Source organism: Panthera leo, chromosome A1 (genome assembly GCF_018350215.1).
Source record: "Panthera leo isolate Ple1 chromosome A1, P.leo_Ple1_pat1.1, whole genome shotgun sequence".
Classification (NCBI taxonomy): domain Eukaryota; kingdom Metazoa; phylum Chordata; class Mammalia; order Carnivora; family Felidae; genus Panthera; species Panthera leo.
The window spans coordinates 137,273,816-137,395,711 of NC_056679.1; the positions used below are offsets into that span (position 1 = coordinate 137,273,816).

At 36.8% G+C, this 121,896-nt stretch overlaps 1 protein-coding gene across 4 annotated transcripts; it reads left to right on the forward strand.

Annotated features, from left to right (window-relative positions):
- The first annotated feature begins 29,508 nt into the window (after positions 1-29,508).
- Positions 29,509-120,132, forward strand: TNPO1 (transportin 1). Of its 4 annotated transcripts, none has more exons than XM_042940790.1 (25): positions 29,509-29,600; positions 66,446-66,559; positions 69,314-69,389; positions 73,523-73,672; positions 77,475-77,581; positions 79,567-79,700; positions 83,594-83,675; positions 86,984-87,106; positions 89,004-89,122; positions 95,480-95,540; positions 96,090-96,258; positions 99,559-99,711; positions 100,433-100,658; positions 102,751-102,922; positions 104,385-104,471; positions 105,122-105,229; positions 105,362-105,520; positions 105,600-105,687; positions 107,966-108,064; positions 108,277-108,372; positions 111,225-111,300; positions 112,181-112,280; positions 114,699-114,773; positions 115,784-115,926; positions 118,182-120,132. In XM_042940790.1, the coding sequence occupies exons 1-24, from the start codon at positions 29,586-29,588 to the stop codon at positions 115,889-115,891; spliced, it is 2,697 nt and encodes an 898-aa protein (XP_042796724.1). In that variant the 5' UTR covers positions 29,509-29,585; the 3' UTR covers positions 115,892-115,926; positions 118,182-120,132. The 4 variants fall into 4 exon arrangements, with proteins under 4 accessions (XP_042796724.1, XP_042796737.1, XP_042796732.1 ...); XM_042940798.1 differs by lacking the exon at positions 29,509-29,600 and adding an exon at positions 44,363-44,428; XM_042940813.1 differs by lacking the exon at positions 29,509-29,600 and adding an exon at positions 66,190-66,312.
- Positions 120,133-121,896: the final 1,764 nt, after the last annotated feature.

Genomic DNA, 121,896 nt, shown 5'->3' on the forward strand with positions numbered 1-121,896 from the left:
CTTGCAAAACTTTTCTACCTTTTTACTCTGTGCTCTTTGATTCATAGAAGTTTTTAGGTTTTTTGTTACTCATTTGTCTATTTTTTCTTTCGTTGCCTGTGTTTTTTTTTTTTTTTTTGCATCATATCTGAGAAACTATTGCCGAATCCAATGTCATAAGGTTTCTTCCCTGTGTTTTCTTCTAAGAGTTTTATGGTTTTAGCTCTTACAGTAAAATCATCAACTCATTTTGTGTTAATTTCTGTATGTGGCATTAGGCTTCATTCTTTTGCAATATGGGTAGTCAGTTTTCCCAACACCATTTGCTGAAGAGGCTGTACTTCCCCTATTAAGTAGTGTTAGCAACGTAGTTGAGTATCGTTTGACCATATACCTGAAAGTTTGTTTCTGAGGTGTCCGTTCTAGTCCATTGGTCTGTTTGCTGGCTTTCTTTTTTAGACCCATCAACAAACAATAGTGTCAGCATTTACTATTAGAGCAACGAAGAATACTAAGGGAGCAGTTAGTAGTGGAGGGTTCAAATATTCTTTTCTAAGCATGAAATTAATTATCCTCTATTGGATAACGGTAATAGAGGTGCTGAAATAAGAGTATTCCACTGGTGGCTGATAATAGGAGAAAAAAGCATTCACATCTTATAATTAGTGAATTGACTAGCATAAAAATGCTGAGTGTTTTTCATTAGCGATAAGGACTTACTATATATAGTATGACATATCCAGGTTATCACGGTACAAGATCTGAAGATGTTTTAACGTATTTAGTTAAGGCCCATAATTGTTCTGAGGCAACTAAGCTAAGCTTTGGCTACTGAATTAAGGGATCAGCTTTCATAGGCAATAGGTCTTCACCGTGTGCCATGTGGGTAAGTTAAGACCTTTAGATCATGGCCTAACTTTCTCATGTTTGTACCAAAAAACGACGAGTTTATATAATCCGGGAAGACTTTTAAGGACTCTGTTCTAATTACTCTGCCTGTGTTCATGGAATCTTTTGCCCATTGGCATTCTGGACCATAGTTATTTCTTCAGTGATTTCTTGAATCATACATAATATAGATATATTATTAGCCACGTAAGCTATAATTTTATTGGATGTGAGAAAATTTCCGAGATTTGAAAAACGTTATCTTTTCGCAGTACATTTTACGTAGGCAGTTCCACTTGCAAAGTGAATCCCTAGCCATGAAATTTGCAGGAATTGTTTCACGGGGAGGAAAGGAATGTCCCGATAATGATTTCAAAGTGTCCGCTACACGTTGGGACCTGGGAAATGACTTCGGATTTTTAGAAATTTTCATTATTTTAGTGCTTCCATGAAATCGAGGCAAAAAAAGTCTTGTTTTTCCTGAAACCTTCCTCGATGTACCATATACCTTCAAATTTGTCTTTTGTTATCTTCTTCTACCATCTGGCACGACCGGTCATTTTTACTGTAAGATGAAATTTCGCTCTTTCTTCTTACTGAAAGTCTTTCTCAGTTTTTAAACACCTTTAAAATTTTGCTCTGAGGGATCTGATGTTCTATAGTAAAGAGATTAATAGTAGAGTTAGTGACTCCCATAGCAACAGGGAAGCCACATTTGCTCCCCCGAAAGTTGAGAAGGAGAAAAGGGGGGTGTTGGAGCTTAATGTCACACTCATAGCAGCATTAAGGGACACGCGCGGATAATTGTCCTCCTGTTTCTTAGCCAGCATGGAACATCAATTCTTTCAATTATCATTCTATTTAAATATCCACAGGTATCCTTATCCATAGGCTCCCAATTTTTAGAGGACAGAATTTTTTAGTTACTTTTTTTAACTAGAGAGACAAACAGTCTTTTGAGTTTCAGCTTCTGTACCTCCAAAGGCTCTGGAAATATCCAGCCACACACTGAATATATTCTAACTTGACAATTTTACATTTCAATTTCTTTTTTATCATCAAATTTTCTTTTTCAGATTTGATCCCATTTACAAGAGAAGACACATCTCCACTTTAGCTGTGGTTTTACTCCAGCTTCTAGAATATTTACTAAAGTCTATTTTTCATCCTTGTTTTATTTACAATTTGAACCTTTTCACAATCTTTCTCTTAAAATAATTGTCTCTGAAATTGTCTTATCTTGCCTTAAGTCAAGTTTTTAAGACGTTACGTAACTGAGTGCTTTAAATCTTTTCTTTCCTTTCTTTCTGCTTAAATCCTTAAATTTAAATCCTTAAATTTAAATCCCCTTAAGGATTTTTCCTATCTGAGAGGCTAAGTGTTAGCTGAACAGATCTGCAGTACAGGAAATTAAGTATACAACAAAATATTAAAATCTGTAACAAAATTCTGCCTGTATTGTGAAGGTTTAGGAAAATCCTTAAGTATGTCCCCTAACTTGGCTCTAGACAAGAATTCAAATTCAACCTTCTGGTCTAGAAATTTTACAATATCATTGTTCCCCAAATAAAACCCTGAAAAAAGAATCGCTCGTTTAGAAGTTCAAGTAAAGCTGAGTAAAAAACAAAATGCAAAGTGAACAGTTTTCAAAAGATTAAAAAAGTCTTTGAGAGAAACTGTCTTGAGTTAGAATTTTTGGAGGGCCCTTGCATATCAGTTAAAGAAACTGACTACTGATTATTTGGTATTTTGTCTCCTATTATTTTTAGTGTTTCTCTTAAAGATAGTAATGTAGAGATTTGGACACTTCCTCAGAAAAGTACAAGCGTTAGAATTGCAACACTTCTTTTTTTTTTTAATTAAAAAAAATTGTTTTAATCTTTCTTTATTTTTGAGAGAGAGACAGAATGCAAGCAGGGGTGGAACAGAGAGAGAGGGAGACGCAGAATCCGAAGCAGGCTCCAGGCTCCGAACTGTCAACACAGAGCCCGACGTGAGCCTCAAAGTCACGAACTGTGAGATCATGACCTGAGCTGAAGTTGGCCCCTTAACAGACGGAGCCACCCAGGTGCCCCAGAGTTGTAGCACTTCCTAAAGGGGATAGAATGCGTTAGCGCTTTGGGGCTTTTGAAGGGCTCTGGGTTCCCCAAGCAGGCAGAAACTAGAAAGGGACTATCCGCTCAATAACTTGACAATCCCTGAGGCTTGAGTATGGACAAAACAAAGTGAGCTTCTTTCACAAATTAATGAGAAAGCGGGCACCCTCATGAAGGTTTGGTGGAGGACCCTACACAATGGTTGACAAACCTTTTTGCGCAAATGGATTTCTGATCTATCAGACCTCCAGTCATCAGCCTTCAACACTGGCCTGCCTTGAGCCAGAAACTTTTCAGGCTTATGTTTCAATCTGTTGCCTTATACATTCAAAAGAAAGAAACCAAGCCAGGACAAAACAAAAACACATGAAAGAATAATCTGTACATATAGACGAGCAGCAGCAAAAACAAGGTAGGCAGCGGAATACACAGGTTAATGGCAAAAACATTCCTCAAATGGCATACCTCCAAAACAAAGGCCTAAGGATCTTGTACGAAGAGGTAGGTCTAATCAGTCACCGAATAGTTTACCTATAAGCCAAATGGTGTGATTGCTCAGCCTAAAGATCTAGGCCAACACAAAGAGCTATTTGGTTACAAATCCTAGACTAACAAAAACCGTTTAGGAATATGAACTCAATAAAACTAGCCAGAGATCATATTGTTATTGAGACTGACTCACTTGAAAACACATCTGAGGAGTAAGGAGAATTTTGGCACAAGATGCCAGTGAGTGCACCTGGAATGCTGGAATCCAGGCTTCCCCAGAATGCCACCAAATGAGGGTCTTTAAAACAATCTTGGTGAAACCTCCAAAAATGTCCAATGAGACCATCACTCAACACATGAAATGAAAAGGCTAAACTATTTGCTTCTTATGGTAAGAGATGCCAGTTAGTCTATTCAAGTGGAACAGATTGCCGGTCTTAGGTAAGAGGGTCAGGAATGGGTAGACTCACAGAGGCGTAAATGAGTTGCCATCATCTGTAGAAATATGCCTATTCCGGGGAGGCTTTTGTTGGTTGGGTACCCCTCAGAGGTGTGCTGTTGGAGTGAGTCTGTCCTTGACTGGCTGAGTTTCAGGAGTGAGAGACTGACAGAGTGGTTGGCTTATGAAAGTGTGTTTACCAAAGTGACTTGTTTGATGCAACAGGTTTAAAAGCAGTGTGATGGGGACTTGTTACATGACTTCAGGATCATCAGCCTTTCCTACATTTGTAAGAACTTTCTTAGTCTCAAGTTAACAAACGAGATAAAAGAAGGAAGAGAAAGTAAGAGAAATACTGGAATCTACTCGTGATATCAAAAATGGTCCAGTTTACCACTGTTGAACAGGTGCCAGACTTGGAGTTAGACAGCGAAGTCTTTGGTATGAGCAATACTGCTGTGTTTGGGTACTTTATGTGGTTGAGCTAGTAGAAGGGAAAAAAGGGGGTGCTTCTGGAAAAAGAGTTGCGATTTAAATTGGCACATATTTACATAATTTCAAAATTCGATTCCCTACTGTCATCAATGCTTATTATACATAATATTCCTTTTTGTGAAATATATTTGTAAAAAAAATACACAAATTTTTAGAAAAGAGGAAGAAAAGACAGCATCACTATGATTAACATCTTGATCTTTGGTTTCAGACAGATCTGGCTTTAAGTCCTGGCTCTTCCATTTATGAATTGGGTAACCTGGGGCAAGTTACTCAACTTTCGCAAGCTTCTGTGTTCTCATCTGTAAAATGGCGATAATAAATAACACCGACTTTGCGTGGCTATTGAGAGGATTAAAAGCAGTAAATTATGTAGAGAGCTTCGCATAGTTCCTGGCACAGAGTAGACATCTAACAAATGGGATCTATTATTTTTGTAATTAATAGGAAAAAATATGAAGAACCGCACTAAAATAATTTATGTGTTTTTCTTCTCTTGTTTCAATTTTGTTACTGTGTAAATAAAAATTACTTTTACTACTTTGAAATTTTTTTCCTAACATTTATAACACAAAACCCTACTTAGATCTTCATAGCCCTTTAAGGTAAGAAATATGTTGATAACTATGTTAATATATTAATAGTAAGAGAGTGCTTTACTTGGGTAAGGTAACAAGGGTGCGAATAGGAGGTCAAAGAAATGTATGAATTCATTAAATGTAGCTTAAGTATCCAGGGCAGATGGTAATTTATACTCCTGAAGGACTTTCACTCCAGCCACACTTAGTCCCTCTAATGACATAATATGTGGAGGCATGGGCTTCTGCAGCAGAAAATAACAGAGTGGCCAATTAGGACTTGGCCTCCTGATCCTTATGAATGGCTCTAAGATATAGGGACAGTGAGAAGGTTTGCAAAAGGACAAGTAATACTTTTGTGAAGTTGGTGGCTCGTTCCATTGCCCCCTGGGAGAACAAAACTTCTGCACAGCTCTGGTTGAATAATTATCGATTGAATGAATATACTGTAATGTGTTTAATCATTTCCCTTGTGGAATAGGTAATTTTCCCCCAACTTTTTTATATTATACATAATAATGCTACAAGCATCTTTGTGTATAGAACTTTTTTCTTCCATTGAAGCATCATGTTGCCCTGATGATGAGTCCAAACCCTGGAGCTTCAAATCTCAACTCTGCCATTAGCCAGCCATGTGATCCTAAGCAAATTTTTTTTAACCTGGGGCATCCTTCAGTTTCCTCATCTCTAAAATGACGAATAATCAAAGTATGTACTTTATATGGCTACTGTGAAGACTAAATGAGTTAATACATATGAAACACTTAGAAACGTCCCTGGCACAAAATAACATTCTAGGTGGTAATAACTACCAATGGTGACATTTTGTCTTGGGATGAATCTGAAGTTGTAAAGGCATTTATATTTTTATGCTCTTAATATTTCATGCTAAGTCACTTTTTAAGAATTCCTGTTATTCCATCGATTTAGGCCGACATAACTTCTTTTTATTTTTCTACAGCCTTTTCATAGTTTTATGATTTTCCTTATACTTTTAAGTTCATTAAATGTGAGATAGTACCTTATTGTTGTTGTTTTTTAATTAAAAAAAAAATTTCTTGGTGTTTATTTTTGAGAGACAGAGAGAGACAGAGCACAAGTAGGAAAGGAGCAGAGAGAGAGGGAGACAGAATCCGAAGCAGGCTCTGGGCTCTGAGCTGTCAGCACAGAGCCTGATGCAGGGCTCGAACTCACGAACCACGAGATCATGACCTGAGCCAAAGTTGGTGCTTAACCGACTGAGCCACCCAGGCGCCCCATTACTGAAGGTATTTTTTAAGTTTTCCCTTGTTTGAATACTCCTAGTGTCCTTTTTGCTCTTAGGGATTTGGTGTTATACTTTAGCTTTGACTAAAGACTGACATATTTAAAATGTTATTAGCTTATCTGTCATATTTAGCACAACTCTCTTAGTTTGTTTTCCTCTTTAGCTTCCTTTATTAATTTTCATCTTATAGAGATTCGAAATGTTTCTATAGTCACATAGATCTATCTTCTATTTTTTTCATTTCTGTTTCCTCTCCTATTTTTCTTATTTTCTTACACTTTGACTTGTTAGTGTTTAACTTCCTGGAGTTTTCTCCTAAAAGGTAGAGACTCACTTAGTCATCATTGTATCTATATGCCTAGCCCAGTCCCAGCACAGGGTGAACAACTGAAAAGTACTTGTGGAATGTATGAATAAGTGAAGGGGCAAGTTCACAGACCACACAAAACTAGGATTGCTTAATAAGATCACGTTTCCTTCCTCTTGGAGTCCAGAGGGTCCAACCATCTGATGACCAGGTTCTCCAGAATGCCATTGTCCCCAGCCAGTGTCTCTCCCAGGACCGGCACTGATTTCTCCCTCAATTCACCAAAGCACAGTTAAGACAAGAGTAAAACAGTTAGCAAAAATGTACTAGATTCAGGGACGCAGTAACAGCAACAATACGGTATAGGTTACAACCACTTCTAGGATGTATTACTTTCAGAACACCCAGTACGGCAGTGGCCAGCTTACCTCCACCCACAACAGAAAATCTCCAGGCATCTCCACGCACTGGAATACTGGCCCTAACAACCCATATAGCGGCAATGGGAGTGTGACTGAGTACGTGTTCATCGTTGTATGCATGTGGGTGAGTGTGTACTTGCATATACAGGAAAAAGAGAGACAGAGCCAGAGATATTCACAGAGAGATGTCTCCTCTCAAAATCCATGCCCTGCTTCATATGATGCTTGTGAAGATTCAGTGAGTAAAATAAATTATACAATTGACAGTGGAAACACCCATTCATTCAGACTGTAATCTGGTTCCCATGGCTCACACAAGGCAGTGATAAAGGTCAGCAGTGTGTTTCCCAGATCGGAGTTTTTCCATCTTAAATAACACTATGTGAAAGGCACCAATGGTCCAACCCAAGTGTTACCGTACCAAGTTCAATCTTGCTGATTCCCTTTCACACTTTTTATCTCTAATATAAAAAGATCAGGCCTACCCAAAGGTCCAGTATCACAGTCTCCTATAAGCAATCAGTTAGCCAAAACACACACACACACACACACACACACACACACACACGCATGCAAACTAGCTATCTAGCTATCAAAAAAAAAAAAAAAGTACTTGCAAGGACAGGTCAGCCTAAATCCACATTCTAAGGTGCTATTGTTTGAATATTTGCATTCCTCCCCACCAAAATTCATATTTGAACCTAACATATTTGAATCCTAACACCCAATGTGATGGTATGGAGCAGGTGGGACCTTTGGGAAAGTACATAAATTAAAAGGTGGAGCCCTCATTGAGGTGCCTGGGTGGCTTAGTCAGTTAAGCGTCCGACTTCAGCTCAGGTCATGATCTCACAGTCTGTGGGTTCAAGCCCCACATCAGGCTCTGTGCTGACAGCTCAGAGCCTGGAGCCTGTTTCGGATTCTGTGTCTCCCTCTCTCTCTCCTTCCCTGCCACCACCTCCCCCCCCCCCCCACGCCCATGCTCTGTCTCTGTCTCTCAGAAGTGAAGTAAAAAAAACATTAGATAAAAATTAAAAAAAAAAAAAAAAGGTGGAGCCCTCATGAATGGGATTAGTACCTTATAAAAGAGGCTCCAGAGATACTCCTGGGCCTTTCCACCATGTGAATATACAATGGGAAGTCTGCCACCAGGAAGAGGGCCCTCATCAGACAGGCTGACACCCTGATCTTGGACTTCCAACCTCCAAAACTGTAAGAAATAAATTTGTCTTGTTTATAGCTACTTGGTCTGGTGTTTGGTTATAGCAACGTGAACAGCCTAAGACACAGGGACATATTTTTCCCCCTTGGTTTCAAAAGGACATACACCAGTCAATACAAACAATTTATGCTTCAAAATTAAACCTTTCAGCTTACTGGAGACTTCCGTCTCCTCCAAAAGCAACAATCATGTCCTTGTTCTACATTTATGTAATTAAAAGGGTTTATTCTGATGCTTTTCTCAAAACTAAGAAAGTCTTCCCCAAAAATGAATAGATGAGTCCATCTCTACAAGAAAAAAACTGGAAACTTTTCAATAATGCCAGCTTTCAAAAATGGTAAAATCCTGATAGGCAGCCTCTTGAGGAAGGGATAAAAATGCAGTTTGAGGTGAAGGCCTAAGTTGATTTTTCTTCGTATTAATATCTATTATTCTTATGAGTTCTTAAATCATCTCTTTTCTCCATCATTTGAGAAGACTGGGTTTATGTATTAAGCATATATATAAGCTAGGTTTTCTATTCCTTTTGGTTACCCTTCATTTCATTTATGAACTCTTATCGTATCATTTCCATTCATTTCCTTTAAAATTCTAATATCTACCAAATATTGTTCCTCCTCATTGTTCTTTTTTTTATAGAGAGAGAAGGTAATATAGTTGACCTTTGACCAATGTAGGGATTAGGGGCATTGAACCCCTGCACAGTTGAAAATCCACATGTCACTTTGGCTTCCCAGAAACTTAACTACTAGTAGTGTACTGTTGACTGGAAGCCTTACCCATAACATAAACACTCAATTAACATGTATTTTGTATGTTGTATGTATTATATACTGTATTCTCACAATAAAGTAAGCTAGAGAAAAGAAAATGTTAAGAAAATCATAAGGAAGAGAAAATACAGTTATAGCACTGTACTGCACTTAATTTTTTTAAGTTTTTACTTAAATTCCACTTAGTTAACATACAGTGTAATATTAGTTTTAGGGGTACAATATATGTACTGTATTGATTTTTAAAAATCCATGTGTAAGTGGACCCACCCAGTTCAAACCTGTGTTGTTCAAGGGTCAACTATATTTGATAATTCTGTTCATTTGTTTTGCCAAAGCAGTTCTGGAGTCATTTTATTGAACTCTCTAAAATATTCTTTAGTTTTTAATGGGAATATGTTAAATTTATATATTTATTTGGGAAGTGCCACCTCTACTATCCACAGTCATGGTATGTCTCTGTATTCATTTGGTTTTTTGAATTCTTTTATTAAAGTTTTTTTTATAATTTATTTTATGTGTCTTACATTTTCCACATTAATATCCATATATTTTATAATTTACTGACATTGTCAATAAGATCTTTTTAGTTATCTTTTCTGGTTGGTTTTTACTGATTTTTAGGAAAGATATGTGTGTTTATAGATTTATCTTGTGTTTTCCCATCTCATTAAATGCGTTAGACATTTCAAACAGTTCTGAGGAGGGTGAGAATGGCTTAATTTGGGTCTTTTATTTCTTCAAATAACATTTCTGTCTATTTCTCCTCCCCCACCCCACCTATATTTAGTTTTCATTTCTTTTGGAGATTCTTCCATAATAAAAATAATTTTGTGGTACCTGGGTAGTTAGTTGGTTAAGCATCTGACTTTGACTCTGCTCATGATCTCATGGTTCGTGAGTTCAAGCCCCACATCAGGCTCTGCACTGACAGTGCGGTGCCTGCCTGGGATTTTCTCTCTCTCTCCCTCTCTCTCTGCCACTCCCCCACTCACCCTCTCTCTGTCTCTCTCTCTCAAAACAAATAAATAAACTTAAAAAAAAAAAAACTTTGAGGGGCTCCTGGCTGGCTCAGTTGGGAGAGCAGATGACTCTTGATCTTTGGGTCATGAGTTTGAGTCCCACATTTGGCACAGACATTATCATATAGATATACATATAGATAGATATATATATAGATAGATATATAGATATATCTATAGATAGATAGATATATCTATATAAGATATATATAGATATATCATATATATCTATAGATATATCTTATAGATATATCATATACATATATATCATATATATATCAATATATATGATATATATATATGATAAAATAAATTTTTTAACATTATATTGGCAAATACTGAAGACAATTTCTTAAAGGAAAATATTGCTAGATTTGCTCTACATTATAAAATTGACTCAATATTAAATTCTTTTTTTAATGTTTATTTATTTTGAGTGAGAGAGAGAGCATGAGCAGGAGAGGGACAGAGAGAGAGGGAGAGAGAGAGAATCCCAAGCAGGCTCCATGCTGTCAGTGAAAACCGGATGTGGTACTCAGTCTCACAAACCATGAGATCATGACCTGAGCCAAAATCAAGAGTCAGCTGCTTAACCGACTGAGCCACCCAAGGGCCCCAATATAAAATTCTTAATTTTTCCTTTTTAATGTCAAGAAAGAGCAAGCCTACATCTCACTTTTAAGGTGTTTAAGTCTGAATATTGAATTTTATCAAATATCATTTGGGGCTTTTATTGCTGTGACTGTATGGTTTTAATATTGAAATTATTGATATGTGGCTTTTATTTTGATAATTTCCCTTTGATTGAATCATTCATTAATTCAGAGAGAATGTCTTTGATTCCCCAGTCTTCAGTAGCCTCCCACCTCTCTGTCACATTTCTCACTGTATTCTCTTCATGGCAGTTACTGCTATCTGGAATTATCTTGTTTATATGTTTATGCATTTATTGTCTGTCCCCTACACGTAGAGCCCTAACTGGCACTGCTGCTTTGAAATCCTGACTGGTCAGACCATCGTGGCCACATTACATTGTCACATACCATGATCTAGCATTACAGTGCCATCTTGGAGCTAATGAAATCCAAAACTGCTTCCTAAATCCTGGCTTTTCCTGCAGACCTATTTGCAAGGCACCTCTGTGCAGAAGTGGCCTTTGACTCAGGAGACAGCACTATGTAGAACTGACAGTTTTCAATTTCTGAGCTAAAGTTCTAAGCTGCTGTTAAGTCTTGCTGCCACTGGACACAGAAAGATCCAGAATTTATATATACACTTTTATTCAGAGATTGTACAAATAAGAAGACATCATCCTTAAATATTTTTAGCAAAATAAAAACCATTTCTAAGCAAATAATAAGATCAAGATATTCGCACTGGATAAGAAGTAACATTTGGATTCCAGCCCAGATATTTTCATTTATTTACCACGTGACCTTGGTCAAGTTATTTATCCTCTTAGATTTCTCCTCTGTAGAATGAGGGAACTGCATTAGATTTATCAATGCCTTCCAGCTGCAATTCGAAATGAATAATTCATTAGAGAAAATTTATAAAATTAATATTAATAAACTACTCTTTTTAAATCTAAGAAGTTAAAATAAACCTTGGTAAACCTTCAGGTACTGCCATCTTACCAGAATATGATGGTAGCTTTGTGGGATTTTTATGCCCAAACATCAAATCATCTCTTCAAATTAAATCACATGAATCAAACGATTTAGAGATATATTTCTGCAGTGGAGAACTCTGTGGTCATCGCCTGGGCCCTAATGCTTATTCTAGAAACTGCTCCTCCCTCTTTTGTCCCCCCTCGCACCACAGTGCAGTCACAGCAGGGCAGTCCTATTGCAACATGACTCTTCCTTCTGGCCACAGTTAATCACCTGTGGTCCAAGTTGGACACCTCATTCCTAAAGGCCAGGAAGTCCCATTCGCAGGAATTTGGGTCTTAGGGAGGAAAGAAAATGGAGACTTGGTCCCTAATGCTTGAAACCATAAATGTACACCTTGGGGATACCAGGCAGGCATGTTCTCCATGGGAAAGATGGTTTACAGAAACAGGAGGCAAGCAGAGGATCTAATATTTCTGGTCCATAGACAAACTGTATTACTATCCCTAGAGTAGACGGTTTAACTCTTCTTTGAGAAATACCCCAGTGTACTTTCAGTAAGTTATTTTTGCCTTAGCTGGTGAAAATCTGCTTTGTTGCCCCCTACCCTCACCAAAAATCTGAAGTAATACAACTTCTATCCAAATAGATCAGAATCTCTTGTCTTCAGATAATCTCCCTGCCAGGGATGACTACTTCTCTCATAGCCTTGTTCAGCTCTGTGACTTCTCTAATACTGCCTTGAGTTATCTGTTCATGCCACTTCTTTTAAATTAAAGGATTCCCATTAGCTTAACTAGCAAAAGATGTACTTTCTGAAGTACAACTAAAATTGACCTGTATGATTTCGAGATATCTTCACCTTGTTTCTTTCACTACTGAGTCCTTCTCCTTCAGATTATGTTGCATAGAGCACTATGGTTTCCTTAAAAGAAAATTCTATAGACGCAGATCAATAGATGGTATTTATATCTGCTATCTATATATTTCTGTTGCACTTGTGAGAAGGGCCTTAACTTCATTTACTTAGATCTTGAGGTGAAAGAAAAAAATAAAAGATGTGTAAGAAATCATTATTGAGGGATGCCTGGGTGGTTCAGTCAGTTAAGTGTCTGACTTTAGCTCAGGTCATGATCTCACCACTCATGGGTTCAAGCCCAGTGTCGGGTTCTGTGCTGACAGCTTAGAGCCTGGAGCCTGCTTCAGATTCTGTATCTCCCTCTCTTTCTCTGCCCCTCCCCCACCCATGCTTACGCACACTCTCTCAAAAATAAATAAACATTAAAAAATTAATAATTATTTGAAGCAAAACAATTCAAGATATACTAGAATCATGGTAAATCATCACAATAGCACTGTGGTGGCATCCTGCCTCCTCAGCAATCCAAATTCCAGTAATACATCCATTTTTAACAGTGTAATTATACACTCCATCTATTGGAACATTCTTCTGAGGAGGGAACACAATTATTTGAGCAGAAATATTACTAACAGGCAGAGAAAAAAGGTTAATGAGGAAATGGGAAAAGTGTTAAGGGATATAAATTAAGGGCTTATCCACAACTATTATTGAAATTTTCCTTTGTTTTGATTTTTTAGACGTATTATCAGCTTACATGGTCTTCATAATAATTCCCTAATGGTTTTCTTTCTAATTGATGTGAATATGCATCCCCTCAGAAAAATCCGATTCCAAGATTAGAAAGCTTTCCTTCTGTTTAGTCCTTAGAGACCATGAGATATGTTTTCCCCCATAGGCAACACACGTCCTGTGAAATGGAAGCAGAGCTTTTATGCCTTAAAATTCATTTATCTGAATGTACAATCATGACCAGCGTAGGCAAAGCAAATCCAACTTACCACTTCCACTTTAAGCCAACAAAACAAGAGATAGCCCTCATTTTAGAATTCTCTAAATGTTCCCCGTCAGGGGCACTAGGAAGCATAACACACGGAATCACAAATGGGTCTTCTGACAAGCTGCCAATCTAGTGACTCTTATAGGAAGAACAACAGTGAACGCCAAGGACGAGACAAAAGTAACAGCTGAGAGACACAGCTGAAAATTGAACTAAACAGCCAGAGAAAGGTCGAGGTGGGAAGAAGCCAGTCCAGCATAGATGTAAGTTTGGAGCACCAAGGGAAAATTTCATAAGGAAATCTTATATTGCTTTAAAATTTATGAATAAAAAGAGCAGAAAGTCTGTGTGGTTTGGTGGAATGCTTAGATATTATAACCCCTGAATTGCTGGTGCAGAAATTAAAAGTTAGAAAACGATTTTCCTATGTTCTGTCTCCACAGAAATGATTTATTCGAACAGATGTGCATATGTATTTAATTTGTAAGTTTTGCTATGACCGTCTATGTTTAAAAACATAAATCTGTCTGTGGCCCCCCCGGGTGGCTCAGTCAGTTAAGCACCCGACTCTTGATTTCAGTTCAGGTCACGATCTCATGGTTCATGGGACGGACTCCCAGGTCGGGCTCTGTGCTGACGGCACAGAGCCTCTTTGGGATTCGCTCCCTCTCTCTGACCCTCCACTGCTTGCTCACTCTCTCAAAATAAACAAATAAACATTTTTTAAAAAACATAAATTTGTCTGGATACAATGTCTTCCTTGTATGAAAGGTGAGGATTCACTTGTAAATTAATTTTGAGAAGAATTTTCATGACATACAAAACATGAAAAATTCATTTGGATTGATTTAATGTAATCCCCGATGGGCTATAATACAATCATAACACTGACTCCTAAGATATCAGTGGAATTAAGCCTAAATTTTATTTTCTTAATATTTAATTCTCAGTTGCTAACCTAGCCTGACTCAAATTACATACACTGAAATACTTCCTTACTCAAAATATTAAAAAAAAAAAAATTTTTAACATTTACTCATTTTTGAGAGTGAGAGAGACAGAGCATGAGCAAAGGAGGGGCAGAGAGAGAGGGAGACACAGAACTGGAAACAGGCTGCAGGCTCTGAGCTGTCTGCACAGAGCCAGACGCGGGGCTCGATCTCCCGGAGTGCGAGATCATGACCTGAGCCGAAGTCGGACGCTCAACCAACTGAGCCACCTAGGCGCCCCAACCTTACTCAAAATTTAAAATGAAACCATGTCCAGTATCTCATTTAACATTTACTTTTTAAAAGTAGGATCAGATGGGGCACCTGGGTGGCTCAGTTGATTGAGCATCCGACTTCAGCTCAGGTCATGATCTCACAGTATGAGTTCGAGCCCCCTGTCGTGTAGGGTTGTGTGCTGACAGCTCAGAGCCTGGAGCCTGCTTCAGAGTCTGTGTCTCCCTCTCTCTCTGCCCTTTCCCCACTTGCCCTCTGTCTCTCAAAAATAAAAAATAAAAAAAAATTTTAAAAATAAAAGTAGGATCAAACATTCTGAATTAACCTGTTAGACATATTTTTCTCCCTCTTAGGAAATCCCCTAAAAATGGCAACAAGGGAAACTTTCTAAAAGGTCTATTAAATCCACTGGCACAAAGAGAGCTGGAAAGCCACTACCGCAGGCAAAGAACGTTAACAAATGCGTGAAGATGGAAAGCAGATGAAGAAGTGGAAACCGGCTTAGAAGAACGGAGAAACCTCAAATCTAAGTGCCGAAATACCAAACTGAAGCATGCTGACTCTCCATAGAGCCAAGGAAGAGCTCAAGAATTGGAGGTAGTGAAACAGGCAGAGATGCAGAGTCTGAATGACAACAGGAAAGCCCATTGAAAAGAACGCTGGAATCCTCTCCTGTGAAGCCAGATGACAACTCCTGTCTTACCTTAGAAAAAGGGGGAGGTTTATTCTCTCTAGTAATTGAACTAGAGAGGTCCTAGATTGGGGGGATTCTTTTTATTTATTTGTTTGTTTGTTTATTTATTTAACTGTTTATTTTGAGAAACAGCGAGCACGAGTGGGGGAGGAGCAGAGGACACAGAATCCAAAACAGGCTCCAGGCTCTGAGCTGTCAGCACAGAGCCCAGTGCGGGGCTCTAAACCCACAAACTGCAAGATCATGATCTGAGCCAAAGTTGGAATCTTAACCGACTGAGCCACCCAGGCACCGGTAGACTTGAGGATTCTAGACACAGTAGAGGGCAGGGATGAGGCACCAAAATGAAAATAGATTTCTGAGTTAGGCTTAATGAACAATGCAAGCTCCCACGTCCATCCCTGCAACCCTTCCCAGGGCCTGGAACACCAGAAACCATGCTTATTCTTCCCAGTCAAGACATGAAAAACGTTGTCAACGTACAAGTTGTCTCAGAGCCCCACCACACAATGAAGATGCCCACTTGTCCACAATTTCTCCAGCACAACGAGCTTCCAATTTGCCTTTCAGTGCCTTAGTCTTAAACATGCCTGAATGGTGAGCAAAGTCTCACCAGACATTTGAGGAAAGCTCTGAAGTGAAAAGCTGAAAGGCAGAGAGAAAAATAAACAAAAGGAATCAGGGCGGGTGGGGGTGGGGGGGGGGGAATGCAGGCAGTAGAAGATGATTTCATTTTTAAATTTTGATTAATATCCCTCAAGAGATAAGAGAAGACTAACCCAGAATTTTTCCTACCATGCCCTCCATAAAAGAGCTGGGTTTGAGATCCCTTTAGGTACCACTCTCACTAATTCTGCCACTATTTGCCACTATTTCTGCCTTGTTGGGACTCGACGATCTGCCCAACTCATCTTTATCTTTACTAGAGTAGAACACAATTACTCAAAACATTTATCAAAACAGAGACATTTAAAAAAAAGTTTGCATCCCTCTATTATATGGTTAATAATATTAGTAGAATTAGCATTATTTTCAGTTCACTCGGCAAAGATCATTACCCATTCCAAGCAGTAATAATGATGATGATGGTGATGATGGTGATAGCTGACATGTAGTGAGTGCTTACTTGTGCCAGGCACTGTGACAGACTGTGTACAAGGACAGTCTCTTTTCATCTTCTCCACAGCCCTAGCAGGTGGGTACCTACTATTATTCTCATCATACAGATACAGAAACCAAGGCTTCCAAAGGTCACTCGACATCTTCAAGATGACAAAGGATTTGAAACCACCTATTCCGGGCACTAAGGCTTTGCCTTTAACCTCTATGTGCACTACTTTTTAAAGAAGAAAAAGAAAATCAAAGTTACATCGTGAGGGAAAAAAATAGGGGGGGGGGGTTAAATGGTAAACTGGTGATATGTCTCATGTATTCCTCAAAATTTTTACAAGTTGAAGATAAACATAAACCTAGAAATGTTACAGAGGAAGCAGAGCTGTTCTCCTAGGCAAGGCCTGACACGGGCCTCTTCCTTGATATGGTGTTGATAGGTCCAATGTTGGCGGTCCTGACTGCTGTTCTAAGAAAAGGTGTCCAGCAAAATCAGGGGTCACCTGCCAAGACTCTAAACCCAAAGAGAGATCTGCCTCTTGGAAGCAAACTCCCATTAACCAAATGCAGGGAAACCTATGCATTATGAACCAGAATGTCAGTCAATGTCCAAACCTGCCTAGAATGTTTCTTTCTTCATTAATCAAATTTGTGTGGAAAGCTAGGTTATAACTAGAACGTTGCTTAGTGAGCATGGAAAAAAAAAGCCAAAGAGTTAGATTCTCTTAATACCTAGTTTCACCAAGTGTTAGAAGGTGGAGATGGGGACAGTAAAGTATCCTACAGACTGAGAAGGCACTTTGAGCCCAAGAAATGAAGCAAGCCATTCCATACCATTTACAAGGAGTTTTACTCAAGGTAACTTACTGATGAAGTAGGGGAGGGGATTGGGTGGACAACAATCTAGCAGCTACACAGCTATTCTCTGGAAAATTTGGACCTTAATCCACATATTTATAGAGCAAAGGGATGTAGTTATCCAAGATGGCATCATCCACGTGCCAGAGGAGAAGGAGGGGAAGCTACCTCTATGAGCCATCTAAACTTTACACAAGATCAGAACAAGCCTTCCTGTATTCTGGTCAAGGCATACATTAACCTCCAAGGAGCTTGGAACATTATAGCCCAGAGGGAGGTCATTGAAAGCACATGAACAAGATGGAGGGCCGAAGTTGGAGACAGCATTGTCAGCACTCCTACACCGACCTAGTCATCCACTCATCCATTAGTCCACTCAATTACAATTTACCGAGTACTTACTTTATGTGAGGATGTGATTGTTCTTAATGCTGAGGATGTGATTGTTGATAAGAGAGACAGAAGGTCCCATTCTAATGAAGTCCACAATTTACTGAAAGAGATGGACAGTCTCAAACAAGTAGAGAATGCAATTTTAGATAGTGATAAGTGCAATGCCTAGAATTTCATGGTAAGAAGATAGAGGTTTAATAGGTTGGTCAAGAAATATCTAACGGGATATTTGGCATCTGAAGAGGTAAGAGAGATTAATTGTCTTAAGTCCTGGGGGACAGCAATCCGGCAGAGAAATCTTCAAGTGTAGAGAGTCGAAGGTAGAGGTGAGCTCAGTATGTTTAAGGGACAGTATAACTGCAGGCAGGTGAGCAAGTAATGGACAGGTGGGAGCTGAGGTCAGAAAGTAGGCAAAGGCTAGCTCATGTAGGGTTTCATAATTATCCTAAGAATTTTATTCTGGGAGTTATTGGAGGCCATTGGGGAGGTTTTCAGAAAAATGACAGAATGCAATTTCTGAGAGATAAGCCTTGGACTGGAGTAAGAGATAAACTTGTACTTTCCTTTGGCAGTGGAGTTAGGCCTAGATGCCAAGCTAGGTATGTGACATGTGACAAGTGACAAAGTTTTAGCTGATAACAAAGGAAAGTGGTATGTGCAATTTTTTAAAGGGTGGGTCATTCACGTCTCCTTATTTTTTCTCCTTCCCAGTGGCTGGGATGTGGTTGTAAATCGCTAAGCTGAAACCTAGGAATTCACACTGAACCGTGAGGAGGGAGCTTATTACTAAGGATGGAAAAGCAGCAAGACGGAAGAGCCTACACCCCTGATCAGATTATTTTGAACCTTCTAGACCAGCTGTGAACTGCCTATATTTACAAGAGAGATAAATTACTATCTTGTTACGAGTTTTCTGTCACTTGCAGCAGAATCTAATCCTAGCATGCTTTGTTCTTAGCTTGCTTGAGAGTGCATAATGACTAGAAACTTAGGGCCAAGACATGTACTAGAATCTTCCCAGCAATGCTGATGGAACATACTGAGCCCTATTTTTACTTTATAATAAAGAGGCCATAACTTGGCAGCGTGCTCATTGGGACACCCAAACTCCACTTAGTAAGCGGCCCTGATCTATTCTATTCTGATGAACCACTTGAAAGACTGTTGTGTCTGTTTGACATAAGATTTGCAAATACAATCTCTCTCCAACCCTAGAAAGACTTTTGAATTTGATAGAATCTCGCTCTCTTTCTTAATGTAGGACTCCACAACTCTTAAAATATTAAAATATATCCAGTTTAAATTTGGAAACATTTTAGGGGCGCCTGGGTGGCTCAGTCGGTTGAGCGTCTGGTCATGATCTCACAGCTTGTTAGTTCAAGCCCCGCGTCAGGCTCTGTGCTGACAGCTTGGAGCCTGGAGCCTGCTTCAGATTCTGTGCCTTTCTCTCTCTCTCTGCCCCAACCCACTCGCATTCTGTCTCTGTCTGTCTCAAAAATAAATAAACATTAAAAAACGTTTTTTTTAATTTGGAAACATTTTGGATCCAATGAAGAAAGATAGGTTGAAGATAAAGGAGAGAGAAGCCTGGAAGGAGATCAAGCAGAGGGGAGTGGTCTTTGCTAGAAGAAACATCAGGTTGTCTTTTCTCACTCACAGTTCTGTGGAAATTCTTCCACGTTGTTGTGTGTATCAGTAGTTTGTTTCTTTTTATTGCTGAGTAGTATTCTATGGTAACCATTCATCCACTAAAGAACGTATGGGTTGTTTCTAATTTGGGGCTGTTACAAATAAAGCTGCTATCAACATACAGGTTTTGTGTGAAAATAAGTTTTCATTTCTCTGGGATAAATGCTCAAGAGTGCAATTGCTGGATTATATGGTAATTGCATGTTTAGTTTTTTTGTTTGTTTATTTTATTTTATTTTTATTTTATTTTTTATTTTTTAAAATTTAAATCCAAATTAGTTAGCATGTAGTGCAACAATGATTTCAGGAGTAGATTCCTTAGTGCCCCTTACCCATTTAGCCAATCCCCCCTCCCACAACCTCTCCAGCAACTCTCAGTTTGTTCTCCATATTTATGAATCTCTTCTATTTTGTCCCCCTCCCTGTTTTTATATTATTTTTGCTTCTCTTCCCTTATGTTAATATGTTCTGTATTTTAAAGTTCTCATATGAGTGAAGTCATATATTTGTCTTTCTCTGACTAATTTCACTTAGCATAATACCCTCCAGTTCCACCCACATAGTTGCAAATGGCAAGATTGCATTCTTTTTGATTGCCGAGTAATACTCCATTGTTTATATATACCACCTCTTCTTTATCCATTCACCCATTGATGGACATTTGGGCTCTTTCCTTACATTGGGGTGCATATGCCCCTTCGAAACAGCATACCTGTATCCCTTGGATAAATGCCTAGTAGTGCAGTTGCTGGGTCGTAGGGTAGTTCTATTTTTAGTTTTTTGAGGAACCTCCATACTGTTTTCCAGAGTGGCTGCACCAGCTTGCATTCCCACCAAGAATGCAAAAGAGATTCTCTTTCTCTGCATCCTTGACATCTGTTGTTGCCTGAGTTGTTCATGTTAGCCATTCTGACAGGTGTAAGGTGGTATCTCATTGTGGTTTTGATTTGTATTTCCCTGATGATGAGTGATGTGGAGCATTTTTTCATGTATCGGTTGGCCATCTGGATGTGTTCTTTGGAGAAGCGTCTATTCATGTCTTTTGCCCATTTCTTCACTGGATTATTTGTTTTTTGGGTGTTGAGTTTGATAACTTCTTTATAGATTTTGGATACTAAGCCTTTATCTGATATGTCACTTGCAAATATCTTCTCCTATTCTGTCAGTTGCCTTTTAATTTTGCTGATTGTTTCCTTCGCTGTGCAGAAGCTTTTTATTTTGATGAAGTCCCAATAGTTCAATTTTGCTTTTGTTTCCCTTGCCTCCAGAGACGTGTTGAGTAAGAAGTTGCTGCGGCCAAGAGCAAAGAGGTTTTTGTCTGCTTTCTCCTCCAGGCTTTTGATGGCTTCCTGTCTTACATTTAGGTCTTTCATCCATTTTGAGTTTATTTTTGTGTATGGTGTAAGAAAGTGGTCCAGGTAAATTCTTCTGTATGTCGCTGTCCAGTTTTCCCAGCACTACTTTCTGAAGAGACTGTCTTTATTCCATTGGATATTCTTTCCTGCTTTGTCAAAGATTAGTTGGTCATACGCTTGTGGGTCCATTTCTGGGTTCTGTATTCTGTGCCATTGATCTGAGTGTCTGTTCTTGTGCCAGTATGCATGTTTAGTTTTTTAAGAAAGTGCCATACTGTTTTCCAGGGTGGCTGTAGTGTTTTATATTCCCAACAGCAATGTGTTAGTGTTTCAGTTGCTTTGAATCCTCACCAGATTTTAGCGTTGTTGCTTTTTTTTTCTTTTTTCACCAGCCATTCAGATAGGTAGATAGTGATATCTCATCTCTTGTGGCTTAATTTGCATTTGTCTGATGGTTAATGATATTGACTAGTTTTTGAATATTGAATCAGCCTTGCATCCCTGGAATAAACCACACCTGGTCATGGTATACTATTCTTTTCATATGTTGCTTAATTTTATTTGCCAATACTTTGCTAAGAAATTTTGAGGCTATGTTGAGCCTATGTTTGCCTCTGTAAGAGATACCAGTTTATAGTTTTCTTTCTTATGCTGTCTGTCTAGTTTTGGTATCAGGGTAACAGTTGCTACATAAAATGAATTGGCATGTGTTCCCATGTCTTTTGTTTTTCTTGAAGAGGTTGTGTATAATTTGTATTAATTCCTTAAATGGTTGGTACAATTCTCCAGTGAAACCATCTGGGCCTGGAGATTTCTTTTTGCACTTTTTAAATTATAAATTCAATGTCCTTAATAGTTATAGGGCTACTCAAATTATCTATTTCATGTTGGGTGAGTTATGGTAATTTGTACTTTTTAAGGAATTTGTGTATTTCATATAAGTTCTCAAATTTATGTGTGCAAAGCTGTTCATAACATCCCCTTGTCATTCTTTTGATATCTGCAGGGTCTGTAGTGATATCCTCTGTTTTATTCCTGAGTTTGATAATTTGTGTCTTTTTTCTTTTTCAATCTTGCTAAAGGTTTATCAATTTTATTGATTTTTCCCCCCAAGAAGCTTTTTGTTTCATTGATTTTTCTCTAATGTTTTTCTGTTTTCAATTTCAGTGATTTCTGCTCTTATTTTCGTTATTTCCATTTACTTTTAACTTGCTTTTATCATTATATTTGAAGTGAGTTCCTCATAGACAACATACACTTGAGTCGTGTCTTTTAATCCACTTTGCCAGTCAAAATACAATGCTTTAGACCATTTATATTTAATGTAATTATTGATATGTAAAGGCTTTAAGTCTGTCACTGTACTTTTTATTTTTTGTTGTGTTTTTTATTTTTGTTTTTCCTGACTTTCTATGGGTTACTTGCATATTGTTTTGAATTCCATATTGATTTATCTATATAATGTTTTTGAGTATATCTCTACATAAGTTTTTGACTTGTTGCTCTAGGTCTTTAGTTATAGTTATAGTTGTTATAGTTAGTTATGTAAATGTAATATACATGTTGCATATATAATATACTTTATGAATGTATAACTTATCCCAGCATACTGGTAGTGTCATTTTACCAGTTCAAGTGAATTGTAGAACCCTTATCCCCCTTTATGTCTCTTTACCTTCTCCATTTAAATACTATAATTGTCTTAAATATTTTTTCTTCATACATTTAGAATCACATTGGACAATGTTGTAATTTTTGTTTCCACCATCAAACATAATTTAGAAAACTCAAGAGGAGAAGAGAAGCCTATTATATTTACCCATATTTTTGCTTAGCTTATTCTTCCTTCCTTCCCAATGTTCCTATACACTCTTTTATAATTTCCTTTATGTTTAGCCATCCTTTTATGAAAAGTCTGCTAGTGACAAAAAAATTTTAGTTTTCCTTCATCTGAAAATGTTATGATTTCCCTTTCATTCCTAAGGATATTTTTTCCAGGTACAGGATTCTGGGTTGATAGTTCCTTCCTTTCAATACTTGTAAAACATAGTGTTATTTCCCTTTGGACTCCGTGATTTCTTATGTGAAACCATTGTCATTCAAATTGCTTTTCCCTCATAGGTAAAATGTCATTTTTTGCTCCCTGTTTTCAAGGTTTATTTCCTTTGTTTTTAGTTTTCAGGAATTGAACAGTGTGTCTTGGCATGGATTTCTTTGGGTTAATCTTTTTTTCAGTTTCATCTGTTTATTTTTTTAATTTTTTTTAATGTTTATTTATTTCTGAGACAGAGACAGAGCATGAGTGGGGGAGGGGCAGAGAGAGAGGGGGACACAGAATCCGAAGCAGGCTCCAGGCTCTGAGCTATCAGCACAGAGCCCGATGCGGGGCTCGAACTCACAGACTGAGAGATCATGACCTGAGCCGAAGCCGGACGCTCAACCAACTGAGCCACCCAGGCGCCCCTGTTTATTTTTTAAAATAACAGTTATATTGATATATAATTCATGTACTATACAATTTGCCCTTTTAAAATGTGCCATAAAGTGGTTTTTAGTATATTCACAGGATTGTACAATCTCTGCTATCTAATTTTAAACTGCTTTTGTCACCCCCAAGAGAAACCCTGTAGCTACTGGTAGTCACTCTCTATTTTCTCTCCTCTAATCCTTGGAAACCACGAATCTACTTTCTGTCTCTGTCTTTGCCTATTCTGGAGATAGATGGAGATTTATGTACATCTGTATAGATATATCTATGGAGATATATATTTTACATATGAAAGTTATATACCCATATATTTTTGTATATCTCTCTATATATATTTTATATATATCTCTATAGAAATATAGACAGATATATAGTGGTGTCACATAAATATAGTCCTACAGTATGTAGTCTTTTGTAACTGGATCTTTTCACTTGGAATGATGTTTTTGAGGTAGCATGTATTAGCACTTTATTCCTTTTTAATATCAATTAATATTCTGTTATATGGATATAGTATATTTTGTTTATTCATCCATCAGTTAATGGACATTTGAGTTATTTCCACTTTTTGGCTCCCACAAATAATGCTGCTGTGAACATTTGTGCACAAGTTTTGTGTGGACACATGCTTTCATTTCCATTAGGAGTAGAATTGCTGGGTCATATGGTAACACTATGTTTAACTGTTTGAAGAATTGCCAAACTCTTTTCCAAAGCAGCTGCAGCATTTACATCCCCACCAGCAATGCATGAGAGTTCCAATTGCTCCCCATTTTTGTCGATACTTGTTATTATCTGTCCTTCTTACTATAGCTATCTTAGTGGGTATAAAGTGGTATCTCGTTATTTTGATTTGCATTTCCCTAAAGGCTAATTATGTTGAACATCTTTTCTTATGCTTATCAGCCATTTGTACATCTTCTTTAGAGAAATACAGATCCCTTGCCCATTTTTTAATTTGGTTATTCATCTTTTTTATCATTGAGATGTAAGAATTCTTTATTCCAGACACAGGTCTCTTCTCTGATAAGTTCTTTGCAAATATTTTTTTCTTAGTCCATGGATAGTCTTTTTACTTTCTTCCTTGATAGTATCCTTTGAAGCACAAACATTTTAAATTTTGATGAAGTCCAAGTTCTCTACTTTTTTCTTTTGTTGTGTGAGCTTTTGGTGTCATATCTAACAAGTCCTTTCCTACTGAAGGTCATAAGGATTTATTTCCATGTTTCCTTTTAAGAATTTTCTAATTTTAGCACTTATATTTTGAGTTAATTTTTGTATATGATATGAGGTAGAGGTCCAGATTTATTCTTCTGCATTTGGATACTCAGCTGTCCCAGCTCTATTTGTTGAAAACCGTCTTTCCCAATTTAATTGTTTTGGCACCTTTGTTGAAACTTTGCTCAACTTCTTAAGTCTGTGGGTTTATGCCTTTTGTCAAATTTCCGAAGTTTTCAGCTATTATTTCTTTGAGTATTTTTTAATGTCACTCTCTTTCTTTTCTCCTTCCAGGACTCTGAGGACATGAATTTTTTTTTTTTTTTTAATTTTTTTTTTTTTTCCAACGTTTTTTATTTATTTTTGGGACAGAGAGAGACAGAGCATGAACGGGGGAGGGGCAGAGAGAGAGGGAGACACAGAATCGGAAACAGGCTCCAGGCTCCGAGCCATCAGCCCAGAGCCTGACGCGGGGCTCGAACTCACAGACCGCGAGATCGTGACCTGGCTGAAGTCGGACGCTTAACCAACTGCGCCACCCAGGCGCCCCCTGAGGACATGAATTTTAAACCATTTGTTAATTCCATGAGACTCCATCCATTCATTTTTTTCAATTTACTTTCTCTCTGTTGTTAAAATGGGTAATTTCTATTGCTCTGTCTACAATTTCACTGATTCTTTCCTCTGTCTCCTCTACTGAGAGAGTTGTTGAACTCATCCACTTAGTTTTTTATTTTGATTATTGTATGTTTTAGTTCCGAAATTTCTTTTGGTCCTTCTTTATGTCTTCTATTTCTTTGCTGAGACTTTCTATTTTTTCCCTGTGTTTCAAGTGTTTTTGTAGTTGCTCAAAAGTGTTTTATGTCTGCTTTAAAATCTTTGTCAGACAATTCTAACATCTCTGTCATCTTGGTTTTGAAATCTATTAGTTGTCTTTTGTTTTTTTAAGTTTATTTATTGATAAAGAGAGAGAGAGAGAGAGAGAGAGAGAGAGAGAGAGAGAGAGAGATGGAGAGCGAGGATACCAAACAGGCTCTGGGCTGTCAGCGTGGAGCCAGACCCTGGGCTTGATCTCACGAACCATGAGATCATGATCTGAGCCAAAATCGAGAGTCAGGTACCTAACGACTGAGCCACCCAGGCACCCCAATTAGTTGTCTTTTTTAATACAGTTTGAGATCTTTCTAGTTCTTGATATGATGAGCAATTTTCAACTGAGACCTAAACATTTGGGGTATCATGTTATAAGACTTTGGATCTTATTTAAATATTCTGTTTTAGCTGGCTTTTTCTGACAAAGCACTGGAAGAGGAAGTAGGGGTGGGCAGCAGGCTCCACCTCAATACTGCCAGGTTGGAGAGTAGTCTAAGTTCCTCCATTGGCCTCCACTGACACCCAAGAAGAAAGTCTCTGTCTCTGTCTCACATTACTGGCCAGCAGGGATGAAAGTCTGGGCTGCCTACTTAGCTTCTCTGACAGCAGAGGATGGGAGGTAGGGTTGGGGCACCTTGTTGTATAGTCTGGTGAGGGTGGGAGTCTGGGCTTTCCACTAGGTCTTTGCTGACTTGAGTTGGGGAACGAGGGGAAGGGGGATCCATGATTTTTTTCTGTAGTTTCCACTTTTCCTTAGTTTTAGCAGTTACTGTCTAAATGTTTTTGTTTTTGTTTTATCTCTCATACTGCCTCTTTCCTGGTTCTTCAGCTAAAGAGAGCAGTATTTTGTGGGGGATTTTTTTGGTGTGTCTGAACCATTGGCATTTCCAGGTTACCAGCTCCTTCAGTTTCGAGTCTGGGATATATGAGGCAAAAACATAACCCTGGGGAACTAACTAGCGTGTTGTTCCTTGAGTCCTGAGGGCACCGGCTGGCCTGCCTTCTCTCCATCTTTCAGAGTCTCCTTATGTTTGTTTTGTATGTAATGTTTAGAGTTTTTAGTTGTACCTACTGGGAGGAATAGGGCGAAAGTAGGTCTACTCCATCTTCCCAGAAGTAGAAGTCTAAGTAGACCTTTTCATAAATAGAATCATATTTTAATCACTAGGGGATATTAATAGTTAAAGGAACTTTGAAGTTAATCCTTTTAACTCCCTAATAACTCTCTAATTTATCTTTTTTGTACATTCAAACTATATAGGGGGTTTGCTTCAAAGGAAAATGCTTATAGATTATTTACACATTTCTAACTATTGACTATCACTGTCCTCTTTTGAAATTTGAATTACATTCTTCTAAATATCACTTAAAAAAATGTTTTTTCCCTTGATGTCAGTCTGAAGATGTTTCAGTGGAAGGCAATTCCTTAAACTGTCTACTATTAAAGAATATAATGAGAATTCTCACATCTTTCAGAAGTGTAAGGTGGGAACATTACTCAGAAACATTCTGTTTTTTAAGATCACCTGTATCTAAAAGATTATTTTACTTCTTTTACTCTGTTTCTATATGCTCACCAACAATGGCCTATTAAAATATTTAACAATTTTTGGACTTTCAAACTTGTAATTTTTATTCAATCACCGGTCCTCCTTCTCAAACATCTGTTCTTTCATATGTATTAACATCTATTAATAGTATCTTTTATTGCCTTCTAACTATCTGCCAGGCACTCTGCTAATGAGCTCTTAATATACTTTATCTTATTTAATCCTGTTTAAGACAAGGAAGTGAAGCTCAGAAAGACTGAATTGGAAGCATTCAGAAGTGGTGAAGCCAGTATCCGCATACAAGCCCTGTGCCTCCCAGTTTCATGCTTGTTTGACAATGCTACATCTGACAGAGTGAGCATCTTTTCCTTCCGAGGGGAAAGCTTATAGGTAGGTTTCTCAATGTATTTTGTAATTTCTACCATTCTTTGATTTTTATCCTCACCAATTTGTTCACCTAAAAAAAGAATTAATGCAGAAAATTTAAATATAAGGTATCTGTAGTAGGGTTGGGGGTTAAAATCTAAGGCATTTACTGTGTTTAATTTAAGTGTACGTCCTTAAAAAATACGGACAAAGTTTTACTACATGAGCTTTGCTGCTTTGTATTCGGGTCTAAAGAGAAAACACTGCTGGGTAGCTGCTATTTCATGTGCACACTGTGCAAAGGATTAACAGGTAACAGGAAAAGTAAAATAAAATAAGCCATGTTAATAAGCCCTTCTTAATGGTAAGAAGATTTACTGTTTAAAACATGTATTTTTAATCTAACCTAGAACGTAGAGACAAAAAGGCTATACGTGCAAGCAGCTCTTCATTCAATACAGAGCTATTCATACTAAATTTTAATGCACTTTCATTTAAGTTTCATAAAAGTGTGGATATTTAATTTTCTTAGGCTCAATTTCACAACATTTGATGATCAGTATTTTTTTATTTCAAAAGATTTTGGTCAATAAATCCTCTTACATACACTAAATAATACTTCACCTTATAAAATTAATTTCATTTACTTCCAAGGTATTATTCAGGTGAATTCCTGACTAATTGCTTTGTCAGTAGTTCTTTGCATCTGTCATTATTTGCTAAACCTTTACATTTAAAAAGTATTCCTGTTGTTTTTCCTTAGCAAAGTAAATTGCAGAAACCACACATCCCCTGATTTGCAAGGATCAAGGCTCCCTTGATGTCCCAAAAAAGTCCCATGATGGGACTTTTCAAATGCAGAAATAAGCTCTTTTTGTTATTTGGATAAATATATGTATTCTGGGTAAATTTTCCTGCAGGTACACTAAACTACATTTCGGAAGGTTTACATTAAGTTGTTTTCTTAGTAATATACTCCTATCTGGAGGCCTCTTTTGGTGCGTGCTCCTGTATCCAACTGCTATCAAATTAACATTAGAAAATGTTGGAATCCTAATTATGAGTGTCTTAGTTATGTAAAATATTTTTTCTTCGTATGTTCCATTTCCTAATGATAAAAAATAGTCCTTCTAGATTCAAAATTTAAGTGAAATAAATTGTTTTGTAAAATGACTTGTTGCAAATGAAAACTATTAGCAAGTTTGTTACTTGCTTTATCAATGTAAATCAAATAAGCTTTATCAATGTAAATAAAAAAAACTTTCTAGTATTGGTACTATAATTTTACCTCCAATAAGCCTGGAAGGCAACAACTGCTACACATTTTCAAAACATAATATATACAGCACTTACAAACAGGACAGTAAAAACTGCTGGCATTTTACACACGTTGATCTTATGAGGAAGGATATTATCAGCAGCATCATCACCATGGGTTATAATGATCATCTAGGTATGCAAATTTAAAATAATAATACATAGGAAATTTATATATAAGAATAATGTGGGGAAAGGAACTGTTATTTATCAGTTCATTACCATTATTATAATTGAGTATAAAAACATCTATGTCTCCCATTTTGGATTACGCTCTGTTTAGAAAACAGAAGGCATTTTAATTTCTCATGATGGCTGCTTACAAAGAGGAGGGCTTCTTATTTCTAAAAGGAAGACACTGGTTTTAACATACACCTGGACATGTAAAACTTAATTTTATAAATCCTTTAATTTTGCATAGAAAGCAGTTGACATGCTAGATACAGCATACCTCAAAAGTCAATCATGCAACATTCGCAGGCAGCCCTCTGCCCATATCCATCTACTGAAGTCGTTCCTGTTTTTTACCAGCAACGTTGGAACTGTATTATTGGGGGATATGCGGCATGTTCCGTGTTAAATAGGCTCCCGGGGCAGGGCTGTCACTTTGGAGATTATCCGGAAGTATGGAAGTTCGTCTGGGGTAGGGTCGTCACGCTTAGGAGGCCCTGGACAGCCCCTAAGCGTCCACACTTGCAGGGCCATTTTTGGTCGAGGCCTCACGGCGCAGAGCAGCCGGCTGCAGCGCGGCTTGAGCCACCGCTGGCGCGCGCCGCCGACCGCAGGTCAGCGGACCTAGCAGGCCCAGGCCGCGGTTTTCCCCGCCGCGCCGCCGTTGCCTAGGCGACCGCCGCCGAACGTTCCCGCGGCGGGCCCCGCCCCCCGGCCAATCGGACCAGCGCTCGTCCGAGCCCAGATTCTCTTTGTTCCGCAGCCATTTCAGGCCCCGGACGGGAGGCAGCGCCGCTTCGGCAGAGGGCCCGAGCGCCGGAGGCCTCTGGGATGGTGTGGGACCGGGTAGGTGGCGTGAGGGTGCGCGGCCCCTGACTGGAGGGCGGGAGCGGAGGCAGGCTGTTCCGAAGCTGCCTGAGGGGCCGCGGGGAGAGGCGCCCGACCCGCCGCCCTCCCGGCCGTTTGGAGCCCGGCGGCGGCGCGGTTCTAAGCCCAACAGCTGTCCGACGGGACGCCGGCGGCGGTCGGGCAGCGCCTCCTCAGGTGTCCGAGGTCGGCCTGGGGGCCAGTAAGAGCGGCGAGGAGGGGAGCGTCTTCTCGCCGGGGAGCTGTTATACCGCGGCGTTTGAGGGCCTTGGCGCCGCAGTCGCTGCGCCAGGACGGCTGCTTCTGCCGGTTCTCGGCGCTTTGGGGCACTGCCTGCCTCTGCCCCGGATGGCTCGTCTTTGTCCCCCGCCCGTTCCCCTTTGCCCGGGTGTCCCAGGCCCGCACACGCCTTCCTCTCCACACTCAGCTCGGGCGGATCGCTTTCTCTGGGCGGTTCTTGCCCCTTGTGGCCTCTTGGCCTCACGACATATTTACATAACTTTAATGTTAGTAACTGCACGGGCTTTGCGTGGGCTTGTGTTTTTTTCACTTCCACCCTTTTGTACTTCTCCCACGAGAACACGCGACAGGGAACAGCTGCCGAGGAGCAGACCAGCTACCGCAGTTAGGAAAAGGCTTTCTTCCTTTAAAAATGATCGCCTATTTGTCTACTGATGTAAAAACCAGCTGGATGTGGCAAGGACTGCTTGCTACCTAAATCTAAGTCCGTTTTCTTAATCACTAATTAGTTTGGTCCATCAACAGATTTGGATGTAGAAATTTAAACTTGGCGGGATTCACAAATTGGTTTTGACAGTTGTTTTAAGAAGCTTCATAACAATCCTACCTTGAAACAGTGATGACTTCACTGATGAGTTTATAAATGGTAATTTTTTTAGCCTAAGAAAAGATGTCTATAAAAAAACAAGTTGTATTGTCTCATCGGTATTTGGAAATATAAGGTTGTAAAATGGCTATCCTTGAAAGGCTTATTTTCATTTAGGGTAACAAAAGTTCCTTTTAGATTTTAACTTTCCCTTTTGTATCAAAGCTTTCATACTAGAATGGCAAGTAAGTTCCACTTACTGAAGCAGGGAAGTATTCAGTCTTGGGGGAGAAACGATTTTGTTTTCCACTTGTACCCTGCCCTCCACACCTTTCTTCTTGAACAATGACTCCACCAACTTGAAAACTTGCAGCCGCAAAAAGGGAATGTTAGTTTGAAGGTGCGATTTCTCTTTTACTCCCCAGCATATGCATTCATAAATGCCTAACAGTTTACCAGTCCAGTTTTTACGTCACCTGAGTTAATGTTAGCCTAATGAACTACTAGTGCTCCATTTTGTTTTTCCTAAAAGGGCCCCCACCTGGGTCACCCTTGAGGTTACATTTTTGTCCCAGGCGTTCAGGGAATTATTAAATTCCTCCCACAGAAATACCTATAAAAATGTTTTAAAGTAATCAAGCTTATTACCAAAATATGTTATGAGCAGGGTAAGATTTTGGAAAAAAATACACATGATTCTCGTAAATATTTCCATTATCAACACTTGATACTGTATTCATTGTTTTTATGACTAGTTTTTCTTTTTTATATAACGTTAAATCCATCACATGAGCTCAGGTTTTCTAAATATTGTAAATGAACTTCACTGAAATGTAAATCTGTATTTAGAAGAATTGCTTGCTTTTATCCATGTCGGAATCTGCAAATACTGTTTTTAAAAGAAATTTGACTAATAAAGGAAGGCAAAACAAGTAACAAGTCATGAAATAAATTTATCAAATGTAAACCGCAGAGAGGAACACAGCAGTAAGCGGGAGTTGTGTTTATTGCCTGGAGTATAAATTGTGACTTTTTTCCTGGAGTTGATACTTGAATTTATACTGGTGCCAAAAAGGTCTTTCTCCCAGAAAAACAATTTGGTCTACCAGCAAACGGGTGAGAAAGCTGAAAGAATGAAAGTGATTGATTAACTGATGATTGTTTTCGAAAACAGTGGAGAATAATGCCATCTTCAAAAATCGGGATCAGAGACAAAAAATTCCCCAAATGTTGGGAGTCTTTCTTAATTGGTCCCGTTCAGCCTGTGTCGCGGCGGATATCTGGTGAGTGTTGGCAGGTGAAAGGAGTCTCCTGGGTTGCAGGGTGAACTTTATGATGGAGGACAGGTATAGTGGTAACTGTATAGATTTGTAGTTCTATGGTTGGGTGTTGGTGTAGGAGAGTTTCTAGAAGCCTCTGTTCATTTGGTTGCCTCAGGACCTCCTTACTAGAATTCTTTGAAGTACTGAAAGTGGGTGTAATAACTAAGAATGGTTAAATGAGTCTCAGTGATTAAATGAGATATTGGAACAGGAAATAGGGATGCAGATTTGTCTTGGAATTTTCTGGAGTGGATAGAACCCATACAGGAATGGTAGCTACATCTTGTTCCAAAATGGCACCTGATGGCAGAGCAAATAGTTGAACTCAGAACTAAAAGAATGCCTAGAGCTAAAACAAAGCTGCTAACTGAAGGACCACAAGATTGGAGTTGACATTTGCCTTTTTAATAGTTAAAATTTAAAAGCAAAGCAAATCTTCAAATGTAGCGGTTAGGAACAGGAGCTCTAGAGCCAGACTTCTTGGATTCAAATGTTGGCACCTTCTGAAATCATGTGTGGACTTGGGCAAGTTACTTCATTTCACTGTGCCTCAGTTTTTTCATCTCATAATGCTGTGAGGATTAACTGAATTAATTTGGTAAACTCTTAGAATGGGGCCTGATGTGGTAAACACTCCATAAATAATAACTGCTATTATCATCATGATCATTGATATTTTAGAAAATAACCCATCAAATTATAATCACTAATATCTAGACTTTGAGATAATTACTGTAAACCCATTGATATATTTCCTTTCAATATTTTTTCTCAGTTTATTTGATTTTTACATAGTTGAGACTTTACTATATGAATAGCTTTTTTTTTTTAATTTTTTTTTTAATGTTTATTTATTTTTGAGACAGAGCATGAACAGGGGAGGGTCAGAGAGAGAGGGAGACACAGAATCTGAAACAGGCTCCAGGCTCTGAGCCGTCAGCACAGAGCCCGACGCGGGGCTCAGACTCACAGAGTGTGAGATCGTGACCTAAGCTGAAGTCGGACGCTTAACCGACTGAGCCACCCAGGCGCCCCATGAATAGCTTTTCATTCTGCTTTTTCACTTAGCAACATTAGCATTTTTTCCTGTTAATTTGTTAGCACTTAAAATTTTTTTTTTATTTAAAATTTTCTTTTTATAAGTTTATTTATTTATTTTGAGATAGGAGTGCACATGAGCGTTGGAGGGACAGAGGAGGAGAGAGAGAATCCCAAGCTGGCTCCTCACTGTCAGTACAGAGTCCGACACGGGGCTCAAACTCATGACCATGAGATCATGACCTGAGCCAAAATCAAGAGCTGAACACACTCAGCCAATTGAGCCACCTAGGTGCCCCTGTGAGCATTTTTTAAAAATGACCTCATAATGTGATTTTCTCATAATTAAACAATGTCCTAGTGGACAGTTAGCAAGTTTCTAATTTTTTTTTTTTTTTTTTTTGGCAGTCTAAGAAATGTTACAATGAACATCCTTGTACATCAGACAGCTTCTGTGTTTTAGCTTATTTCATTAAGATAGATTCTCCAAAGGGAAAATACTAGGTTGGAGTATATGAATATCCAAAGCTCCCATATTGTTTTTACTTAAGAAAATTTAATAATGGACTTAAAACTGAGGAGCACAGCATTTATTGCCCTTATTGCTTGAGATGGGAAGGAAGAGGGAGTGAAATAACATTTTTTCCATATACTATACCAGGCATTATTTGTAGGTATTTATCATAGTTTTTTACTTTTATATACATGCTGCTCGGTATCATAGTTCTTTGTTACACTTGGGAGTTACCTGTAGATAAGCAAGTACTTTGCCCATGGACTCAGAATGTTCAAGGCTGAATCTGAATCTAGATCTACCTGATTGCAAAGCTCAGATCCTTTAATTGTAAAATTTCATGTAATATACATATTCAGAATCTTATGAATATGTACACATTGAATAAATACAGAACCTTGTGATGAATCTTATTATTCACTATAACTTAGTGGATCTACACATTATGAAGATAGTAAACTTGAGCTGGAGGTAATGAATGGGTAAATTACAAAGTTAAACCAGAGAGGCCTTAACTATCTGCATATATTTTACAAAAGGAAAAAATATCCTTACCTGAAAGAAATGTAATGAGGTGTACCTGAATGGTTTCTAAAATGAATGCAAAAAGTATTTGTGGTGAAACACTCTTTGTAATGACCTCAACACAGATAGGGGAAGAAAAAACAAATCCATCAAATTTGGTCTGTATAAAAAGTGACAATGGCCTGGGTGACTCCGTCGGTTGAGTGTCTGACTTTGGCTCAGGTCATAATCTCATGGCTTCTGAGTTTGAGCCTTATGTTGGGCTCTGGGCTGACAGCTCAGAGCCTGGAGCCTACTTCACATTCTGTGTCTGTCTCTCTCTCTCTCTCTCTCTCTCTCTCTCTCTCTCTCTGCCCTGCTCACACACACTTTCTCTCTCAAATAAAACATGAAAAAAAAAAAGTGACAATGGCCTATTAAACCAAATTGAAAAATAAACTTAGTAAAACCCCTGCCAAACTAAAGTCTTAGTAGAGAAATAAAAAAAATAGCAATAATAAAAGATACTCCAGTTAAGGAGAATAAGACTACAAGCTGTAGGGAATTAATTATATGCTGAAAAGTGAAGGGAAAAAGTTAACTGCATTTTATAGTTGACCGTGAAGGACTCTGAAGCCTTTAATAAAATAATATTCAGCAGAGCCTCTTAATCCTCAGGTATAGAAGTGGCTGTCATAGATAAAATGGTCCATCCCAGAAAGGCCAAGTTTCCATTGCTTTTGTCTTTACTAAGGAAGGGATTAGAGCAGAGAAATACTTCACCAAATCGTGACCGTACTCAATAAATAAACGATTAGGAATAGGTGGTATCCACCAAAACTATAAAGAAACACTTAGAAAATTGATCACTATGCTGTCATTAAAAATAGTATTTTTGAAAAATAATGACATAAAAGTAAAAATAGTTACTTTTAGCTGGAGCATAGGAAAACAGGAAAATGATGAGAAAGATGGCAAATTATGAAGGATTGATTTTGTGTGCCATTTATTCATTTACTAAATTTTTTAGTGCTGGGACTGTCCCTTGTCATTTAGGGATTTACATACTACTTGAGAGAGAGATATGAAGAAAAAAGTGTAACAAAGTGTAGTTACAGCTTTACAGTACAAATCTGTGGCCGTATCTAGCAGGGCTAGTAATAGAGTTCATGCAGGGAATAGGAGCAGCGCTTCAGACACTGTCAGCAACGATAAGGACCTACCGTGTTCTTGAAACTGCAAGCAGTTCAGGGGCCCTAAAAGATACAGAGCAGGAGCCCTTGAACTTTTTCTGTAAAGGACTAGACAGTAAATATTTTCTGCTCTGTGGGCCAAACCACCTCAAACGTAGTGCAAAAACAGTCATAGTATGGAAACTAATGGGTTTGACCAGTAAGACTGGTGGGCCTTAAATGTCTCTAGTAGATAGTAGAGGGATTTGAGGAAGAGATAACCTACTGGGCCTAGCATGAGCCATAGGAAGATTTGAAACAAGGAATTTGTAACATTTGTGTGAATCATTAAGAGCGGAATGAATTAGAAAAAGTTTCTTTCTAAGCACTATAAACCATTAAGAAAAGAGAAGAAGGGGCACCTGGGTAGCTCAGTTGGTTGAGCGTCCGACTTTGGCTCAGGTCATGATCTCGTGATTTGTGAATTCGAACCCGGTGTTGGGTTCTGTGCTGACAGCACGGAACCTGCTTTGGATTCTGTGTCTCCCTCTCTCTCTGCCCCTCCCCCGGTCACTCTCTCTGTCCCTCTCAAAAAGAAACAAACATTAAAAAAAAAAGAGAAGACAACTCCGTTTCTTAACAGCCAAATTCACAAAAGAGGGGCGCCTGGGTGGCTCAGTCTTGGTTAAGCGTCCAACTTCAGCTCAGGTCATGATCTCGCGGTTTGTGAGTTCGAGCCCCGCATCAGGCTCTGTTCTGACAGCTCAGAGCCTGGAGCCTGCTTCGGATTCTGTGTCTCCCTCTGTCTCTCCTCCCTCGCTCATGATCTCTCTCTCTCTCTCAAAAATGAATACACATTAAAAAGATTTTTTTTTTTTATTTTCACAAAAGAGAATCTCAATACAGCTAATGCTCTGCCCCACCAGTAGAGAAGTGCAAAGTAAAACGGCGATATTTTGTTTGCCGTCATACTGGCAAAAGTGAAAAAGTTTTGCTAGTGTGTAGTGACAAGGTTGTAATGGAAACTCCTACGTTGAGTAAGTCAGTAGAGCCATTTTAATTTTAAAGCAAAAACATTTTGACACAGCAATTTCCATTTCTTAGAGAAGCATGGGAATGAGTGTATCAGGGGTCCTGTGTGTTCGAGAATGTCGGTAGCCACAGAACCTCCAGACTTCCAACCCACCTTTAATTGCCTGCACTCCAGTTCATAAAAGGGTCTATATATGTCTTTTTAAAAAACAAAACAAAACAAAACACTAAAAATCCTTCCTAACTCTTTATACCCTTCTACTGTGCCCACTGGAATTTACAGTCCTTCATCTGCAGAGTCCGGTCTCAACCTGTTCTTAAACATTTCCTTCACTTCCTTGCTTTTCTGGAAAGCTGACTTTTTGCACTGTGCAGTTGTGGGTGTTGTTTTCTATAGCCCTTCTAATCAGTGTTTCTAGAGGTGGGAAAGATGTCTGCCATGCAACTCCTTGCTGCTTTCAGACTCTTCTCCCTTCCTCCTCCTCCCTAAAAATCCTCAGATTATATAATCCATTACCCCTCGTGGTGGTTATTAACTGTTGATAGTATAATTGCTATCCGTGACCTCCAGATCATTCCTCTTCATTCTTCAATTATTTTAGCTCCAGGTTCATTGCCCCTCTCTTCAGTACTGCCTCAGTCTTTATATTGAAATTGAAAAAAATGTACATAACTGATCTTTCCAGTATCCTGGCCTCTCATTCCTAGACCTTTCCTCCAGTGCTCGTCTATACTATCTCAGTCACTCACTCCCGTAGTGACACCCTTCTGCCTTGTCAGTAACTGCAGTCCTAACGTAGTTACAATTTTATGTGTTCTATTTTGTGACCCCACTTTCTGTTTTTGTAGCTCACTCCTTCTGGTTAATATCTCAGCCCCAACCGTTTTTTGACCCCAGCGTAATCTCCATTGTATCGATCCTGTTATTGTTTCCCTGCCACTCGTGCTCTTGATATTTTCACTCCCCTTCTTAACCCGGCTGAAATTCATGGTTAATCTTTTTTAATTTTTTTTTTTTAATTTAGTTTTGAGAGAGTGAGCGCATGCACGTGAGCAGGGGAGGGGCAGAGAGAGAGGAAGACAGAAGAGAGAGCCTGATGCAGGACTCAAACTCACAGAACTGTAAGATCATGACCTGAGCCGAAGTCAGACGTTCAACCAACTGAGCCACCCAGGCACCCACAGTTTATGATTTTAATCACTCCTTTGGATCCACTTCCTTGCTCTTTGCTTGTTTGGTAGAAACACAGGCCTACGTAAAACCAATTCTCTGCTTTGTACCTGCCATTATGCAACTTAGTATAGCTGGAAGAAAACACACAACGATACCTGACCACTTTACTCAAGGGGACCCTTGATGCTGCCTGTTGGTTGCACTGTGTTTTCTTAGTCTGTTCACTCTCCTATTCCCGTATGACTATTTCATATCTTCTCTTTTTCAAACCTTCGAATCTCTTTTCCCATCCTCACTTTTAGCTCATACGTGACCTTGCTTCCTGCTTTGCTAACAAAATAGAAGCAATCAGAAAACTTACACAGACTTCCAGCACCCTGTGTACCTACCAACATCTGTGTCAGTACATGCTGTCTTCCTGCTTATTACTTAGGTTAACTGTTCATGTTCTTGTGTCTGCTTTTGTACTAGATCCCATCCTTGCCCATGTGCTCAAGGACATTAATTCAGCTTCTCTCCTTCCACGTCATGTTTTTCCTTTACTGAATTATGTCTATCAGCAAACAGACATGCTATTATTTCTCCCAGTATTTAAAAACAAAAATCTTGATCCACTCCTCACCACCTGTTTCCCCATTTTTGGGGTTTCCTTTGCAGCATTATTCCTTGAAAGAGTTGTCCGTACTTGGTAATGCCAAATTCTTCCCTTTCGTATACTACACCAAACCCACTCCGATCAGGCTTTTGCCTGCCCCATTCCTGCTGAACGGCTCATGTTCTCCAGTAACTTCCATGTTATCAAATGCCATATGCCATTGGTTCTGTTCATCTTACTTGGTCTATCAGCAGCATTTGACAGGGCTGTTTGTTCCCTTATCCTTGAAACACTTTCTTCTTTGCTTTCCAGTATACCACACACCCCCTGCTTATCTTTTACCTCCTTCCTGGCCCCTTGTAATTCTCCTTTCAGACCTCGTTTGTTGAAGAACCCAGGGCTCAGTCCTTGCTTTTTGTTGTCTTGTTTTTCCTATCACTTCATTAGTAATGTTACTCAGTCTCATGGCTTTAAATACCATGTAAATGCCAGCAACAACCAAACTAATTCTAGTCTCCTGTGTACAGCTGCCTCTTCAACATCTCTACCTAAATGTCTAATGATATACATCAAACTCAGCATTTCCAAACTAAACTCCTAAACATCTCCCCAGTACCTACTCTACACATAGACTTGCCCCATTTCTGTCAGTAGCCACTCCTCCTCCCAGTAGCCCAGGCTGAAATCTTCGAGTTATCCTGGACTTTGCTTTTTCTGTGACTCTTCACATCCATAGTTTCAGGACAACCTGTTTTTTCTATATCATCAAAATATATCCAGAATTTTACAGTGCCTCGTCCTCTCCACTACTATCACCTTGATGCAAGCTACTACTGTCATAAATACTGTTTAAATAGGTTACTCAGGTGTCCCCATTCTACCTTAGTCCTTCCCGGTAGTCTTTTCTTAATACAGTAGCGAGAGCTAGTCTTTTGCAAATTAAGACAGTCCTAGTCACTTCCTTATTCAGAGCACTGCAGTGGCTCTTCTTTTGATTCAGAGAAAATCTAGTCCTTACAGTAGCCCACAAAACTTTTTATAATCTGCCCAAACCACTCCCCTTTGTCCCTTACCTTCTTGACCTTATTTCCTATTACCAGTTTCCCTCTTTGCACACTGGTCTCCTTGCTCTATCAAAAACATATCAGTCATGTTCCTACTTTGGGACTTTTGCTTTAGCTACTGGTTCAGCTATCTGGAATCTGCTTTTCCCAAATATCTACTTGGCTCACTGGCTTTACTGTCTGGTCTTTGCTCAGATGTTACCTCCTTTGAACACCTTCTTTTTCTTCTTCTTCTTCTTCTTTTTTTTTTTTTTTTTTTTTTTTTAATTTTTGAGAGAGAGAACGAGCATGAGCAGGGGAGGGGCAGAGAGAGAGAGGGATAGTGAGAGAACACCGAGCAGGCTCTGTGCTGTTAGCATGGAGCCAGATGTGGGGTTCGAACTCAGGAACGGTGAGATTATGACCTGAGTTGAAACCAAGAGTCAGACACTTAACCAACAGAATCCCCCAGACACCGTTTTTAATATGGTATCCTACCTTCTCCCACCCCTGCCCCTTATCCTGGATTCTTTTATTTTTTGCAAAGCTCATACTACCTTTTACACTGCTATATCAGGGGTCGGCAAGTTAGAGCCCCACTACCCTCTGGCTTGTTTTTGTACAGCCTGTGAGCTAAGAGCAGTTTTTACATTTTAAAGTGTTGTAAAACAAACATAAAGAATCTACAACAGACATGTGCTCTGCAAAACCTAGAATATTTACTATCAGGCCCTTTGCAGGCAAAGTTTAATGGTATATTCTGTTTATTTTCTTTCTCTTCCCATGCAATTGTAAGCTCCAAGAGGGCAAAGGTCTTTGTTTTGTTTATTGCTGTATTTACAGCAGCTAGAACAGTGCCTAGAATACAGTAGGCATTCAGTAAATATCAGTTAAATGAATGAATTGCTTGTAGTGGTACAAAATTATAAATAGGTTAAGTATTCAAGAACTCATACTGCAATTAGTAATGAAGTAGAGTTATATATAATGAGTAGGAAAGCAAAGGTATATTTTAAAAGAATTTTTTAAATTAATTATTTATTTACGTAATCTCTGTACCCAAAGCAGGGATCATATGCTCTACCAACAGCCAACCAGGCACCCCTGAGTTTTATAAAACAGAAAACATTACTTCTATAAAAACATACGTATTTAGATGCACAAAATAACCGCTCTATAAGCTTATGCATCAGGTGAATATTAGAATACCTCTGGGGAGGAGATCAAGGTTAGGAGAGATACTTGAAGGGAGCTAGAATTTCATTCATATTGTTTCCTTTTTTTGTATACAGTGAGAAGCAGTGACATGTCTATTTTTCATTTAAAGATTTTTTTTTTTTTTTTTGGAGAGAAAGGGAAAAAGAAAGAAATAGGTACTAACTAAACCAGTAAGAGGAAATAGTAATGCAGTGGAAAGGGAAGAAAATGTTGCCTTTCTTAAATACTGTATTTTGCCAACAATCTGAATTAGAAGGAATGAGCATTATGAATACTGAGGAAAACATGCAAAAGTAAAGACTCTTGGGTAGGGATAAGCATAACATCAGGGAACTGCCAGAAAATCAACATGGAACATAGTGAAAAAGGATCAGGGACTACTAGGAGATTAGTTCAGAGAGAGGCAGGAGCCCAGATTAGTTACAACTATGCAGTTGTGGTAAGGATATGAGGTTTTATTTTAAGTGTGATGAGAAACCATTGGAAAGTTTTGATGGTCAGAAGATGTGATTTAATTGCAGCTTTAACATGGTCATTTTTGCTGCTTTGTCTCAGAGAATGGGCAGTAAGGGAACAAAACAGAAAGGTAGGGAAACCTATTATAGTAGACCATTCTCTTGTAGAACATGGTGGTTCCCAGACTAGGGACGTGAGAAATGGTCAGACTCAGAGTGTATTTTAGAATATATTCTGATAGCCCTGGCTGATGATTTGGATGTGGGATGTAAAGGAAATCAAGGATGGTCTCTTAGTATTTTGGCCTAAACAACTGGATGAACACTTACTATAGGCAAGTGGAGGAGAACTAGGTTTGAGCAGGATGAGGAAAAGAATCAAGAGTTGTGTTTTAGCCAGTGAAGTTTAAGATGCCCATTTCACAAACAAATGAGTATGTCTTATAAAATATTGGATGTTTGAGTCTGGAGTTCAGAGTGCTATTTAATGGCACAGACTGGATGAGGTTATGTATAGGTAGAGAAAAGAAAGGGATATTTAGGGGTAGGAGAGCCAGCAAAGGAGACTGACAAAGAGTAGCCAGTGATACAAGAAGAAAACCTGGGAGATGTGAGACTGGGAAGGGAAAGAGTGGTTGCCTGTGTTCAGCACTGTGGAGGGATTGTGATAAGGCCAATAAATTGTTGGGTTTGGCAAAAAGGAAATCTCCGTCTCATTGGAGTTGGAGTAAAGATGGGGAGATGGTGACTGTACACAACTTTCAAGATGTTTCTGTGAATGGAAGGAAGTAGATCAATGGAGTAGTAGTGGAGGATGAATGGAGTCAAAGCTGCTTTTTTAAGACCTTATTTTAAAATAATTTTAAACTTAGAGGAAAGTTGTGAGAATAATTTAGACAGTTCCCATGTACATACAGCTTACCTGGAATGACCGGTTGTTTACATTTTGCCACATGCTTTCCTCCCACTCCTACACACACATACACAATTATTTTTTTGATCATTTCAGAGTAGGCTTTACACATCTTGCACTTTTACCCCTTAAGTACTTTGATTTGTGGGTCTTAAGAGCTGGGATATTCTCTTCTAAAACCACATAATAGTTATCAAATTCTGGAAATTTAGGGTTTTTACAGTCTATATTACAGTTTTGTTGCTTGTCCCTATAAAATTCTTTATAACATTTTTTCCTCCAGTACAGGATCCAGCCCGTGGTTTTATGTTACATATAATTGTCTTTTTTAAACAGAGTTTTGGGTTTGTTTTTTTTTTTTAATGGAACTTGACCGTTTTATCCTCTTAACTACCCCTTGGTTAATTATTCTTTCTATGACTAATAAGTGGCAAGACAGGAGCTCAAAGTCAAGCAGAGGAACTCCAGGGTTTGCACTCTTAAGCTCTGTCTTAAAATGCCTCTCAAGTGATGCACAGAAAAATGTGAAATTCCCTGTTTGAAGTGGACAAATAAGTTAAAGATACAGATCAGAGGCAATGATCCTTATATTGAAAGAGTGATTGTAACTTTCTAGATCTGGATTATACTGTTTTAATGGTGGATCAAAGTTTAATATATCACCCCGATGAGCATTAGGACAGAGAGAAAAGCAAGAAAAGTGAAGATATTTAAACTTTGTATGTGAAAGTTATCAGACTTTGGTATAAATTATATGTTTTCAGAGTTCTTGGTGCTAATTGTTCAGAAAGGTAAAATAAAATGCTTGGATTAATTATTTTGTGATAGAGTTCAGTTGGCACTGTCTGGTTATAAACAGTTCTGATCTGTGTTTTAGAAAGAGTTTGTCTAAGCTCATAAAATGCTACCTGTCAACCTTTATTAGAAAATATTATGAGACGTAATTTAGGGAAAGAGCATTAAACAGTGAATCATTGAAACCACAGGTGCTCCAGAACAGGAACTAGAATGCTCCATTGGCTTTTTAGTTGAATAATGCTTTTACATAGTTTCTGTTACAGTTTTAAGGAGATAATGGGTAAAAACTTGTGTGGGATAGAAACCCAAGTTATGGTGAAAATTTTTCTTTGGCATTTTCAATTAAAGATTGTTCTTACTATTGAATGTGATTTCTGTAAGAAGTGACCTAAGCCTGACATGGGAACCCAAGTATTTGCTGAAAGAATCAAATGACATGTAACTTAGTAATCCCACAACTACATTTGAACAGTTGAGTTCAATACAAGTTTCCCTGAAGGCTTGGAGAATTTCAGTAGCAAGTATAAAGGAAAGAAGAAAGTCTGGCTTTTGTATGTGGAATATGACCAGACTGATTGTTTATAATCAACTAAATGTTTCCCTTCTAGAAGCTGAAAGGACCACAGTCTTTAGTTGCTTTATAGGTGAGGAAATGAACGAAATGAGTAGAAGTGATTTGTACAGGGTCGTCCAGCCAGCTCTTCTTTCTGCAGAGAAGAACTGAGACAAACATGTCAGATCTCTACCACTCCTTTTTTTTCCTGATATTATTTTGGCTCTTCATGGCACAGAAGAGTTACAAGACCCATGGTCAGGGGCACCTAGGTGGCTCAGTCAGTTAAGCGTCTGACTTCAGCTGAGGTCATGATCTCACAGTTTGTGGGTTCAAGCCCTGCATCGGGCTCTGTGCTGACAGCTTAAAGCCTGGAGCCTGCTTTGGATTCTGTGTCTCCCTCTCTCTTTACCCCTTTCCTGTTCATGTTCTGTCTCTCTCAAAAATAAATTTTAAAAACGTTAAACAAACAAACAAAAACCATGGTCAGAGACAGTTTGTCCCCAAACACTGGAGTTAACAGTGGTTTTTTGTTAGCTCCAGAAAGGCTTTGGCTGTGATTCAAGTGTCTATCGCCCATCCTTCTCCTGACCTGACACTTTATCCTTCCATAGGTCAAGGATGAAATAGTGGAGAAACTGTAAAGGTTAGGAGGTTTTTCTGGACTCTTACTTCAGCGTAAATAGTAAGCTCAGATTCAAGAGTGTGGTATAGTCGTTTAAGGTCTGAGGTAGGAATTTGATGGGGAAGCTTAAAAGCCAGTAGAGAAATAAAATGCTGAAGCATAAAAAGGAAAAGACTGTAATAAAAATCCTAGCTTTACTTGCCCCTTACATCCTAGTGGGCTAGAGGCTTTTGTGTTGGTGTCAGTATTTGCTGATCAGGGACACAGGAGGCAATTTTTATTTATAAAACAGATTTGGTACAGTCATACTCCCATGAGATTCTAGTAGAGTTTCATTTGCTCAGCAGGCAGGACAAAATTGTGATCTCAGGTAAAAGTATCATTTTCTGAATTGTGGAAATACAAACTCCTGGCCATCTCAAATGTTTTGGGTCATGTTCCTCAAATGCCCCACCACACATTGAATTATTGAACTTAATAACATAAAGAAACCTTAGGAATTTTGTTTTTGTAGTTTCCAGCTATAAAACCCTGCATATATCAGTGGTTAGTAAATGTTGGTTTATTGATTTCATTTCTGGAGTTCCTTTCTTCTAGAATATGCATACTACTCCTGTAAGAATACATAATGAAGAGTTGACTGGAGATTGTGTATTTTATTAACTGTAAATAATAATATGGATTATTTGCTGTATGAAATTTTTTTAATTGTAATATCATTTCATGTGACTTAAAGATTTGGTTTCTGTGTACCTAACCCTACTCCAAGGAAATTATGTAGGAAAAGGTTTTTTTATAATAAATAAATAATTTTTTTTTAAGAATCACTTTGGTGTAGGGGTGCCTGGGTGGGTCAGTCAGTTAAGCGCTTAGTCTGACTCTTGATTTATGAATTCATTTTAATGTTTATTTATTTATTTTGAGAGAGGACATGCACATAGGAAAGGGGGAGAGAAAGAGAATCCCAAGAAGGCTCCACGCTGTCAGCCCAGAACCAGACACTCAGCTCAATCTCACAGACTGAGGTAATGACCTGAGCCAAAATCAAGAGTCAAATGTTTAACTGACTGAGCCACCCAGGCATCCCATGAATTATTTTCTTAAAGAGTAAAATAGTATATGACACAAATGATTGAATAGCAAAGTAAAAAGTACTAGAACTCTAACCTTTATCAGTTTAATATATGCTCAGTGACAAATTTATTTGTAGAATGTACTTATTTCCGCAGTTAGAATTTTCTTTTTTTTTAATTAAAAAAATTTTTTTTAACGTTTATTTATTTTTCAGAGAGACTGAGACAGAATGCGAGTGGGTTAGGGGCAGAGAGAGAGGGAGACTCAGAATCCAAAGCAGACTCCAGATACTGAGCTGTCAGCACAGAGCCTGACGCCGGGCTCAAACTCACAAGCTGTGAGATCATGACCCGAGCCGAAGTCGGACGCTCAACCAACTGAGTCAGTCACCCAGGAGCCCCTGCAATTGGAATTTTCCTATCATACATTAGTAAATTTTGCTTGTAATATTTGTAGTTATGATTAGTGAGGGAATCTATAGAACTTACTGCCACAGAATTTTTAAGAATCATTGTAGAAGAATTATAGACCCTCTTTTCTGAGCTATATTTTAATTTGCTTTTGGCTTTTACATTTTCATGAGATTTTTTTCCTTCTAGTTCAGTATAAGGTTTAATCAAGCTATTCATTGATTTTTTTTTTTTTAAGTGGTATTTCTGGAATTATGTGCCAGTGTTTTGAAAAATTATGAAGTTGATGAGAGGTGATTGGAATTTTTTTTAAGGAGTTTCTAGGTCCAATGTGGGGCTTGAACTCACAACCCTGAGATCAAGTGTTGCATTCTCTACAGAGTAAGCCAGCCAGGCACCCTGAAACTTTTTTTATATTAAGCAAAATTTTGGTATTCTTGTTTTAAATTTTGTAGTAGTCTTACTTTTCTGTATATCTTTTCTTAGTATTTAAACAGTTAAAAAAGTCCTAATATTAATTTATCATAACATAAAAAATTTTCCACACATATAAGATATTTAAACTGTAATCAAATTAATTACAAATGTAGAAATCATAATAATTTCCATTATCTAGGTTAAAGTAAAATTTCCATTTTTTCTCTGAAACTAGGTGTCTGGGGTTATAAAACATCTTTGTTGGTATAATTCTTTTGCTTTGCAGAAGTTGAGTTTTTTTCCATTGATAATAAAGATTTTTTTCTTAATTTCCAATATCCTCTTTATATCATTGTGTGTACTCATTTTAAAGGCATAATCTGGGGGAAAGTTCTGCAAGTACATAAATTTTCTGTAACTAAAATTTAACCCTTTAAGTGCCACAACCTTTAAGCATTTTCACATAAAACTTTCTAAATTATATTTCACACGTTTTTGCCTTTTTAACAAGTAAAAAAGGTGTAATTTAAGCTCTTTGATGATTCTTTTTTTATTATGAATAGCAAGCACTGTATCATAATATGGTAACATTCCCTGGGATCTTTTGCCCTGTCCTATTTATGACTTCCAACACTTACACTTTTGGAGATCATTATTATTTATTTTCATTTTAAAGGTAATTTAACCACAGTAGTGAAATTTTTTTGAATAGAAAGGAAAAAAGGCTTATAATCTTAACGCTCTAATCTGCTGCTAGCTTTTCATTGTTTCCTTCTGGTCTTTTTCATTTAACAATTCTGACTTTATCTTATACATATGTTTTACTTATTTGTTATTGTTCTCTACATACAACTTTTGATTAGTTTCTTTACTTCCTAACCATAAACATTTTCCATGTCATTACAGAAATTAACTTTTTTTTTTAATGTTTATTTATTTTTGAAAGGGAGAGTGTGAGCAGGGGAGGGGCTGAGAGAGAGAGGGACAGAGGTTCCGAAGCAGTGCTCTGTGCTGACAGCAGTGAGCCTGATGTGAGGCGCGAATTCACTAATCGCGAGATCGTGACCTGAGCTGTATAGTTGGATGCTCAACTGACTTGAGCCACCCAGGTACCCCCTGGGATTACTTCTAATTCAACAATAAATATATGGGTAAACATTCAACTGTTCGGTTATTATGCAGTTATTAAAAAGATGACTGGGGCACCTGGGTGACTCAGTCAGTTGAGCGTCCAACTTCAGCTCAGGTCATCATCTTGCTGTTAGGGAGTTCGAGCCACATATCAGGGTCACTGCTGTCAGCACCGCTTTGGATCCTCTGTCCCCCTCTTTCTCTGCCCCTCCCTTGCTCACACATGCTCTCTTTCTCAAACATAAATAAACATTAAAAAATAAAAGAATCCCAGGATTAAATCTTTGGGAAACACTTTTTTTCCTTTATTTAAGATTCTTAGGATATAGTCTAAGAAGTATAATCATGAGGTCAAAGGTTATTAAAATGCACATGGCTCTTGATACAGGTTGCTGAGTTGATTTCCAATAGGTTATATTAGTTTACCTTCAATCTGTTGGAGGTGATTCATATCTTCAGCACCATAGGGTGTTATTGTTATAAAATTATCTTTGTTAATTAGTCTAAAATTTTTACTTCATTACATTTATTGATTATTAATAAGATTCAGTATTTTCCAGGGTTTGTTTATTATATTTTGTGAATTTTCTTTCATGTATTATCTGTTTCTTCTAAAACAGTTTTCCAGATAAATAATTAATATATTACTGTCTTGTTGCATCATCTCACTTTGTATTTCTCTAACATGGGAGGAGCTCCCTTTATATTTGCTCATATAAGACATGTGTTTATCTTCCATACTTGTAAATAGTGGTGCCTCTGGAAATGTTTAAGAGATATTGTAAGTTCTTTGATATGTGGACTGTCTTAGTCTTGGGAAGCCAGTGTTACCTGAAAGCTAACATCATAGTGAGGGTAAATTGCCACTATTCCTACATCTCTCACAGGTAGAAATATGAATGAAACAAATATGAAGCATTTTTTCCCTTGATGACAGCAGAAGCAGTGATTGCCATTGTTCACAACCAAAATAGTATAATTTGGAATAGGCAAATTATAAGCAAGGGAAGGGTAGAAGTAGATGAATAAGGAATTCTGTGTCTGGAAAGAGGATGTACACCTGAACTGGCAGCTGGCTTTATTGGTTTTCTCTGTTTTCCTACTCAGTTTATTCTCCACCCATTTTGATATATTCATTATACTCAGTATCTCCCAGAGACTTCATGTCAGCTCTCAAATTTACTCTCGTTGTTCAATCTAAGGAAATTGATTTCCACGATAGTCATCAGCTTCACTATACCAACCCTACAGTTCCTAGAGAACTCCTTAAAAAGTTCAGTTCCTTCCACTTAAATACATTTTGGGAATAGTTTGTTATAATATAACATTTAATATATAATCATGTGATTACATCTGTAATATTTAATATTTCTATTATAATTAAGCTCTTGGTTCCAAGGAAGAGAAACTCATTCGGATTGTCTTAAGAGAAAGGGAAAGGTTTATTTTAAGTCATTTGTGGAAGTCGAAAACCATCAGAAAACACGACAGCTCCCAGGAGCAGTTACTTCTCACTCTGGTGGACCATGCAATCTTGCTCAGTGCGTCCCTCCTCCTCTGTGTGCTGTCCGTTCTCCTTTCTGCTCACTTAGAATTTCTGCCCCTTTATAATTTTGTCTTGGCATATGGAATCTAATGATGGCCACATCACTGACATTTTAGCTTCTTTGAGCACTGGTAAATGATCCTAGTGCTTTCTGTTCATATTTCTGAGAAAGGAAATCCACTTGATTGAGCTCACCTTTTTATGCCAGGATTCATCATATGGAAGGTCACGTACCCAATCTTGGTTTAATCAGTTGCATTTAGGAAATGCAAAGTGTCAACCTTGCCATTAGACCCAACACTTAGGCTTGGCCATGGACTATCCAGTTCCCTTTAGAGAAAGGGTTTGAGTTTACTGGTAGATACCTATCAGAAAATCGGTGTAGTATGCAAAAATGAAGGAGGAAAAGAACTTCATAATATAGAACTGAATGTTCTGTGTTTTTATTTATTTTATACTTTTTTTTTTTTTTTTTTTTGAGAAAGAGGGAGCAAGTGAATGAGGGGCAGAGAGAGAATCTTATGTGAGAGAGATAGCGGGAGAGAAGCAGGGCTCACCCAAAGTGAGTCTCAAGCTCACCCTATGTGGGACTCAGACTCACGATCTCTGAGATCCTGACTCACGCCAAAGTCAGATGCTTAATGACTGAGCCACCCAGGTGCCCCTGTAACTATGTTTTTAAAAGTTGAAGTTAGGGGCGCCTGGGTGGCTCAGTCGGTTAAGCATCTGAATTCATCTCAGGTCATGATCTCATGGTCCGTGAGTTCGAGCCCCGTGTCAGGCTCTGTGCTGACAGCTCAGAGCCTGGAGCCTGTTTCAGATTCTGTGTCTCCCTCTTTCTCTCTCCTCCCCCACTCATGCTCTGTCTCTCTCTTCTCAAAAATAAATAAACGTTAAAAAAAATTTTTGTTGAAGTTAAATATTTTCCCTTAATTGAGCTGTAATGTTTCTAGGTCTTGATTTCCCCATTTTTGTAAATAAAAGGATTGGATATAATGTTTGCATTCTGAAAATGTTATGATTGCTATTCCCTAAGGACAGTTAAAGTTGATGAATTCCAATTTCATGGGATGAGGGGGATAGATGGTGATTAGGACATGATACTCAGTTGGCCAATAACTCAGTATCTCTGTTTGCAAGAGGACAATAAGCTTTTTAACACAAGATTCACTTTTAAGGGTATATTCTTATAAACCAAACACTTTCTTAGTATGTATAGTAGATTAGCATTATTCTTTGTGTGTCCAGTATGATCTCAGATTCCCTTAGCTTCGCACATTTCATTCTAGATTTCTATATTCATTAATTTGTTTATGTCTCAATCTTGGTTGAGTCTCGCTATCACAGTAAGAGAAAAACAGACTTGAACACACAGAATATGTGCGACTGTTTTTTGTGCTAAATTGTTAGTCATATAGTACTATTTGTCATACAACATTTCTTGCTATTTTTTTCCATTTGTGAACTATCTCTATAGAATTTGTTTTGTGATATTCTTTTCCTCTCTCTTTTCATACTGCGAAGACTACCTTCAGTCAACTACTTAATTTTTGCCCTTATAAAATTTTTACAGATTGATTACATTCATGTCTGATTTAATATTCAACATTTGAGGGGCGCTGGGGTGGCTTAGTCAGTTTAGCGACCGGCTCTTGATACCAGCTTAAGTCATGATCTCACAGTTCGTGAGTTCGAGCCCTGCATCGGGCTCTGCACTCACAATGCAGATCCTGCTTGGGATTCTTCTTCCCTCTCTCCCCCTCCCCTGCTTGCACTCTCTCTGTCTCTCAAAATAAATAAGTAAATAAACTAGAAAAATATATATTTAGCACTTGATTTCTGATACTTTTATTTCTCCTTCAATATTTCTGTTTTGATCTTTACTTCTTTAGACTCTCATTTAAGTGATTCAAGCAGCCCATTTTGTTGCATATTCTTTGATAATACAAAAATAATTTCATCTTTGGCGTGCCTGGCTGCCTCAATTGGTGAAGGATACAACTCTTGATGTCAGGGTCATAAGTTCAGGCCCCACGTTGGGTGTAGAGATTACTTAAAAATAAAATCTTAAAAAAAATGTCATCTTCATCTTAATGGGTATTTGGTGGTACAAACTGCTGTCAGTAAATCTGTTTTACTGATATTTTTGGTGGGAGGTAAAGTGAGAAGGGAATGAACATTACCTACTATTGCAGCAGTTTCCATTCTCATTTAATCTTCTCTTCAACCCATTTCACAGAAAACTCAACTGTGGCTAAGAAAGTTAAGCTACTTTCCTAAAAAAGACAATGGGGAGGATTGGGATTTCAACCCCTGTGTGTAGGACTCTGGAACCCATGCTTCCTGAACTCTATCTTCCTGCTTACCAACAATAAATAGTGCAGAACAATATTCAGCATAGGAACAAAAATTGTAAAAATTTATCTCCTCTCATAAATTGTTTCTCCTGTCTCTGACTTCTCACACTTGAAATCTGAATGATATGTGCCTCTGTTACATGTGAGAAAGATTTCAATCTTTCAAGCTAATAATAATCAGCCTACCAACCACTTTTCTATTTTATTGGCTAAAGGACTCTGACCTTTTTCCACTTCAGCCCTTGCCAGTGAGCATACTGCTATGTTCCTTTTTCTGTTTACACTAGAAAATGTGAAATATTCAATCCACTCATTACCCCATAACGATCAGGGATCGTTCTAGACATGACTGAGAAATTCCTAGGGCCCTGTCACTTGAGAACTTTAGGAGCAATCTAACCACAATGAAACAATATACTTGTAGTTACCATAATGATCTGTAATGGTTGTCCTAATGTGCTCGCTCTAATTTTTCTAAAATTTATCAGCTTAGATTTCTATCAACTGTACAGTCAGTGTCTCACTTTATAAACACATAAAGTAGGGGCACTTGGGTGGCTCAGTCATTTGAACATCTGACTCTTTGACTTTGAGTAGGGGAGGGGGTGAAGGGAGAAAGAGAATCTTAAGCAGGCTCCCACTCTGCTTGGAGCCTAACCCAGGGCTCATTCCCACGACCCTGGAATCATGACTCGAGCCAAAATCAAGAGTAAGACGGTCAACTGACTAAGCCACCCAGGCACCCCGAGCAATGTTATTATTTTTATTTACTTATTTATTTTTTAATTTACATCTAAGTTAGCATATGGTGCAACAGTGATTTCAGGAGTAGATTCTTTAATGCCCCTTACCCATTTAGCCCATCCCTCCTCCCAAAACCCCTTCAGTAACCCTCTGTTCTTCATATTTAAGAGTCTCTTAACCAAGCAATGTTATTTTAAAACAAGCTACTCTAGGGGCGCCTGGGTGGCTCAGTCGGTTGGGCGTCCGACTTCAGCTCAGGTCACGATCTCGCGGTCTGTGAGTTTGAGCCCTGCGTCGGGCTCTGGGCTGATGGCTCAGAGCCTGGAGCCTGCTTCCGATCCTGTGTCTCCCTCTCTCTCTGCCCCTCCCTCATTCATGCTCTGTCTCTCTCTGTCTCAAAAATAAATAAACGTTAAAAAAAAAATTTTTTTTTAAATAATAAAATAAGACAAGCTACTCTTTTAATTATACTTACATATTTGTGAACCATGAATTAAAGAAACAGTTTAGAGTGGAAGAAACATTGAAATAAGAATAGGAAGGCCTACATTCCAAACCAAAGTTGTTTTTGGGGGTGGGGGAACAGTGGTAAAACTTATTTCTTACTCTTATTTCTTATTCACTTATTTATTTAAAAAAACTTTTTTTAGGGGCATCTGGGTATCTTAGTCATTTATGTGTCTGACTCTTGGTTTTGGCTCAGGTCATAATCTCACAGTTGTGAGATTGAGCCCCATATCAGGTTCTGCTCTGTGCTGTTAGCACAGATCCTGCTTGGAATTTTCTCTCCCTCTCTGTCTCTCCCCTTTTCACACACTCACTCACTCTCTCTCTCTCTCAAAATAAATAAACTTAAAAAACATTTTTTTAGCTTTATTGAGATAAAATTGCCATATGACATTGCAGAAATTTAAGATGTACACATGATGATTTATGTATGTAAGATGAAATGATTACCACAGTAAGGTTAGTTAACATATCCATTATCTCATATGGTTGCAATTTATTTTTGTTATTATTATTTTGGTGAGAGCTTTTAAGATTTACTCTCTTAATAACTTTCAAATATAATAATACAGTATCGTTAACTGTAATCATTATGGTATACATTACGTCCTGGAACTTGATCAGCTTAGAAGTGGAAGTTTGTATCCTTTGACTATCTTCACTCATTTCCCCTCCCCCCTTTTACTTCTGGTAACCACCAGTCTGCTCTCTGTTTCTCTGAGTTTGGTGGATTTTTTTATTTCTCAATATGTGATACTATTTTTATATATACATATCTATATAGATATATATAGATATATACACACACATTTTATGTATGTATATATATATATATAAATATATACACACATTTTATGTGTGTGTATATATCTATATATATATATACATATACACACACACACAGACACACACACACACACACACACACACACACACACACACATAATGTGTATATACAGTTGACCTTTGAGTAGCATGGAGGTTAGTGGTGCTGACCACTGTGCACTCGCAAATCCACGTATAATTTTCGACTCCCTCAAAACTTAGTTATCAATTGCCTGCTGTTGACCAGAAGCCTTACAGATAACATAAAAAGTTGATTCACATATATTTTATATGTTAACATGTGTTACTTTATTCTTACAATAAAGTAAGCTAGAGGAAAGAAAATGTTATTAAGAAAATACACTTACACAGTACTTGTATCAAACAAATTTTTGCATCTAAGTGGACCCATACAGTTCAAACCCAACATGTTGTTCAAGGGTCCAGTATATATCACATTTCCTTTATCCATTTATCTGTTGATGGACACAAATTTATTTCCATGTCTTGACTATTGTAAATAATGCTGCAGTGAATATGAAGGCACAGATAACTCTTCGACATAGTGATTTTATTTCCTTCTGATAAATACCCAGAAGTGGAATTGCTAGATTATATGATAGTTCTATTTTTAAGTTTTTGAGGAGCCTCCATCCTGTTTTTCCATTCCCATCAATATGAGTTCCCTTTTCTCCACATCCTTGCTAGCTCTTGTTATCTCTATTCTTTTTGATAATTGCTATCCTAACAGGTTTGAGGTGTTAATGTTATTGTGGTTTTGGTTTGCATTTGTCTGATGATTAGTGATGTTGGGCATCTTTTCAAGTACCTGTTGGCCATCTGAATATCTTCTTTGGAAAACTGTTTATTCAGGTTCTTTGCCCCCTTTTTTTTTTCCAAATTATTTGGGCTCTTTGCTATTGAGATGTAGGAATTTCTTATATATTTTGGATATTAGCTCCTTATCAGATACATGGTTTGCAAAACTTTCTCCCATTCTGTAGGTTGCCTTTTCATTTTGATGATGGTCTCCTTTGCTGTGCAGAAGCTGTTCAGTTTGATGTAATCCCACTGTTTATTTTTGCTTTTGGTGCTTGAGCTTTTGGTGTCATACCCATGAAATCATTTCCAAGACTAATGCCAAGGGGATTTTTCCCTGTTTTTTTTTTTTTTAGGAGTTTTTTTTGTTTCAGGTCTTAATGTTCAAATCTATGTTTAATCCTTTTCGAGTTAATTTTTGAGTGGTGTAAGGTAGGGGTCCACTTTCATTCTTTTGCATGTAAATATCCAGTTTTCCCAACACAAGAGAAGAGACTGTCTTTGCCCCATTGAGTATTCTTGACCACCTTGTCAAATATTACTTGACTGTACATGCATGAGTTTGTTTCTGGGCTCTCTATTCTGTTCCATAAGTCTGTGTGTCCATTTTTATGCCAGTTCCATACTGTTTTGATTGCTGTAGCTTTTTAGTATACTTCGAAATCAGGAAATATGGTAATTTTAGCTTTGTTCTTTCTTAGGATTGCTTTGGCTATTCAAAGTCTTCCGTGATTCCATATAAATTTTAGGATTCATTTTTCTTTTTCTGTAAAAAAAAAAAATGCCATTAGAATCTTGATAGGGATTACATTATCTTTGGATAACTTTGGGTAGTATAACATTTAAATAATATTAATCCTTCCTACCCATGAACATAGGATATCTTTCCATTTGTTTGTATCTTCTTTAATTTCTTTCATCAGTGTCTTACAGTTTTCTGGTGTACAGATCTTTCACCTCCTTGTTTGAGTTTTTTTCCAATTATTTTATTCTTTTTGATGTTGTATATGGGATTATTTCTTCTTTCACATAATTTAGTGTTACTGTATAGAAATGCAACTGGTTTTTGTATGTTCATTTTGTACCCTGCAACTTTACTAAATTAGTTTTTTTATAGAGTCTGTAGGATTTTCTATGTATAAGGTCATGTCATCTGTGAATAGAGACGTGTCTGTTTTACTTCTTCCACTCTGATTTGGAGGCCTTTTCTTTTTTGTTGCCTGATTGCTTTGGCTAGGACTTCCAGTACTTCGTTGAATAGAAATGGTGAGAATGGGCACCATTATTTTGTTCCCATTTTAGAGGGAAGGTTGTCAGCCTTTCACCACTGAGTGTGATATTACCTATGGGTTTGTCATACTTGGTCTTTAGTATGTTGAGGTATGTTCCTTATATACCAAATATGTTGAGAATTATCATGAATGGAAATAGAATTTTGTTAAATGTTTTCTCCACATCTCTTGAAATCATATGATTTGTATCTTTCATTCTATTAATATGATATATCACATTGATTGATTTGTGTATGTTGAATTGTTCTTGCATCCCAGAGACTAAACCCACTTGATCAAGGTGTATGATTTTTTTAATATGCTGTTGAATTCATTGTGTCAGTGATTTATTGAGAATGTTGCATTTATATTAATGGCCTGTAGTTTTCTTCTAGTGTCCTTATGTGACTTCACTATCAGAGAAATGCCTTATTAAATGAGTTTGGACGTGTTCCCCTCTCTTCAGTTTTTTGTAAGAGTTTGAGAAGAATTGATGTTAATTTTTCTTTAAATGTTTGGTAGAATTCACTAGTGAAACCATCTGGTCCTAAGCTTTTCTTTATTGGGATTTAACTTGATTCAGGCTCCTTATTATTATTGGTCTCTTCAGATTTTCTTTCTTCATGATTCAATTTTGGTAGGTTTTATGTTTCTAAGAATTTATCCATTTCTTCTAGGTTGTCCAATTTGTTGGCGTATAATTGTTCATAGTAGTCTTTTATGATCTGTTGTATTTCTGTAGTATCAGTTGTAATAGCTCCTCTTTGATTTATAATTTATTTGGTTCCTGTCTTTTTTTTCTTGGTCTAGTTAAGGGTTTGTCAATTTTACCTTTCCATAGAATCAACTCTTAGTTTTGTTGATCTTTTCTATTGTTTTCTTAATCTGTATTCCATTTATTTCTACGCTACTCTTTATTATTCTTTCCTTCCTTTTTCTAACTTTGGTCTACTTTGTTCTTCTCTTTGTAGTTCCTTCAAGTGTAAAGTTACGTTGTTTGGTATATTTCTTTTTTGAGATATATATTTGCCTATGTCTAAACTTTCCTTTTAGAACTGCTTTTGCTGCATTTTCTAATGTTTGGTATGTTGGATTTCCCTTTTCATTTGTCTTAAGATATTTTTTATTTCTCTTTTGCTTCTTTGATCCATTGGTTGTTCAGAAGTGTGTTGTTTAATTTCCATGTACTTGTGAATTTTCCATCTTTCTTCCTGTTACTGATTTCTAATTTCACCATTGTGATCAGAAAAGATACCTGATATAATTTCTATTTCAAATTTATTGAAACTGTTTCATTGTCTAACATATGATCTACTGTAGAAAGTGTTATATGTGCTTTTGAGAAGAATATGTATTCTGCCTCTGTTGGATGGAATGTTTGTTAGGTCCATTTGCTTTATAGTGTTGTTCAAGTCCACTGCTTCCTTATTGATTTTCTGTCTGGATGATCTATCCATTGTTGAGAGTGGGATATTACAATCCCCAACTATTATTGTATTGCTGTTTACTTCTCCTTTTAGTTCTGTTAATATTTACATTATATAGGTGCTTTGATAGTGGATGCATAAATATTTACAATTAATGTATAAACTCTTGATTGACTTTTTTATATTACCATAATGAAGTTATTTGTTTAGAGCATTTTTAGTTTAAAATCTGTTGTGTTGGGGTGCCTAGGTGGCTCATTCGGTTAAGCATCCAACTCTTGGTTTTGGCTCAGGTCATGATCCCACGGTTCCAGGAGTTTGAGCCCTGTATCGGGCTCTGCTGATGCCTGCTTGGGATTCTCATTCTCTGCCTCCCTCCCTCTCTTTTTCTGTCTCTCTCAAAATAAAGATATAAACCTTAAAAAAATAAAAATTAAGAAATAAAATCTATTGTGTCTAAGTACTGCTGCCCTGCTTTATTTTGGTTACCATTTGCTTGAAACACCTTTTTCTATCTCTTCAGTCTCTGTATGTGTGTGTTCTTAAAGCTAAAATAAATCTGTTGTATGCAGCATACTGTTGGATCTTGTTTTTTTAATACATTCTCCCATTTTTTTTGTCTTTTGATTAGAGAATGTAATCCATTTAAAGTAATTACTGATAGGTAAGGACATATTGCTGTCATTTTGATAATTGTTTTTTGACTGGTTTGTAGAGTCTTTGTTTCTTCCTATCTTCTTATGTGAGCTGATGACTTTTTGTAGTAGTATGCTTTAATTCCTTTTTCATAATCTCAGATTTTTCCTCTGTGGTGACCATGAGGCTTACATACAATATCTTATATTTATAACATCCTATTTTAAGCTGATGAAAATGATGTGACCAGAAATTAAGCATATGGGAAATATTACTGCTATCAGTCTTTTATTTGATTACAAATAAAAAGTTTAGGGGCACTTGGGTGGCTTAGTCAGTTAAACGTCTAACTTTGGCTCAGGTCATGATCTCACAGTTTTTGAGTTCAAGCCCGTGTTGGGCTCTGCACCGACAGCTCAGAGCCTCGAGGCAGCTTCGGATTCTGTGTCTCCCTCTCTCTCTCTGCCCCTCCCCTGCTTGTGCGCTCTCTCTCTCTCAAAAATAATAAACCTTTTTTTTTTTTTAATGTTTATTTATTTTTGAGACAGAGAGAGACAGAGAGAGACAGAGCATGAATGGGGGAGGGTCAGAGAGAGAGGGAGACACAGAATCGGAAGCAGGCTCCAGGCTCTGAGCTGTCAGCACAGAGCCCGACGCGGGGCTCGAACTCACGGACCATGAGATCATGACCTGAGCCGAAGTCGGACGCTTAACCGACCAAGCCACCCAGGCGCCCCCTTTTTTTTTTTTTTAATAAAAAGTTTAAACCCTCTGGGCCACCTGGCTTGCTCAGTTGGAAGAGTATGCGACTCTTGATCTCAGGATCATGAGCTCGAGCCCCATGTTGGGTGTAGAGATTACTTAATTAAATAAAACTTGAAAGAAAGAAAGAAAAGTTTAAACCCTGAAAAGGAAGGTGCAGTTATCACACTTGCACTGAAGAAAGTAAACACTAATCAAGAGAGTTGTTGAATTTTGGTGATGCTTAAAATAGAGAGGAGAAGAGAAATCTACCCAGGAATTGTGTTAATGGTTAGTCACATACTCTTGAAAGTAGCAGAAAGAGAATAATATGACAGACAGCATGGTTCAGTGCACAGGCTCTGGAGTCAGGTACATCTGGGCTTGGGTCCTGCCTTTGTTCATTGTGACCTCTGTGACCTCAAACACTTGATTTAAGCCTGTTCTTCTTCTGTAAAATGGAGATGATAATAGTCCCTATTCATGAAATTAAATGAGATCATGCATTTAAGGCACTTAGTAAATAACTGGCATATAGAAGTGCTCCATAAATGATAACAGGGTTGCTGTTATTGCTAGGCACAGTACAGATTTTGAAAATACACAGATTTGGTTTTGAGTGCCTATATCTGCCACATATTGGCCAGGCAAGTACTTAACCTCTCCCAACCTCGGTTAATATAAAATGGAGTTAGTATCTACCTCATAGTGCTGCTGTGCATATTAAATGAGCAGAAGTATATAGGAAGTACCTAGTTGTAGATTGGATTGGGTTTTGGGATCAAGTTTTCCTTATTACCACCTGCTTACTGTGATACTAGACTTTTTTTTTTTAATATTTGTAAACTTTAGCATTTGAGTCAGATGTCTAGTCGTCTTTAAAGGTCTTCTTGAGGGGCGCCTGGGTGGCTCAGTTGTTTGAGCATTCAACTTTGGCTCGGGTCATGATCTCACGGTTCATGGGTTTGAGCCCCGTGTAGGGCTCTGTGCTGACAGCTCAGAGCCTGGAGCCTGCTTCAGAATCTGTGCCTCCCTCCCTCTCTCTCTCTCTGCCCCTCCCCTGCTTGCGTGTGCTCGCTTGCTCATGCGCATGTGCGCGCTCTCTCTCTCTCTCTCTCTCTCTCTCTCTCTCAAATGTAAATTAACATTTAAAAAAATGAATAAAGGTCTTGAAAGGGCACTCTAAGAATATATTTAAGTTTTCCTTAGTGCCCAGTTTCCATTGTCCTTTGTTATTTCTTACTAATCTTTTCAGTTTTTAGATGACAATACTTTGTGCTTGAGGATTATAATTTTAACTTGTTTTTTTTAAAGATTTTTTTCTGGTTTATTTTTAAGAGAGAGAGAGAGAGAGAACACAACCAGGGGAGGGGCAGAGAGAGAGACAGAATCTGAAGCAGGCTCCAGGCTCTGAGCTGTCAGCACACAGCCTGACATGGGGCTCAAACTCACTAACCATGAGATTATGACCTGAGCCGAAGTTGGACACTTAATCGACTGAGCCACCAGGTGCCCCAATATAATTTTCCCTTCTTAGCATAATTCTTCAGAGTGGTAAACTAGATCATTCACCCTAATCAATCAATCAAGGATGATTTAAAACCAGCTCAATGCCTTCCACCTTGTAACAGCAGAGGGTCCATAAGCTGTGGTCCCTACCCTTCCATCTGTTTGAGCTCCTTTCTAGTAGCTTGGGCTGAACAGTTGGGTTTTGCTTTTTCCGCTTTTCTTTCTTGAGACTTAATCTCTGATTACTTTATAAATCTCTTAAAGGACTTTCTAGTTTCACTGATAGCTATAATTTAACAAGCCTGTTGACATTTTGATTCTTTGACATTAAAAGGCTTCATTTTTTAAGTTATTATTAATCGACTGCCTTTAGACTTTGTCTTTTTTCCTTTCATACCTGAGCTTTGATTCAATTTCTCATAAAAGTTTTATTAAGTAACTTTAAAAGAAATAGGAGGATCTTTTTCGCCTTTTGGATTATCTCTGATTTTTTTCTTCCTTGTTCATCCTAGCATCTTTTTGTAAAAAGCCAGTGTAAGAGACATTTTCTTTGGAAGTCTACAAATCTGATTCACATTCAGCAAATAACTTAAGCTGTATTTTGTTTTATTTGTTGGTCAAATGAAGATAATACTTGCCAACTAGTTCCTGTAAAGGGATGTTCTAAAGATTAGATTTAGGATGTTTTGAACTCACGTACTCAGTGCTATTGAAATATCTCATTTTTATTATATGTTCGTAATATACATACTGCTATATTTACTGTTTTATTTATTTTACAATAGTGAAATAGGTTTTTTTAAATTTGTTTTGAGTGAGAGAGTGTGGGGGAGAGGGGGAGAGGGAGGGAGAAAGAATCCCAAGCAGTTTCCATGCTGTCATTGTGGAGCTCATCATAGGGTTCGATCCCACGAGCTATGAGATCATGACCTGAGCCAAAACCAAGAGTCAGATGCCTAACAGACTGATTAACCCAGGTGTCCCAGTGAAATGTGATTTAAAATTTTGTCTTTTACCTCACTACAAAGGTATCAAATACTTGTCATTCTTTTAGAATACAAATGGTTCTATTTATGGTTAGTTTCCTAGTTTACAGAAATTGATGGGTTTTTTTAGAAAGACAGTAATATCAGGTGCTTAGAGACTGGACTCTAGAGCTAGATTAGTTGGGTTTGAATGAGGGATTCATTTATTATGTAAGTAACCTTGGGCAAGTAACTTCTGTGTGCCTCAATTTACTGATCTGCAAAATATAGGTAATATTAATACATGATAAAGTTCTGAGGAATAAATTAGTTGGCATATGTAAGTGCTTAGGGCACTGCCTAGTACTCAAAAACATTAGCTGTTGCTATTATTGACAAAATAATAGATGTATTTATGCCTTTACTATTTAGCCAGATTTTTTGGTAGTATTTTTGGTAGTGAAATATGGCAGACTTTCCCTAACAAACTGGAACTCCATTTTAAATGCAGATTGGACAGTTAGGTCTTCTGTGGCTCCTGCCCCTTCCAGGGATTTCCCACATAGCAGTCTGATGGGTTTTATACATAAGTTATTTTTGGTCTGAAAATATTATGCTTACTGTGAAAATAAACAATCCTGAACAGCAGAAGATTAACCTCTCCTTCCTCATTTCTACTTCCTAGGAAGAGTAATTATTTTCCATATTTTTATTTGGTTTTGCCATCTATTAATTTATAACCCCCCTCACAAGCTCTCTATTAGCTTCAGGATGAATTCCAACTCTTACCTTGGTCTGTGAGGTCCTCCTAGCCCCTGCCCTCCTCTCATTTTTACTTTTTGGTAATTCCTGTTAGATTCTCAGGTAAAAAGTCACTTCCTCAAGGAGGTTCAGCTTAATGTCCCCACAGCCCCTATACTTTCTCTACCATAGTGCTGTCCGGTGAGGCGAGGGGGAGGGGTCCTAGAATTTGGGAGGGGCTTTTGGTATTTAGTGGGTAGGGCAGAGAGATTTTAGATGTTCATCATTAAGAATTGTCTTAAACCCTGAACGACTTTTGAATGCTCCACTACATAGTCACATAGGGGAAAAAAATACCAGCCTAAAACCTCATATAATTTTACATATGCACGTGGAATTTTTTGCAGGATTTTAATTAAATATTGAGGTTTCTGGGAATAAAACTTTTATTACTGAAGGAAGAGTATACCTTGTTTTGTTTGGAATTGTTCACTATTTGGGGAAATCATGTCAATGTTAGCAACATTTACCACATTCATAGTAATTCATCATGTCGGTGGAAACATCTGGCTACTCAGTAAATATTTTTTTGAATGTAATTGAAATTAGGAGGAAAAAAAGCTCTGAACCAAAGGGGGGTAAAGCGCTTTTCTCTTTCCTGGCAGAATATATTTGTGTTCCTCTCTCTTCCTATTGTACTTTATTCATATGCTGCATTCATAGACCACACATCTGTCTCTCTCACTAAATGAGAGCGTGGGGGAGCAAGAACAATATTTTACTTACTTTTGAATCTTCATTGCTCATTGAGCACATGGTAGTTACTCACCTTAATATTCAGTTGAATTAATGGCAACAGCAATAGTATTTGTTCAACAAATATTTATTGACTCAGACTCTTCTGGGCAAAGAGGGCAAAAACACGCTGTCCCTCTTCTCAAGGAACACATGATCTATTGCTAAGACAGCCCTGGAAATAATTATAATATGATAGTTTCTGAAATGGAAATAGCTATAAACTTTGGATCTCTAATGAAAAAAACCACTTAAGTCTTGTTCGGGAGGTCCTAGAATAATATCATGGAAGAGAAATAGTATCCAGTATCAAGCATAGTGCCAAGGAAGACGCTCAGTAGATATTTAGGAATTGAATAGTTGAGCATAGCTCTGAAGAATGAGAAGGAGTTTGCCAAATGGCCAAATGTAAAGAGGACGTTCCAGTCAGGAAATCCCTATTCAAAGGCTCAGAGGTATGAGAGGCTCAGTTGGTGTTGGTGGAGCGTAAAGTTTGAGGTTAAGTCATAAGAGATAAAGCTGTCTGTAGAGGTGATGGACCAGATCATGAAACCAGATCCATTCAAAAGAAGTTAGATTTTATCTTGCAGGCAGTAGAACACCTTTGGTGTGACAATTAAAACTGCTATATTTCAAATCATACCATATGCCAGGCAGGTACATACAGTCCTATCACAGAGTTGATATATTCTCATTTTAGAGTTGACAAACTAAAGCTCAGAGAGATTAATTAACTTGTCCAGGTTTTTACAGCTACTAAATGGAAGAACTAGGATTTAAACTTAGGTTGGTTGAGTCCAGACTTCCCATCTGCTTTTTAAACTATAGTTTACAGCCCCTCCAGCAGAGAAGAAACTAGATTTATTATTACTTTTTTCAACCAGTCTCTTTACCTCGCATGATTCTCAACTCTAGCAAATTCAAAATTTTTTTAAAAATTCTTTTATGTTTATTTAGTTTTTGAGAGAGACAGAGCACGAGTGGTGGAGGGGCAGAGAGAGGGGGAGACACAGAATCGGAAACAGGGTCCAGGCTCTGAGCTGTCAGCACAGAGCCCGACACAGGGCTTGAACTCAAAGACAGAAGACCATGACCTGAGCTGATGTCGGATGCTCAACTGACTGAGCCACCCAGGCACCCTGCAAATTCAAAATTTTTATGTACATTTAAGTTCTTAACAGTTTGGGACTCTTTGGTTTTCTGAAGACCCCAAATAGTATCTTACAGTAACTTAGTATTCTTAGTAACTTTGTATTCTGGTCCAGCTTCTGTCTAGCTAGTTCAGATAACTGTCTTGGCTAATGAAATGCCTTTGGTTGGGGGTGGGGGGGGCGGTTTCACCATGGAATGTTGTGGACTAATCAGCATGATTTGCATACTCTAAAAGAGAAACATTTGAAGTATTACTTCCCTTTTTTGAAACAGTTATATCCCAGTCTTCAACATGCAAATAGAATAGTAATTACTTCAGGAAAATCCAGTGTTCATCTTGATATTGTTTATTACAGATGTAGTTTACTATTTAAATAAATGATTTCTGCCTCAGAATTCTGGTGTCCTTGGTTAGCTTAAAGTACTTTAGACGTTACCTAAATAACCCTGCGATCCCTCTGGCTACCCTAGCAGAAGACTCTTGCTAATTTTAACGTTTATTTATTCTTGAGACAGAGAGAGACAGAGCATGAACGGGGGAGGGTCAGAGAGAGGGAGACACAGAATCTGAAACAGGCTCCAGGCTCTGAGCTGTCAGCACAGAGCCCGACGCGGGGCTCGAACTCTTGGACCGTGAGATCATGACCTGAGCCGAAGTCTCATGGACTGTGAGATCATGACCTGAGCCGAAGTCTGCCGCTCAACCGACTGAGCCACCCAGGCGCCCCAGACTCTTGCTAATTTTAATGGCTATTAAAATGTGTAAGTTCTGCAGATACAGGTGGTGATTGTTGCACAACAATGAGAATGTACTTATTGCCATTAAACTGTATATTTAAAATGGTTAAAACACCACATTTTATGTTACATGTTTATTTTACCACAGTAACAAAAATGTGGTATAGAAGTTCAAAATACTTGTTTCCAATAATTTGATTAAGTTGTGAGGGAACAGTTTCTCTTCATTATACCTATCCCATCCTCATGGGTGGATCAAATTAAATGTTTTAAATACTAAACTGTTTGAGAAGAAAAAGAATTCTACTTATTTGGGTGCAGGAATAAAGATGGAAGCATGATAATGATCTTATGGGGGCTCTTATCCTCAGGATGGATGTAATGAAGATGCCTTTCCAACCTGGCTGCTATTGGCCCTGACTTCACTTTATTCAAAAGGGCAGCTAGGGAGTTAAGTAGGCTATCCAAATGTCACTTCCACTGGTGAGATGTGCATGGTTACAGCTCCCATTTATAACTGAAGTCCAAATTTTTAGGTTCCCTCCCTTTAACTTTCCCCTGCCCCCTACCCTAATATTAGTAGCAATTAAGTTTTCACCCATTAGATTCACAAAAATGAAAAGAATGTGCTGGTGGAGATGTGGGAAACATTCGTATGCTTTGTGAGTGTGAATTGCATAACTGTTTTTAGAAAGTAATGTGGTAATAACTGTTAGAAATTTTTAAATGCGCATACTTTTGGCCTAATAATCCCACTGGGGTGCCACTACTGTGTAGAGACATTAATACAAGAATGTTTTTTTGTGTGTTCAAAAAAAAAAAGCATCAGCATCCTGGAAGCCAATCAAGAAGTGGTTGAACAAATTATGATCTATTCATTCTAAATACCTATGTGCATCTATTAAAAAGTGCTTTAAATATATATATATATAGGCCTGGAATGATGGTATATTATGTGTTTAAAAGTTGTAGCATTAATAAAGTGTAGTATGTAGTATGCTTTTAAAACAAAACCAGAATGATGGGAGCGCCTGGGTGGCTCAGTGGGTTAAGCTTCCGATTTCTGCTCATGTCATGATCTCCCAGTCCGTGAGTTCAAGCCCTGCATCCAGCTCTGTGCTGACAGCTCAGAACCTGGAGCCTACTTTGGATTCTGTGTCCCCGTCTCTCTCTGCCCCTCCCCTGCTCTCACTCTGTCTTTCTCTCTCAAAAATAAATAAATGTTAAAAAAAATTAAAAAACAAAACCAGAACTATATGCATGTTTGAGAATACAGAAAGGTGTAGCAGGATTAATATCATACTTAATACTGATTCTGTCGTGGACATAAGCTTGGAGGTAGGATTGAACTAACTTTATGTGTACAACCATATTGTTTGATTTCTTGTCATTTTTGTAATTGTTAACAAGTTTCTGAAGTAAAAAGAAGAGGGAAGGAGAGATTTGTATGATAGAAATTATAATAGGAATTACTTTGGATGACTTGGGATGGGTACAATGGAAACCTTGGTACTGGTAATGATCATAATGTATTTTGATGTGAGCATTGGTTACACAGGCGTCTTCAGTTTGTAAAACTCCCATTTAGTTGTATGCCTATGATTTGTACAGGTTATGTGTATTTGAAAGTGTATTAAAATTGTGGCACAGCAATACAAGGGAGTACTATCATGTTTTTAAAAAATACTTTCAATAAATATTTAATATATGAAGTTGGGCAAGAAACAGCAATCCCATTATAAAATATAAAGTACATATAAGCACACAGAATAAAGACTGGAATAAAAACATTATAATATTAATAGATATGTTTAGATGATCGTTGTGGGGGGGGGGGGTTGTTTTAAGTAAGAACAGTTTTTTGCATTGAGTCATTTAGGAAGTCCATAGGAGATGGTGAGCAAGCCACATTACAGGATATTAACCAGAAAATAAGGGTGAAGGGGAGAGGAAAGGTTTAAAAAGAAAGGAAAAAAAGGAAGAAGGAAAGAAAAACAGTGCTAACTAGAGACCTACAGTAAGGTCAGGTAATTTTAACCCCTACTAGGGAGGGAGTAATTTCAGTTGTCAACCATCATGTAGTAGTAAAGCCTTATGAAAAATTCAGCATACTCAGTTTGATTTTTACAAATAATTTATGCTTGATACTTTTTTGTTTTTGTCTAAGCATTTAGTTTTAATGAAACTGTGTCACTGATATAATAGTTTCAACTGATTGTAGCAAATGCAACTCTTAGTAGCTTAAGAAACCTATACTCTGCCCAGTCTTTGCTAATTAACTGTGGTAATTTTGCCCAGACCTTTTTGATCCCTAATTGGCACATGGGGTCAAATATACGTCCCCAGGTTGGCTAGAGAATCAAATGAGAAAATGTATGTGAGAACACTTTAATAGAATTAAACACCATCCACTTATAAAATTACGTTACTTGTCTTGTTTTTCCTTCATCCCAACCAAAGCCCTTAGTTGTGAAATGTGGTTATTTGAGATGTAATTTATTTCAGTTAAGAGTTCAAAAGTTTAAGTTTATAAAAGAATGCAGTTTTTTCAATCACGTGCAAATGTAAATGCAGTATTTGGTGTTTATCAAGATGTGGGTTGTGATTGCAATACATTTTTAATATTTTAGACTAAATATTAGTGCCAGTTATATCGAGTTGAAATGTAAGCATTTTTATTTTTTCTAAGTATTGTTGAATTGTCGGGGGAATTACCAGGCTTTTCCCTCTATTTCAGTCATTTTCCATTATTCACCATGTTAATTTAAAATAACTAATACCCCATATCAGATCTCTTCAGGTGTTTCTCCGGGGTTTTGATAAGGACTCGACTTCTGATTAGTCCTTAAATCAGTAATAAACTGTACGGAACTCTAGTTAGGTTGGGTTGGAGAAAAATGCGTGGCACTAGGACCCAGGGGGCTCCCGTGAGCGGATCTAGGGGCCAGATTGCAAATTCGCGGTGACTCAGTCTGGTCGGCTCCTTGCGCTCGGCGGCCGCGGCGGCAGCAGCAGCAGCACCAGCAGACGTTGGCGGCCGAGCTGCTAGGATCAGTTCCCCCGGGTTTCGCCGTCCGAGACTTCTTTCGGGGCACCCCAAGCAGGTCCGAGGCGTGTGGGGAGCAGAGGGGTCGTTCTGGCGGGGAAAAGGGGGTTGCTCGGCGCGGGAAGCCCTCGGGCCTGTGCACGGGGAGTAACATTTGCTCCGTCTCTTCCTGTGTCTGGCTTTATTTGCAGCAAACCAAGATGGAGTATGAGTGGAAACCTGACGAGCAAGGGCTTCAGCAAATCCTGCAGCTGCTGAAGGAGTCCCAATCCCCAGACACCACCATCCAGAGAACCGTGCAACAAGTATCCTTTCCGAGGCCTTGCCGACGCCCGCGCAGCTCGCCCCGCGCGGGGCCCGCTCCCGGCGGCCGGGTGGCTCCCGCCGCCCCTCCCCCTCCTCCCGCTCCCCGGATCCCTCCGCCCTCCGTCCGCCTGCCCGCCCGCGGGGAGAGGCCCGTCCGCCGCCGCAGCTCTTGCCCGGCGCCTCGCGCACGCGGCCCTCGAGCCCGGGTCCGGGGTGTTGCCGCGGCCGCCGGCTTCCGGCCCGCGGGAGGCGGGGGCTCCCGGCCGCCGCCCGCGATCGCTGCATGTGCGCCCGCCCGGCCGCCACGTCCCCGCCCGCCCACCGCTGACCTGCCCATGGGGCGGAGAGCGGCGCAGGCGGGCGAGGCCCGGGTGCGTTGCAGACCCCGGCCCCCCGGCTCCACACAATGCGCCCCGCGCCGAGGGGGCAGCGGGTCGGGCGAGAGTCCGGGTGGAGTACTCTGCGTGCCAGACGGGACTCGCCGGCCGAGCGTCTTACCAGAAATGGGGTGGAGCTGGCGCGGGGTTTAAACTGCCGCCGCATTGGGCCTGGGTTTTTTTCAGGGCCCTTGCCCTAAAAGTGCTGGAGACCTACAAGTAGGGGGTCCCAGGCCTCACCCCAGGGCTGCTCGTGCTCACACCTGTTGCAGGCTTCCTGGCTCCCGAGTGAAATAGTCTCTGTGGCTCAAAAGGTTGACTGCTCAGGTACCCAGTGTTTAAGGAGTTTGCTGGGGTAGCGGTCATGTTGCTGTGATTTTAGAGACCGAAAAGGTTAAAAGCAGCAGCAAAACCTCTGTTGTGTTTTCTATGGTGTCCTGAACTGTGGACAAATAAATATCGGATCATTGGATCCGATAAAGGAGACAAATTTACTCACCCAGTCATAAATAACCTTATCCCTGTTGAGACCAAAGAAGTGAATTCTTTAAACAATTTAAGTCTGCTTTTTTGCAGAAAATCTCTTGATTTTTATTGTTAGTCAACAGCAAAACTAGAATTTGGTAAGTAAGCCCTTTAGGGCTTAAACATAATACACTTGTAAACATGAAATTACATACAATTCCATGAGAAATTCTGTTAAATAAGTGTCGAAGAAGTACTGCATTGCTGTAACTTAAAACCTTTAATAGAGGAGGAAGCACGTAGCTTCTTGGTTAATATAATACTGCTCATTTAAAACCGAAGGGGATAGTGCCAGTACCAAGGGAAGGGTAGAGTTTTGGGGTGTGTGGGTGCTTGTATCTGAAACCCTGTGGTGGCCCAGTCTTAATTTGTGTTGTTATAGCTGTAGGAATGATAGAAGTTGATATTTATTGAATTAATTACGGATATTGTATGACACAGTTATTTCTTAAGGGAGCCAAAGCCATAACCACCTTGTAATTTTTTTCTGTAGCACTATAGATTCCTGTTTTGGTACTTATTTATTAAATACCTTTTATATGCCTGGAACTGTGCTTGGGCTAACCATCAAATTTATAGTTTATTCTGGGTGCCTGGAGCATAGTATGCCTTCTGCAAAAGAAACAAGTTAAATTTCAGTAAGCGAATAGTATTTAAAAATACGTATTGCTTTATATTTTCTAAGTGCCTAATGATGGATGATCTTGTTCCTTTGTGACCTTAGGAAAGCATTTATTTCATTGTTATTTTTGTATAGGCCTAATTACCTCTTGCAAGACCATTAATAAAATTTGGATAGAAAGCTCAAGTAAATTTGGATAGATAGCTCAAGTAAATTTTAGCAGGAAATATTTATGAAAAATTACGACATCAGTATGCTAGTCTTTGCCATTGACTAAAGAAAAACCATTGGTTTTTTTCTTGGTCTAAGAAAGTAGACTTTGGAAATTTTGTAGAGAATGCTTTTGCTAGTTAATCTGACCACTACCTATTGAGGGTATTCTAGTATGTAGTAAATAGCTAATACGGTGTACCTAGAGTTTGTATCAGGGATTTAATTTAAAAATAAATTTAGGTCTGCTGAATAAAAACATTTGAATATTACTGTCTAAGAAAACAATTAGTGTTAAAAAAAATTAGAGGTTAAGAGAGCATGAAGAAAGATATAATAGAGTATCGTGTCAGTGTTGACTGCCAACAGAATGAAATACCTGCAAATTTATGTCACTAGAAATGTTAGATCTTGGGGAGGGGGCACAATTGTGGAACTGTTGCATTTCAGTAATTTCATACTGACCTTACATAATAAGATTTGATAACAGACTTGTGTGTAAGTGGCATTTTATATTCAGTAGAATGAGTCTAGTAAATGAGTCTAGTAAAAGCATTTTTGATTTCTAAGTTGAAAAGCCATTTTATAAAGTTCTGTCAATGATCTTTAAAGACCTGTTTTCATTTCTTTGCGATGCTTTTCATTTTTGTCATTATTTCTATACGTAAATACCTTTCTGGTTAAGGTTTTTAAAGTTCAAATAAAACAATTCTCTTTTGAAATTTTTTTTTTGCTATGTTGAGCATATACCCTGTTCAGAACTTGGCTTATGTTGTATTGAATATAATTGATGTAAAGTATTAAGTTTAATGTTTCAGCCATAAAGCACCAAAGAGATTTAACATAACCATTAGTGCATTCTTGGGATAGTGTATTGATGGTTTTAGTAAGAAAATTTTACTTTCTAAGAAAATGCAATGTTTAAAATATCACAAACGGGATTCCTTATTTTAGATCGAAAATGCTTAATTTCTTCCTTCGATACATTGAGAAGTTTCCTTAACTACTGTTTGTTCTAGAAACTGGAACAACTCAATCAATATCCAGATTTTAACAACTACCTGATTTTTGTTCTTACAAAATTAAAATCTGAAGGTAAGTGAGGTTTGTATTGATAAAACTACTTGGAACTGTCTTCAAGATATATGAAAATATACTGAGAGTTATTAATTTCAAAGGTTTGCGTTTTATAGTAACCACTGGTTTACAGATGTGGAATGGCAGAGAGATTTAAGAGTCCACTCTAAAGTTTAATTTAGATCCTTAATAAACATTCGATTGTTAATCAGGTGTTTTTATCATAAACTCCTTCGTATTTTGTGAATGAAAAGAGTATTACAGAGTCTACTTTGGTATTTTGCTTGAATCCTTGTACATGAATGTCATAACAGATTGAATGCAGGATTTACTCATTAACTGAATATATGTGGATTCATAGAAAACAATTCAAAGTTCATATAACCAAAATGAAAAATCACTTGTCCTGTCGCCCAGAGAGAATTTATTATTATTCTTGATTAATTAATTCTACAGTCTTATATGGCTATTTACTATTTTAAAATTTAATTAAAATTGGGATCATTCTCTTTATAAACTTTTGTGACTTTTTTAAAACTTCTAACTGTATATATTAAACAATATAATGAAACTTTATTAACTATTCTTTTACAACGATTTTATTTAAAATTTTTTAATGTTTGTTAATTTTTGAGAGAGAGAGTGTGAGCTGGGGAGTGGTAGAGAGGGAGACACAGAATCTGAAGTAGTTTCCAGGCTCTGAGCTGTCAGCACAGAGCCTGACGCGGGTTTCAAACACACCACAAGATCATGACGTAATCCGAAGTTGGACATTTAATTGTGCCACCCAGGCACCCCCAGTCTACAATAATTTTAAACTTAAATTACTTTTGTGGCAATTCAAAGCATGAAAACTAGTTTTATTTTTAAATGATATGGTCATTTTATTGTATATATGTCAGTGTTTCCCACTAGACTTTATTCATTCATTTCTCAAATACTTATTGAGCACCATTTCATTTCCAGGCTCAGGGGCAATGAAAGTGAACAAAAAAATAAGAATTTCCGCCCTCATGGAACTTACATTGTAGTGAGCTGTTTTTTATCGAGTTACCTGAATATTGAAGATTCTCTTCCTGGAACATTGTCAGACACACAAAAGGCGTGAAAATACTTACTATTAAGCAACTGATTGGCCTCTACTTGAAAGCACTATACCCTGTTCAGTGATTAGTGTTTCAGAAGCCATAGTGCAATTATTTAAAAAACAAACAAACGGAAAAAAAAACAAAACCGGGCACTTGGACTTGGGAAGTCTTAGACTCTGACACTGATTCTGACACTGATTTTACCTGTCTTACTTTTTCCAGCTATATAATGCCCTGTGTTAGACTGCCAGACTGTCTTGTCTGTAAGGGTTAGGCATCCAAGGCTCTAGTGGGTAAATTGCCTTCATGTGTAGTAAAATCTCCCTAATCTTACAGATTTTAATACTTTTATCAGATTTGATATTTTTATACAGTATAGTAATTTTTTTAGATTAATTTTAAATGTTAATTTTAGGGATTTTAATTTGTGGTTGAGGGATGTAATGGCAACTTTAAACTTTCTAAATCTGGGTTTTAAGAAACTGAAAATTCCTTCAGCATATCTTGAAATTAAGCAACTAATATTCCTAGTTTGATAAATGTACTTGATGCTTTGCTTCTTAATATAGAAATTTATTTTTCCCACATACTAATTTGTAATCAAGTCAGTGTTACTCATTTTTTAAAGAACTTTATATTTAGGAAATGAATTTTTCTAAACTAATTGTTTTACTTGAAAATTTTAAATTTATTTTCACCGGTTCATCTATTCTCTGTCCTGTCCATGTGCACATCCTAAGTTCCACATATTAAAGATGTTTAAAATATTCTTTCTGAAAGCTTTTTTGAGATGTTAAGAATAAATAAGTATTCTTAAAAGCAAACAAACAATTCAAATCACGAGCAGTTGGATATAACTGCCTCCAATTTATTAGTCACCATTTTTCACAGGACACGATAGAAGCTTAACATTTGTTTAACAGTTAATATTTCTTGTGCCTTATTTATTTGGGACATGAGCTTGCTATATTCCATTTTCTATTTAAAGAAAAACCTGGCATTGGGATCATCCTATTAGTGAAGGAACGTAAATAACATCTTGAAGTGGAAATGCTTATTTAGTAATCTTTTCACCATTTCTCTTGTGAATTTGTTTACACTGAATCATGGAGGAAATTTTTAGATCTGGAAGAGACCTCAGAGATAAGCTCATCTAATTCCCTCGCTTTACAAATCAACAAATTGAGGCCCAGTAAAGTAAAGCCTTAACTTTAAAAAAAAAAAAAAAAAAGAAATGGATAATCAGTGGCTCTTAATGCATTTAGGAGAGAGGATATTTTTTATGTTAATGAAGATAAATATTTTAATATAGAATGCTTTATATTTTTAATTTTAAATCACTTCTACCTTGTGTTGTGGCCTATTAAAACTCATCTTGTATCATTTATTGTAAGAATGATAGTGTGTATTATAAACAAATATGTTATTTGAATTAAAACTATCTGAATTATTAAGGGCTAACAAGACAAAAGGGATTATTGCTTGTAGAAGTTAAATATCTGGCTATTCATTTATTATATGGCAGTTTTAAACTTGCAAGTGAATTTAGAAGTGTTTTTGTTTCATTTTAACTTACTCATTGGAATGGGTTGTAATTGAAACCAGAAAGAAGTTACTAGATGGTGACAAAAGCTTTTAGCCTGTGTTACTGTGATGGCCTGAGTGGGGTTTATGAGCAAAGAAATTTTGCTATCCTTTTGCTTCTCCATATGCTTCACCCTTTAATATTTCAGTGCCAATCAGATGATGGCAGCATGCTACAAACTAGAACAAGCTTGTGGTATTTTACTTATTTTTTTTTTTTTAATGTTTATTTATTTACTTTGAGAGAGAAGGAATCCCAAGTAGGCTTCGTGCTGCCAGCACAGACCCGACATGGGGCTTGAACTCAGGAACCCTGAGATCATGACTTGAGCCCAAATCAAAGTCGAACACTTAACCCTAAGCCACCCAGGCGACCCATGGGTATTTTATTTTTTTAAATAACGTGTGTAAAACAGTAGTGCTGTAATAGCATATTCTACTCACCACAACTTCATTTCTTCCAGTCCTTTGAGGAGGGTGATACTGCAGAATGCATCAAGTGTAGACTTGAGCCAGACTCGTGAGGTTCATATTTTGACTTCCTCACTTAATAGCCTTGTGTGACTTTGGCAGAGCCCTCAGTTTCTTCATTTGTGCAGTGGGATAATAATTCCTGTCTCATGGGGTTCTGAGGATTAAAAGCACACTATTTGGAATGCACTTAGCAGTGTTTAGTACCAAATAAGCATTCAGAAGATCCTAACTATTGCTAATGTTGGTGGTGATGTCAGTTGGTAAAGCATCAATTACATTCTACTAGTGTTAAATTTCTTCTTAAAAATTTGTTAACACCCAGCTTTGGACTAAACGTTTTAATGTAAATTGTATTTAACTTCTGGAAATTTTAAAATTGTTTTACCCTTTTTTTTTTTTTTTTTTTTAGCTCAGAGTCAAGTGAAAAACATGATATAAATGAACGTCACTTATTTGTATGTGAAGGTGATCCCATATTTTTTGTCGACTTGATTTTTTTAATAGATATTTTTAGTCACTAATACTTTGAGATCTGTAATTTGATGTTTATATCAGGTCCCAATAAAACTTGTGTGCAGTGGCCCTGTGTAAACTAAATTAACTTTTTAAGTCAGTGGTTCTCAACCAGGTGCAGTTTGGTCCTCCCTTGCCACCCACCCCACCCCTGCAACATTCCAGACATTATCTGGAAACATTTTTGTTACAACTTGGAAAGGTAATACTGGCATCTATGGTCAGGGGTACTGCTCAACGTCATAGGATGCACAGGACAGCACCCGATAAAGAATTATCTCAGCCACAATGTCCATGCCAAGGTTGAGAAACCCTGAACTACAAATCATGGAGCTAGTCTTTTGATAATTATTTATGATACTTTTTTCCTGGCTATAGCAAAATTATTGGAACGTTGCAATCAATTTTTGAGTAGGAGTATTTTAAAAGTTAGCGTCCTTGATACATTTTGAAATGAAAACTACTTTGAAACTCAATAATATTTTATTACAGATGAACCCACAAGATCATTGAGTGGTCTCATTTTGAAGAATAATGTGAAAGCACATTTTCAGAACTTTCCAAATGGTGTAACAGACTTTATTAAGAGTGAATGTTTAAACAATATTGGTGACTCCTCTCCTCTGATTAGAGCCACTGTAGGTAAGTTATACTGTTACAGTATTGCTTATTCTGTTTGTAACTGGGTTGTTTTTTGAGATGATAGGCTGGTTTTGTTCAGCTTTATTTTTTATTTTTTTAAATTTTCTTTTTAAATGTTTATTTTTGAGAGAGCGAGAGAGCGCGTGAGCAGGGGAGGGGCAGGGAGAGAGGGAGACACTGAATCTGCAGCAGACTCCAGGCTCCGAGCTGTCAGCACAGAGCCTGACACGGGACTCGAACCCACGAACCGAGAGATCATGACCTGAGCTGAAGTCGGACACTCAACTGACTGAGCCACCCAGGTGCCCCGAGATGATAGACTATTTCTGTAGGAATTTTTGTTACCCATTTCATGTTGAATTGTGAGGGAGGGGGGGAATTTTTCATTGCCACTTCTAAATGCTTTGGAAGTAATATTATTTATTACAGTAAAATCCCTTATTTAGTGAGACCATACTCACTGGTGGTTGGTTTAATCAAAGTGGGTTAAAATGGGGCATTAACAAATGGTGTTAATGTAGGATCACTGCCTTTTGTTTGCGTTCCTTGTTACCTGGCTTCCTTGTATAATGCATGGAAGCTTTCTTTACACAGAAAGGAAATTTTATTAAAACAACATAAGAATGGGACCTTAAATCTTATTATGTTCTACCCTTGTTTTTAATATTTGCTTTGTCTAATTACAGCAGTTTTTTTAGTCTTTTCAGTGTTCAGCTTGAGTGAAAGAACGACTATCCGTTTATTGAATTAAGATGTTTAATTTTTTAATTATAGCTGGTGTAAATAGGTTTGGGAGTGAACACAACTGACTATTGGTAACATCAATTCGTGGAAGCAGAACTAGGCAGGTAGACTCTAGAGGGGCCTAGTAATGGGCAGTGTTCAGTATGCTATGGGGCTTAAGCAGCTCAATTTTACAAGGACCTAGAAATAGAAAGCTTCTGTTAATCTAGCAGGTTGGTTGAATGGAAGTTGGTTACTGAGAACTTCATAATGATTCAGTCATTTTCATTAAAAGTTCTCTACTTTTGTATTTTTTGTCTCATGGGTTTGAAAAGTGCCCAGTTCATCTTTTACTTAAAATAACCAAAGGCTCTGTGGCTTCTCTCAAAATATTAACGTCTTAATTATGCACATTATGCACACTGATTTTACATGGGATGGGTAGAGGTCATTTCTGTTTTGAGAAAAGGGAATCCCTAGTTTATTCTGATGGACCCTCCTATGCCTTTCCAGTGCTCTGCCAGCTCTTGACACTGGTAAAAAGAATGGTGAGTGTATGCCAGACTTTAAAAATTTTTTAAATCTTCACAGTACATATTAGGAATCTTGCCAAGGAAGTTTATTTGAAAAGACTACATTGCACTGACTGTGATAATTCTTTAAGCAAATATAAAATTATTTCTCTTGTTTAAGAACATATGGTTGGTTTATAATTTTATTATTTTAGTGACTGTCATTTGTGTTTAAACAATGTGGGAACGTTTCTGTAGAATGAATTCATAGAAGTGGCATTACTGGGTCAAAGTGTGGTGTTTAAGCATTTAAAATTTTAATAGGTATTGCTAAGTATACAAATTTTCACTCCCACCTTTGCTATATACACTGAGAATTACAATTTTTCACTTTTTGTTGGGATGCTAGGCATTAGAAGATTTTTTGGGAGAGGTTGAAATTATATGGGCCAGTTAAATTTGAATTTGTTCGTCTTTGACCATTTAATGCTTTTCTAGCAGAAGTAACAAATGTCAGCAATCTGTTAGTGCCAAATTGTAGGCTGGCATTTAATTTTTATTACTGCTTGTTTTAAGACATGGTTGGCTTTATTGAGGCAGATCCAGAGCTTTCTTTCTCCCTCACTTCTTACATATTTTAACTTCAGGAAAGAATAAATGGCGAGAAGGAACAGCTCTACTATTGGCCTTGCTCCTTCTTGATTTTACTAGAATATTTTAAAGGTTATGTCTGAAAATGGTATCAATACATTGATGACCTTACCATATAATTTAGAATTTTTTTAGTGCAGAGTACATATTGACCAACAACTTTACATTTTTTAGCTATTTGCCATTGAGAGCAACATTCTCAAAACTAACAGTGGAAAATTGAAAGACTGTTTATACGCCCAAAGTGTAGAATTTGCTACGGTAATGATCATTGAGTACTTCCTGTATTTATTATGTGCCAGGCATTTTGTTTGCATATCTCACTTCTCAAAGTAACAAGAGAACACTTTTTTTTTCTTCACTTTTATAAATTAGTACTTTGAAGTTTGGAGTACTTGTAATTCACCTACTGTCAGTGTTTATACAGATCTTATGGTACTAAAAGATCTAAATCATCAAACATCCTGTATTATCTTATGTTAAATTTGCTAGGGCAGAGGAAAACACTAACGCAAAACTTACTGCATTATTACCGTGTATAACAAAACTTTTGTGTTACGTATTTGTATACTTGCAAGTTCATTATCACAACTGATCTATACAACACAGTTGAAACAGTCTAGTCAGGGTGACATGATCAGTCAGCATGTGCCCCTCAGCCTTCAAGATGCAAGATCACTTTGACAGTGATTCAGTTCCGTAAGTGGGAACTGTTGGAGCAGTGTGTGGGTCTTCCACACCAGAGGGATTATTGGGCACAGGATTGTTTTCACTTGATGGCTCATCTGCTTTCACTCTCCCCACCATGGTCTGTGGCTGAGATCCTAGCTTAAGTCAGAGAGCAGATTGTAACTTTCTTAATATATTTTTGTTTGAAACTAACAGACTCCTACTCATCACCCAGTGATTAAGCACATTTTGGTATATTTCTTTCTACTCTTCTGTAAAAGAGGAACACTTTTGACCCTTGAAGAACACAGATTTGAACTGCATGCATCTGCTTTTAGGCTAAATTTCTTTTTTCAATAAATACAATAGAGTATTCTAAATGTGTTTTCATTATGATTTTCATAGCATTTTTTTTTCTGTAGCTTACTTGTAAAAACAGTACAATACATGTAATACACAAAATATATATTAGTCAGCTGTTTATGTTATCACTGAGGATTCCGGTTAGCAGTAGGCTATTAGTTAAGTTTTGGGGAGTCAGCAGTTATATGTGGATTTTTGACTGAGGGGATCCAGTGCCCCTAACCCCCCGCATTGTTCAAGGGTTAACTATAATTTTTTTTTTTTTAAGGAAGAAGCAAAATTGTTTTTATTCAAAAAACATTATTAACTACATAGAAAGTCCTAAGGAATCTAGGAAAAAAAATCTAAAACCAATATGTGAATTTAACTAGATTACAGATTCCAAAAATCAATAATCAGTTGTATTTCTGTATATGTACTGGCAAAAAAAAAAAAAAAAAAAATCAAGCCTTGCTTTCTCATCTCTTAATGGTATTATATCATGGGCAGAGATTCTTAATTTTAATGTAGCCCAGTTCACCAATCTTTGTGGGTTAACTTTAATTTTAATGAGGGGAACTACTGGTATTGTTAGAAAAGGGCAGCAGTAGTTGCCCTTTTTGTAGTACAAAAAGAGTAGTCTTTTTGTGCAGATAATTGTTAAAATACAAAAGAGGGCAAAGTGTTGGAAAATAAGATTAGAAACATCTGATTTGTGCTGTGGTTTTTCTACAGGTATGCTGTTGTGGAAAGGGGGGTCCTGGGTGAACGTTATTATTTACCTGGTGTGGAGGTCCTGGGCTGATTTGAGGCGTTTAAGTGAAAGTGTGTGCATGTGTGCATTCACATGGCGGTATCTGACATAATGCAGTCAGATTTCCTAAATGTGTATGTTTTCTTTCAAGGTATTTTGATTACAACCATAGCCTCCAAGGGAGAATTGCAGAATTGGCCTGACCTCTTACCAAAACTCTGTAGCCTGTTGGATTCTGAAGATTACAACACTTGTGAGGTAAAGAAATTTGCTTCTTACATACTTTTTCTTCTCTGTTTTTCTCATCTAGTTGTGTATTTGTAACCTTTGAGAAAAATAATTCTATGAAACACAGAACTTCAAAACTTAGAAGCTTCAAGTTACCCTTTTGCTTTACATTAGTGACCATTTATCTTACTGTTTTCTATAACGACTATTAAGTTATAAAGGTTCTTTACTATAATTCCTACAAGAAAGTGCAATTGTTTAATCTGTGTAGTAGTTTTCAAAGATAGATTTAAATTTACCAAATTTACCAACCATGATTACTTTCTTGCTTTCTCTAGATTGTTTCTGTGCCTCTTATGACATGTCCACAGTATATGTAATCTAGTTTTTATCATGTAGTAATTAAAATCTCGTTTGCCACTCACTGATCAAATTAACAGCAACCTTTCCATATGGGAAAGGGAGTCTGTGTGGATTTCTCATTTTATGTATCTCTTTTATTAGCTGGCTTCCCATTTGTGTAGAAATCTGTTTTGAATGGGAACCATTTTAGGTGTTTTGCTTCTTCAAAGGCAGGGACTCCTCTCCCTCTCAAGAAAGCAAGCCTTGCTCGTAGACAGGACAAGCACTGAAATAACCTAACAAAATCAGGTGGCCTTTTGACTTGGCAGTTTGTCGCCTGATCTGAAAGAGGAAAAGGAGGGACTGGAGAGAGAGGGAGTAAGCAGAGGGGTCTTTAAAGTCACACTTTTCCCTCCCTAAAAACAAAAAAGACGTACTTTCCCATATGTACATTTTCCAGTAATGCCTTGGAAATACACTGGTAAGATTACAGAAGAACTGAAATAGTAATTGTATTCAGCCATTAAGTAAGAGTTGATTAAAATTTAAATCATGGTTTGGTATAGTGGTAACAAGGGGATCAAAATTTTAGAAAGCACTTACCAAGAATAAAAAAATTAAAACTACAGTAATCATGAAATTATGGAGCTTCTATAGAAGTCGTATTTTAAATATTTATTTTGAGAGAGGGGGAGAGGACGTGAGCGGGGGAAGAGGCAGAGAGGAGATCCCGAGCTGGCTCTCCGCTGATAGTGCGGGGCTTGAACCCACAAACTTGAGATCACAACCTGAGCAGAAACCAGGAGTTGGACACTTAACCGACTGAGCCACCTAGGCACTCCCATAAGTCACATTTTAAAGAGAAAGTATTCTTCTATTAATTGTACGAGGAAAGTAAGTACCAGGTTTCTGCTCCTGATGGAATTACAAGCAGTAAATGAGATGTTCGAGGTGGTTAGTAGGTTGCATGTTGTCTACTGGCAGGAGCTCTAGGTTAACCCCTTTGGTATAAAATGGATGTAGGGAAATAGTTGCTAATTTGAATTTTTTGCCCGTTTACCAAGTTTTGTCACCATTACCCAATGAATGATTTTACATATAAGTAATTTTTAAAAGATATTAAGACTTCTTTTTGACTTAAAATTGAAAAGAATATTTCAGGAGAAGTGAGCTTTTTCAGTTAGATAATATTTATTATAGTCCCTCCCAACCAAAATATCCTTTAATTTTAAGTCATTAAATGCTAGGATAAAAATGTACTATTATGTTTAAGCTAAGATTTTAGATACTTCAATGGTAAAATGATTTCTGTATTAAAATTGATGACTAAATTTATAGGTTTTATGAGAGCTGAAAACATTCATACAAATTAGTCAATATTCCTCAGTTTGCTTTTAAAATGGCTTCATTTATGGGGCACGTGGGTGGCTCAGTTGGTTAAGCGTTCGACTTCGGCTTAAGTCATCATCTTATGGTCTTTGGGTTCAAGCCCTCTGTCAGGCTCTGTGCTGACAGCTCAGAGCCTAGAGCCTGCTTCGAATTCTGTGTCTCCCTCTTTCTCTGCCCCGCACCCCCTCCCTCCACTTGTGCTCTGTCTCTATCTCAAAAATAAACATTAAAAATAAAATGGCGTCACTTTTAATTAATTGTAATAATTTAAATATCTTTCACAGGGAGCATTTGGCGCCCTTCAGAAGATCTGTGAAGATTCTGCTGAGATTTTAGATAGTGATGTTTTAGATCGTCCTCTCAACATCATGATCCCCAAGTTTTTGCAGTTCTTCAAGCACAGTAGTCCAAAAATAAGGTATCTGTGTAGCCAGTATCAAATTAATTTGTAAACTCTAAGCCTGACCACTCTCATTTTCCATTACCTAATATTTTTGTGATTGGCAGAAGATGCTGATATTCCACAAAGGTGAACTTCAATAGTTGAAATGTACTCCTTTCATAGCAAAACACATGAAATGTGAACTTTATCTGATGAAATTTTCATCCAATACGATAGTTCTCTACCTTCTAGATGGTATGCTTCAAAGATCCTTTGTGTAAGGCTGAAAGTCATTGTGTTTTGGGGATGTTGTCATGTTGTTTTTGTTTTAATTTATGAATCTTGCCAAGTCATTTGCAGCTTTGTGGTAAAAATTGCTCCGATACGACATCTGAATTATTTAGTAATTTCAGTTTAAGCGTTTTACATCTAATTTAAAACACTTTGAGCTTGAAGGTAGAAGAATTTTTGAGTACACTCAGATCAGTAGGGCCAATTGGCCACAAGTTAACCTTGGCCTGCTTTGTTTTCCTGTTATATCCCTAGTTCCTTGAGCAGTGCCTAGCATATAGTTGTTGAAATATTATTTTGGAATATTAGCCTTTGAGTAACTTGATTATCATCACTTGTCCTGTTGAGCTATAATTGTCATGATGCTTTCACACTTTTGAGGTGTGTGAGACTCCTGTAACTTCACCAAAAGTTCCCCAGGCTGCTCTACTCGTTTTTTTGTGTTTTTTGTATTTTTCTTTTTGCTTTCTGCATTTACTTCTCCTTTTGTCTTTTGCTTATCATTAGTATGGAAAAGTCAGTGCTTTTCTGATTGTCAGTTGCTCTGATTTTTATTGTTTCCCATTGTCAGTGCTTCATGCTTTTAGGTAGAATGATCAAACACCATATTACTATTTAAAGTAGAAATTGTGCAGGATCCCAGAGGCAAGGATATCCAGCTGCATGAACTTTATGCATAGGCTGTAACTGTTTAGATGTTCATTGGAGTTTATTCCAAGATTCCAAGCTGTATTCTGAAGGATTCTCATTTCAACAATGTGACCAGAGGGTAATCAGGAATCTTTTTCTTGCTTAAATTCTTTATTTCTTTTTCCTTTATCTCGATCTAATTTTAATTACTTTTCATCTTAAGTCGTATTTAATACAGTGTTCTCACAGTGGAAACTTAATAGATGCTTAATTTATGGTAGTGTCATGCAAACAAATAATGACATTTTACTCTTCCTGACATAGTTAACTAGAGTTCATGTTCCCTAGGAAGTCTTCTCCTCTTAATCTTTCAACTAAGGTGATGAAAAAAGGTATAGTTTTTTGCATATTTTTCTTTACTCCTAAGAAAGTCACTTTTTTTTGTGACCCAATTCTTAACAAGTGAAAGAAAAACAGAAAAATCCAAAAAGCATATTCCTGGCAATTGGCATACCATTACTAGATATAACAGTGTTTTGTAATGTTAATACATTTTTGTGGGTGGACATTTGTTTAAAACTTGACTAGGTGGACTTCAGGAATATAGAAACGTTTCTGTTTAGTGACTCTTCATTACTACCCATTTGAGATTCTGTTGTACATACCATTAAATTTTTTTCTTCATTTTAACATGTATTTGGGTAAACGTATTTGCTATGTATTTTAGCAGTGCGTGAAGCTTCATCTTTATATTTTATTCTATATTATTGTTTAACACCTTATTTATACAGTTTAACTGATATTTTTTATGTACTATTAAAAGTGGTTTTCCATCTCAAAATAACTGCTGAACTTTGAGAATATAGAATGAGGCAAAGGATTATAGTTTTATCCATTACAGCATTAAGCAATTGAAAAATCAGAGCCACTTGATTTTTATAAATCCTACCAGAAATACACAAAATTGGGTTATCATTCTTAGCTCATGACCTTCTCATCTTCGCCCACTTGTATTTAGTCTTTAGTTACATATTAGTTATTTTTAATAATAAGCACTCAAACCTACCACCCAGAATGAAAGCTAAGGTCTTGACAGCAACCTACATCTAATCCTGACTTGACCCTTCCCTTGGATTGTTAAAAAACAATTATTGAAAATATATATGATATGTAAAAAAATGTATATATATATCTGTATGTGTTTTTAACTTTATAAATAGTATTTTACTGAACTTAATCTTTGGTGACTTTTTAAATTTAATATTTTGCTAGGATTCGTCCATATTTTGTCATTATAGCTCATTTGTTTTGACAACTATATAGTACCTCATACGAGGTTTACACAATTTATTCATGATCTTCCCCTTGAACCTCCCCTTAGCCTTTGGGTGGCTTCCAGGTACTTGCTAGTGTGGATAGTGCTGTTGAAAACATTTGCTTGTCTCCTTTTGTCTATTTGCAAGAGTTTCTAGGAAGATGTAAAGTCTTTGGGGAGGAATTTCTAAGACACTGGGTACATAACAAGGAAAGAACCCCAAACTGTTTTCCAGGGCGTTTGCATCAATTCATACTTTCTATTAACAAAGGAAAAGTTTCTCTGGGTGCATATATTCTGCATTTAGTATTGTCATGTATTTTAATTTTTGCCAAATAGAAAATTGTGTTTCATTATGAGCTTGATGGTTATTTCTGTGTCATTGGTTATGTTGAATATCTTGTCATAGGTTTATTGGGTATCTGGTACCTTCTTCTGTCGCCTTTTTCTCTTGGGTTATCAGAAGAAGAGGCAGACAGAAAAAAAACTATAGTTTCATGATAAGTACTGTGGAAAAATGAGAGTAAGGGCTTAGAGGTATTTTACATAGAAGTTTCACTGTACAGGTAACATTTGTGTAGAGACTCTGAACAAAGTAAAGTAACGCATCTTTGAAAGGTCAAGGGGAAAGACATTTAAGACAGGGAACAAGTATAAAGGTCCTAGAGTTAGGAACAAGCCTTTTACACTGACCAAAAAAGAAAACTTTGCATCATACTAGGAAACGTAGGGAGTAACCACACTGTAGTGGAATGTCTAGGCCAATAGCAAACTGTGACCCATGGGGCCAAATTCAGCCCATAACATATGAATTAAGAATGATTTTATACTTAAAAAGGTTATGTTTGGGGGTGGGGGTGAATGTGCCACAGAGGTTTTATGTGACCCACAAATCTTAAAATATTACCATTTGATCTTTGGTAGAAAATATAGACTGTGTTTTATTGGAGAAATCTGAACAAGGGTATAATGTGATCTTATTGGAGTAATCCTCATAGGAAATCATGGCTTGGACTAGGGAAGAAGTGAAGGTGGTTAAGAAGTGATTGGATTATGGGTATATTTTTACAGGTAGTGCCATTAGGAGTTGCTATGGCATTGAGTTGACTACGTCTTTAGTTTTTTTTTCAAATTTTTTTTTTTTTTTCAACGTTTTTTATTTATTTTTGGGACAGAGAGAGACAGAGCATGAACGGGGGAGGGGCAGAGAGAGAGGGAGACACAGAATCGGAAACAGGCTCCAGGCTCCGAGCCATCAGCCCAGAGCCTGACGCGGGGCTCGAACTCACGGACCGCGAGATCGTGACCTGGCTGAAGTCGGACGCTTAACCGACTGCGCCACCCAGGCGCCCCAACTACGTCTTTAGTTTTAAAGGAATATGTACCCATTATATATATCCATTATGCCTCTGCCCACCATCCCACTGTTCAGAGGTATCCACTATTAAAAATATGCACATGTCCTTTTTGAGTCTCACCACTTTCAGAGAAGTACTAATGTAATGTTCTGCACCCTGCGTTTTTCACTTAAGATTCATACTCGTGTGTGCCATATATATATATAAATACATACATTTATGGCTCTACATACACCATAATTTTTTTTACGAAGGAGTATTTAAGTTCTTGTCAATCTTCTGTAAATAGAAAATGCTGCAGTGAGCATGTGTTAAATGTTAAATTTTGTTTCTAGGTCTCACGCTGTTGCATGTGTCAATCAGTTTATCATCAGTAGGACTCAAGCTCTGATGTTGCACATTGATTCTTTTATTGAGGTAAGATTGTCTCTCTCCCCTTCCCCCACCCCCATTTGCTTTTGGGGAAGTTAGAAAATGTTAAATTATTTGATAGTATTAAACTTGGATACAGTGTAGACTTTGTGATTTTTGTTAACTAAAAATAAAAGCACTTTTCCTCTATTACTGATTTTTTTTTTTTAACGATACAAACATTGATTATGGAATTTGGGTGTTTAATATCTTGAGTATTTTGTTTGTCAAATTTTATCAAATTTTTTGTTTGAATATACTATTCAAATTCCAAATGTAAATTAAGTCTCCCAGCTATTTTGCAGTATTTGAAACATGAAACATTGGTGAGTTTGAATCATCTTAACTTGATAAAGAATCTGAAGGCATAGACTAAAAGGACGGTGCTTCATTTTCCATTGGTTTCCATTGTAAAATTAGAGGTGTCATGGAAAAAATTGACTCTTAAATCTCGTCAAGTATTTCTAAAGGCCCTTTTACCTTTTCGATAAAAGCAGAAAGGCAACAACAGCATTATTTTCTGGCCATGAACCCTAAGCAACAGGATTTTTTCAGAACTGTTACCACTTGATCACCACAGTTGTAAACAAGTTGTTAAAGTTCCTTAAGCATTTCACTTTTATTTTCATTAAATCAGAGTTTAATAGTTCATTCCTTTCCAGCTATTAAAAATTTTAGAGGCCATCCTGCTAGAATTTTTGTTGGGAAATTATAAGAAAGGAAGGGAAAATGGTGTCATCTATTCCCTCATCACTTAAATTGACAAGCTTTTTTCTGAACATATCTTACCAGTAGACTATGAGTAGTAGCCATAAGGATCCTCTAGCCATTTAAAAGTTGAAACTAAAACACGAGTCTTAAGTGGATATTGCCGAGTCCTACTGTGAATTAGGCATTGTGCTTGGTGCTAGGGATACATAAATAAATGTTATGCCTCAAGGTGTTTTCAGTCTGGTTTGGTGTAGAAGGTAGTGGATTATCTCAAAGTCTGGCGTCAGCCTGCCTGGGTTCAAATCTCAGCTCCACAGCTGCTAACTTTGGGCACATTATTTAACATGTTTTCCATTACCTTCTCTGTAAAATGAGGCTAATAATTTACCTTGTTGGATTGTTAAAAAGATACTTGCTATAACTAAATTGGAACAGAGCCTGCTATTCCAGAGCTATTTCATAGCTTAAAACAGGAACAGGGATAGATACACCAATATCTTATACAGAAATATAATTTAGAATAAAAGATACTAAATTCCCTCAGAAAACAAAGATTCCACAGGACCATACTCAGCAAGTGGAGCAAGAACATCCCAACATTTTAAAATCTTTTCCATTAGTGTTCCATTACCATTTTAACAGTTCTTTCCTACTTGATAATCCTACAAGATTCAACTAGTTCTCCATCCTACTAGAGCAGTCAACATCCATAGGAAGCACCTGACACATAGTAGGCCCTCGATAACCATTTGCTAAATGAAGAAATAGATCATTTATTTCTTGAATTACTGTTTTTATCAGGGGCAGGTGTTACAACGTCTGCTGAGTCTGACAATATTGACTGAAAAGTGTATTGGTTACTATTATGTGGCTAAGACCTATCTTGGCAAAGCTAAATTCTCATACTTAAGACAACATTAAATTTAACGAAGAATGTGTATTGAACCTATAAGCAATGCTGTCAGAGTATTCTCTGTGTAAAATATATATCTATCTGATGAAAAGAGGAACTGTAGAGGTTTCAAAGCATCCGATGCAGAGGCAGGACTTGGGGAAATCGAAGATCGAAGCTTTTAAAATTCTACATCAGTAGTTCACATACTGTCACATTTGATATTTGAACTTCTCCATTGTTTTATCCGTTGTAATAAGATTTCAAGTTCATCTGTTTGGAGATGTTTCTCTAGTTTTTGGTTTTGGTTTTGTTTCTTTTTTGTTTTTTGGCTTTTTGTTTTTAAAGATTGTGGGACATCGAAGTTTTCTTAATGTTTATTTATTTTGAGTGGGGGGGTGGTGGCACAGCACGAGTGGAGGAGGGGCAGAGAGAGAGAATTCCAGACAGGTTCCACACCACCAGCACAGAGCCCGATGTGGGGCTCAAACTCAGAAAACCATGAGATGATGGCCTGAGTCAAGATCAAGAGTGGGATGCTTGAATCGACTAAGCCATCCAGGCGCCCCCACATTAAATTTTTTTAAATAATCTTTTTATTATAATTCATGTGTATGTGTAGATAAAGTAAAATTCAGGAATGAGATGGGAGAGGGTTACTGTTTCTACTTCTTATATGTCCACTTTGTAACCTCTACAAAACACAGCTTATTGGTATAAGGAAATGAATCTGGACTTAAAATTCCATGAAAACCAAATTCAGATGCCCCCTGGGTAGCAAGTTATGTAACTTCTAAACTTCTTTATCTGTAAAATTGTATAACAACATCTTAGAGAAGACTAAATGAAATAGTCTGTTGTTTATTCAGGCTTTTTGCCCCCTCACCTTGGTGACAAACCTGTTTGGGAAAACGTAATCTTGATTGCTATTTTTACTATTTTTTCAGTAGTTGGCTTGGAGAACAATAAGTAGTTTGGGGTTAAGTTGTTGGAAACTCAGCATACATTTCCCAGTTATTGATACTTTTAGAGAATTTGTACCTGTTACTACCCTAAGAATTGGGATTGGTAGAAATAATCTCTTGACAGACCGTAATTTTGAAGGAAAATTAAATTGTATTTTGAAGATTATCTTCTTCTGGGTGAGGGAGATGAATGCCCCATGTCCTAATGACATGGTTTTATTCTCACAAACTAAAATTACCTTAAAACATACCCAATCAGTGGTACCTGGGTGGCTCAGTCAGTTGAGTGGCCAACTTTGGTTCAGGTCATGACCTCATGGTTCATGGGTTTGAGTGTGGGCCCGTGTCATGCTTAGCGCTGAGAGCGAGGAACCTGCTTCAAATTCTGTCGCCCCCTCTCTCTGCCCCTCCCCTGCTCATGTTCATTCTCTGTCTCTCTTTCTCTCTCTTTCTCTCTCTTTCTCTCTCAAAGATAAACATAAAAAAAACAAAACCCACAACCAATCATACTGTCTCCAAAAGAATGGCTTTAGGTCATTTACCAAAGTCATGGGTTTTGACAATTATCATCCTACATTTAATTAATTGTCTTATAACCTAATATTTCAGGCCAATTAATTCCATCTTTATTTGTACCTTCTTAGAGTTTCTTTAAATGTTACCAACTTACAGATGACTGGTTATTATGTATAAACCTTTCTAATACATTGAAATGCTTAACAAGAGAAAAATTTCTCATGCAATAGAACCTCTTTGCATTGGCTGGTGATGAAGAACCAGAGGTACGGAAAAATGTGTGCCGGGCACTTGTGATGTTGCTTGAAGTTCGAATGGATCGCCTGCTTCCTCACATGCATAATATAGTTGAGGTAATACAAACAACTTAAAGACACTCTCCTCATTTTTCCCCCAAGAAAATCCTTGAGATAAAAATGCATAATGTCAAATTTATTTAACAATTTATTTAACACATTTGTTGGGGATGAATAATGAAACCAGTTATGGCCTTAAAATTATAAGTTATCTTTATGGTGACTTTTCTCTCATGAGATTTAAGATGTGTATAGAGAGGGAAAAGTAAGGAATAGATGGCTTTTAACCAGAATAACTAACAAATGTTTAAATTATTTGTGTTTATCAGATATGGGTTAGACTAAGTGATCACTAAAACTGTGGTACATTAAGTAGCACATTCTTGTGTCATTGGAGTTTGGAATTACAGTGTTTGTTTTCCACCCATTACTGGTAAAATTATTCTGATCCACTTGTGATTTATGGTAACAGTGAAATTTCTGAGAAGACATATCGCTATAGTTTTTTTTTTTAAGACTTTCAATCCCTATGCAATTAAAATAATTTTACTAGGAAATTCTGAGTATGTTGATCATAGATTAGCCATATTTAAAGGAAGTAGTACATAGCACCAAGGTAAAATTATTATTAGAACAAAATAACTTGTTTGGGCAGTACTCAGTACTGCTAGTGTCAAACTCTAGCACCTAGTTTTCATATTATTGGATATAGTTGTGTGTGAGTAGTATATAGCTTGGCAAGTGTGTGAGAATGTTATTTAGATCCTTTGTATGGTAGAGAGAGAGAAAATCTTTTTTTTAAAGGGTGGGGTCTAAGACCTGTTAGGAAAAGGCTAGCATTGATAGTGCACAGCCAGTCCTTTTCTGAAGTGTATGGAAGGGTCGTTGTAGAAACAAAGGTATGTAGCAGCACTAAATGGGAATAAGGTACATTTTCTCTGATGAACTTACTCTCTCTGAAGTGCTTAGAAGAATCAGGTGGAGTTAGTTGAAAGTTTAGTGAAAGCTGGAGCTAACCAGAAAGTTAAAGACCTTTATTTTATCATTTGCTAGGGCCATGTCATAGCTGGGAAGCCAGCGTAGAACCGTAGAGTTCTACGATTCTTCAGCGATACTGAGCTTGGTAGTAGGACATAGTATGGAATGTAGTAGGGGTTGGCCTATCACATCTTTTGCGTTGCCATGTTTAGCCCTGTGAGATGTTGCAGTCAGGGAGAGAGTGTGTATAAAAGCTTCATCCATCATTTGACGCCATTTCCACGCCCATATACATTGGGAAATGCTATGAGTGCCTTTGATTATATTTATTTTGTTTTTGCATATTTTAAAAGATTTTTTAAAAGATTTAAAAGATTTTTTAAAAGAGGGGGAGACACAAAATTTGGATACATTTTATGATCAGATGTTCCTACAATTAAGAATGAATTTGGCTTGGCATGTTCAAAGGACATGATAAACCTATTCTCTCGGAAACTATAAATTATAGTAGCACTAAGAAATGTCACTAGTTCTTTCCAAATTAAAAAAAAAATTAACTTTTGTAATTGTATAATATGTATATGTCACTTTATATTCGTGAAAATACAAAAGACAGCTTGAGTTGTTACGTTATAAAAAGATTCTTCCTTTTAAAGAAAGGTATAATGGACTTTCTTATTTTGATGTTTCTAAGAAAACAGTGTTTGTTAAATACATTTCATAAACCAAAATACACCTGTACAGAAGCAGATAGGCCAGACATGCTTAGGACACTTTTCATTAAGCAACATTCTATACCAGTGGTTCTTCAGTTTGGCTGCATTTTAGAATTGACTCAGAAACTTTTAAAAACCCAAAGCCTAGGTTGAGAATCACTAGTTCAAGGCCACAGCAGAGGATGACCATTAGCTTGCTGGAAAAAGGTTTATTTTAATTGTGTGATTTAAACTGATTAATACTAATGCTTTGTTTGTAGTACATGCTCCAGAGGACGCAAGATCAAGATGAAAATGTGGCTTTGGAAGCCTGTGAATTCTGGCTCACTTTGGCTGAGCAACCGATATGCAAAGATGTACTCGTAAGGCATCTTCCTAAGTAAGTGTTCATTCTGCTGAATGCTACCTTGTTCTTATATTTAACAGTGAGTCCTCGTTTTTGCATTTTTAGATTGCATTCTTCTGCCGTTAGGGAATGAAATTCTAAATGAGTTAGACTTAATTTTACTTGGTATAACTGTCGATTATAACTAAAGAGATTTTTCAAGAAGCGGTTTTTGGGGTTGTTTTTTTGTTTTAATTACATGTGAGTGGTTTATTCTAAATCATAATCTTAATTGTGGATAATTTGTGGCACGTTTCTTTCTTTCCTTTTTTTCTTTTTTTTTTCCCTTTAATCCTGTTAATTTGACTGGACTTGGGTGGGGTTTTCTCCCCAAATGTAATTTTCCGGTAGTTGTGATGTTATCAGGTTTTTGGTTAGCCTATTATTAAGCCTATTTCTAACTCTGAATGCTGTTATATCAGGTTGTTTTTTTAATCTTTTTTCCACTTTTATTGAGACATAATTGACCTAAAACATTGTATTAATTTTGCTACGTAATGATTTGATACATGTGTTAAGGTCAATTACTTTTAAAAATAATGCTTGGGGCGCCTGGGTGGCTCAGTCAGTTGAGCGTCTGACTTCAGCTCAGGTCATGATCTCATAGTTTGAGGTTTGAGTCCTGCGTCAGGCTCTGTGCTGAAAGCTCAGAGCCTGGAGCCTGCTTCAGATTCTGTCTCTCCCTCTCTCTGACCCTTATCCACTCATGCTGTCTCTCTTCAAAAATAAATTTAGAAAACATTGAAAAAAAAATTTTTTTTGAATAAAAAAAATAAAAGTAGTGTTTAACTTTCTTTTGAAAAATTTTTTGTGTATGTTAGTGCCATATGCCAAATAACATTTATTCAGAATGTTTGGGGAGAATTAAATTTGATACTATGTAAAAGCAATTCACATGGCATCTAGCTCTCTTCAGTACTTAAAATTTTGATTATACTGTTTTGTGGTTTGCTGTTTTCAGTTGTATATTGTGCAGTTTCCTCTTCTCAGTTTTTAAGCTTTGAATACTATTCCATCATGGTGTGCATACTGTTTTACATTCGACCCTTCTATTGTTGAATATTTACATTTGCCTTTTTTTTTTAATGTTTTATTTATTTGTTTTGAGAGAGAGTACAAGCAAGAGAGGGGCAGAAAGGGAGAGAGAGAAAGCATCTCCTGCAGGCTTCATGCTGTCAGCTCTAACTCCAGAACCATGAGATCATGACCTGAGCCAAGATCAAGAGTTAGATGCTTAACCAACTGAGCCACCGAGGCACCCCTGCCCTTTTTTAAAAATTATAAGTAATCCTGGAGTCAGCATCTTTTCTTTGTCCATAAGTGGTTATCTCTTTCAGGTAGAATTCTTACAAGTGATGTTTACCAAAGTCAAAGGATCGTAAATACTCCACAAATTATTCTGTAGTGAAGTTACACCAATTTATAAGCCACCACCAGCATCCCATCCTGTCAACCTTCTGCTGGCCATTACCATTTCTGTAATCTTAGTCATCTGGATGAGCAAAACAAAACCACTTGTTTTAGTATGTTATGGTATCGGTGGGTTAACTTTTTTTTTCCAGATATTTATGTTACTTGGATGTTCTCATTTTCATATCTGTCGCATTCTTTCTCTTTTTCCACCAAGAAAGCAGCAGTTGTACCTATATTTGATTCTAGTCAGTCTGGAGTTTATTAGGGAGTAAAGTGCAAGGTGGTGTGCTAAATGGGTTTTCCTCCTTTAGGAAATCCAGATAAGTAACTTTTTTTTCTCCTTAACTTGTGATGCCACTTTTATGATGTGCTTAGTTCTTACTGTAGGACCATATAATTCAAAAAGTCATGTAAACGGGTGCCTCAGTCAGTTAAGCATCTGATTGTTGATTTCAGCTCAGGTCATCATCTCACAGTTGGTGGGTTGAAGCCCCACATCAGGCTACCTGCTGACAGTGCAGAGCCTGCTTGGAATTCTCTCTCTGTCCCTCCCCAGCTCTCTCTCTCCCTCAAAAATAAATAAAACTTTTTTTTTTTTAGTGTTATATAAGCAGACATTAATTCGTACAAAGACTGAAGAAATTCTATCATGAAAACCCAAGCTATAACATTAGGAAGTATTGTTAATAAGCAATTATAACTTCATGCTCCAACTTGGTTATTACACTAATAAAACCTAAACATCCTTAAAGCAAGGAAGAACTTGGTATCAGGCTAAAAGAGCAGAACTTAATCTTTTTTTCTATGCTAATTGTTGCAGACCTTAAATAACCTAAGGCAGCCATAACTGGGTTTGATACATATATCTTCCGAACCATTGGTTTGGGAACCATATTTATATAAAACAAGGCTACTTTTATTTTTCATCGTAAAAATGCATTTTGAGGACTGGAGAATAACCACACTGATCTGATGCTGAAATAGGAAACATAATAATATAGCACTGTTCATCAGCCCCATGTTTATTATGAGCAAAAAATGTTTGCTTAGGAGTAAAAATTGTATATGTAATGAGAACTGTGTTGTTATGAACTCATATAGAAAGCACCAGAGTGTCGAGGGATGACAGTAAATTCTTTTATGTGTTTCTGGGCTTTGTAAAATCTGTTCCTTTTTTTTTTTTTTTTTCTTTTGTTTTAACGAATATTAATCTCTTTTGATTACTGAATATTTGATGATATATTTTCTTATCTGGCAGAGCAATTCATTTTTTTTTTAATGTTTATTTATTTTGAGAGTGAGTGCGTGCATGTGTGAGTGAGCCGGGGGGGGGGGGGGGGCACAGAGAGACAAGGAGAGAGAACCCCAAGCAGGCTCCACACTGTCAATGCAGAGCCCAACATAGGGCTTGAACTCAAACTGTGAGATCATGACCTGAGCTAAAATCACCAGTGGAATGCTTAACTGACTGAGGCATCCAGGTGCCCCTCATTTCATTTTTTATTCCCAGTTATTTTGGCTTTTCCCCCACCTTTATTCTTCTACATTAATATTAGTACCTCCTGGCACTGTTCAGATTAATCTATGTAAAGCAAGTAATGCTAAGTACATATTTAAGGACTCAGTAAACATTCATTGTTGGTATTGACGTCGTTGCCTTTCCGTGATACTGCATTAAAAATTCTCTCTTGGGGCACCTGGGTGGCTCAGTTGGTTAAGCGTCCAACTTCAGCTCAGGTCATGATCTCACAGTCCGTGAGTTCGAGCCCTGCGTCGGGCTCTGTGCTGACAGCTCAGAGCCTGGAGCCTGCTTCAGATTCTGTGTCTCCCTCTCTCCCTGCCCCTCCCCTGCTCTGTCTCTCTCTGTCTCAAAAATAAATAAAAACATTAAAAAGAAAAAATTTCTTTACTGGGGTGCCTGGCTGTCTCAGTCAGTAGAACATGGGACTCTTGATTCAGGATCATGAGTTCAAGCCCCATGTTGGGCGTAGTGCTTAATTTTTTTTCTAAAAAAGAAAAATTCTCTTTTTTTGGGCTGCATGAGGCTTCAGGAGAAGGCTCCTTAATAATTAGATCTAAAAATAGTGGTCTGCCTTGAAAGATGGGAATTCTTCAGACAAACGCCATATTGCTACATGGTCACAGTTAATGTCCATATCTCACTTTCCAATTTGATTTGCTTACCCAGCTTTATCAGTCCCTTATTGCCTGCATATCTTTTCGTTCTGTCTTTCTCTGGCACAGACCTCATGATTCACAAATCAACTATATTGACCATAAACTTCTAGCTACCCTGCATCTCCCCTGCTCTGGATTAATAAACTGTCTTTGCTTCCTGTCAAATGCTTTTGGGAAGTCACACCACCAGGATTGATGGTTGTAGAAATGCATGGTTTTCGATGTCAAGTGGCCCCTTCACACTGCCAGTTTTTCTTATTCCAGGTCACTTTTTATCTTCCATTCAGTAGAGCAGCCATTCAAACCTTTATCACTCTTCTGAATTCTCTTCATTCGTTCTGAGCACTTGTGCTTTATAGGAAAAACAAGTGACCCTTCATCTTGCCCCAAAACTTAAAGATATATTTTCACGTGAGTGGTCTTGGACAGCATAATTTTTTCTTCAGGTACCTCGTTCCATCGAATATATACTTTTCTCTGTTTGAACTTTCTTTCTCTTCTTTCTCCGTAACTTGAATTTTTTCCGTCTTAAAAATGATTCAGAAGAACAGATGAGGCTCACTGTCCTTACTTCTTTACCTCACCTCATGTTATTTCACAGTCTGCCATCTGTCTCCCCACTTCCCCCAAATTATTGACAGAGATGACTTAATTGTTGGTGATCCAAATGGATCTGTCTCTGCAAAATGCCTGTAGCTTATAAAATAGGGTTTTATTTGTTATAAATTTTATATAACTGTGTTATATTAGCTGTAATGTTAAATTGATATTAATCTGTATTTTAGAATTTGAAAGGATTTAAACATGAAAGTGTGGCTGGCCCATATTTTTTCTACCTGTCTAGGAAATTTTGAATCTTACTGCTTTCTTTTCCCTATTATTATTCCTTTAGTTAATGAGGGCTTACAAAATTATCTCGTTGATGGTAGAGTTGTACCCAAAATTAGTTGTGCACATGTTTATTTAATTGGTGTCAGATGATGTAACTCTTTGAAGTAAGGCCTCTACAAAGGCCTAAGACATTATTGTAGAGAGTGAGAATTTCTTAGATCTGTTGTAGGGAAACAAAATTATTTTTGGAGTCACGCCAAACTGGTTTTGAATTCTGACTCTCCCATTACTTAAAATTAATGACCTTGTGGAAATAATGTAACATCTCTGAGCCTTAGCTGACTCATCTGTAAAAAGATCATAATATCTTTTTCACTAGATTATAAGGAAAGTGCTTACTAATAAGTCCCACAGCTGGTAGTCATGAGTATGAGTTTCTTTTGGCTATTCACACTTCCCAAGCCACCCAGAACTATTAAAGGTAGAATTCAGAAGCAGAGAACTGTGGACTTTTTTAATGTTTCCAAAGTGTTCCCATAACCTTTTATCCTCAGTAGACTCTTAAGTGTGTAATGGGCCACTGAGAAAGGAAATCATCAAAGCTTAAGAAACCTATCAAAGCTTAAAATTCTCATAGCTACAAAGGAACTGTAGTGTTTTGACCTTTTTATTATGTTTTTTGATAATTTTTTAACTATTCTTACATACCTGGGATTCCATATTTACAAACATCTTGGTTCTGATTTAATAAGTACATTAATACTTTAGATTGGATATGATATCCTGATTAAACTATTTTCTTATAGGAAATTTGGGTTAATTTCTTAAATTAAAATTTTCCTAACTTTTTTATCAAAGGCTATGATCTTCTTGATAGAGCTCTTCTTTTTTTTAAGTTTATTTATTTTTAATGTTTACTTTTGAGAGAGACAGAGAGTGAGAGCAGGGGGTGGGGCAGAGAGAGAGGGAGACACAAAATCCAAAGCAGGCTCCAGGATCTGAGCTGCCAGCACAGAGCCCAACCGCGGGGCTTTTGAACTCATGAACCATGAGATCGTGACCCGAGCCGAAGTTGAACACAACCGGCTGAGCCACACAAGTGCCCCTAAGTTTTTTTTTACTTTGAGAGAGACCATATGTGCACAAATGGGGGAGAGCTGGGGTGAAGGGAGGGGAGGGGGAAGAATGCCAAGCAGGCTCTGTGCTGTCAGTGCAGAGCCCCATTCAGGGCTCCAAGTCATGAACCATAAGATCATGACCTGAGCCAAAACCAACAGTCAGACACTTATCGCACTGAGCCTACCTCATGTCTTTTTTTCTTTTTTTTGCATTATTTCTTTTGGATAACTTACTTTAGACTTAGTATGTTTAACATTCTGAACATTATCCTCTCTTTTATTAAAAGAAGTACAAATAATGTAGGCTCATTGTGAAAATGTCACACTATGTAGAAATAAATGATTAATTTTATCCCTTTTTAGTCTGTTCAGCTTCTTCTCCAAAGATACCATTTTCTTGTATATCTTTCCTAGATAGTCTCTTTATACAAGTAATTACATAGTTAATCTCATTACTTTTAACTTAAATGGCAACTCAAATGCTATATGTGTTTTTACATGTTTTTGTTTCATTTTAACTATACTGTAATTTATTTTGGTGTCTCGTTCTTTTTCTAACCACTATTGATAAGCTACCTTATCCTAAGATTCCATCCAACAGATCCCATGCATGAGTATGTAAAAGGCCTGGGATATAAATGAGGAATACTTGTCATTTGAAAAGGGCAGACATCACAGAATATGCCCTAAGACAGTACTGGCAGGGATGGTTGGCTCTTCGGTATTACTAGTCTACAAAAGGTCATTAAGGTTGCTTAAAAATTCTTAGGAAATCTTTAGTTCTTTGTTTCATGAATTTCTCTCTTTATAGATTGATTCCTGTGTTAGTGAATGGCATGAAGTACTCAGATATAGATATTATCCTTCTTAAGGTAAGGAAACTTTTCTGATAAATAGGGAAGCTTTTTTCTTTTGACTTAGAGAATCTTTGAAGTTGACTGATAGAACATTTATTTAAAATAGACCCTGTGTAAATCTATTTCCTATTACGTATAATGTGCTGCAAAGTGCAGAGAAGCAAACGATGAGTTTGAGTGATAACATAGGCTAAAACTTCATTGGAACCAGATGGTGACACTAGTAGAGAAATTTCCTCTTGATTCAAATTATTTGTAGCTTATTTTAAGCTATATTGAATATGATCTCAGTCTTATTCAGGTACTCTAGATTATACCAGTTGATGGGAGGCAATACTATAATGAGATTAAAAGTGCCTGATACCTGACATGTGTTACATGATAGTTCCTTCTCCCCTTAACACAGAACTGTTTTCTGCACAGAGGAGAGTGGTTCTTAACAAAGAGGTGTACTTCAAAACCATGTGCATGGCACCATCTCTCCTTATTCTGATTCTTTTATGCATGTACATGTTATTAGCTTATAATGCTGTTTGAGTATTATCAAAATTTTTCTTAAAACAGGGTGATGTTGAAGAAGATGAAACAATTCCTGATAGTGAACAAGATATAAGGCCACGTTTTCATCGATCGAGGACAGTGGCTCAGCAGCACGATGAAGATGGAATTGAAGAGGAAGACGATGATGACGATGAAATTGATGATGACGATACAATTTCTGACTGGAATCTAAGTAAGTCAGAGGGAAGAATACAGTTGCCTGCTTTGATAGCAACTTCATTGAGAAATCATACACATAATTGTACAGTGCCCTCATTAAAGGGTACAATTTAGTCGTTTTCGTATATTCAGAGTTATGGAACCATCACCCCAGTAAATTTTGGAATGATTTCGTCACCCTAAAAATAACCCCGTTCTTATTAGAGGTCGCTCCCCATATTTCTTCCAGTCCCCCGGCTGAAAGCAACTACCAGTCTCTATTCTATCTGTCTGGAATTGCCTATTTTGGACATTTCCTATAAATGGAATCATACAATATGTGGTCCTTCATGACTGCCTTCTTTCACTTAGGATGTTTTCAATATTTGTTTGTGTTATGGTGTGTATCAGTATTTCATTTCTTTTTAATTTTTTTTTTAATGTTTATTTTTGAGAGAGGGAGAGACAGAATACGAGTGGGGGAGGGGCATCGAGAGAGATGGAGACACAGAATCTGAAGCAGACTTCAGGCTCTGCGCTGTCAGCACAGAGCCCGACACGGGGCTTGAACTCACAAACCGTGAGATCATGACCCAAGCCGAAGTCGGACACTCAATGGACTGAGCCACCCATGCGCCCCACTTCATTTCTTTTTAATGTGGAAAAATAATTCATTGTGTGGATATGCCACATGTTATTTATCCATTCATCACTTGATGGACATTTTGTTCTCCCTTTTGGCTATTGTGAGTAATGATGCTAAGAATGTTAATGTAAAGTTTGTGTGTGGACATATGTTTTCACTTGTGGATATAGACAGAAGTGTGATTACTGGGTCATATGGTATATCTTTGTGTTTAAGCTTTTGAGGAACTACCAGGCTGTTTTCCACAGTGGCGCCATCATTTACTTTCTTACCAGCATTATCTTACGGTTGTGGTTTCTGCATATGCTTGCCAGCATTTGTTGTCACTTATTTTATAGCTATCCTAGTAGATGTGATTATGCTTCTTAGAGACTTCTTACCTCAAACTGCCATTTTTCAAAAAGCCGTACATTTTGTTTGACATTATAAGATAGGAACATTGGCCGCAAGGTTTTCCTGTTTTCTTGATATAAACTTATTTTTCATGATAATTTGCCTGTTGATTATCAAGGATAACGCTAAAATAATATAAATTGTTTTCTCATTCTCAAAGTTACAAATGAAGTTTTTAAAACTCTTGTTTATTTTCAAACTTAATTGCAAATCGAAATCATCTATTGAGCCAACATTCCGCCCCACACACTAATGAAATGAGGAATCTAGACACCTGTGTTTTGTTTTTGTTTCTGTGCTGGTCCTTAAAGTTTCATGCTCTAGTTCAAGGTTTCTCAACCTCCACATTGTTGACATTTTGCCACATGGTTCTTTGTTGTGGTGGCTGTTGTGTACATTGTAGAACGTGGAGCAGCACCCCCCCACACACACACACACAGTTGTCATGACCACCAGTGTCTCCAGACATTGCCCATTGTCCCCTGGGAAACAAAATTATGCCTAGTTAAGAACCACGGCTATAATTCAGAGTGTTGGGATTTCTAATAACTGATGAAACAGTTAAAGCCATGAATTATCAGACTGAACTGTGTAATTCATTTGGTTAAATAATGCTAATTCCTCTGTTGCCCATTTAGTTTTCTGTTCCTTAGAGTGCCCAATGTGCCCAGCACTAGGCCAAGGACTTGGCATGTGTATCCCATTTAATCTTACAACAGCCTTAGGTTGGTAAGGAAACTGCAAAAAGAGAAACTTGCCCAAAGTTGGTTAACATAGCTAGTACTAATGGCATATTTAATCTTGGGCTCCAAATCTCCCACAAGAGAACACGAGGTCTTCACTGCTGCCACAAATTATAGTAGCCCCCTGTAATCCACGAGGGGATATGTGCCAAGACCCCCAGTGGGTGCCTGAAACTCACAGATAGTACCAGACCCTCTAAGTACTATTTTGTGTGTGTGTGTGCGCATGTACATACATACATACCTATGATAAAGTTGAATGTATAAATCAGGCATCATAAGAGATTAACAATCATAATAGTAAAATAGAACAGTTATATTGGGTGCCTGGGTGCCTTAGTCGTTGAAGCTTGTGACTTCAGCTCAGGTCATGACCTTGTGGTTTGTGAATTTGAGCCCCATGTCGGGCTCTGTGCTGACCAGGTTAGAGACTGAAGCCTGCTTCAGATTCTGTGTCTCCCTCTCTCTGCAACCCCCTGCTTGGCGTCGGTCTCTCTCTCTCAAAAGTAAATAAACATTAAAAAAATTTTTTAAAAAGAGGATCATCTGCTTTTAGACTGCACTTAACCAAGGGTAACAAATCATGAAGTACAAAAAACTGCACAGTGAGGTGCTACTCTACCTCCTCCCAATATATCCCTGTAGGCTGGGAGCAGGATGGATTCAGATTATAATGTAGATAACATTACAAAAGTAATAATGTTCATTGAGTTGGGGGAAAGGAACTACTTCCCCTTCACATCCCACCCATTTTTATATCTTTCCAGAAGTTTTTCTGTGTACCTGTGGAAAAAACATGTATACCTTTTCCTGGAGAAGAGGTTGACTTTACAGCAGTGAAATGAAATTGATTTTGTGTACTTTCTTGGTTCTTTTCCATTTATTGTATAACTCATTCTATATCAGTATATAAAGATTTCATTCTCTTTCATGGTAATTTAATACTCATTGGTATGGTTCTGCCATACAGTATAACTAAGACTCTTACTGTTATGTAAGGTGTTACTTGTAGCCAGTTTAACAGCCTTTTTTAAAAAAGGATTTTACTATTGTTTAACAGTTTGTGATCAACTATTTAGTATGCCTAATCACATTGGAAAAAAAATTTTATACCTAATTTTTGTTACCATTTTGTTTTCTTAATTATTGCATTAAATGAAATCTGGATTGATACATAGTTCCTTGGCTAATAGTTCTTTGTCTGGAGGGAGTGCTTTCCAGCATATTTTATGCTTCATGCGCTGGTGATTTGTTCAGATTTATTTGCTTAACCTCCCGCTAAGTCATTATGTATTTGATTCTGAATGATCTAGCCCTAAGAATGTTAAGTAGAAGTAATAAATGTACACATTTTGCTGCAGGTTAGTTTGCTCATTCTTGGTCATAAAAAAGTATTTCTTGTTTATAGAGATAGACTGTGTCCTATTTAATTAAATTCTTTGAAATGGTAGATGTATGAATAAAGTGTCATGCATGTAACCAACAGTCATGATAATAAGAGTTAATGATAATAGAGTTTAATATAAAATTTTTGAATTAAATATTTCTTTAGGAAAATGTTCTGCTGCTGCCCTAGATGTTCTTGCAAATGTGTATCGTGATGAGCTTTTGCCACATATTTTGCCCCTTTTGAAAGAATTACTTTTTCATCATGAATGGGTTGTTAAAGAATCCGGCATCTTGGTTTTAGGAGCAATTGCTGAAGGTAAGTCTAAGTCAGAACTGAACTGTGAAGTCCTTACAGGCACTAATGCAGATGGCCCACTTTAAAGAGTGTTACCCTATAAGCAGACTCTTCAGTCTGGAATTCACATACTCTCTTGTGTTGCTGATGTGAAATAGACAATACTATGATCTACATTAACTTAAAAAAGATATTTGAATTCAGAAGCCATCTTAGGATAAGTTTTACCTTTAACAGTGAACTGTTCTTTAACAGCCACCGGCTTATCTCTAACAACACCCAGATAGTTCACAAATGCTTCTGTTACAGTAAAGGGAACAGAATGAGAGGACTAATGTCAGAAGCATCCCCATTGCTAGAAAAATCATGTTCTCCGTAGGTAAGTGTAAGAAACATGGTAGGAGAGTCTCCTCATTCTCTACGAAGCGTTATTATGTCCTAGCTGTAAGCCTGTATATACAAGAAATTGAAGTATTTTACAGGCACTTCTGAAAGCTGTAATTTGTGTAGCAGAAGTAAAATGAACTTTCCTAACCCTACTAGAAGATACTTAGGAGCAGTTAGCTCTCATTCCTTTTTTTTTTTTTTTTCCTTAATTTTAAACAGATTATTATAGTATATTTATTGTAATGGAGATAATCTGAGTGTTTTTGATGGATGCTTGTATGATTTTAGTATTCATTTGAAATAATTGTAACCGAATGTTAGCACTTTCTGCAAGATTTGTTACTTTTTATTCCAGGTTGCATGCAAGGCATGATTCCATACTTGCCTGAGCTCATTCCTCACCTTATTCAGTGCCTCTCTGATAAAAAGGCTCTTGTGCGTTCAATAACGTGCTGGACTCTTAGCCGCTATGCACATTGGGTAGTCAGCCAGCCCCCCGATACGTACCTGAAGCCATTAATGACAGAATTGCTAAAGCGAATCCTGGACAGCAACAAGAGAGTACAAGAAGCTGCCTGCAGGTGGGACAAATCCATAACAGTGTTCATTGTGGGGCATTCGAGTGGGTATTTCAGTGAGAAATTAATTTTTAACTCCATGATGGAATGTTAGTATTAAACCATTAGTGGAGCTTTTGTCATCTATAGGTTTTACCTGGTGGTTTTGCAAATTCAAATGTAAAGCAACTAGACCTCATTCTTTGCTGGTTCTTCAACTCATTCTTTTTTTCTCAGTGGCTTTGATAACAGTAGAATTCTCTTTTACCCTGATTCTCACAGACACCTGGAGTGGTGACGTTGGGAGTCTTGCTTTTGAAGGAATAACAAAAGTTTGGGTAGATTCACATCATTACTTTAAAGGTCAACAACTCCATAGAAAGTCCCACAGTGCAGTCACGTATCATCTGTCACTTAGTGAATCTACCCCAGTAGCTACTCTGTTGGTCATGTTTGGAGCTGTGTTTTTATATCACATGAGCAGTTAGTTTCATTACTATAAATATTCCAGTTTTCTGGGACAAACCTTTGTGTTCTAAAAAGGCCTGACATATTTATAGGTCCTAACTTTTTAATTAGAATTTCTTTACTGTTGACTTTGTTTATAAGAAGAAACAGTTGTTGAAAAAGTGTGAATTTAAGTAGAGTTGGACTTTACCAGATGTGAAGCAGAAATACCTGGGAGATACCTCTAATTCGTAATAAGATGAAAGAAAGTTGAACCAAAGGGAGTTGGGTGATGAATAGCACTCTTTTTCTTTTTCTTTTTTTTGAAGTGAGGGGAGGATACAAATTATATTTGCTTTCCTACAGACATAATCTGTATTTTTTTTAAACTTTCTACTAGTTGTTAAGCATATATTAAATGCGGTTTACATTCCCTGCCATCTTTAAACTTAGAGGCTAGTACAGAATACTAAATAACTATATAATCATAATTCCTGGCAAGTGCTGTAAAGGAAATACATAAACAGTTTATAATTTAAGATGGGGCTTTCACTAACAAATGGTTTAAGCCTGTCATTTTAGGAAATCCCTGAGTGGGTAGAATAGAAGCTAATACAAACTTTAATTTTAGAAGTGAAGAGCCAGGTATACTTTAAGAGTCCAGACAAATTTAGGTCTAAATTGAGGTAACTACTCAGACTCTGGAGTTTTTTCCTTTCTTGTACATTTGTGTTAATAGATAAGCCATACATACGGTAAATTTGTAGTAATAAACGCACTATGCATTCTGACGTATAATGTAGAACTTAGACCAACATTTTTAAGAATTGTGGAGGAAAAGTTGGCAAAAATAACCCACATATTTAAAATGTACAGTGGTATGACTTGATAAAAATATACATTATGGAACAGTAACCAAGATCAAGATAATTAGCACATCTCTCACCTCACGTAGTTGACAAAGACTTTGTCTTTTCCTGTGTGATGAGAAGGGTTAAGATCTATGCTCAGCAACTTTCAAGTGTACAACACTGTAGTATTAATTATAGTCACCATGCTATATATTAGGTGCTCAGAATTTATTCTTGTAATTGCAAATTTGTGCCCTTTGACCACCTGCATCATCCCATTTCCCCTCTCCTGCTAAGAGAAACATTTAAGAGGTCATGATGCTCTGTTCCGATACATCTCAAACTAACTGTTAAAAATGTCATTTTGTGACTCAGTATGTAATCTGAAGGGTAAGGTGCAAGTTCGTTTAACATTTTTAATTCTGATTTCATTCATCTGGACCGGTCACTAGAATTTAAGCTCCCTGAAAATGGGGACATTGTTTTCTTCCTTGTTCATTGCTGCATTCCCAGCACTAAGTGACTAAATAATAAATACCAGATAAATTTGTTGAATGTCTGAATATAAGAACCAACGATAGTTTTAGATTTTACCATTGTAGTGAAGCAGATGCACATAGGTGACAGCCTCTTTGAAGGAAAGGATAAGAAATGGGGGAGAAACAATAAAAATAAGCCTCTGTTTTGGTGAGATAAGGAGATAGGCATTTAAAGTGTAAATAGATACTGTATAAACTATAGAGGTAGCTTCCTATCTTTTTTATAACCTATTCCTTTTCTACAACAGCAGTAACCTCTCTCTCTTTTTTTAACTGTAGTGCCTTTGCTACCCTAGAAGAGGAGGCTTGTACGGAACTTGTTCCTTACCTTGCTTATATACTTGATACCTTGGTCTTCGCGTTTAGTAAATACCAGCATAAGAACTTGCTCATTCTTTATGATGCCATAGGAACTTTAGCAGATTCAGTAGGACATCATTTAAACAAACCAGTGAGTATCTGTTCTTAACTGTTAAAAAAAAAAATTCTAGCATAGTTAAAATCAGTAGGTTAACATGTATGTGGAAATGAAAATGTTTGGGGAGATGTGAACACTTAGTTACTTTAAGAATGTATATCTTTAAAAGGCAGCAAGTATTTTTACTTTTTAGATGGTATTAATAAATATGTTCTTGGTGTGGAAGTTATATCAGTATATCACATGAATGCACCAACACGTTTTAGAAAAGGGATGGGATCCCTGGGTGGCTCAGTCGGTTAAGCGTCTGACTCTGGCTCAAGTCCTGATCTCACAGGTCATGAGTTCAAGCCTTACATCAGGCTCCGTGCTGACAGCGCAGAGCCTGCTTGGGATTCTCTCTCTGCCCTTCACCTGCTCTCTTTCTTGGTCTCTCAAAATAAATAAATAAACTTTATTCATTTAAGTAAATGAAAATTTTTTTATAAAATAGAAAAGGGATAAAGGATTTCAACTTTTAATTCCAAGTATTTTTCTATCCACCACTTCATAAACATTGTAGCTTTAGAGTACCATATCTAAATGTCTGTGTTTTCTTGCTGGAACTTACAGGTATGGGGAATATATACTAAGGTAAAACAACGAGAAATTGGATAAGTTAAAAATGCTAAATAGCAGTATAGAAGAGGAGGTATGTTTGGCTAAGAATCCAAACTCTTGTTTCTAGTAGTGTTAAGAAGAAGGTGATGGAATTGGATTTGTTTAAATAGGATTAAAATAATAGAATTTCATTATAGCTCAAAATTCCCAGCAGAAGAATAGATTACATCTTTATGATTGCTATATAAGAAGTCTTGAGAAATGGTCTGTGTTTATAAGTTATACTTAAAACGGTACAAGACACTTGGTTCATGGGTTTGCTTTGATGTTGGTTTTGCTTTGTGTGCTGGGGCGTGGGGAGTGTTTCTCTGAATGTCTTAGAGCCTTTAGAATCTGTGCCTCTTGTTTACATGATTACTGTTGTTTATTTAGTATTTAGCTGTTTATGGATTCTAACGTTTAAAAAAGACACGTAAATGACTGTCAATCTTTTTCTACAAATGCCCCTGTAAGTTTACCTATCATTTATAACATGCTGTACAACAAGAGCCATATTACATGTTGCAAGTTCCAGAACTAAAAAAATTCAGAATAAAATTTACAGGAATTATCCCTTATTTTGATCAAAGGATTTTTCTGTAGTGGTGTGTTTGTACGCATTTTATTTCAAGAAGGATAGAAGATGACTTAAGAATAGAGTAAGATTATATAAATTAAAAGATAAGGCCAAAAGTAAAAATTTTAAAGGTGCTAAGAGGAACAGACTCAATCTTACAAGGCATTCTGTAATGATTTTACACAATTACTCTAAGTGGATTTTAATTTTCATAGACCCAAATTGGACTTATTTACATATGATAGTGGAGCTTTATGTGTTTTTCATCATTATAAATAGGAATATATTCAGATGCTAATGCCTCCACTGATCCAGAAATGGAACATGTTAAAGGATGAAGATAAAGATCTCTTCCCTTTACTAGAGGTATGCTAAGCTGGCAACCATTACTCTAATAGTAGTGTTTCAGCAAAAACAACATGTCTAAATATGAAGTGTTGAGTGTGCATGATAAGTAAAATGTTAATACGTTTGCATCCTGAACCATTTCTGTTAAAATGCTGAGTAAGTATGTAACTGCTCTTACTTTAATTATGTTACAACCATACTAAGAAATACTGTTAAATAGAAAAAGCGTAATGGATCCTATATATATGTCATGTGAATTTAGCTACATTTCTTTGTATGGATACAGAGCTATACCATGATAATTAATATAGTTCAAATTATTTTATGTGTTAATGTATTGTATATACACACATACTCAGACTTACGTGAAGTAGCATTGGGACTTGGTGCTAGTAGGAGAGACTTTACTTCATACCCTTTCTGACCAGCTTGAGGTTTGATATTTATTTATTGATTGGTTGATGGGTGGGGAGGGGGGCTTCCCCTTACCAGCAGCAAACTTAAAGCCATGGCTGGCATCCAAAGGAGAGGTTTGAAAAGATAACCTGCTATTATAGAATAGTAGAGCAGGCTAATAAATGGCCAGAATTATACCGAGTACACTCCTAAAGCATTTGTTATAATTTTATGGTACCCAGAAATTTACTTCTGTACTTTATTCTTTCTAGTGCCTATCTTCAGTTGCCACAGCCCTGCAGTCTGGTTTCCTTCCATACTGTGAACCTGTGTACCAGCGTTGTGTGAACCTCGTACAGAAGACTCTTGCACAAGCCATGGTATTTTTAAAAAATACTTATATCTGCCCTCCGGGCATCATAAACATTTTTCTATGGATAGGCATAATGCATACACATTTTTTTCATGTAATTGATTCAAAGTAAGTCTTTTAAAACTTTGTCTGATTTCAGCTGAACAATGCTCAACCAGATCAGTATGAGGCTCCAGATAAAGATTTTATGATAGTGGCTCTTGATTTACTCAGTGGCCTGGCTGAAGGACTTGGAGGCAACATTGAACAGCTGGTAGCCCGAAGTAACATTCTAACACTAATGTATCAGTGCATGCAGGTGAGACTCGTTAAATTAAAATTAATTAAGACATGATTCTCTGTGTTACATTGGGGTTAATACTTCTTATTCCTTGTAGGATAAAATGCCAGAAGTTCGACAGAGTTCCTTCGCCCTCTTAGGTGACCTGACGAAAGCTTGCTTTCAGCATGTTAAGCCTTGTATAGGTATGAATATTTTCTACTGCTGTGATGTGATTTTTAACAATAGTTTTACATAAGCTACGTTTTTGTATTAAACTGAAATGTCATGGAATCCCAACATTTATAAACATGCATTTTACTGGTAAAAGGTGCTCTGAGTGAAGCAGGTGGGATGGGAACCCCCTTGCTCCTTTGAATTCATCATCAACTACAGCAGCTCATTAGGCACTTGTGTGACTGGAGAAAAGCTGGAAAAATATTTAGTATAAAGGACATGCCACCTGTGAAGCCTTGGGACTGTATGCCAGTTTATGGATAATTTTTGAATAGCCTCTTTTTGGATTAGAGGTAACCAAAAATAATAACAATCAGGTTTTCTCATGATAAAACAGTGTACTTTCTCGGATATCCTAGGGAACTTTTCAAACAGTTTACATCAAAAGTAAATAATGATTTGTTTTTATTTTAGTAGGATAGCATTTGTTTTAGCCTTTTGTGATGATAATAAAGGATTCCTTAAATAACATCAACTATGATTTGACTATCAAAATCATGGATTAAATGGGTTTTGGGTTTTCTTTCATATCTGTATCCCAATGTTTTGAATAATTCTTACTTATGATACACTTTTTTGGGGTTTTTTGGCATTCCCCCCCTCCCCCCCAGTTTTATTGAGATATAATTGACATATAACATTGTATAACTTTCAGGTGTACGACATAATGATTTGAAATAGGTATATATTGCAAAATCACAGTAAGTTTAGTTAACATCCATCGCCTTAATATAAAGATTTTTTTTTCTTACTGAGAACTCTTAAGATCTGCTATCTTACAATTGGAAGTTTGTAGCCTTTAACCAGCTTCGTCCAATTCCCAATTGTGCTTTTGAATAACAACTATATTTCTGAACTTTGAATAATATTCTGTATTAAACCCTCAAGTTTAAGCCTAATTACTCTAAATGAAAGTGTAATCAATTCTTGTTTTATGGAAAGCTTGTTCTACAGATATTTACCACCGATTTAGTTTTTATGAATTTAAACTTGTATGAAGGGTTTCATTTCTTTTTTTTTTTTAAGAGTATATAGATGTGTATCTTCTTCAGGAGGTACACCATGTCTAGTTATCTTTCTTTCTCTCTCTCCCTCTCTCTGTGTTATCAGCTATGATTGTTTTCTAGGTTAGGGTTTCTCAAGCAGGGCAATTTTGACACCCCCGACCCTCCCAAACATTTGGTAGTGTCTGGAGACATTTTGTTTACCACTGAGGGTGTGTTACTGATATCTAGTAGGTAGAGGCAAATATGTTGATAAACATCATACAATGCATGATACAGTGCCCTGCCCCTCACCAGCCCCTCACCCCTGCCACGACCCCTCCCACCCCTTGCACCACAGCAGAATGATCTGGACCAAATGATTGGTATTACTGAGATTTAGAAACCCTGTCTCAAATCCACGAATTTATTGGGGGTTTAAAAAAAGGATGATACTCTAATTCATTTAATAGTGAGAATACGTACATAGAGTCCTTTTTCATACTGGTATATTTATTACCGAGAGATACAAACTTTATAGGGGAGGCAGGATAATTACTTGATTCTTTCTCTTTGTTTACCAGTTTTCAAAATAATGAATTGATTCCCAGCATCTTCCACAGGTATCTATATTGTGTTTCAGAGTTTAGTTTTTGTTTGTGTTTGGTTCTTTTTTGAGTGTCAGTATGAATTCATGATGCTCAAATTGTCCTACCACTGGCAGTGGGAGCTTAATCAGATGGGCTCCTTAGTCCTTCCTGGTATGACAAAATAGTCCAGGCTTGTTTTGTACATTTCCTGCCTTTACCCTGCAATGAGATGTTTCTCTGATAGCCTTTATTCCTTTCAGTGGAAAAAATTTAGAGACTATAATCTGAGCACTAAGGTAAAAGTTACTTTAAAAGCCAAAACCATTGATGTAAAAAAAAAAAAAAAAAAAAAAAAAAATTGTGTGAAAAAATGAGCTTTGAAGAAAGCTGTATCAAGTTTTCCTCATTTTTAATTTGAATTTTCTGTCTCATGATGAGAGATTTCTTGACCAACTCTTTTAATAATATGTCAAATAGACCAAAACTTCTGTTTCCTCTTCTACTTCATAGAAAGTTCAATGCCCCTTTCACTTTCTTAAAATAAATACTCTCCGTACCTTTTAGAAATTATTTCTTGCCTAGATTTCAGTTTCCACCTAGTAGATTTCCTTTAAAGCACAGTACACTACTGTTGAGAAGTTTACTACATAGTTGTTAAAAAATTTTTTTTCTAGCTGATTTCATGCCTATATTGGGAACCAACCTAAATCCAGAGTTCATTTCAGTCTGCAATAATGCCACATGGGCAATTGGAGAAATCTCCATTCAAATGGGTAAGATCTTTTTCCCCTTTAAAAGCACTGTATAAATTGTTAGATGCCTTAGTATATTTAGAATTGCTTTTTCTTTATAATTTAAATGAATTTTATATACATATATTTATTATTAACTTGTGTCACAGTGAATAGAGGGAGCAAAGTATTTTCCATTGATATTTTAACATTCAAATTTTTCTTTTTTGTTTTCTCTTTTGGGGATGATTTAGGTATAGAGATGCAGCCTTATATTCCTATGGTGTTGCACCAGCTTGTAGAAATCATTAACAGACCCAACACACCAAAGACGTTGTTAGAGAATACAGGTACCATATGACTGAACTGTTATGGTGAAGAGAAAATTATTTGCCTTTAAGGTTAAGATGCGTAGAGAAACCAAAGCAAAGCTAGCTTTAGAAACCCAGCTTATTAGTAAGAACTATTTTAGATTCTCCGTAATGATACGTACTGTTTTAACTGTATTCCATAACCAGTTTTCAGAGACTTTGAAAAACACTTCTTTCCTATTCTGTGTGTTTAATACTCCCTAAAATGGACCCCAGCTAAAATAACTACTGAACAGTATGAATTTTAATTTTACATTAATTCAGAGAGTAACTGGCAGCTGGGAAGTAATTTTTCTTTTTAATCTATAAAAGTGTGGCCAAAAATATCCTTCACTGTAGTAGTGGCTAACTGGTTAACAATGGCATGTGTATTTTGTATTTTATTGTATACTTTCCTTCAAATTGAGAACTTAGGCAGTACCTTGTAGGATTTTTATTCAGGAGGCTTGTTTCTCTTTTGCATTGATAGAGAGCATGTTGATACTAAAGAGTACCTTCCATACTATAGAACACATTTCTGGGTGATTTTTTTTTCCCACCCTCCCTAATTTTTGCTAATAGTGATAAAAGGTGTAAATTTTATTTTCAATCAGGCACATCCTTTTCTTTTATATACCTAAGATAATTTGAATAAATATAGCCAGTGAGGGTTTTACCGAAATACTGGACAAAGATTAAAATAAGGTTTTCTAAATAAGGAAATTTGTTTTCAAAGGCATTTTAACTTTATATGTTTTAATTATAGAAAGCTTATATTTTAATGTGATGAAAATTGATATGTTTATTGGTATGGAAGGAAATCTTTCAATTATGAAACAGTTATATAGCTGTTTGGCTGTATGGGTACTGTTTATTTTATAAAGCGAATTAGATTTTTCTTGCTGTAAAGTACAAAAATGTATGTATTAGGATGGTTATGAAATCTTGTCGGGTTTTTATCTTTAGAATGCAGTACCTATACATGACATTCAGATTTGGAACACTTACCATTATAAAATTACTGTTGAACCTGAAGAAACTTCCTATTTATTTTTAAATGTGAATGCATAACAGCAAATAAATGTTGAATGTAATGTATATTAAAGTTTCTTGTGGGATATCAGCTTGTGAATTTGTTACAGCTCCATTTACAAATTGGCTTTATTATAAGTTTATGTTCTAAGTATGATTCTACTCTAAGTAAACCAAAAAGTAGTTGATTATGCTCATCAAGTTGATAGCTTAAATTGATAAGAGATTCAGTGGATTCATTTTATCACAAATGGCTGCAGAAAATGTTTCCATTATTCCTTATCCAAAGGGCAGGGGCTAATTATTAAAACCACTGTCAATGACTGAGGTCAATAGATTTTAGCAACTTAATTACCATTTTCTTAATATTTCATAAAGCCAATTCCTTAGTGTATGCCGTTATTTGCTCTTTTTCCAATTAGTATATCCTACACTGAACTTTCTCAATGGACCATCATCTGCTTTATCGCATGTTTCATTGGATCGTTCATACTTGCCTGTTTAATGAGAATGTTGCATAGTTTGTGTCTTTTGAACATAGGTTTTCTTTCTCTTGCTTCATTATGAATCTGCTGGATTTTAGTATTATCTGTGTAGTTTGCTTCAAGTAATCCTTAAACATTTTTCTTTACCCCCCCCCACCCTTTTTTTATGAAAGGTTAACCTGTAAGTTTTTGAGAGAACACCATTAAAGCACCTTATGGTTTGTTTTCTGTTTGTATTTTTTTTCCCGTTGTGTATAAATGTATTTATATGTATGTACCTTTGAATTGCAGAATGCAGTTCTGAGTTGCACTTCTTTTAGCTCTTTGTAAGTTTAAGGACTTCCTGAATTTTGATGGTGAATATGTTTGAGTAATTCCCACTTTGAAATTTTTTTTTTAAGTAAAATATTAGCATGTAATCAGTATGATGTCTTATCTATTTTGTGCTATTGCCTTTTATAGCAAAGACAGATTATTTGTTTATTCCTTTTGTCCACATATCACCTCATTACAGTGGACTATAAATTTCCTTCCTGTCAAATATGGTTTGAAAATAGTGGGCTATTATCTGAGCTGTTACCATTATCACCATCAGAGGTTTATTGGAATGGGATTTGACACAACACAGCAGTTTTCCAATTCCTTCATTTAGTGCATTACTGCAAAACCTAAAATTTGACCATTGATTTGAAATTAGGCAATATGGCAATTTGCTATCAGTCCACTGGTTTTAGAAATCTTAACAGACAAAAAAATCTACCTAAATTGGAATTAAGTTCCTCGATTTTCAAAGATTGGAAATCACTTATTTAAAAAGACATAGAGAAGTAAAGAAATTTTAACTGTTTTAACTTCTGAGAACTGTGTTTGAGTGAACAATTCAGAAATGTAATCTTTCACATTTACTAATATTTCTTGGGGGAAGAACATAGATTTCATTATTAAATTCTGAAATTTCAACTGGCCTTGAATGGAGAATCTCTAAATCCATCTATTTAATCGCTCATCTTTTTATTAACAGAATGTCTTCACACTTGATTGAGCGAGAAAAGCAATTCATCCTGGTTTTTGGTGTTCTCTCAATCTTTAAAGTTTTTTTTAATTCCTTTCGTTTTCCTTTTTCCAAGAGTATGCCATATATGTTGCTGCCCCTTATTTTAGGGGGTGGTAATAAACAGCACTGGTGAAATCTTATGTTTATTATCATACACAAATTCTGTTGGTTTCTGTTTCTGAGTTATTTGTTGTTTTTTCTTTATTTTTTCTCCTTCCCCCTCATTTGCTCATGTCTTGGTTGGCGTTTGGTGGTGTATAACCGTGATTGCGTTACCTTAGCAATAACAATTGGTCGTCTTGGTTACGTTTGTCCTCAAGAGGTGGCCCCCATGCTACAGCAGTTTATAAGACCCTGGTGTGTATTATTCAATCTTTTTTTTTTAATTCATTTTTCTTCACTCTTTCTTTCTCTTTCTATCTCACTTTTAGATATATTTTCAGTTGGTTACAAAAATCACAATCCTTAATCATTGCCAACCATGTGACTAATCTTGTCCTATCAGGTTTGTGAGGTTTTTCAGTAGCATCGTCATGTATATTTATTTTTATGTTGTGGCTAACGACTAATTGATGCATGGGATAAGATTGTCACATGCTTGCTGTGTTAAAAAGCTTGATTATACATGAAAAGCATTTAAATATCCACCAGTAAAATAAAGATGCATGCAAATTCTATAAATTTAGGTTTTTGCATTGTTTCTTTTTTAGAATTAATTTGAAAACTTGGATTGCATTAAGAAATACATGTTTAAATTACGTTATGTATAAAAACCTTATTTGCTTGTTAATGTTAAAGATAAACATCTACACCATAAGTTGTATAATAATAGTTTATATTGTGGCAGTATATCCTATGTTCTGCTTCTTTCGATTGATAATCTTTCAATTCAAGTCATTTTTAGTAGTGTTTAATGGAATACAAGTCATAATACAGTTTTAAAAATTAATAATTTACTCTTGGCTCACCCTCCTTAATAGTTAAACGGGAGATTAAAAACCAACTGTCCATTTTATAGATGCAATCTATTAATAAGAAAATGTGAATTTCGAGGTTTCCACTATACTGAGATTAGATGGGCCCAACATGCAGGAAGTATGAGAAACTTAAACTTTATGAAAATTCTTTGAATATAAACATTATACTGTGCTGCTTATTCCATTAAATACTGTCCATTAGTATTGTGATTGAACCTGCTTTTTACTTAAATGCTAAACTCAATTCTATAATTTAATAGGTGCACTTCTCTGAGAAACATAAGGGACAATGAGGAAAAGGATTCAGCATTTCGTGGGATTTGTACCATGATCAGTGTGAATCCCAGTGGAGTAATCCAAGTAAGATGTTCATAAAGATTTTTTAACTTTTAATATTCTGAGTAATGAAACTTTTTAAAGGGTCACCTGTTTTAAAGCTTTAAATCATGAAAACATACCATATATTGCATATATTTTCAAAGGTACTAAAAACTATGTTTTTAAAAAGATGTGTTATTTCTTAATATCTTGAAATGGTAATGCTTGTTTGTGATTTCCTAAATCTTTTTTTATGAAATAAATAGATTGAGGTAATAAAGTCAGATTCTTGTCTCAAATTAAGCCAAAGCATCTTTCATCTACGTCCACTTTGTACGTGCCTCCTATCATTGAATATCAGTTTGTTGAGTTTGCAGATACCTACCCTTAACAGTGACCCAAATAGCTTAGGTTACTCTTTGTTAAGAGTAGGTTACTCTTTCTGTTATTTAGAATTAAACTTAGAAATTCAGTAGTGAACAAAAGAGAATAGTGAATTAGCCATTAAAACTGCTTTAACTTGGAGAGCTTATGATTTATTCATCGTTATTTTGTTTCTTATCTTAGTTTTATATAATATCTAGATATTTTTAGCATTTAAAAAAATTATTTGGCAAAAGTATAAGATATGAGTCTGATAACCTCTGGACCCAAGTGTCAATTTGCAAGACACAAAACAGGAATGTGTTGATTGACACCACGTGTATGAAATTAACAAAATGCAGGCTGTAGAATTCTAGGTTAAGTATCCCAGGTTCCTCAACAGATGAATTGTAAGGAAAAGTATGGGAGGGGTTTTCAAGAAAATACCCTTTCATTTCCAAGAGATAACATGCTTTGAACATCTTTTAATTAACACTTTTTGATATTTCCTGTCTTGTGTTAATGACTGTTGTTTGTTCAAGTTTAGAAACATTATGTGAATTACAAGTTTATAATATTCAAATTGATATAGGTGATCAGCATTGAAAAGTTAGAAATGGAAAAAATCTTTTGACTAATTTCTCATTCATAAAACAATAACCTAGTATTAAAATAAGCCTGTACTATTTTTGGAAATGGTCCCTACTTACAAAATAACCTCCTGGCATTAAGTTTCTGGTTGTTTTTTTGTTTTTTGGGGTTTTTCCTCTCAATACCAAAGAACTTTATGTCATCTTTAATGTGTTTAGAGTTATATGATGTATACTACATTACAAAGAAACATTTTCCCATCAGAATTTTGTTGTTTTTGTTTGGTTTTGAATTCACATTTTAAGACCTTAAAACTAACACATATGTATGTGGTCACGAAATCACTGCCAGTTTAAGAGCTGGTAGAAATCTCTGCTTTTTACATTCTTCACTTATATGTGGTTAAAAGAAAATATCTTAAGGTCTGTTTTTTATGTTTAAATTTTTAACAACAGAGTGATATTTGGAAGACAGGGAATCATAATTCTAATAAACCAGATCCTCGGGCACATGGAATTTTATTTGCTTAAATATGTGTTTTATGTACATATTTCAGTCGTTAAATTTTGAAATTTAAGAAAGTGCCCTGAATTAAATAGCAGAATTTTAAATAGTTGACATCAGAACATAAGCAATATCTTAAATGCTATATATTGAACTGCTGTTGAAGTCTGCTAGTCAAGATTGACAAATACTTAAATGAAACATTTAAAGCCTATTGTCACCTTGTTTTCATAGTGAGAATAACCCAATTATCTTTCAAATAATAGAGCTTTGGATATTCTTTTTTGCTTGGGTTGGGTTAGGTTGGATTGGGTATTATAACTTGATATATAATTAGTTTTTCTTCTAACTTTTGGTCATTTTGTTTTAAGTTTCGACCTGAAGTTTAGATCTGTTAATTCCTATACTCCCAAGCTTATTTGGCTTCTACTTAGCTAGCTTTAAATTATTTCTAGGCCAGTCAGAACTGTAAGATTATCGAATTTATGTATTTCCCTTTTTTTTTCCTCCAGTTTATTTATTTATTTTGAGAGAGAGAGAGAGAGAGAGAGAGAGGGAGAGAGAGAGAGAATCCTAAGCAGGCTGCACACTGTCCATGCAGAGCCTAGTGTAGGACTCAATCACATGAACTGTGAGGTTATGACCTGAACCTAAATCGAGTCGGATGCTTAACTGACTGAGCCACCCAGGCACCCCAATTTATATATTTAATTCATTGAATGAAAGTTTTTAAAACTGGTGTTCATTTAATATTTTCAGTCCATTGTTGATGCTCATTAGACTGGGGTTTTGGAATAGGAAATCTAATACAAAGGGGCATTACATTCCAATATAAACTGAATGAGTAGAGGTTTCTCGATGGTGGAATAATAGGGATACCCATTAAGTAATCCTTTATAATTCCTTATCATAAAAAAACTTGAGGTAGGATTTGGTTGTGATAGGTACGTTTTGCTGTGTTTGACAAATAGCAATCTAAGATGTGTTTCCTGCTTGTTACAGGATTTTATATTTTTTTGTGATGCTGTTGCATCGTGGATTAACCCAAAAGATGATCTGAGAGACATGTTCTGTAAGGTAAGGTAACTAAAAAGTTTTTATGGTAGATATCTTGGGACTGTTACAATCCTGGTTGGAAAGTTTAAATTACTTTTATATTTCATATGAAACTTGGACTCTTTGAATCCATATTGATTGGTAGACCATATAACCTTTGGTCTTGGCAAAAAAGTTGGCTTGATCTTTTCTTAAGGTATAGCAGTGACTCAATAGAGTACACACTTCAAAAATATTTTCTGAAGCAATACCACTGATTTCATGTGGTCCCACTATCCCACCTGTACAAAACAGCATATATGTTCAAAGATGACTGGCTGAGATTTGAAGCATAAACTGTTGAACAAAGTAATTTTAAGTGTTTTACACAGGGATTAAATCTGTATAGTTGTTCTGGTAGTGTCCCTCTGGATTAACTCCAGTCAGAGTACTCAACCATTAACAAAATAAGAAATACAGTGTTACACATTTGAATCACCTATTACTGAAATTAGTGAACTGTGGTTGCAGATGTGAACCCAAAAATTTATATATTTTCAATTTGAAAAAACTTAATGTGCCATAGGAATTTTATCCCTTGATTGAGTTCTGTACTTTCTTGTATTAGGTCAGAGTTTATTTAGTATATATCTCTTACTAGGTCACTTGCTGAATTCTATCTAAACTTTCCAAAGCCAAGTTTAGCACATATCATGTGGTGCTTTTATTTTTTATTATTTTTTTAATGTTTATTTGAGAGACAGAGAGAGAGAGAGAGAGAGAGACAATCTGAAGCAGGCTCCAGGCTGTGAGCTGTCAGCACAGAGCCCAACACGGGGCTCAAACTCAGAAACTGTCAGATCATGACCTGAGCTGAAGTTGGGTGCTTAACCTACTGAGCCACCCAGGTGCCCCTTTTATGAGGTGCTTTTAGACAGGATACACCAACAAAGTTTGAGAATCACTGCTTTAAAATGGATAAAATTTTTAAAAAAGATTGGAGTTTTTCTCTTGTTAGTGATAAATTAATGATTTTTTTTCACTTTTTGCAGATCCTTCATGGATTTAAAAATCAAGTTGGGGATGAAAATTGGAGGCGTTTCTCTGACCAGTTTCCGCTTCCCTTAAAAGAGCGTCTTGCAGCTTTTTATGGTGTTTAATCTCATACACTTAAGCTGCAGTCCCATAATTAGGGGTAAGTTGTAAGAAGTTTTGAGTTTTTCAGGGTGAAGAAACTTAGGTCTGCAATCTAAACCTACTGAGTGAAATTAAAGCTATATGTTTTTCTACAGAGGTTGAGTAAAACATTCTTAAGCTATATTAGACTTGAAATTTAAAATCCTTAAGGCTAGAGAATTTTTTTTTTAACTGACAAGCAAGGGTTAACAAAATGCATCATTTTACTTTCAGTCCTGAGTAGAAGGAAATCTAAGTTGGTATGCTAGTTAGACTACTCGACATAGTAATCCTTAAATTTTTTGCCCTGTAAGAATTCTCCCCACATTCACTTTGGCACAGGGTAGAAATGATTTTGAAGTATGAATTTATCGTCTGTGATATATGAAGGACTTCTGTGGTTGTGAGCTTCAGGGAAAAGCCCACTAGAATTGGAACTAGTATAGGGCTCAGTAGATAGGAATATTTAATATTCATTTTTCAAGGTTGTATTTTACGGAGCACCTGCCATGTGACCAGCACTGTTTTAAAATGGACAATGGAAGAGTGTATTTCGCTTTGGGGTGGTAGAGGGGTAAGTCCATTTGGACTCTTGTTCCTCAAGTTTTTCTTTACTTATGTAGAACTAATAATCCTGATCTCTTAACTTCAGTTTCATCATTGAGTTATTTTGAAGATTAAATAGTAAACTATATGTGATGCCAGAACTTAGTGTATATTGCTTAACACACTAAGTTGGCTCAGTAAATGTTAGGAATATGGACCAGTACAGGGAACGAGAATACCCTTCTTTAGGTGTTGAACATGAACTGAGACATATTTGACTGGAGGGCCAAGGAGTATACTCACTGGTGTCCAGAAGATGTCCACCAACTTCAGTCACCTTTTCTGTTGGGAGTTTTTGTCGACTTGCTTGTTTACTTTGAACTAGATTTTAAACCTGGAAAGATTTCAGCTTCCAAGTTGTCAAAGCTGCAGGGCAGTAGAAATGGACTTGTAGTCTCTGGAATATCTCAGAGCCCTGTATGCATCTTATCCCCCTGTAGTTTTGAGTCCTTGGGGCTATTTTGTGGCTTTAGCATTTTGGAAAAGTGCGTAATTCACTTTATGTTAAATCGTGAAAATGTAATAGATGAGAATGATTCTTAACATCAAGGGTTGAAAAATAGAACAGTGAGCTGAATCTTTAGCAAAGACATTTCAGATTTAATATCTTCTGTGATCTCTGTCCTGTCACCAATTAGGAATTAACTGAGTTGATTTACTCTAAGACAATATATGACGAAAGTATTCGTTTTCTAATTAGAGATAAAAGTGGATCAGTATCTTTATTCCTGCCTTTTTTATAATGTTACCTTTTTTCAGAGGCAGAGAAAAGGTGTTGCATGTACTTCTCCACAGATGGGCTAATCACACCCTGAATTTACATCAGTCTTCATAATAAATGTCCAGTGTTTGGTACGAGTGGTTAGTAGATTTTTGTTGTGAAGACCACTGTCAGGCACTGGTTACAATCTCCTAGGAATCTGTTTTATTTCTCAATGTGCTTATTGTTAAAACTGCTAGTGTCTTTAATAGGAAAATCAAGAGGTCTGAGAACATAGGAAATGACTGAGCAGGATAGGGCCTGAAGAATTATTAATAAGGAACATCAAGGAGGCAGGTGTTAAAACTTACTTTTTGGTATTTGCTGAATGTAGTAACCTTAGTACAGTTCAAACACCATTAGGGCCTCCTAAGCCAAAACATCAGACAACCAAAAATAAGTAATTCTTCTTTATTTTTTCCTGGATTGGATTTTCATGTGCATAACATTGGGCATAGTGGCCCCCAAAAAAGATCATGTATTCATTCTCACTGAGGAAAGAATTATTTTAAAGCAAGTGTTATTTGACTTTGAAGAAGGTAAGGCAACTTGTTACATGTGGAATAACCGATTCCCATTGGGGCCCATTGTGCAAAGGGTGTTAAAGAATTAGATTGATAGCATCCTACAAGATGGCCATCTAAATTTCATCTGTATGAGGCGTTCCACACCTCTCTGCATGTCTTCAGCTTGGTGTCACTCCTCATACCTGATGCAGATGACAGTTGAAAGCCATAGGAGAAGGCAGCGACATGGGTTATCATGGACTACTGGCATGATCTTAGACAATTTATCCTGTTTGTCATTTTCTGTAGTTAGAAGTAGCGCTCTCACTTGATTAGTTATGTGTTTCACTGGCTTTAAGAGAAACAGTTGCTAAAATATAAAATTGTTTTCTTTTCTTATAGGTCCTTCAGTCTTGGAGACTATGAGGGAGCCTCTGCACCCAGGGAAAATGTTACCCTTTACAGGGGGGAAGGGTAAACCAGTAGGGAATACAGTACAATCCCAACCCTACTGGGAGGGGCGGGAGGGAGGTGTTGCCGTCACTGTATTAAGTCGATGTTGGGAAACGTTTTAACATCTGGAGCCTTTGTGGGTGGAAATCTGTCTCCAATTACAACTCCGCACTGGATGTGAAGAAGCAAAAACAAAAAACAAAACAAAACAAAAAAACAAAACAAAACCTATTCAGTCTACTCACAAAACAGTACATCCTGGAATATTATGGGGAATTGTACCAAAACAAGAACCACATAAATGATGCATAGGGATAAGAAAGAGGAAAAATTCTATAGCGCACAATAAAGGAAACCTAAGAATGGGGTTACAAACAGTAAAGAAGCTTTTTTTTTTCTTAATTTAAAGATTTTTATAAATTTTCCCACATGATGGGGCCTTGTTTTTGCATGCTGATGAAGAACTACACAAATGAAGCTAATAGAATTAAAATCAGCTTGCCTACCCATAGTAGAAGCAGGTTCTTGGAAGTTACAATTTAAGGTACCCCAGAAAAGTTGGAAATAAAACCAAGCAAATTTAAACAATGAAGCACCCTGTGAAATGCCAAATGAGTCACTCCTTTTACCTTTGTGGGATGGGCAGGGAGGGAGGAATAAATGGGGTTGGGCATATCAAACTAAAGATTGACATCTTGATTTTGCATTAAAACATTAATGTAGTGGATATAATTTGATGGTTGTACTTCATTAGATTTAATTTCTAGGCCAAGACGTTCTTTTTAAAGTGCAGTTTAAGGTTCAGGCATGCATTCTGGCTCATAGTGATTGAAAGTACTTTAAATTAGTGGGGAAGTAGCATGCTTGCATCACATAGAGTGAGATTGGTATTCATTTACCTCTGGTGCGCCAGTGTGTGTTGCAGTTTACCAATTCAATATAGCCCTGCATTTAAAATTCCTTTTTAAGATTTGTGGATTTTTTATTTTTATTAAGAATATAGATATAAAGTACTGTAGTTTACAGCTAGGCCTTGAAATATCTTTTTAGGATCTCGTTAGGAGTAAGATTGATATTGTATTGTGTGTAACCTGCACAATGTGGAAAGCTGATATACCTGTGCAAAATCTTTGCCTCCGTGCTGTCAGTGTGATGTGCTTTCTGCATGGTTATATACTACTAGTGATTTTATCAAAACTTCTAAAACATAAAATACATGGTAAAAGATCTGTAAGAGGCTGCATAAATGTTAGTTGGCACATAAAGACAATTGTAGAAGTTGAAGACATGATTGCTATATCTCAATGTTTATTCCCACTCAACATATTGCCTTCTAAGCTTTCTTTTTTTGTTCAAAGCATGATCTTAAAGATGTTTAAGTTAATGGATGTAATGCAGGGTTCCTACACTGTATTGGCGCATGTTGGTGGCCCTCTGTGCCCTAGACAGATGCACACAGGGTGCAAGTAAAAAGCTACAGAGTGAAAGTTGGTTTGGATCCTCTTCATTTCATTTGTTTAGCTTTTCTGTTATTTTTCTCTACTTACATGTATTCCTGTGAATAAATCCTTGTTAAGTTAACCCTTTACTTTTCCTTCCATGTGTATTTTCTTATATACTGTGAATGTGAAAACCTAACTGGTACACTTGATCTTGTGTCCATATGAAAGTGCAAGTCTTTATTAATTTGGATTGCCTGAACAGTGTATCCCATGATGATGAAGGAAAATGGAGAGATTTTTCTTTTTAACTCTGCTGGTCAGAGATGAAGCCACACCTTTCCATTTTTCAATGCTGCATATTTAATCTGCAACAAAAATGTTAAGCCATAACAACCTTTTTATATTTTAGTTTGTCACCTTTGCATTGCAGAATAAATCCTGAATAACCATTTTTATAAGCAGTTGCTCCTCTTTGCATGGTTCTGTTCTTCTAAAGGTGTTGAATGATACAGCCATTGCACTGAAGTTTGAGCTGTATGCGTGTGAATTTAAAAATACCGTTTCAAACAACTTCAAATGCATGGTAGCATGCAGAAAGGTTTTTGTTACTGTGTGTGTGTGTGTGTGCGTGTGTGTGTGCGTGTGTGTGTGTGTATATGTGTGTATTTTTTTAAACATGTTCTTTCACCTTTTTCCCTCTACTTTGGCTTTGCAAATTTCAGTCTGTAGAGCCCAAAATTAAGTCCTATTTTACAAATGTCCAGTTTGTTTTTTTGGTTTTTTTTAATTATAAAGTTGGATCCAAAGGGTATGTAGCATTTTGCTTTCTAGTACCTTGCTTCATTGGGAGCTCCAATTTTGCTTCAGTCTTCAAAACCTGAGTAGTATAGCCATTTTATCCTTAAATCCTAGTGACACTGTGTAGTTTGTCAAATACTTCTTAGAATTTAGTGTTGGAGATATTTTAGTATTCTGGAAGAAGTAAAATATAGATTGAAAGAAATGGCAAAATTCTTCCCTAAACACTTTAAAACAAACCTATAAAAACAACCCTCAGTAAAATTATCTGGACCTGTGATTGACAATTCCACACTGACTGAAAAGCGATTTGTTACCTCTTTGATTAAAAATTGGTTTTTAATTAAGCAGATATGTAAGATGGAGTGTGCCCATTTTTGTAGTCACTTAACCTGTTTTAAATTTAAAGGAAATTTAATTTAAAAATAGTCAAATTAAGGAAATACGATTGGCAACCTGAGATTGGGTTGGGTTTTTTGTGCTTTTCTGCCCTTGAGGTTATTGTTTCTCCCTAATTTATATTTCAGATACGTAGTATAGCCTAGGAATTTGCAGAAGCCATTTAAGTTCTCTTTTGAGGTAAGCTCTGATTTAGCATTTATTATTCTGATAAAACTTAATACATCATGGGATATATATAAAGCAACTTAATTCTTGTGGTGTAGTCTTAATAGTTTTGAATGTTGACTGAATGTCTATGAAATCGTGTTTGTCTTTGTTACATTCCAGTGTTTCTGCCTCTTGGCATGCTTAAAGCACGGCTTACTTCATCTGCTCCTTCCACACTAAAGTGCTGTTAGTGTGCTCAACTACAGAAATAGCCGCTGCTAAGTGATGTAGATTTTCTACTTGAATATTTTTATGTTGTAGGAACCTCAGGAGGTCAGTGTTTACTGTTTTATATATGCCTTCTTTTTCCTGTTCGAGCTTCTCTCTTTGAAGGATTCTAACAGAACAAAAGCTGCTGATCAACCTAAGTTGGAAACAGAAAGTGTATTTAATATAATTTAAATGCATGTTTGGCAGTTCAGTGTTGTAGTCGGTTCATTAGCAAGTGAACTTAGTGCCACAGAATTCATTTATTCAGGAAAGAATTTTGCTTTTTGTATTGTCTAATCTCTTTAATAACTTCATACCGTGTAAAAAAAAAATCACTTTTTTATATTTTTTAGTTGGTTATTTCCCAAATAATCAACATGTAAATAATCTTTAAGAGCCAGTTCTGATGCTTTACATTATTGCTACTTGATTTGTGACGCAAGTTAGGTTTCAGAAGAATAGATTTTAAGACACTTAACCAAGCCATTACATCTTAAAAACGAAAGAAGTAGCATACATTTTGTAATTAACATATTGATAAACACTGTGATTTTTTTTGTTAAGACTTTTTCATTGATCTGAATTGCTTAAATTGCATATATTGT

Excerpts from the sequence above, each read along its gene's own strand:
- TNPO1 (XM_042940790.1), top strand. Across the intron at positions 83,676-86,983 it reads ACATTGATTCTTTTATTGAG|AACCTCTTTGCATTGGCTGG; the intron begins GTAAGATTGTCT and ends CTCATGCAATAG. Across the intron at positions 105,521-105,599 it reads TAATGTATCAGTGCATGCAG|GATAAAATGCCAGAAGTTCG; the intron begins GTGAGACTCGTT and ends TATTCCTTGTAG.